General features: G+C 35.7%; 5 protein-coding genes and 3 pseudogenes across 6 annotated transcripts; 2 read left to right on the top strand and 6 right to left on the bottom strand.

The window, feature by feature from the left end:
• Positions 1 to 43809: 43809 nt before the first annotated feature.
• On the top strand, positions 43810 to 68243 carry SE (C2H2 zinc-finger protein SERRATE (SE)). Its single transcript, XM_088519082.1, has 12 exons — positions 43810 to 44388; positions 45542 to 45669; positions 47424 to 47481; positions 53639 to 53713; positions 53805 to 53879; positions 53958 to 54005; positions 54181 to 54249; positions 54339 to 55139; positions 55239 to 55287; positions 64520 to 64797; positions 64894 to 65076; positions 67830 to 68243. Exons 1-12 carry the CDS (start codon positions 43979 to 43981, stop codon positions 67888 to 67890), a joined length of 2235 nt encoding a protein of 744 aa, XP_088375208.1. The 5' UTR covers positions 43810 to 43978; the 3' UTR covers positions 67891 to 68243.
• Positions 68244 to 79693: 11450 nt separating this feature from the next.
• On the bottom strand, positions 79694 to 88673 carry FRS3 (FAR1-related sequence 3). Of its 2 annotated transcripts, none has more exons than XM_059574082.2 (6): positions 88564 to 88673; positions 85229 to 87573; positions 84975 to 85064; positions 84559 to 84708; positions 81640 to 81756; positions 79694 to 80006 (listed from the first exon to the last, which is right to left on the bottom strand). In XM_059574082.2, exons 2-6 carry the CDS (start codon positions 87467 to 87469, stop codon positions 79962 to 79964), a joined length of 2643 nt encoding a protein of 880 aa, XP_059430065.1. In that variant the 5' UTR covers positions 87470 to 87573; positions 88564 to 88673; the 3' UTR covers positions 79694 to 79961. The 2 variants fall into 2 exon arrangements, with proteins under 2 accessions (XP_059430065.1, XP_059430066.1); XM_059574083.2 differs by having other exon boundaries at positions 85229 to 87568; positions 88564 to 88672.
• A 15994-nt stretch (positions 88674 to 104667) lies between these two features.
• Positions 104668 to 105567, bottom strand: LOC148584101 (uncharacterized; annotated as a pseudogene).
• A 5499-nt stretch (positions 105568 to 111066) lies between these two features.
• Positions 111067 to 122418, top strand: LOC132164153 (Glyceraldehyde-3-phosphate dehydrogenase-like family protein). Its single transcript, XM_059574587.2, has 12 exons — positions 111067 to 111240; positions 111482 to 111632; positions 111727 to 111804; positions 111901 to 112016; positions 112216 to 112269; positions 115251 to 115338; positions 115472 to 115564; positions 117705 to 117745; positions 118362 to 118415; positions 118546 to 118709; positions 120646 to 120715; positions 122004 to 122418. The coding sequence occupies exons 1-12, from the start codon at positions 111145 to 111147 to the stop codon at positions 122133 to 122135; spliced, it is 1137 nt and encodes a 378-aa protein (XP_059430570.1). The 5' UTR covers positions 111067 to 111144; the 3' UTR covers positions 122136 to 122418.
• A 1931-nt stretch (positions 122419 to 124349) lies between these two features.
• LOC132162895 (uncharacterized) lies at positions 124350 to 126597 on the bottom strand. The gene is made up of 4 exons (XM_088518738.1): positions 126361 to 126597; positions 125751 to 126264; positions 125170 to 125483; positions 124350 to 125078 (listed from the first exon to the last, which is right to left on the bottom strand). The coding sequence occupies exons 1-4, from the start codon at positions 126595 to 126597 to the stop codon at positions 124350 to 124352; spliced, it is 1794 nt and encodes a 597-aa protein (XP_088374864.1).
• Positions 126598 to 126785: 188 nt separating this feature from the next.
• Positions 126786 to 129664, bottom strand: LOC148584100 (TMV resistance protein N-like). The gene is made up of 2 exons (XM_088519190.1): positions 129105 to 129664; positions 126786 to 127896 (listed from the first exon to the last, which is right to left on the bottom strand). Exons 1-2 carry the CDS (start codon positions 129602 to 129604, stop codon positions 126786 to 126788), a joined length of 1611 nt encoding a protein of 536 aa, XP_088375316.1. The 5' UTR covers positions 129605 to 129664.
• A 5088-nt stretch (positions 129665 to 134752) lies between these two features.
• On the bottom strand, positions 134753 to 135415 carry LOC148584099 (uncharacterized; annotated as a pseudogene).
• A 618-nt stretch (positions 135416 to 136033) lies between these two features.
• LOC132162894 (TMV resistance protein N-like) lies at positions 136034 to 141924 on the bottom strand (annotated as a pseudogene).
• Positions 141925 to 144179: the final 2255 nt, after the last annotated feature.

Genomic DNA, 144179 nt, shown 5'->3' with positions numbered 1-144179 from the left:
TACATATATTATATATATCACACATTCATGATAAACTGTAATAATGTTACATGTGCTTTATAAATAACTGAATCCATAAACTAATGATGGGTACGTCATGTGCATTTGTAATCACCAGTCATCGGACTTACACTTGTTGTGCCAATTTATATTAACTTGCAAGTACATGAATCGATTGTAGTTAATGGATTGCAAGTGTGAGGTCAATTCCACAGAGAATTGTATTTTTTAAAGAGCAATTTAAATCTAAAGTAATTTAATCCTAACCTAATTCCAAAAGGGTTTTGAATTTTGATTTTTGAAATTGAAACGACTAAACATAAAATAAATAAACTAAGTAAATCAATAGCTAAAGGTAATAAGGATGTGAAATTCACACTCACCGAATCATAACAACATACTCTATGTTTATCAATATTAATCTGAAGTTTTCACAATTTAAATCTTATGTATGTTTTACTATGCTTCAAAGAATTAATCAAAACCATCTCATGTATCCATTCATTGCACAAATCACAAGAGGAATCCAAATTTAATTGAAACACCATATGTATCCGAAGAACAAATCACAAGGGATATCCAATTTTTAGGCATATAAAACCAAGCAATCAATCATGTGAAATTATCCTAAATCATCAAGTGTATCCTTGAATCACAACAAGATATCCAAGATTCATTCAACACAATTGAAAATAAGTAAAAGAATTTAAATATAAAACCAATAAAATCGGAATGATAAATCTTACAATAAAGCGATGTTGTTCTTCATCGGTGAGACTTCATCCCCAAACTTAGTTGAGAATTTAGCTCCACATAACTATGAAACTAAAACCTAAACCTAATGAAAAACTAAACTAAAAGAAAAGCTGTGGATTACATTTTGTTTCCAAAATTGTATCACAAAACTAGTTTATGGAAATGTGTATGCATAGCAGTATATTTATAGGCTTAGGAGAGTCCTAGAAGCCCTAGTAATCCTAGGAAAATCGTAAGTCTATCTCTCAGTCCCAAAATAAGATTGAAAACCCAATTTGGCTTGGAAAATGAGTCTTTGCTGCCAGCTATTAGACGAGTGTGCTCGAGCGCACTCGGGCATGCGAATCTTCTCTTGCGGCACATTGCATGCGCGCTGGTGGTATGTTTGTGGTCGTGGGTGCGCTTGAGCGCAGACCACTTGGGATCGAGCGCACATGCGCTTTAGCGCAAGAAGGTGCGCTTGATCCTACTTCCAGAATGCTCTTTTTTTTTTTTTTTTTCAAGACATAGCAATTTTTCCTTTAAAGCTGTAGTTTTTCTTCAACGACCTACAAATCACTAAAAATACAAAACTAAAACAAAACATTGGATAACGACAAAGCTAAAGGATTAACTGGATCGAGCGCACATGCACTCGAGTGCAAGAAGGTGCACTCGATCCTACTTCTAGAATGCTCATTTTTCTGCAATTTTCTCTTTAAAGCTGTAGTTTTTCTTCAACGACCTATAAATCACTAAAAACACAAAACTAAAACAAAACATTAGATAACGACACGGCTAAAGGATTAACTAATGTAAACTAAGGGGCTCAAATATACCATATTTGGCACTCATCAAACACTCCCAAACTTACATTTTGCTAATCCCTTAGCAAAACAAAACGAAAAATAAAATGAAAGCAAGAAACATAAATCCTCTTTCGTGGGAGAGACAATTGCATTTAGCATATGCAACAAGCCTTTTAAACCCCTAGGCATCCCTAGTAGATGAGTGAAGTCTCATGAGGGCTTAATAGGAATGATACCCACAAACATTGTAGCACTATGTTGTTAACAAGAAAGAAGGTTCACATAAACCATGGTTCTTATTCATGAGCAAACTTAAAAAGACAAACACCATCATCACAATCAAAAGGAAATTCAAAATCAAATCAGTCATAAATGGAAAATTGAGACCTCATATGTTCTGAAATGTGTAAAGTGTAATTAGCATACAATCATGAAGCTTTCAGCTTAAACTCAAGACATGTTCTATAAAATTTGTAAGAATCCCTAACATATGAAACAACCAAGGCATATATATATATATATATATATATATATATATATATATATATATATATATATATATATATATATATATATATATACATTAATGGGGGAGATGTATGAAAATAATTAATTGAAAAAAAATTGAAAATAATGCAGTAGAACCATCCATATAGGTGGTAATTACAATTAAAATAAACATGATGCAAGAATTTCCAGAGTAAGCACGAAATTGGAGCGTATAAAAGGGAAATGAAACAAATTAGATAATGAAAAGATATCAAAAGACTTGATTAATAATTAACAAGAGTACTTACAGATTCAAATGTAAGCTGAAAGTAGTGAAGTTACACAAGAACAGAAAATATTACAAGTAGAAAGTAGCAGGATAGTTGCAGAGGGATTTCAGGTGTTTAGGCTGAAAGCTTATGCCTTACAATAAGGGGGATTATTCCTTTTATAGGCAAAATCCAACAAGTAAATAAAAATTATATCAGAATAATTAATAGTAAAAGTAAAGAACTGTTGTGTCGGCAGGCACTGTAGCTTTTACTATAATGTCTGCAGTTACTGTAACATAAACTGTGCCATGATGAGCTGGCAAATGTCTCCAGGAAAATTGATAAATGCAACTTTTGAACGATGCCGCTGTGAAGAGCAAATGATGAACGGTGCCTCTGATTAGGGCAAATGAACTATAAATGGTGCCACTGAAGGGCAAATGATGTTTAACGGTGCCACTGAGGAGGGCAAATGAACTATAAATCTTCAATTCTGGGGTAGTAATTGTTTGGACTGTCTCCGAAAAAACCAGAATTCCCATACCATTCTCGCATGGGGTTGAAAGTAGCTTCAGAAGATGCATTAGAATTTTCATCTTCATCAGAACTGTCATTGAGATATTTGCGTAATGCTTTTAAGATATCATTCTTCTCTTTTTTCTTCGAAGATAATTTTTTCTTGGAAGAACTAAAAGAAGTGGTAGGAGCAGTGGCCTCTTTGGGAGGAGAAACGAAAGTGCTAGGAGTTATCAGTTGAGCGGAATTGCCAATGGTTAATTGTTTAGGAATTGGAGGAGCTTGGATTTTTGGTAATTGGGCTAGAGCTTTGACATTGTCAACTATATTATCAGTTCGTGGGTAATTATCCCACCACTTAATGTACCAATGCCATTCTAGTTTGTCATCAAGAATAACATATTGCCATTTGATAATCTTGGGAATTTTAAATTTTTTAGCAAAATGGAGAGTGTGGGGAAATTTGTCCCCATCTTCATCAGTATTGTAAAGATTTTTAAATGATTTAAAAGCCTCAACGGTTTTTACGGGAGAATATCAAGAATAAGACCAAATTTTGTCCACCAGTTGGAAAACCAAAGGGGGAGAATGCCTCCAAATTCTTTATCAAAACTTAAGAACCAGGAGTGGTCAAATTTGGGATTTTGGAAGAGCATGAATTTGAACCAAGCATTGACAGAATTGTAATAGAAAAAAGGGATTGGGAAATCATCTAATTTTTTGGGTTGTGAGGGATGATCCGGGATTGAAAGCTGAGAAACACTTGGCTAGAGCAATAGATGAATTGGTAGCTGGAGGAGAAGTGGCAATCTCTGGTTTCAAGACCAAAGGCTTGGATTCAATCTTCTCTTTGTCCTTTTTGCTTGCCATGCTGGCACTGCAAAAATTCACAAGTGAGAAAATTTGGAATAGAATTGTTGGAGCCTTTAATGTATTCAATATAAAATTCAAAAACACTTAAAATAGCTTGCCATCTGGTAAAAATTTGTTTTGATGCAATATTTTCAACATCCTTGTGCAAAATATATTTAGCAGATTTACAGTCAATGCGTAATAAAAACTTTTGATTTAATAGATCATATTGAAATTTAGTAATGCATAAAACTACAGAAAGAATTTCTTTCTTAATGGTACTATAATTAGCTTGAGCCTTATTTCAAGATCCATAATGGAATCAAACAATTTGCTCAGGAGATCCTGGAGAAACAATTTGTTTCAGAATACCTCCGAAGCCAATTTTAGAAGCATCAGTTTCAACAATTTTGAAAGCATTGTCTGAAGGAATTCCTAGACAGGGTAAAGCCTTGACATGGGCTTTAATTTCTCTGACAAGAGAAGTGTGAGTGTCAGTCCAGGGGGGAGGATTGCTTAGCAAATGGTCGAATAAAGGTTTACAGTGTTTTCTCAGATCTTTGTAGAAGTCTGCAATATAATTTAAAGAACCTAAGAATCTTTGGAGCTGATTTTTATCAATGATGATATTAGGAAATTTGTCGGCAAATTGAAAAGCTCTATCAATGGGTCTTATCTAACCTTCAGAAATATCAAAACCAAGGAATTTAATTTTGGTTTGGACAAGCTTGATCTTTTTAGCAGAAACAACAAGTCCATTGTGTTTGACTGTTTCTAGAAACGAATTCAAATGTTTCGAGTGTTCATCAACAGATTTAGAATAAATCAAAACATCATCAATGTAAACAATAGTAAAGTGACTGAAGGGATTGAAAATATCATTCATGATATTTTGGAATTCACTAGGAGCATTTTTGAGACCAAAAGGCAAAACATTCCACTCATAATGTCCAAATGAGGAGGTAAATGCAGTCTTATACCTATCTTTATCATCAATTTGGATTTTCCAAAAGCCTGACTTCATATTGAACTTTGAGAAAACTATAGCCTCACTGATGTGACTAACTAAATCCTTTCTATTAAGGATGGGGTATCTGATCCATTATAGTACATCATTGAGTGGTTTATAATTGATTACAAGCCTAGGAGTTCCCCTTTCAACTTCAGCATTTTTCATTACATAAAAAGCAGCATAAGACCAAGGAGACTTGCTCTTACGAATGATACATTTGGCAAGTAAATCAGCTATCTCCTTTTGGCAAAAATCTAAAGTTTCAGCATTCATTTGAATGGGTCTGGCTTTAGTGGGAATTTTATTTTTAGAAATTTTTTTAATATAAGGTAAAGAAACAATGTGTTTTTTCCTATGCCAAAAAGCAGTAGGAAGGTCAGAACGGACAAGATCAATGTTGCGGGTAATGAAAGAGGCAATTTTAGATTGCAATAATTTATCAGAAAGTTGTTCAACAATCTTTTTGTATTTAACTTCTTGTTTTAAAAAATTTAAATGTTTAGTTTTAGCTGAGATAATGTTAAAGTGGCTAGTATCAATCTCAAATTTGTCAGCAAAATAAAATTTTACTTCAACACCCATTTTAATAGTTGAAACACCCGATTCGTCAACAGAAAAAGGATAAAGCATGCAAATGAAAGGAAGACCAATAATGACTTTTTCAGTCATATTTTTAACAAGAACAACAGGGGTATCAAAACAAATATTACCCTGACAAACATGAATACTATTTAATTCATATTTGATTTGCAAACAACTTCCACTGGCAGAATTCAACCTTTCAGTGGAATTTTCAACATATTTGCTGGGCACTATTCCTTCTTGAATACAATTTAAATCAGCACTAGAATCAATCAAAGCAATGATATCAAAAGCATAATCAGAAGCAATGACAATATGTACTTTAGAATACCATTTAGGTGGAACAATCTTGTTAATAAGACTAATAATCTTGACTTCATTGGAAATCACTCTATTGCTGGATTCCGCTTCATCAGAATGCTCAGATTGCTTATTATTTTCATTATCAGAATTGTGATCTTGAAAACAATTTTGAATTTTCAGTATTAATAGTTGTTGTTTTAAATCATTATTATCAGATTTAACAGTAAAGTGGTCATTTTTCAAATCTGCAATTTCTTTCTTGATATTACTAATCTCATGCTGCAAATCTGAGATAGTAATTTATTTGGATTTTTCTTTAGAAAATCGTTCCAGAGTTTCATCAAGAGAGATTTTTGCATTGTTAGGTTTATTATCGTTTTTAATCATTTTGCTCTTGAGTTTTTTAAGGTAGTCTTCCATGAGTTCAGGATTTTCAATTTTTGAAATTAAAGTAATTAGCAAATTTTCTTGTTCTTCAGTTTTTGTGAGAACATTGCACGATTTAACATTTTTGCAGCAAGAATTATTACAACCAATTTTGAAATCATTATCAGAAAATTCACTAGCAGAATGGTAATCAGAGTCACTTGAAGTTGCTGAAAAATCGTAATCAGATGAATCAGAAGAATTTACAGATTACAAAATTCTGAAAGAGTTTCTTTTTCATGGTCATCCATTTTTAAAGCATTAATTTCTTTTTTCAATCTTTTGGGTGGTCCAGGGCACTTGTCAGCAAAATGTCCTAATTTTCCGCAATTAAAACATTTTCCTTTAGAAAAATATTTATTAAATTTGGAAGTATTCTTTTTGGGTTTATTAGCTGGAGATTTTTTAGTGGGTTTAAGGTTTCTTTTCTTGTAATTGTTGTAATATGGAGCGGGTCTTTTCTTGAAAACTTTATCAGGTTTCTTTCTATTTCTCCTTCATGGAGCCATAGAAGGTAACCCAAATTGTTCACAAAAATTACTCATTTCATATTTGGCTTTTTTAGTGTTCTTCAGTTGTTGTCTCATCATTTTTTGATCAATACACATTTTTATGCCAAATTTTTTAACAGTAGAAAACAAATCACCATAAGTTAAGTTTTCATATTCAATCAATCTAGTATTGGAGTTAATGAGTTCATCTTTAACTTTGTGAGCAAATAATGAAGGTAATCCATCAATAAACTTTTCTTTCCAATAAGGTTTTTGACTATCAGATCTAACCATAACACGAGAAAGAAAAACATGTTGATACCATCTATAATCAGACATAGTAGGACATCGAAGATTATTCAGGAAATCAGAATGCGAGAAGTGATGTTAGAAGGAGTTCCAATAAACTGTTTAATAATGGTATAAATTAATGTGTTCACACTGTCACGTTCACCAGTGCCACGTTGCTCATCAAATATTGGTAAGCCATCTTCATCTTTCTTGACAGCTTTTCTAATTGTTTCTCGAGATTCTTCAATGAGATGTTTATCCCACCAATTCCGAAGAGTTCCGGAGAAACCCGTAGAAAGCAAATCAACAATTTCTGATTGGCTTAAATTGTGATTAGTAACGTAAGCATTAGCAACCATAGACATGTGATTCATTTTATTCAACTCTTCTTGTTTAGACAAGCCATCAATGTTCCATTCATAAAGTTTATCAGCTAAAATGGAAAACTGAGATTGAAAAAATCTTTCTTCAAACTGTAAATTAGGAGGAGTGGGTTTTGAATACCAATTTTTTGTGAGATTAATGGGTTTGGTCTTATAAAAAAATTCTTTGGAGTCTTTGATCCTGATCGAAATTTTCTTTAATCATTTTAATGTTAAGATCAGAAGGATATTGAGAATATTCAGAATTTTCTGAATTAGACATTTCATTGATTTTTTGGAGGACACAAGCTTGTCCAGAGCTAGAAGCTTGACTGGGTTTTAGATCTTTTAACATTTTGTCAATTCTGTCAACATTTTTTTGGCTAGTGGTTCTTAGCCCAAGATTTTTCCTTTCTTCAGGTAAAGAGATGATTGGTTTTTCAGTTTTAACACCAGGGCTATTGGGAGAGTCGATTTTATCTTCAATACGATCTAATTGTTGGCCAATAATATGCAGGGGGATTGGTTGACAAAATTATTTTGCTCAATGATCTTTCTGGTTTCATTGTGAGCAGGAGAAAGGTTAGAATTTTTAAAAGGGGAAGCTTTAACAGTTGTGTTAGTGCCATAAGTCTTGATTAGTAAATTTTCAAGAGGTGGGTGAGAAGCTTTGACAGTGGTTTTATTTTCTTTAACAAAAGATTTTTTAACAACATTTAAAACATTATTGTTGGGGTAATGGTTTTGAAGAAAATCGAAAAACAAAATATGCTTCTGTTCTTCAATCATTTTTTCAGTCCAACGGGTTTTGATAATGGATCTTTCTTCTTCAGAAAAGTTAGAGCGATAAGCATGTCGTAGTGATCTGTTTTCTTTTGAAGAAAAATCTTTTTGTAAAGCAGGCCAATCAATTTGGGAAAAGAAATCTTTAACGGGAGTATGAAGAACATTTAATTGATGAGGGGGAGGAAGCGGTGCATTAAATCTGAGGCAGAAGGAGAAAGAGATCCTCCATCATCATCAGCTTGAGTGGGATGAGGAGTTTGCTTAGTAGTGTAAACAACAGAAGAAACTTGAGAATCATCAGAAACACCTTTTAGTTTTAAATCAGGGTGAGCAAGAAATTTTTCAACATCTTGATCTCTTCGTCGGAGACCTTTTGAAGTGGTTGAGCCAGCGAAAGAATTTCTTCTTTCATTGATTAATAAAGGCCTTTCAATTATGTTAGGACGGTTCAAATTGGAGAAACTGATTTTTACAGATCCATCTAAATACTGCTGGATATAATCAAGATTACTGGTATCGTTTACTACTATAACAGGCTTAGATACATTCTTCAAGAGCCAATCGTTGGGAAGGTCAATTTCTTCCCATCGAATCATTCTAGGAGTTCAAATATTAGCATCCTGAGTAGAACTTTGGATCAAAACAGTAGAGCTACCAGAATTCTTAATAATAGCATGAGGATTTATATTGATTTTCAACAATTTGTAATAAATATGGTAGATGATAGCAAGAGATCTGCTACCTTCTTCCATATCATAACCAGAGGTTAGTACATTCAAGGTTAAAGCTTTAAGAATATGAATATCATTCAAAGCAAGAGTTAAGTTAGGGAATGTATCAAAATGAATGGGACCATTAAACAAAGAAGATTGTATCATACCAAGAATACTAGTTTGAAAGTTAACAAATCGAGCATCATGAAGACATAAAAAAACAAAGGCATTAATGCCTAATCTAGTTAAAGGTTTAACAGCAACTTGAACATAACCAAAATGCAAGAACTTAAATCCTTTAGCAAGCTAGTCATTGACAAACTTTTTATTAAACAATTGAAATTTCTCATTATTACTAGAAATAGCAAACGTTTGTTCAACGGTTTTAATAGAGTATTCAGCTTTAAATGTGGATTTTATCTAAGAAGTGGTGTAAACTTCATTAGGAGAAAGTTTAGGAATATTCCATTTATCAAAGCTAAAAGAATTATTATCTTGAACGGAGAAATGTTCTGTATTAACTACATTTGATGGTAACAAAGACGTAGAGCTAACGGAAGAACTGGATCTCCATATCTTCAAAAGCTAAAATCTAAAACTCTCTTTTAATCATAGGCTCTTCTCCAAGAACTCACAACACATACCCTTGGCTAAAACTAACCCTTCACCATGCCCTAAGATGCCAAACCCAGGCTTAAAACGGGACTTATAGGTCAACCGAGGTTACCTAACGGGGTGGTTGGTTTATAACTGAGAGAAAGAGATATGAGGCAAAGAAAGTATAAGATCAGAGCTAAAGGAAACACGGATCAACAACTCTTATGGCTCTGATACCAATGAGGGAGATGTATATATATATAAGCTCTGCAATGTCTAACTCCCTTAAGCTTTCTAATTGACCCATGTAACAAGTGTTAGGCCAATGACTCCCAAGCCAGGTGGTTTTATGGCGCTAGATGTAAAACATCCCTAAGGGCTTATTAATTTAAGGATCCCTTTGGGATTACGGTTTTAATAAGTGCGATTTTAAAAATTGTGTTTTTAAAAATAGCGTTTTTAAAATCGCAAAGGCGTTTGTGAAAACATGTTAAAAAGTATTTTTTTTTATTAAATATTTGTTATGCGAATTCATGATTTTGGTTTAAATTCGCACTTCTTCAAATAAGCACCCCTAGCCTGCTTATTGAAATCGTAGATTGTTTTCCTATTTTAAATTAAGTGTTTTTTAAATCGCAATACCAAATGCAATACATTTTGTGATATCTTTTAAAAACGCGGATTATTCTTATGAAATCATAATCCCAAACGTACCCTAAGTCAAAAAGGCTACAAAGTCAGATTAGCCATATCATAAATTAACACTAAACTTCACACCTTTTGACGCGAACACTCAATGCTTAATGAGGCAAGAGGTGTGGTTACTTAGGGGAAAACTCAACATGATCTTTCTTTTCTTTTTCTTTTTTTATTTTTCTTTTTTTATATCTTGCAAGCCAATGGTTATTCATTAATATATCATCCAATAAATCTCAAAGAGAACAAGCTTAAGCCCAAACATCATAACTCACAGAAAACATGCTAATGTGCTCATAAAAATTTATCTCAAAACAAGTGAAATCTCTTTTACCCAAAAATAAGTCAAATGACTTAGAGTCCTAATGACATAATGATGTGTTCAACCCTTTAAGCAAGCTAATAAAATGCAAATCACAGTTACAGTTTAACTCAATCTTGACAACAACGTAGCAAAAACAAATTTTATTTATTTTTTTTTGGAAAATACACTTTGCCCCTTGAACTATCCACCAATTTGCACTTTTAACTCTAATATTTAAAAAATGACACTTTACCCCCCCGGGGTATTTTTGAATTAACACTTTACCCTTATGAGTTGACACTTTACCCCCCAATACTTAGTTACTTCGGGGGGGTAAAGTGTCAACGCAATACTTCAAGGGGGTAAAGTGTACTTCATAGGGTCAAGTGTCAATGTCAATACTTTTGGGGGAGTGAGGGGAGGGGGGGAGGATAAAGTGTCACTTTTTAAACATTGTGGTTAAAAGTACAAATGGGTGGATAGTTTAGGGGGGTAAAGTGTATTTTCCCATATTTGTTTTAGCACAAAAGGACAAATAAGAACAAAAATAAATAGACAAAGTGTTTTTCCATACCGCCAAACTTGATTTACACATTGCCCTCAATGTGCAGTATAGAAATACATTACCGGAAGTAAGGAAATTTGAGTGGGAACAAGGCCAGGGCGTCCCCCAAACTTAAACACCAAAATACCTGTCAACAAAAACTAACAATATTTTCACAGAAACAAACATCAAAAGATTAATTGTTGTTAGAAACAAAAACAAATTAAAAAAAAAAAACAAAACAAAATGTAATGAAAAAGGAAAGAAAGAATTTGTGGAGTGAAGTGCAGCAAATAAACTGGAGGAGAAAACTTTACAGCGCTTCCCCCTATCATGCGAATGTCCAACCAATCCCATCCACCATTTCTTCTTCAAAACTTTATACCCTTCTGGAAGGATATTTTGCCATCTTATGTAGCATTGCTTGCTTCGAAGGATCTTCTTAGGAATGTGGTTCATAGATTTGCGTGCTTGTGTGCACAAATCGTTGAGTATCTTGACATAAGATGGCTCTTTAAGACATTCAGGTGATGAAGCTTTGGGCTCTTGATGTGGCTCAAGAGGGACAGTGATGCAGGCAAGAACTTCATACTCACTTCCATGTGATTGGGCAGATTAGGATCCGTTAGGGGCTCACTGTTCTCATGGTGCTCAACTTGCTCAGGATGCTCAACTTGTTCCTCTTTCTCTTCCTCCTCTTTGTTATCCACAATTTCCTCACTTTCAAGTGTGATGGTGAATTGAGCATGCTCATGATAAGAATTTTCAGAATCATCCTCATTAATCATGAAGTGCATTTTAGCCATCAGCTAACTTTGAAGCTCTTCTTCCTCTATTCTGTTGAATTCAGCAACTAGATGACTGAACTGTCATTCCAATCTTGACATAGCTTGATGAGTGAAGTTCTTAAGTTATTGTATATCTCTGCTATTGGTCATAGTGTAATTCTTCAACTCTTGTATGGCTTGGGAGTTGGAATTCTTGAGCTCTTGTATAGCTTGATTATTGCTCATGTTAGTATTCTTCATATCTTGCTTCATCTCTTGCATGTTCTTATCAATTGATTGCATGAATGCTTTCATCATGTCTTCCAGTGATGACTGTGGTGCAGGCTGTGGCATTTGAGTAATGGATTGATACGCAGGTGGTTGAGCTTGGTGATCGAACTGCGGATATTCTGAATGGTGTAATTCATCAAATTGGTGAGCATAATTTCCTGTTGCCTGAGCTAACCATGAGAAATCAGATTGATTATTCCATCCCGGAATGTAAAAATTGGAATTTGATTCAAACTCCGGGCTAGAGACATTAGTGTTCATTTGCTCATATGAAAAATTAGAAACTTGTCCCTAGTGTGGACAATTACTAAAACTATGATAAGGAATGGAGCAGTATGATCATGGTTCATGTAGGTAAAAATTTTGAGCATAGTTGGCAGGAGCTGGTGTCCTATAAATAGGAGAAGCATGTTGTACAGAAAAATTATTAAAATTATTAAATGGAAAATCCATACTTCATCCTCACTCTTTAGTATGCAAATATCCCACATAACACATTTACCATTTTTAAAAAAAAATATTTTCAAATAAAATAAAACTAAATAAAAAACGACTAACATAATAAAAAAAATTAAAACTAAAATTTAAAAACTCACAAAAAGGACCAAAAATAAAATTTTGGCAAAATTTTTCAGCTACTGCCAGTCTATTGGTGCTGCCTCTAGAGGTGAGCTCGAGCGCAGGCTGGGCGCGATCGAGCGCAGTAGCGCTGATTTGTATGTGCGTGGCCACGAGTGTGCTCGAGCTTTCAGAGGCGATTGTCGAGCGCAGGTGCGCTTAACTTGCTGTCTTGGCCCCGAGTGCGCTTGATCGTAGCAGGGCAGCGATCGACCGCACTAGGAGGGGCGTGCAGAAGGTGTTGCGGTAGAACTGTAAAACAAGCCAAAAAAGCAAAACAAAAAACAAGAAAAATCTTCTTCTTTTTTTTTTTTTAAAAAAAAAAAAAAAATAGAAACAGGAATAAAAATTGCAGAAAAATAAAATCCTAATTATAACTAGTAGAAAGATAAAATCAATTTAAACATAAATTGAATTAAAATTTTGAATAATTCCCCGGCAACGGCGCCAAAAACTTGTTGTGCAAATTTATATTAACTTGCAAGTGCACGAATCAATTGTAGTTAATGGATTGCAAGTGTGAGGTCAATCCTACAGATAATTGTATTTTTGAAAGAGCAATTTAAATCTAAAGTAATTTAATCCTAACCTAGTTCCAAAAGCGTTTTGAATTTTGATTTTTTGAAATTGAAATGACTAAACATAAAGTAAATAAACTAAGTAAATCAATAGATAAAGGTACTAACGATGTGAAAATCACACTCATCGAATCGTAACAACATACTCTATGTTCGTCAATATTAATCTGAGGTTCTCACAATTTAAATCTTATATATGTTTTACTATGCATCAAAGAATTAATCAAAACCATCTCATGTATCCATTCATTGCACAAATCACAAGACGAATCCAAATTTAATTGAAACACCAGATGTATCCAAAGAATAAATCAGAAGAGATATTCAATTTTTAGGCATATAAAACCAAGCAATCAATTATGTGAAATTATCTTAAATCATCAAGTGTATCCTTGAATCACAACAAGATATCCAAGATTCATTCAACATAATTGAAAACAAATAAAACAATTGAAATATAAAACCAATAAAATCGGAATAATAAAACTTACAATAAAGCGATGTTGTTCTCCATCGGTGAGGCTTCATCCCAACCTTAGTTGAAAATTTAGCTCCACATGACTATAAAAATAAAACGTGAACCTAAACCTAAAGAAAAACTAAACTAAAAGAGAAGTTGTGGATTGCATTCTGTCTCCAAAATTGTATCCTAAAACTAGTTTCTAGAATTGTGTATGCATAGCAGTCTATTTATAGGCTTAGGAGAGTCCTAGAAGCCCTAGTAATCCTAGGAAAATCGTAGGTTTGTCTCCCAGTCCCAAAATAAGACTGAAAACCCAATTTGGCTTGGAAAATGAGTCTTTGATGCCAGCTATCAGACGAGTGTGCTTGAGTGCATGGCCAGTGTGCTCGATCGCACCTGGGCATGTGAATCTTCTCTCGCGGCGCATTGCGTGCGCGCTGGTGGTATGTTTATGGTAATGGGTGCGCTCGAGTACAGACCACCTAGGATTGAGCGCACATGCGCTCGAGGACACTTCTTGCGCTCGATCCTAATTCTAGAATGCTCTTTTTTCCGACTTTTCTTCAAGACTTAGCAAATTTTCCTTTAACGCTGTAGTTTTTCTTCAACAGCTTATAAATCACTAAAAACGCAAAACTAAAACAAACATTAGATAACGACACAGTTAAAAGATTAACTAATGTAAACTAAATGGCCCAAATATACCATATTTGGCACTCATCAATATTCATGATATAGAATCATATGAGAACATAGGTCTCTTACCTTGCTTTCATCATAACTAAAATTTGTTACACTGCCCACACCGTCAGAGCCCTTTTCATCAATAGACAAAACCATTTGCTTCTTTTTTCCCTTGACATGAAGGAATGACAAACAGTTTCGCAAGTGCTTACCCATCGTACTTGTACAACTTAATTTCGATATAGTGAAAGTCCTCTTACACCAATTACATTGATGGTTTTTTACACCTCTTATCTTCACCTCAGTAAAATGATTCCAAATATGAGAAGTCCTCTTCCTCTGATTTCTCTGATAAGAATGCTTTTATGGATCTCCTTCAATTGGAACATCATTGGAGGCTACATCTGGAGCCCCTTCATTTTCTGGGGAACTACCAACATAAACTAATTTGAAATTCATCATCACCTTCAAAGTCCTCCACCACCTCTATCTTAGCCTCTAGGTCCACCGGATTAAGCTGTCCATCCATGCCATTTAAGATATTATAATATGCTTAGTAACCATTATTACAATTGAATAAGAGGCTGTAGTTTCTAAGGGATTTAGAATTTAGTATCCTTCACATCACTTCACACAATGTTGAACTTGAACCCCACGCCCAAATGTTAAGTGATTATCAACGAGAAAGGGAAAGGAAATAACGGGAAATATATTTCCTGAGGAACTTCTTATTTGTTCAAATACACCGACTATATATAGAACTACTTGTCCAAATCATATTAGAAATCCCAAAATACAACAAATAACAAAAATTTGAACTACTTTTCCCAAATCTTGAAGGCTCAAATATATATATAAATATATATACTACATGCAAGGCACTACACATTTACGTTGTCTTCCTAAACCAAAACACAGAAACAACGTTGTCTATTAGAGACAGCAGAGGAAGAGACAACAATGGAGCACAAAGGTAGCAACACAAACAACCGTCTTGCTACTTTCTTCACCACTGAAGAGATTGAGATCTCTCAAGTCTTGCTTCAACTCGCTTATCCAGTCTCCTACTCGAATTATAGAGGCAATGTATTGAATGTCAACTACGGAAGAACTAGAAAGAGAATAATCCAACCTTTAGAGCCCATCAACGGTGCCTCTGCCTCCGCCACCACCACTACCACAAGTCCCTCCTCCTGCAGCCACCCCGGTTTGTTGCCAGCCACCGCCGCCCCGCAATAAACAAAGACCAAGAAGTAGAGAGCATTGGGAGGAGATGATCAAGGAGTTGACTAAACATAGGGAGTTGTTGAAGAGGAAGATAGGGAAAGTGGCTTATTATGAGAAGTTGAAGGCCATCAACTCCGAGTAAGAAAACAATCCCCCATTTGAAAAAATCATTAACTACATCATCGTAATATTGAGCATAATAATTACATTACTTAGTGTACTAGCAACTTAGACAAAAAAATTACAAATTATATAAGTATTTAACAAATTAAAATTACCTTAGATTCGACACTCAGTAATCAGTAATATGAAGTATGTGGGTTTGGAGCTTGCAAACTGCAGTTGCAAAGTCCAAAAACAAAACCAAAGGCAACGACTATAAGGTAAAGATTGGACGGCCGTCCCCTGAAAGATGAAATTTCATATCATTAGATGCTAAAAAAATTAGCAATAATTGAAATAAAAATCATAAGTGATTAAATGTGATAAGAATATCGAAGGTTATATAAAGGAAAAATTATAAGTGATAAGAACATCGAATAGGGTATATTAAAAAAAGAAAACATAACTGGCTCTAGGTTGAACTGTTCTTCAAGAATCAAGAGACAAGGTGTGATTTCTCTATTGACATTGATCTTGCACTCATACACCCATATCAAGAGAGTCAAGAGATTGATAAACGCCCATACTGCCAAGTACACAATTTGAATCAGATGATTCAGATTCAAAGTGATCATTTGATTCTTTGATTTTGCCATTGATACGAGTGACTTTGAGGAGAGTAAAAAATTGAGTTTGACTCAAAATGATGGATTTGGTGGGAAGATGGGATAGTTGATGCTGATGATCGATGAGTTCTGGTTCGATTTCGACGAAAAGGGCTTGAAATTTCTAAAGGAAATACAAACCAAATCGTGTGGAAGCTCTTAAGCCATATGATGAAATGGGGGAAGGGAAATCAATGGGTGGATTTGAATTTGAGTAAAATGGGTAGTTGATGGGAGAAATTTGCATTGAATGTGAGCTTCAATTTCTTTGATTTTCTTTGCATTTTTTTTTTTTTTTAGAGAGAAATTTGATCTTCATTTCATATAGAAAAATATCCAGAGTAAAAAACTCTAAACAAAAAGGGCAAAAAGCTCTAAGTTTACAATATGCTAAATACTATTAGGGACCTCTTCTATCTAGATTTTGGAAGTGTAATCTTGAGAAGCCAACTTTTCAAGAACATGACATCAGCTTCGACAACCGTAAAGGCAATTGGGTACATGTTGTTGTTCCCATCCCTACCAACTGTAGAAAGAAGTTGCCCTTGAATGGTCCTTTTAGGAAGCGCCCATCTACCCCAATGATCGGCTTGCAACCCTCTAAAAAGCCTTTCTTCATGGTTGCCAAAGAAACATACAGTCTTCCAAATTTTGGAGGCAAATTTGGGTTTGGTCTGTCAACTTTCATCACAACACATCTTCCACTGTTAGTATGCCTCAAGGTTTCAGAATAGTCTCACAACCTCCCATATTGATCCACAAGATTCCCACACAATTTTTGTTTGACCTTCCTCCTAGCTCTGTACATCATACTTGGGTTAACATCAACACGTCATTTCTCCTTCACTTCATTTGGATTACATCCAACGGCATGTTAGGCTGAACCCTAAACTTCTCAATTAGCTTCTGTGCTATCCAAGAGGAGTTGACTATGGTGTTTCGATATTTTTGACCACAATTGTGTTTAGACTGTACTGATCTTACCTGAAATGATTCTTCATCAAGCATCTTTCTTGCATACACCCTGTAATTACATTTGGCATCCCTGCATACCGCTACGCACTTCATTGTTTCATTTTTCTTAAACGTGATGTCCTTTCCCCTCTTCACATTGTACACCCTCATAGCTTCCCAAAACATTTTAATGTTTGAGAATTTCATCTCAAGTTTGATGGCTGGATCCCCTAGATCCATAGCATGAAAATCTAATGTGCGTGTAGATTGTGTTTCACAATCTTCATCACTGATGACTAGTGACTCAAGTATATCACTCCTACCCATTTCAGAGTTGTCATCATCATCATCGTCGCCGTCACAAGATGTCTTGAAATTATGGCTACTGTTATCTCCTTCACCTTGGTTAACACCAGCATCTCCCTCATCATTAACATGATGATCACTTCTATCATCATCACCCTCTCCCTCATCATTATCATCATCATCACCCTCTTCAACACCTCTTTCATCCCCATCCTATTCCTCTTCCTGACACTCAGCTACATTGGACCTATTTGGTTTTGAATTTGATAATCTAACCCCACTATCATTGTCATCAGGATCTACATCAAAAAGATCATTATCACTAATCCTGTCACGCCACCAAGGGTCATTACAGTCAGCCCTCCCTCCATCCTCATCTTCATCCTCTTCCTAACAATCTTATTCATCGACTACACCCTCCCCGAAAGAAACAACGAATAAGTGAACTATGCTATGACCAGTGTGGGATGCAACTATAAATAGTACATTATGGTCAGATGTAATCTAATGCAAACCATTGACTAGAGTTTTACCAAGTTCTTGAAAAAATATTAAATCCCCTGACTTGTACCCATAGTGTCGGCATATGGCTTCAAATTCAAAGTATGACAATTCATCAAGGTCAACACTCACTGTATGGACTGCCACATCACACCCCCCCCACACGTGCTCACATCCAAGTGCCCTGTTGAATCATTACACTAATCTTGAATTGACTATCATACAAAGTGAAATAAAGATTTTTAGTGAATAATTTTAATGAATTGGCAATCCTAAACTAATAATTTTATTGAATGAAATTAATTTTTTTGAATTGTTGGAGATTCTCATTTTGCATAAAAGGCCCCCCTTTGGCATTATTTGTATTTCGGACAGTTTCATAGAGAAGAAGGTTGTGAACCCTAAACTTACTTCAAGCAATTTACCATCTATTTTAGATAAATCCATAATCTCAGTTTAAACCTTAATTTCATATTCTTTCTCTTATTTGAAATATTAAATTCACATGTTTCTATTACCTAACCTTTTTTAGGAGAACAAAATAAAGATTTAACGACCTTAAAACACAAGAACAATAAAGAAGCTACACAACTACAACACCATCATATAGTTGTGTTTCAAATTCAATAACATGTCACATATAGGCGATGCATTAGAAATTGACATGGTGAATTTCATCTAAAAGCCAACAAACCCAAACCACCATTTGAAGGAAAGAAAAAAAAAAAAAAGAGCCTAAGATTGTCTGAATGACCCACCTAATGGGTGCATGCCAGCAACAAACGTGAATAATGGGTTATTCAATAAATAAAGAATTGACAATAACCCCAAAACCAATAGGAAAAAAAAAAAAAAAAATGGGTATGCGGTTGAGTGAAAATAACTTAAGATTAATTTGGTTTTGGTGGTCAATGTTTTTGATTGGTTTGCAACAAAAAATGGAAGAAGAAATTGATCAACCTTAATTTGCGATCCTTAATCTCTTAGAAATTAAACTAGTTTGTTGCCCTCATTTTATCTGGTACGTATACTAGAAACACAACACATTCATCTCGTACGTAGTACTAGAAAACACAACACATGATATCATGATTCATGGACCAAAACAAATATATTTAGGCAAACAAAATGTTAATTCAAAGTGGGAATTGCAACTTTCCAAGTCCATATCACCGCCTTACTGGCGCATCTAGCCAAACACCAATACTCTTTTAACTTTATATTCCAACTAAAATCCAAGATGTGGTTGCTTACATTTGGCTCTCTTCCAACTTCCGAGCATATATATATATGTGTGTGTGTGTGTGTGTGCATCTCTTGAAAGGAAAGTTTGATTCACAAAAAAGAATTGACATGGCCCATTGGGTTTTTCAGAAATAGGGCTTTAAAATCGTCAAATAGGAAGAAGAAAAAAAAATTAGTGAATATAATCACAAGTACAACAAAAAGATGGACCATATGATGATAATTTCTAAGTCATGTGTTCGAATCTATCAAGATTGTAGCTTCAGTATACAAACAATGAGATATATATACCCAAAACTAACGTACCAAAGAATTATAAATTCAATGGAAATTTGGTGGAAGAAGGAAAATCATACGAAGACAAAGGTAATGCTCGGATGGCATTATAGATATTTTTATCATAATCTAATGTCATAATTGTAATGCTGAAATTATGTTACAGTAAACTCCAAGATGGAAAGTGCATTATCATGAATCTATTTTGGTAGCTAAATAAAACAAATATTACTGTGGGCAATTTTAATGTACATGATAAGTTATAGAAAATTCAATATTTAAAGAATATAGCTTAAAAACTACTGCTTCAATTCATTATGATAACCCTAAACAATAATGTAACAATTGACAATAAACCATAAATCCAAAATACTCAATAAACAATTGACAATAACCCCAAAACCAATATTCCCCCCAAACCCCCAATTTTACAAAAAACTCTAAAGTAGATGGTCGAAAATTAATTGTAAAATTGGGGCATACTAACAAGAACCCTAAACCCAAAATATTCAATAAACAATTGACAATAACCCCAAAACCAATATTCCCCCAAAATCCCCCAATTTTACAAAAAACCCTAAAGTAGATGGTCGAAAATTAATTGTAAAATTGGGGTATACCTAGATAGAAAGTGAAATTTATGGGAACAAGTAGTTTGTTGTCCCCTTTCTCCATGCAATAGGACCATGAACGGGGGGGACCACGAACAAGTTCATCACAACTGTTGGCTTGCTATTGTCGTGATGTGTCGTGTGGGTGGGGTAGAAACAAAAGGAGACCACGAACAACACAACTTTAGGTACTCGTGATTTGCTGCTTGAATAAATGAAGAGACCATATTTTGGAACTTTCTTCTTCTTCTCGTGATTCAGTTGTGTAGTGTGTGGGTGTTGAAGTGAAATGGATGGTGAGCAGTGCGTGCGTGTGTGGGTGGGGTCCATTGTGTGGATGGGGTTCAAAAGGGGAGGGTAATCACGTAATAAAGCCATTAGGTTAGATTGAGGGCAAAGTTTGAAGATAATGGGTTAATAAGTCACGTGAGGAGCACGTGGGGCGAGTTCCATCCATTTAGACAGAAAAGTTTAACGAAGGGTTTAAATCGAATATTTTTGAAACTTTAGGGGGGTACATTGCCAATTTTTGAACTTTGGAGTTAAAATTGAAAAACCCTTGAAACTTCAGGGGGGTAAACTACATTTTCCCCATAATGATGTTCAAATATGTAATATAACAATTCTTGATGAAGAGCTTAAGAAAAATTTAGAAGAAAATATAAATACTATTGATGTATCTAACTCTATTGTTACAAATATTTACAGCAACCAATCGAAAAATATTAATAATGCAAAATTAAGGGAATTATTAGTAGAAAATGGTCCAATAAGAGATAGTAATATAGATTGTCGCCTTACTTTTTCATTATGTGTGCTGAGGGTCTTAGTTCACTTCTCAAAAAAGCGAAACGAGATGGAAAGATAACTGGATTTCCTATAGTTTGTGGGGGTATGAGGTTGAACCATCTGTTCTTTGCGAATGATAGTCTCCTGTTTTGTTAGGCAAACATTGTCGAATGGGGTAATATTTAGGAGATTTTAGAAGTATATGAACATGCCTCAGGACAGAAGCTTAGGGTTTGTTTGGCAACAGCCTTGACCCAGACACTGTTCATAGTCTGGGTCAAGGCGCTGCTTTTAGTGTAAAAATTTACCACTTTTTCCTATTTCACCCCTAGTTTCTCCTGATTGAAACATGCTAAAAATTTTTGTTGGACTTTCCCACGCTGAAGAAGGCCCCCCCACCCCGTGCGCTTTGTGTGCCCCCCACGCTGAAGAAGGGAAAAAGCCCACTGTTTTGTTCGAACACAGTGACGGTGGACACGCATCTGAAGCTGCGAAGAAGGGAATCCCATTTCCAATTTCTCCCCCCCACCCCCACACGCGTCCAAAGCTGCTGAGGTAAACCAGTTCTGATTTCGTGCCCCCCCCCCACCCCCCAGCGATTTTGTTTGCAAAATTTCCCCCCCTCACACGCGTCTGATTCAGTTGAGGGAAACCCATTTCTGAGTTCTCGCCCCCCTGCGATTTTGGGCTTTGCTTGCAGAAGTTCTCCCCCCTACCACGCGTCCGAAGCAGGCGAGGGAAAGCCCAGAGATTTCTCTCGCCCCCCACCCCCTGCGTCTAGTTTGCAGAATTTCTCCCCCCCAACACGCGTCCAGCCCATGCGTATCAGGTCCCCCCACGATGCCTGCACCTGGCCAGCCGTGTTCCTCGGGTATATTAGAGGCTTTGCCTCCCAAAAATCAGCAACACCCATCTAGAAATTACACTGCCCGTGAAGCCAGCCGCAAGTCTCGGTGGAGAAGAGCTCTAGCCACGGCTCCACGCACACGATCACGAGCTAAGGTATTGCATATAGCTTTGATTGATGGTTCTGTAGAATTTAATTCTATTGGTTTGAAAATATGTAAGATTAATTAATTGTATCATTCTCAATTATACTTAAGTTTTACCAATATGTGGGGTTTCTCAGAGAATTTGAAGGGGGAATTATTGTGTATCATGGTATAATTAATATAACATGGGATATATGTATATATATGCTATGTTTTGAAGAGTAGTACTACCAAGCTTCTCAATTGAAAAGTTATCAAACTTAATTAAGTATGCACAAATGAGATTAGTAGTGAGATATTTCTAAGTAGAGCTTTTGAATAGGGTGGTTCTAACTTTTGGTGCATTAGGAAGACTTGCCGTTTCTTTAAGAAGGATTATGAAGTTTCTTATCTGATATATTCCAACTTTTTCTTTAGCCCAATCATAGCTGTGGAGTGAATCAGCGCTGAGACATCAAATGGTATGTCTTCAGAACAGAGTCAATGTCATCTTTGTGGATACCAACAACAACCCTCATTAACATGTGCTGTGGCTTTTCCAAAACCTTCCCATCGCCAAAATAATCATAATCAAAATCTCTGTGATATATTATCTCACTGTCCAGACGTGCAGCATTCTGAAACCAAAAAAATATAGAATTCAATAGATATATTCCTCAATGATACGAGATGAGGATCTTAGAACACAGTATACTTAGAACTTTCCATCCAAACATCTATTGGTTTCACTCTTTTACTGCATTATAAAGAGTATATAAAAGGCCACCTGTGCAGTTACAATTTAGTCACAAAAAAATTATGATACTGAATCTTGTGAAAATAGGTAGGACGTATGCTTAGTTGAGTTTCAGAAACTTGTCAAAGTAATAAAATACTAAAATAATTTAAAAAGAAGAAGAAGAAGCAGTGAAACCAAACTAACTCGGTTACAAATTACATGGCAATGAGTAATATTGATAGGAGACAGGTCATGACTATACTTTGAGAGTAAAGCCGAGAAATCATTTTGGGTTTGTATCAGTGTGCAAGTACCTTCATGATTATTTCATGGACATCATCAGCAACAAGAGAAGCCTTCTGCCCAGACCTCTTATCAGTATAATTGTACATGACTTTTACCCTGCATGAACCATGCACACAAAATCACTTCGTTCGCTACATAGCATTGCTCAAATGCAAAACAATCTTCAAAACTGGAATCAGTCATATCAAATTACACAAACTAAACAAAAATCAGTTGTGTAGGACACTCACGTCTCTGAAAATGACTTCTTTGTATTCTTATGCAAATTCGAAACTGTGATTCTTGCAGCCAACTGTATCACATTTTCAAGGAACCACACGAAATATTAAAACTTAAGCGAAACCAATTATAGCCCAAGTACCAAACTCAATAGCAAACAGAAAAATGAGCATGTAAAATTCATAAACCACATCTATAATTATCAAACTAACCATGATACTCCAATATTCAAGAAACCCATATAGCTTAACTAATCACAAATACCAACCAAAGCATAATCCGGGTGGTTCGTGGTATGATTAATATGGTCAAAATGTGTATCTGTGTGTTGTCTATGGTATTAGGGTGTAGATGTCAATAATGATTAATATGCCACCACTTTCTGCTTACTCGGCATTAATGTTGGCCTCGTGTAATTTTCAGTTCGGCGGGTATAACTTGCGACCACGACATTCCAACAAGTTCAAGGTAGGCTTCTTATTTTATACCAAAGCTTGCTTCATTTATAAATTGTGCGTGTCTAACCTATTTTCCTGCTTATTGTAAATATGTCGTATCACAGTTCACGTAATCGTATATATTAGTTCGAGTGCCTAAGTAAAATATTAGTTTTGAGTTGACTGTGGTTGGTAGATAAGTATCATACATGATTTATGCACGTCGTTTTTTTGTTTTCTATACATATTCGTAGATGTCGTTTTTTACCACTCCCTGTAAGTCTCCTCGAAAGCATGGGATGCAAACCCCATCCCCACCAAAAGATCCCATCCCGCTAGCAAATGTGAAATGGGAACAAAAGCACGAGGATATCTTAGTACATATTCTTTGCAGCTACCAAGATGACGGAATTCGCCATCCCTTCGGGAAGCATATGCCGAACATCGCGAAAAGATTAAACAGACGGCTGAAGGATGGCACCGCCTACACACAAAAACAGGTTAGCGACAAAATTAAGCATCTTAGGGAGCTTTGGGTGCACTTCTCGGAATTTGTCCGAGGTAAGGCAGGCACCGGCTGTGGGTGGGATGATGATTTGGGGACTGTGACGGGAACTCCGGAGCAATGGGAACACATCCGACTGGTACGCCACTAATATTCTGTTTAATATTTCCTTAATTACACGAGTTGACGTACTTATTTGTTGTATTTGTGTTTTATCTTGTGTTTTTCGTTTATTTGCTCTTTCTTCGCAGACAACGAGCCTCAAGAAGTGCTACAGATTCCGAAAATGGCCCCCCGGCGAACTTCAAGTACCTATACTACATTTTTGACGGCTCAACATCCACTGGAAAGTGGAGGTATGCCAGCACCCAATCACCCCCTGGCAGTGATTGTGAAGAGAATGACATCGATCTCAACAACCCTACGGCGATCATAGACCTCACGGAGCCCCATTGTGCATCATCTCACAAGGCAAGAGGAAAAGGAAAAGGGAAGTTGAAGAGGGAAGGTTCTCACTTGCATGGATCGAACTCTAGCAAGCTTTCATCCAAGGGTGAACAAATTATCTCGGAGCTGCGAAGCGAGTACGATGTCTTGAGATCGAATTATTTACAGAGGTGCAGCGATGGCACTTCACCCAGCGATTATGGTTCTTATAAGCCCCCTCCCAACCAGTATCCTGAGGAAGACATCATGGACCGTATCAATGTGTTGGCAACTGAAATGTCATTGCCCACGGAAAAATATGTCAAAGCATGCGAGAAGGTCCGCAATCAAACTTGGGCAAGGATACTGTTGAAAATGAATGACGACGGTATACGTCATTGGTTAAACGCAATTGATCCAGACAGCGACAATTGAAGCTTATGTTTTAGGCTAATATTTTCTGTTGTCGTTTTTTATGTGTCTATTGACTATTTTCTATTCTAACCGCTTAAATCAGTTTGATTGCAATATTAGAGACACAACGTTATGCTATATTACGGATGCTTATTATGGAGTAGGGGAACTTTTTTAACACTAATGATTAATGTTATTAACCTACTGTTATTTTCCAATATGTCGTATCCGGTTGCGTGTTATTAATATTTATAGACTGAATATAGCCTGATGACGTTTACGAATGTTATGACTAGAATGTGACATTATTCATCTGATTTAAATGTAGGCCTGTTGATATGTATGCAGTTGGCCTGTCTAATGGTAATATTGGTAATAGATGTCATTGGGCGGACAGTATCGATGAATTGCCCGACTCGGATGCATCCGACACTGACGACGAGGATGAGTGTAATTTTGAGGGTATACGATTCGAGCTAGAGAATTTACTAGTGCGCATGGCAATGATTGTGGAAGAATGTTACTACCATTTTATGCACCCATGCGCAAGGGTTTGCATTCCACAGCAGACTTCCAAGCTGACTGGGGCGATGTGGGTACACTTGGTGCTTACCAATCCGAACCCAACTACATGCTATGAGCAATTTCGTATGTTGCCCAAGACTTTCTTAAAATTGTGCAACACACTAAAACACAATGGGTTTTTACAAAGTAGTCGGTATGTTAAGATTACAGAACAAGTTGCGGCATTTTGCCTAGTGATGGCACAATGCCACACGCAACGGGTGGTAGTGGATAGGCTACAGCGATCATTGCACACGATAAGCGTTTATGTTAATCGAACAGCTAAAGCGTTGTGCAGGCTTGAGAAAACTATTATACGTTCAGCTGCGATGGAGTTGCCTCATCCATACGTTGCCCGAAATGGCCGCTACTATCCATGGTTCGCGGTACGCCTCAGTATAACATATCACATTACTTCACAATCACCAATGTCATATATCTATTGTCTTTTTGTGTCTTATATCTGATTACCACTCGGTAATACTGATGTAACTAGAAATGCATTGGAGCAATTGACGGCACTCACGTTAAAGCCTGTGTTCAAGGTGAGAACATTGTGCCCTACAGAAGCAAGAAGTCCACAATAACACAGAATGTCATGTGCGTCGTTGACTTCGACCTTTGCTTCACATACGTTTATGCTGGATGGGAGGGGAGCACTCATGACTCGTGGATTTTTCAGGAGTGTATCGAGGATCCCACCGCTCTTTTCCCCATGCCGGTCGAAGGTACTATATGGAGGCATGTATTTGTGTCTGGTTCTATTGATTTGTAATACGTTTACAATTCCTTATCTACATTGGAACCCTATGTGATATAATGTTGCACTTGATTATCTGCAGATTACTTTTACTTGGTTGACTCAACCTACGGATGCTACAAGGGATTTTTACCCCCACATCGCAACGAGCGATACCATTTGGAAGATTTCCGCCAAGGTCGACCTCGTCCGAAGAATGCAGTAGAATTGTTTAATTATAGGCATTCCTCATTACGATCAGCTGTGGAAAGAACTTTTGGAGTATGGAAAGCCCGATTCCCTATCTTTGACAATATGCATCCATACCCGATTGAGAATCAACGACTATTTGTGGTCGCATGCTGCGCGGTGCACAACTTCATTCGCAAAGACTGCGGTGCTGATGATCCACTATTTCGTGCGGCCCTAATGAAACATTACGGGCAAGATTGGATCAACGTCGCGCAATTGCCTACCATGACACTCGTTCTGTACGTCGCGCACGGACAACCACCAAACCGAACCCGCGAAAGCAAGAATATGATGATTATAGTCCGAGAGGCAATGACATCTCACATGTGAGCAACCGCGAATGAAGAGTAATTTATGTTTATTGTGTGGCTTCTCCATTGTTAATTTCAGGAAAAAACAAGGAATGTAATAATTGCCATATATAAATTTTTTGGAGTTAGAACCATCTAATTGGAATCTTAACCGAACTCGCTAATTTAATCCAAATCGATAAGCATCGGCTCAGACGTGCATTAACAACTGCTTGTACTTATATTTCTTATACTTATATATAATAATTAATAATTTATAAATTAAATAAATGGGAAAGTCCACAAACCCCCTCAAACTACCACCCAATAGACAATGTCCCTCCCAAACTTTCAATTGTGACAATGTCCCCTCGAAACCTTCTCACATTGTCAATGTCCCCCCAATGCTAGCAATAAGACAAAAATGCCCCTATAGATTTCTCAATAAAACAAAAATATCCCCATAAATTAAAAAAAAAAATGAATTTTTTAAAAAACGAAAAATTTTATTTTAAAAAATAATATTTAAAAAAAAACAATTTTTTTTAAAAAAAAATTTTTTTTTTTATTTTTTAAAAACAGAAATTTTTATTTTTTTAAAAAACTATTTTTTTTATTTTTAATTTAGTAAAAAAAAAGAACAAAAAATTTCTTCTTATTAAGCGAAAATTTTATTTTTTTAAATGTAAATTTTTATTTAAATAAAATTATAAAACAAAAATAAAATAGAAAAACGAAAATTTTGAATTTTTACATTAAAAAAAAATCGAAATTTTTTTAAAATTTTTTTCTTATAAAATTGATGTTAAAAAAGGAAAAATTGGCCAAGTTTGGATTTCTTTTTTTTTTTTTTTTGGTTAGTTTTAGGTTATTTCTTGAAGTTTTAATATTTTTGTTTATATTTTACTAAGGGTAATTTCATCATTGGGGGAACATTGACAATTTTCGGTAGTTTGGGGGAGACATTGTCACAATTGAAAGTTTAGGGGGGACATTGTCAATTAAGTGGTAGTTTGAAGGGGTTTTGTGGACTTTCCCCTTAAATAAACTATAAATTATCTAAATTAAAATTAAAAAGTGTTTTATGTTAATATTGGAATTCACAGAAAAAAGAGTATATGTTCCAACTCTGCACAAATAAGGTCTATACGTTGTATATGAAGAACAAGCGGCTAGTAAATTACAATGATTGCGTAAAAAGAGTAGCACAATTAATACAAAACACAAGCTAATATAAATTACAACGGTTAAGTATCTACAATTTAGAGGGACACAGTTCATTTTAACATCAACTTGTTACTACTAGCTGTGTTGTAACCGCCAACATAAAGGAACACCAGCAAGAAAAGCAAAGCCAACACTGCCTGATACGTCATTTGCTTTAACTGAAACTTGACCTCTCTAGACTGGTTATTCGCTACCATAGATTTCCACATCTCATCCCTAGACTGAAACATGTTTTCTACATGTGCTCTATACAGTGCCTGTTCGGTAGCCAACAATTTTTCCAGTCTACCAATGTCTGCCCGGGTTTGCTCTTCTATGTCCTTCAAGCGTTGCATGATTTTTTTTTCGTAAGCTGTCATCTCGTTGTCAGCCCAACGAAAGAAGCCACAATCACCAACTTGCTACGACATACAAAATTTGGAAGAAAAGTCAAAAATATACCCTAAACCAAATGGCCAATGGTCAAAAAATGTAAACATGGAAGGTAAATATCATACAATACCTTATACTTTTCGCACCCATGCCACTTTTTGCTATAATTATTATTTGTCCAGGAATATCTATCGAACGCAACAACTCCACAGTGACATAATGGACGGCCGCTCGATGCATCACTAATTGTAGACATAATCAACCCTGTCATATTGTGAAGGGGAGGCATAGAACAGCAGAAGAAAGCAACAGTTATATCAGCCTTTAGCCTCTAGCAGTTGCGGACAAAGAAGACCCTTAGGGTTTGGTGTTTCATATCAAGATGAAGCATGAGAACTATTGTCTATAAGTAATGCTTATATTAGCACACTCTCCAACATAATAGGTCTAAATATGCAATTACGTGCTTAGAGTGAGGCCCCGACTGAAACTTTGACATCGGATAATATTCTAAAAAAAAGATAGATAGGAAAAGCAAGAAAAGAAGCACCTAGTATAAGGATATAACTTCTCTTGGAATAAAGGAAACTTTGGTACATGGAAAAGCAATTCTTCCTTCTTATATCATGAGCACAAGATCAAATGATTTCTACAATATGTAAGATATTTATGCCATCATAACAAACTTTCTAAAAAAACACATTTTAGGTCTTCTTCTTTCTTATTTGGCCCTTCAAAATTTTTTACTAGAGTTTGGCTCCTTTAAAATTAACTTTACAGTTTCCTCCTATGTATAAATTTCACAAATGATTGATTTCCAAAAAAAGAAAGAGGGGGAGATGTGTACAAGAGATCACATGTAGCATGTCTCCTTTTTTTTAATCTAGTATTATTTTCTCTTCCTATTAATTACTGTTTTGGAAGGAATTTTGCTAGTAAAAAAGAAGGAAGTATAATTTTTTTAAGAATTTATTATTTTGTAATTCAATATTAGATTAATCAAATTAGGGTTAGAGTACTTTTTGGTTGTTGTGTTTGGATTGGGGGTTGTGGAACGATTGGGAGATTGAAAAGATTTAGGCCTTGTGTTTTTGCTTTGAGTTCTGTTTTGGCTTCTTTTGGTTTTTGATCGGCAATAGTTACTTCTTCTTTTGGTTTTTTGGCTTGCTTCAATAATACAAGATTCATGCATGGTGTTTAGTCCTATTAAACCATGATTACTTCTTCTTTCATCTCCTTTTGTTGAACAAATGTTCCCCCTCAAAGATGCAAGAATTGATTTCCTAGAGTATTATCTCTCTCTCTCTCTCTCTCTATATATATATATATATATATATATATATAGATAGATAGATAATCAACTATTTGTGATTGAAATTTCATCATGATCTTTGTTTTGGACAAAGCTTAAGGCTTTGTACAAGAAAATTGCCTCTTCTTTTTACTGCTCTCCCTACAAGAAGGGTGGTAATTATTTATTTATAGCTTGTTAAATTATATTATTGAGTGGACCAACCACTTTTAACAATGAGTTGGGCGTGCGAAGATTAGTAGTGAGAGATAAGATTTGATAATGCTTTGTCAAATAGTGTAGAATATAGAAGCACTTTATCAAGAGAGATAGGATATGTATGTTGCTCACAATTTACTACTACAACTAAAAGGTTTGTTATTCAGAAGAAAATGGAGTGATCCTCAAGCCTGCTTTCAGGCAAAAATAACTTGGGAAAAGTTCCTAGAGATTAATCGGACCTAAGGTGTGTTCCGATCAACTTGGAGGTGTCTTACACTTTTAATGATATCTCAATTACTTATATATAAAAAAGTTGTGTACAAGAGCTTGCAAGCATATCTCCACCATGATGAAAGAGGATTTGCCAAAATCAAAAATAAAAAAATGATTCTCTTGGGTCATTGTCTGAATGGGATTTTTGTCATGTTTGGCTAGTTGTTACTGGCATCTTTGCTAGTAGGGCTTAACGATGAAGAGTTTTTTTGTTGATACATGCATTCTAAAAAACAAATGAGAAAAAAAACAACTAATCTCTTAAAAAAAGTGGTCGGTAGAAACATGAATTCTAAAAAAGCTTTGTATCAATGCTGCACTCTTCTTTACTTTTCTTGGCTTCATCTTTCTGTGTTTATAAGATAGAGACGTCTTTATCCCTTTGCAGATTAGTGAGAATCTGCCCTATATTATTAGTTATTTGGAAATCCCAAGCTGTCCTTGAATTTTCTTGATTAGTGCAAGTAAAAATAAGTGGTAGGGTATTTTCTTAAATTAGCCCCCCCACACAGTGTTATAAAGGAATGCTATTTATCAAAAAATTATTAAAAAAGGAATGTTACACAGTTCAATTCAAATACATCTTCTAACAAGATAAACATATTCATATCTTTTAAATCAAATACCCAATAGATTAAATATAATTTATCCTAATCTAGCAATTACCAAGAATGATATAAACCACATTGTCCTGTGAGCGAACTATAGCGCATCACCTAATTTGTAAGGTAATTTGGATTCTTTGGATTATGAAAATTACTATCTAGGAAGGAAGGATATGGACTCTGAATATGGGAATTTGGACTTTGAAAATTACTATTCAGATTGTCAGATAATACAATCTGAAACACCAAACCCTTTTGGAACCCAAACAATATAGCACCCTAAACCGAAATCCCTCAAAACCATAAACAATTTTTGGAACCCAAAATCAACAAAATAACAAGGCGAGGACGGAAATCCCTCAAAACCCAAAACCAACCGAAATCCATCAAAACCCAAGAAAAGAAACGAAGGAAAAGAGCTCTTACCTTGTTGGCGCGCTGATTTTCCCCCTGCTCGAGACAGAGCTCACGTCTGAAGCGTCTTAAAAATTTACGAGAGGCTGGATTTTTCGGAAGGGGTTGGGGTGAAACGCCAGCTGGTAACATTCGCAGGGGGGATGGGTGCTTCAGTCTTTCAGGAGAAGCCACGGAGAGAGGGAGCGGGCTAGAGGAGTTTCGAGTTTGAGAAGCTTTCTGCTCTGTATCCTTCACTGCGCACGACTTGGGTTGCAAATATAAGGACTAGTGTTGGGGTGAAACGACTTGTGTTGCAGTTGCTCCTTCAGTTTTGCAAATATAAGGGGAAGAGACAATATAAGGGCATAAGTGTAACAACATATGGGCAAAAGGACAAAAACAGTAACTAGGCCTGGGTGAAGGCTGTTGCCAAACGCCCCCTTAATCGGGAAAAGATTTCCTAATTTTTTAGCAAGAATACGAAGACAGAGACAAGACAGCACATTCTAGTGGTTGTGAGGGTATCTTCAACATCTTCCTATGAAAAATACCTAGGGTTGCTTGCGTTAATTGGCAGATCAAAGATGGATGCATTTTCTGGCTTGAAAGGGAATATATGGGGTTGTATGAATGTGTGGAAAAAAGAAGTTTATATCTCAAGCAGGTAAGGAAGTGTTGCTGAATGCGGTAATTCAGGCCATCCCTACATACACAATGAGTATGTTTTAGTTGCCTAAAGCTATGTGTAAAGACATTAATTCTATGATGTCTAAATTCTGGTGAGGACACAAAGATAACGAAGCTAGAATTGCTTGGATGAGTTGGGAAAAATTGGGGTTGTCAAAAGACAAAGGTGGAATGGGCTACCAAGATTTGGAGAGCTTCAATTTGTCATTGTTAGCCAAGCAAGGGTGGAGGCTGATGCAAAATCCAGAGACATTGGTAGCCAAGGTGTACCAACAGAAGTATTTCCCGAATGAGTCTTTTCTCAATTCCCAGCTCGGTCGCAACCCTTCCTATGCGTGGCGTAGCATATGGAATGCTAAGAAGTTACTGAATGAATGGCTAATGTGGAGAATAGGAAATGGAAGATCGGTGAAAATCTGGGGTGATCGGTGGATACCATCCCCATGGTCCTATGCCATTCAAACACCTAACCGGAATTTCAACGAGGAAGCCAATGTATGTTCCCTCATTGATGAAGCCACCAACTGGTGGAATATTCCTCTCATTCAAGAATTATTTAGCAGGGAGGAGTCAGCCATTATTTGTAATATCTCTATCTATCCACAACGGCAGCAAGACAAGTTAGTTTGGACGGGGACCAAAAATGGGGTCTTTACAGTTCGTAGTGCGTACCATATGGCTAAGGACAAAGAAGAAGACAGTAGGAGGTGTAGCTCAAACTATGATCTGAGCCATAAATTATGGAGGGCTGTGTGGAATGTTAAGGCATCGACAGTGGTCAAGGTATTTCTCTGGAAGGCTAGTAATAATATTCTTCCAACCAAATTGAATCTATTTAGGAAAGGCATCACTATGGATGCTTTGTGTCCTATATGTGGTTTGGTGGAGGAGACCATGGAGCATATCTTATGGAATTGTGAATCGGCTCGGGACGTGTGGGCAGCATGCAATAATAAGATTCAAAAATGTTAAACAATGGAGGCAGATTTTGTGTCCATTTTCATGGGGCTGTTAGATAAACTAGAGGCCAAAGATTTGCAGCAAGTAGTGGTTATAGCTAGATTGATATGGCTCTAGAGGAATAAGGTGGTTTTTGGGGGCGAGTTCCAAGCACTGTCAAATATAATGGGAATGACAATAATCCAGAGAGATAACTACTGTAAAGCGGAACAGGGGAGGATTTAGGGAATTCCTAAACATCCAGAACAAGGAGTCACAATATGGCAGCCACCTGCTACAGGAACGATTAAGGTGAATTGAGATGCTAATATTGATGGAGTAGGAAATAAAATGGGATATGGAGTAATAGCGCGAGATTACATAGGTAGTGTGGTTGCTACGTTGAGTGGTTCATGGTCCCATATTACCGATCCTTCCGTAGCAGAATTTGTTGTAGCATGGAAAATGGTGAAACTGTGTCTCAACCTGGGTTTCGTGAAGGTGGTTCTTGAAGGGGACTCCTTGGAGGTTGTCAACACACTGAACAAAGAAGGACCGTGTTGGTATAGGTATGGGACCATGGTAAATGAAACTAAATCTTTGCTTAATAGCATTCCGAATTGGCACCTGGGACATACCAAAAGGTCTGAGAATGTAGCTATTCAAAAGTTGGCGAAATATGGGTTATCTATTACTGAAAACCACCTATGGAGGGATGCTTATCCTTTCTGTATTCATGAAAAGGTTTATGAAGAACTAGTAAACTTCAAAGATAGAAGACTCTCTATGGAGGGAAGTTTTTCCTTACTGTAGTTTTGAGTTTGTTTTCTTAGAGAACTAGTAGTTTTTATTCTATGATATTGGAATCTCAATTTTATATATATATATATATATAGAGAGAGAGAGAGAGAGAGAGAGAGATAGAGATTTTCCTATGAGAACTCTAGGCATTTTTCTAGTACATATTATCAATTGAAAAAAGGGAAAACTTCACTAAGGACCCCCAAACTTCCACCCGTTTTGAAATACCCCACCTGAACTTCAAAATCTCTCAATTTAGTCCCCTGGACTTTCAATTGCCTTCAATTTGGACCCTTCCGTTAATTTTAGCAGTTAAAAATTCAAAAAAAGACCAAAATATCCCTGATTTTTGTTCTTTTTTTTTAAAATAAAAAAACGTTTTAGAAGTTGGAATTTTATACAAAAGTCAGGGGTATAAACGTCTTGTGACATTTAAAATCTAACGGAGTGGTCCAAATTGAAAGCAATTGAAAGTTCAGTAGACTAAATTGAGAGATTTTGAAGTTCATGGGGGGTATTTCAAAACAGGTGGAAGTTTGGGGGTCCTTAGTGAAGTTTTCCCTTGAAAAAAAGATGTTATAAAATCTTAAATATAAAAACTTAATTAGTAATTTTGCATCTCAAAAGGCGAAAATAATGATTTTTAAATAAAAATATAATATTAATATTTAAATAAATATTATTTTATTAATATTTAAATATAAGAAAAATGTCCTACCTAAACTTTTTGCCTTAGGCCTCAAAATATATCGAGCAGACCCTGATAATAAGTTACCCATTCAATTATATGATTAACAATTGTCCCCAAGGGGTAGCTTAATCGACTAGAGACCACGCCTCATGAAGCGGAGGTTACTAGTTCAAATCTCCCATCTCCCCTCTTGTGTAGACATGTCAAAAAAAAAAAAAAAAAAAATTATATGATTAACAATTGTTACAATGCAAATTGCTGATTCAACTACCATTAGATACTTAAGGGTTAGATCATTTAAGATATGATCATATGATTAACTTTAATCTTTAAAGTATAAATTATGAGAACAGCTTCCATCCAATTGTGGCATAAAACATGTCTTTTGTGCCCTCCAATTATAGTGAGCCACGTAAGTTCGGAACACCAAAACAAGTAACGATGAAAACACAGGATAACTCTCTCAAGAACACCAATCTCAACAACTATTGAAACGTTCGGCCTCTTAGCAAGAAAACCAAAAATCTCATCCTACCCATTCGGTTATCTTCCACCGAAATTGTAACCATGAATTCCCCAAAGGATTTCAAACACCAATCATATTTCCTCCGAAAATCACCACAGAAATCGAACCCAAACAATAATTATTTGAGAAAATCACCACAAAATTCGTCACTCTCACTCTCTGGCAGTGAAGACCCATGAATGAAGCCTCTGCAATCGGTGGTGGAGTTGTGTGGGGGAGGAGCAGAGGGCTAAAGTAGTGTTCTTGAGAGAGTTATCTTGTGTTTTCATAATTACTTGTTTGTGGTGTTCAAAGCTTACATGGCTCACTGCAATTGGAGGGCACAACAGACATGTTTTGTGCCATTCGTATTGAAGTTATTCTCATATTTTATATAGAAACTTATATATACAATTATTGAATTATAGCATATAGTCTTATAGATATAATTATATATTGTATACCAATCAATTATTGTTACTCAATTCTAGCAATTAATTAATACTCAATATATACATATAACATATTACATATACTATATAAAATCACAATGACTGTTGTTAAATTGTTACTTAATAAGTAATATATTTTATTAATTAGTACATATACATATATTTATTAATTAATATGTATATATGTAAATCTATATAAGCCATGCTAACTACTAATAAGCGAACTGAGCCCTTATACTAGTATGTTCGCGAACTTTAAACGAGCTAGCCGAGTTTTATACGGGTATGTATCATTTAAGAACTGAGTTTAGTTTCGTGTCTACGAGCGACTCATTGAATAATCGAGTCACGCATGAGCCGAGCCGAGCCCGGACGAGATCAAGGGTAGCTTTGTTCGTTTACATCCCTATTTACGAGATTCTAAGCTTCTTGCCTTAGTTCTGGAGGGGTTTTGAGTGTGGCAATGTAGTTGGATATAAATTTATGAGCATGTTCAACATGACAAATGAATTTCCTCTTTTTCAATATGTCTTTCTGTTCTGCTCAAGTCAATCTTGAGGTCATGATATTTCTGTAAGGAAAAAATAAAATAAAAAATTAGGAAACCATTAGAATTCACTTTTAAAAGAAAAAACAAAAAAAAAACACGAGGGTTCTTGTGTAGACCAAAGAAAGAAAACAACAAACATAACTAGAATAATCTAGCATAAAGAAGGTAAATGCTTAACTTAGGAACCAAATGCAAAAAACTCTGTGGGTCTCCCACTAACATTCCATTATGTAGAAAACAATGAAGACTTGTCTCGCTTTCCTTGGGCTTTCCTCCAGCTTTGATGCAAGCCACACGTAGCTTGCAGAAACTTTCTGCCAGACATTATCATATCACAGAACAAGCTTTGATGCAAGCCACACAGGCGAAGAGGTTTCAAGTCAATGAAGCAATTACTTATTCATTTGTTTTCAATCAAATGTTTTGAAGATGAAAAGACATATGAAGGGAAAATAATATAAGGGTAAGTCCGACGACTTAGTAAGTAAAAATACACATGACGTACACATCATTAGATGACGAACTCAGTTGTTTATAAACCACGTGCAGCATTATGAGATGACAGTTTATCATGTATGCAATATAGATATAATATGTGTTGTAATATGAGAATTATGTCATAGTTCAAACTGTATGGTCTACCCGAGATAATACATATTCTCAGCAAGGTTGGTGTTGCCCAAGAGATCCATAATACAATACCGGTGACTCATATATTGCACGCTACTGTCCATAACATTAGCAGCCCGACCAAGTCAGACCTCGGGTGGCCCACGCAACTAATGATATACGTTCTATAGTGACCTGCCAATCAAATATGGTTGCGCCGGTCACGAAACAACCATTTGATACAAGGCCCATATAACACACACACACACACACATTTGACTATAGAGTTAACTTGTATAGTAAACCCATTACCGTTATGTCACACGTACATGTGTTCTATGTCATACGATGTAATTAGTCTTGTTCGTCTTTTACATGCATGCTCTGACAAATCCCAACATGTTCATTATCTTAGTTAATCAACACACGTTTTTACAAATATATAGTTCATAATAGATCAAAATGTATTTCATGAGAGTTGTAAAGATGCATGTTTGGTACACATAAAATAGTCGTGTAATGCGGAAAAAATAACAACAATTATTCATATGAGTTTATACTTACCCGGGTCCTATTGTTATTAACTCGAACTTTCAGCCTCGACTTTGAATGTTTGGCTAGAGAGATTCGAACATTTGATGTTGGGCAGAAAACACATTTTTGAACCAGACAGTCTCCTAATCACTTCTAAGCAAGTTCGAAGGTCATAATAAGATCCAAAACAGACTCCTGACCCAAACTAACATCTCCATGTAAAAAAAAAACTATGTCAAATATCCTTAAAACACTAACCCATGCTTTTAAAGCAAGATTGAAGCCAACTACACAACTTTAACCTCAAAACTTACAAGTTAGACTATGAAAAGCATTTAAAGAGCATAATAATTAAGTAAGAAACAAGCTAGGCTTATAATATTACCTCTTGGAAGCAAACGCCTTCAAAAAACTCTCTTCTTCTTCCAAAACTCACACGCACTCACAAGCAAGGTTTTCTCAGGGCAATATAGGCAGGGTTAGGTCTAAGGGGCGAGTGGAGAGGGGTATTTATAGGGTTGAAAAAGTTGGGGTGCGTGCTGTTGTAACAGTCATGTAGGTCATCGAATGATCGGTGGTCCCTAATCGAACATTTGTTGTACTATTGCACAATAGTTCTAAGGTTGCAAGTCGAATGTTTTGCTATTACTCAGTGGTTCTAAATTTGGTCAACGAATGTTCGGTGGTCCCCATGTCGAACGTTCGGCCATAACCAAAAATTCAAAAATCTTACTTCCAATAAACCCTAATGAACTGAGTAAACTTGCCAACCCCTCAATTAAGCTGAACACAGTCTAGTAATTACTCAAGGCACTACATCCAACACCCTGATTTGTCAGTTTTTTAGATCTAAGGTAGATGTTTGGTCCTATAAAATAGTATAATGATATGGCTTTTTCAAGAGAATGTTATTGTGGAATTCAAGGATGTTTACCAACGAGCAATCAAGGTGAGTGAAAATTATATAGATACTATTATCACTTTCTTTTGGCATACTATTTTATGTATCAAACATGCTTACTTATTATTTGTAGAAAACATTTTATAACAATTGTAAACTCTATTTGTGAAAATAGAATGTAGGATGTATCGTGTAAGTTTTTTTAATTTCATGCATGCAATAAACGATGATAAATTGCATCGTATGACATGATTTTCATGTATGGATGACATTCATGGGCATACCATTATATGAGCATAACCAAATGGTCTAGAATTTATATTTATCCTTTTATTACTTAGATCCAACATGTCAGATAAGTGACCAACACAATCATGTACGGATGACAGTCACACCTTGCAGTATCGTTAGTGGTATGGATCACCTGAAGTCAGACTACTAGTGGTAACTTGCTATGTACTTCACCAAGGCACCAAGAATGTACCAGAGGTCATACATGACGTGCAGATTTAACTCTAAAAGGGTTAAGGATACAAATAGACCATATGAAATTGAGATATGACATAAATTAATGTAACATCATCTACTATAATTATAATGCATCTTTATTATCTTCATTATTACTCTAGTAAGAGCTGTATTACACGATGTTGTATGTTTTATAATCTTTTTATTTAAACTTTGAGTTCATTGCATGATAATATGTCTTCCATGTGTACTTTACTCATTAAGCTGAGGACTTGCGATTTGATTTATTTTCAACCATAAAATATTATTGTTTTACAATTGGCCAACCTTTAGACACTGGAATTTGGGAGATTTAAAGCTCTAGAGGATTTGTCCAATATAGTTTTTGAGAAGTTATATTTTAGCACTTTGCTTTGGATAATTATGGTATTATGATTCATTAGAGCACTCACAATGGCTTAACCATTTCTTATTTTAGATAAAAAAATAAATAAATAAATAAAAAACCCTCTACATTGGATTATGCATCTCAAATGCAAAATACATTTTTTTTGCATTTGTGAAGAGACACCGCTACATGTAGCGGGCACTGTTCACACATACATCTCATTAATATGAGAAATGCTAAACATCCTAAATTTTTGTTCCAAAAGTTTGTTCCTAAATGATGTGTCACTATCCCATGAGTTGGTGACACACTTTCCAAAATAATAAATTGGGTTAATAACTTTTTCAGTACCTGAGTTTTCACTTTTTTTTCCCCTCCTGAGTTTTAAAACATGACAAATCTAGTACCCAACCTATGGGGAAAAGACAAAATCAATACCTCCGTTAGTTCCGTCAGTCCTACTTAACGGGTTCAGTAGGAAAATCAACAAGGAAAGCTTGGAACCCTAAAAAGTAAAAATAATTAAAAATTAAAAAATGAAAAAAAAAAAAAAAAAACGAGTTGCCTCTATTTGGTTGTCGAGAAAACAAGGGAAAGAATGTGTTGCCAAGTTGACAAGAATTTTTTTTTTTTTTTTAGACACTATTACATGTCCAAGTTCTATCGGGTAATTTTAGAGACTAGTTCCAAGCTTTCCTTGTTGATTTTCCTACTGAACCCGTTAAGTAGGACTGACGGAACTAACGGAGGTATTGATTTTGTCTTTTCCCCATAGGTTGGGTACTAGATTTGTCATGTTTTAAAACTCAGGGGGGAAAAAATAAAAACATGAAAACTCAGGTACCAAAAAAGTTATTAACCCTAATAAACTTCATGAAATTGTGGCATATCATTTGAGAACTAACTTTTGGGAATAAAATTTGGGATGTGTAGCACTTCTCTATTAATATACCATTTATCTCTCCACATCTCTTTTTTTTCAAAATTTTTTCTTACTATTTCTCTCTCCACATCTCTTTTTTCTAAAAAGTTGAAAAATAAAATCTTTAGGAAAAATACAATCCGTATAAAAAAATAAATAAATAAAAGTTAAATGATATAGATAAAAAAATAGATAATTAGATGTATGGTATCTTTTAAAACTCATTAGCTTTTTTTATTTTTATTTTTAAAATTCATTAGCTAAACTAAATAAAGTGAGTTTGGATTAGCCATTTTGTATAAAAATATACATAAACCAATGTAAATGCTCTTAGTATAATTATTTTATGATGGTAAAATATATATGGCTTATTTCGCTGATTCGGGGTGACCACCCTGTAGCACCCAACACACATGCTAAAAAAAAAAAAAAAAAAAAAAAAAAAAAAACTACTGCCCACGTTTAGAGAGTAAAAAGAAAGAATAGAAAAGTCGCACTTTAGCTCAAATCCTCCACTCTCTTTCCCCATGAACTGTAACTCTCTTAACTGCACGGAAATCCCATCATCATTCCCATTGCTTTTTATTTGTTTTGGAAAATAGTGAAATCAATGCAGATTAAATTAGCAGAAATGCTCCCCCCATCCATTTTAGCGGAATTTTTGGGTAGAAAGGGGTTTGATTTTCCATGTCCTCTTGGACTTTGCAATTGAAAGCAAGTTTGAAAGTGTAAAATCAAGGATGAGGAGCTTGAGGGTCACAGGAGAGTGAAGCAAAGCTTGTTGTGAATAAGTTACTAGATTGGATAAGTGCAAATCCTCATATTAAAGAATAATAATAACTATTTCATTATGGACCTAAATTAGTTACAATTTGGTTTGCAGTTTTTTTTTACTTGTTCGTATAGAGGAAGGAAGGGAGGGAGATTCAAACTAATGATCTCTGCTTCATGAGGCGTAATCCTCAATCAATTGAGCTACCTAGGGGTAAAAAGGTGGGCGGTTATTAACCGCTAACCGCTATAACTGCTAATCGCTAACCGCTATAACCGCTAATCGCTAACCGTTAATCACTAACCGCCTTAAAAGCAGTTAGGAAAAAACCGCTAACCGCCTAGGCGGTTACGGTTAGCGGTTATTGAGTTTGCTAACCGCTAATCGCCTTTATTATATAATATATATTTATATATTTTTATAATTATAATACTAATAATATTTATACATATAACATGATCAATTGATCATTAAATCACATGATCAATTAATGATTAAATCGTATGACTATATAATAACAAATTATACATATATAATACGACATAAGTCATAAGTATACAAATTCATACTTTTTTTTTTTGACATGTCCGCACAAGAGGGGGGAGGAGGATTCAAACTAGTGACCTCCACTTCATTAAGTGTGGTCCCAGCCGATTGAACTACATCTTGGGGACGTATACAAATTCATACTAATACAATAATTAAGTACTGAGAGACTTAGTTCTAATGTATGTTATAATCTTATAAGTCCATATATATTATAAATTAGGGGAAACTTCAGAAAGCCCGCTTGAACTTCCAGCCGTTTTGACATACCCCCCTGAATTTTCAAAACTCTCATTTAGGCCTCCTGAACTTTGGTTTTCTCTCACTTTAGACCCTTTTAACTTTTTATACCAATTTTACTCTCAACCAAAACTGCGTCGTTTTGGACTCCAACCAAAACTACGTTGTTTTGGACTCCAAAACTACACCGTTTTGGGCATCAAAACTACATCATTACCCAACCCAAAATGACGTCGTTTTGAGCATAATATTAAAAAAAAAAAAAAAAAAGGAAATCGGGGGTGACTTCAGCCACCCCCTTGGCCAAAATGGGGTGGCCGGACCACCCCCTTGGCCATGGGGGTGGCCGGACCACCCCCAAAAGGCCAAAAAAAAAAAATAATAATAAAGGAGGGGATCGGGTGCATTTGGGGGTGACCGGACCACCCCTAAGGGGCTGGGGGTGGTTTCGGCCACCCCATACGACTTTTTTTTTTTTGGCCAAGGGGGTGGCCGGACCACCCCCTTGGCCATGAACCACCCCCAGATCGGCCAAGGGGTGGCTGGAGCCACCCCCGATTTCTTTCCTTTATTTTTTATTTTTTGGAAATTTGTTTATTTATTTATTTTGCTTTTCTTTTTTTTTTTTAAAAAAAAAAAATTAATGCCTAAAACGACATCGTTTTGGGCTGGGTATGTGTTGTAGTTTTAGGACACAAAACGACGTATTTTTGGGAGAGGGTAAAATGGGTATAAAAAGTCAAATTGTTTGACTTTAACGTTAAAAGGGTCCAAAGTGAAAGAAAACTAAAGTTCAGGGGGCCTAAGTGAGAGTTTTGAAAATTCAGAGGAGGTATGTCAAAATTGCTGGAAGTTCAGGGGGGCTTTCTGAAGTTTCCCCTATAAATTATAATTATACATATATGCATATTGAATAATATAAATGTATAAGATCAAATATTTAATCATATGATTCAATGACAATTCAAATACTTTAATCAAGTTAATCATATAATTCATATTATTCATGTATAATGATAATGCGATTCGTATAATATCAAATTAAGTAATTGTCATTGAATTAAACAATGTGTTACTTATAACCACAATTGAAGTATTAATATATTATCATTGTAATTTATATCATTATATCACATGATCAATTAATGATTAAATCATATGATTATATAATAACAAATTATACATATATAATATGACATAACTCAGAAGTATACAAATTCATATTAATACAACAATTAAGTACCTATACACTTAGTTCCAATATATGTTATAAACTTATAAGTCCTTATATGTTATAAATTATAATTATACATATATGCATATTGAATAATATAAATATATAAGATTAATACTTAATCATATGATTCAAATTAAATTCAAATAATTAATCATAATATTCATGTACAATAATAATGTGATTCGTATAAAATCAAATTAAGTAATTGACATTTGATTAAATAACCATAATTGAAGTATTAATGTATTACCATTATATATATATATATATATATATATATATATATATATTATAATTTTTATTTTTTATTTTTTATTTTTTTATTAGTATAACTTGTATTCTTAACAAGTTATGATTTACATTTAAGGGTTTTTTTTTTTTTTTTTGTTTGAAGTACAAGTATATGTAAATTAATGTAAATTTGGGGTTAAATATTTTAAAATTTGAAATATGGCTCCTTTTGGAGCAATTTTGCCTAATGTGGTATATAAAAGAAAAAACCCAAAACTGAAAATTGGCCCAAATGTCCAACTTTGAAAAAAGCGGTTATAGCGGGTGATTATATGTTTACTAACCGTTATCCACTAATTGCCTAGCGGATGGGGTTAATGAAATTTAGTTATTGATAATAACTGTTACCCGTAACTGCATTTCACCCCTAATAATAAAGTGATATGTATCTTTTAATATGTGAGAAATATATATATTTTTTAATAATGCTAAGAAACACTTTTTTTTTAATAGCATTAATAAAAAATATGTACTTCTCACATGTTTTAGAAATACATGTCGCTTCATTATACTCATTTGTATGGGTTTGTAGCTAATTTCTGTCCATTTTTCTATTATACTTTATTTATTTATTATATTTTTTATTCTTAATAATAATAGTTTGTTTCCAAAAATAATAACTATTCACTTTTTATTATTATTATTTTTTTTATAACGCAAGAGAACTTTACTTAGATTAATTGCATGTCGCAAACGCATACTGTATAACAATCCTTACCGTTAATCAAACTCCTATGGATAACTGATCCCACCCGCCAGAACTAATTACCAGGTAATCCAGGAGCTTTCATTCTTGACGGACTAAGTAGTTTATCCTCATGCCCAGAAGGCATACTATTCACTTTTTATTATGATTTGTAACTATTTCTCATTTTGAGAAATGCTATGTTTCAATATTTTTTTCTTTATATTTTTTATCTTATCTTATAAATTAACTATTAAATTTATGAATTTATGTAAATCTTACATAAGTTAATGCTAAACTACACAAATTTAATACTTGATGTATTGAATTTATAAAAGAATATGTGTTAAATAAGACTCCCAGCACTTTTCATTTCTTGTGCTAAGTTGCGGAGGACGTGGCAGCTTCCAATTTATGCATATCCAATTTTGCAAACGACCAAAGTACCCTCGATCTGATATCAAAGAGCAAAAATGTCATTAGCCTAAAATATCGCACTGAAGTTCACAAAACAAACGGAGGCTGCCATTTTCATCCTTCACACTGCACTCCTGACTCTGCCGGACCCAGCAGTAGCCTCGAATTCTCTCCTACAGCTACACCACTCTGCCATTTCGTCTTTCCAGACTCTTCCTAGGGTTTCATTCACCCGACCATGGCCGAAGTGATGAACATGCCGGTCGAATCGCTGGACGGCAGCGGCGAACAAAAGGAGAAATCCACCGAGGACCAGCCACCACCGCCTCCGCCGCCGCCTCAGCAGACGCAGAGACGACGGGAGCGAGACTCGAGAGAGAGAAGAGACGACCGAGACCTCGACCGGCCACCGAACCGCCGAGCTGACTACTATGACCGGAACCGGTCGCCGCCTCCCCCGCCGATAAGGGAGAGGGAGTACAAGCGGCGGAGCAGCTTGAGCCCCCCACCGCAGCCTTATAGGGATCGGAGGCACTCACCGCCCCGACGGTCGCCGCCTCCTCCGTATAAGCGTTCGAGGAGGGATGATGGAGGATATGATGGGAGGAGAGGGAGCCCTAGGGAAGGCTTTGCACCCGGCGATAGAAGGTGTGATTGATTTTGATGCCATTTTGAGTATTTTGTTTGGTTTTGATGATTTTAATTGAATCTTGCCACATTGTTCTGTTTGCTTACTGCGAGGAATTGAAGTATTGGGTCTTATGTGTTACACTTTTTGGAACCTAGCTAAAGCAGTTATCTGGTTTTGAAATAATTTTTTTTTTTTTTCTTTCAAAAAAATTAGAAGGAAACGAAGTCTATAGGGTGTGGAATTATACATTGATTTTCTGTTAACTATCAAGTGGGAGATTGGGTTCTCTTGGGATGCTGAGAGGGCTAAGCAAAAGAGAAGCCAATGGGAAGATATTGTTGCTGAGAGGATTCAAAGGGAAAGAGAAGGAAAATGAACCTAAATTTATTCAGTTTTCACTTTTTTTATTAAATGAAAGTAAGGGTTGGTGAATTCAAGTTCTTATCCTTTTACATATTCTTTTAGCAGATTGAGATTCATAATTGAGCAATTATCGACGGTGGAGCCATTGTTATCAGATTGAGCTAAATTATTGAATTCAATTATCGATGGACAAAGTTTTATGATGCTTCTTCAATGAAGTATCTTAGTTAAACGGTAACATGTCTTAATTGGTTAAGACAGTATCTTAGTTAAAAGGAAAGCATGGATGTGAGAGAGGACCAGCGGTATTTGGAAGAAATATGTATAAGTATTGAACTGTTAAAGAAAAGATGGGCTCAATTGAAGTTGCCTTTTGGCATAAGTGCAGTACTCATTTTGCTTCGATACCATCTGTCAAGGCTTGAAAGTGATTGTTATGTTTGTAATCTATGCTTGTGTCTGGGCTATGAATTGTGTTTATAGATTGGATTTTCCTATATTTTTACTCTATCATTTTTGGTTGCTTTAAAACTTGATTCATAATTTTTTTGGCTTTTAGCTGGAGAGTAATGCTATATACAAGACTCCTATTCCCTTCTTATCCCCCTAAAAGTGGTGTGGGATTTAAATTTACTATTGGATTTGGGGATGGATTACTATTAAATTTTGATCCAATAGTGATTTTAAAGGCCACATCACTTTTAGGAGGATGGGAGTCTTGCATATAGCATTACTCTTAGCTGGCCTTTTTGTGCCAAATTATTCAACAGCAAAAAAAATTAATGCTTTGATCTTTTGATTGCATAGGTTGGGTTATGATTATGCTAGCGGATATGATCGTGAGATGGGGGGAAGGCCTGGGTATGCTGACGAAAGGCCTAATGGCCGGTATATGGGTCGATCATCTGGTGGCTATCAAGGCGGTCCATCGAGTGGTAACTGCTCCACTTTTTTCAGACTATATGCGCGTGTATAAATACAGTCTATGAATAATATGAAACATTTAGTCTTGTGTTCACCGAGTAATTGGAAAATTTTCAGCCATTGAGTGAAAGGAACAACTTGCATACAATGACCAACGTCAAGTAAGCATTCTCTAGAACATAAATTTAGTCACTTTGGTTTCCTGATGAGGTGTATCCTAGATAGGAGATTTAGTATAAAAAACCATCAATCATACTCTTCTAGGCTGTTTGATTTGAAGACTTCCTATATGTTTCATAGAAAATTTAACCATCCCAAACAATATGGTGTTGAAGAAGCATGAAGGTGGTACATACTTGATTAACCTTTATTAATATGAGCGATAGCTCAGGCATTCCCAAGAAGGAAATGTTCTTGTAGTTCACTTTGTTGCAAGATACTTGCCTAGTCAATGACATCTAAAGGGAGGGTTATAATTGGTATGTAATGGAGAGATCATAGTGCGTTTTCACTTCAATTTAATAGGATTCTTACAATAGTGAGATTTCTTGGATGCATTATTTTTCTTTATGTGGTGGCTTGCATTTGATTGTTAACATGACACTTGGTTGCCAGGCGCCTTAGATGGGCATGGGGCTTATGCAATCTGGTGCAAGTTTCACCATGGATGGTTCATGTGAAAGTCATGATTACATTATTTAATACAAATGGAGTTTTAATGTTCATGATATTGGTGTAATAAGCATCATTGTTGGGTGGGCACAACCCAAGCACACAAGAAGTTTATGGAATGAACTTCCATAAGAAAAAACAAGCGAAAGGAAATAAAGCAAGGAGATATAGGCTAGTTCCTATAATAACATCAAGAAACTCTAGCAAAGAACTTGGAGTAGTAGAAACTAGAATTCTAAAGCCTGGATGAAATAAGAAACAAGAAAATAAGGTCTTAAGACATCTCAATTTAATATCTTCAAAGGGCTGGTCTTTTCCTTCCAATTCTTTGTTACTTTTTCGAGTTATATGGTTCACATAATGCATAATGGTAGTGCCTCTAAGGAAGAAAAGCTCTCGTACCACTTAGTTACTTTCCCCAACAAGCCAACAAGTCAACAAGCTAATGTACCCAGGTCTTTGGTGGTGGTGGCATAGCATTATGCAGCCAGCGTAGTATGCATCCAGTAGTTATTTGGGCAACATATCCAAATGTAGATGACAGAGTGGATTAGTGATGGGGAGGATGGAGATTTTTGGGTTGAGGAGGATGGACAATTACCGTATCCTGTGGGTGATTTCCCCCTTGTCACTATGTTAGATTGTGCTTTGTCTGGGGATGAGGGGATCGAAGACTTAACAGAGGATACCCCTTGGAAGGGTAAGGGTTGTAGGGAAGTTCTGAATTTGGAATGCTCTATTATCCATGATGTGAAGGGATCATCATCTAGGCATGAGAAAAGTAAGGCTCACACGTTTTAGTGTTTGAGGGTTGTGGGCTCTATTGTCTGGTGGGTTTAGGGGTTTTGGGCTTGATGGTTTGGTTGGGTTGTGGGTGACTTTGTTGTTGCTTGGGTTTTGGGCTTGTGGGAGCTCCCTATATATACGACATGTGTACTTAGGGGCGCCTTACTTTTTTCAATAAAGTCTTTCATTACTTAACAAAAAAAGGTTATTCGGGCAACAAATTTTTTATTGCATGGCTACAATTACGTCTTATTTCTATATGTTAGTTTTTTTACTTAGAGCCTACTTGCTTCTATTCCTTTTGCAGATTGGGATCCAATCCGTGGTGGTTATAGTGATGCTTCCAATGTAGTGAATACTGAAAGGTTAGTATTTAATCATGTTCTGTGCTTCACTTCTGGATGAGGTTTCATTTATTGTCCTTTCTATTGTTTTTGCATGAGTTATGCATTGATAGTAATGTAGTTTTTAGTTGATTTGTTTAGATCTGAGTCCAAATATCTATTTGGTTATTGTCAGCAAGTCCATGTGAAAAGTGGCAATGCCAATGATTTGGAGACTTGCAAAAAGTGATTAGTGCTTGAGATAATCCACTCTTTGTCATCTACATTTCGTTGAGCATCACTTTTTTCTAATACTGATGCGGCTATAGAATAATGGGTTAAGTTGCTGTTTATAGTTGGTTTCAATTTTTGGCAACTTAGAGCTTTGAACTTTTGTGGCTTATTTGCAATGTTTTTTTTTTTTTGATAAGTAATCACAATTTATTAAAAAGCGCAAAAGGCATAACCCAAGTACACAAGAACTATACAAGAGAAACACCTAACTAGAAGAAGAAAAAAGCTCAAGAAAAACAAGAAAGCTAGAAATCGCAAAATGAAAGGAAGCTGTCTAGTGATAAAGAGTTTTGAAGACAAAATCCTTAAATTGCACCACTGTCTGTTCACAGTTTTCAAAACTTCGATCATTTATTTCCCTCCAAATACACTGCATAAGACAAGACAGTGTTATGAACAATACCACCCGATAAAAAGTCCCACTGTTGCTTCTTTATGTGAGTGGCATCACCAACCGGGAGATGAAAAAGAGACATGAAGTAGGTAGGTAGATTAGATAAAGTACTATTAATCAAGGTAACCCTCCCACCTTTTGACAAATACATTTCCTTTCATCTAGCCAAACGATGCTCTATCTTCTCAATGATGCTATCCCATATAGATTTGTCCTCAAACAAAGCTCCCAACGGATGACCTAGATATTTCTTAGGTAGAGAGGAGACCCTACAACCTCAGTATGCTAGCCAAACCTTCAACATTACTTGAAATTGTTTCGAAGCATAAGAACATGCAACACAAGTTATAAAGATGATATGGATTTGCCCCGCAAAAAATAAGGATTGTCTGCAAACAAAAGGTGGAAAATGTTGAAGGCACCAACATTCCTTAACCCTACGCCTGGTAAGAGATCTCCATTCACTAAAGTAGAAATCATTCTACTTAACACCTCCATAGCAATAACGAACAAGGGAGACAAATGGTCTCTCTGTCTCAGGCCACGAAAACTACTAAAAAAAAGGGTCAGACTGCTATTCACCAAAACAGAAAAGCATACCAAATAAATACAATACGCTATCTAATTACATCATTTCTCCCCAAAACCGCATTTCCTTAGCATATACAACAAAAACTTCCAATTGACATGATTATAAGCCTTTTTAATATCCTACTTGTACAACACACCTGAATCACCGGATCTAATTCTATTAGCAAGACACTCATTGACAATGAGAACAAAGGGGTTTTTAATACAAGGGGTTTCTTTGGGTTTTGATTTTGATGTTGGTTAAGGGTTTAGCAATGGAGAGTCAAGGTTGCGGTTGAATGGGTGTTTAAAGGTGGGCCTATCCTTTGGAAGTTCTTTAGTACATAAGGTAGATTCGTACTTCATTGAGAAATTTAAGGTGGGTGATCAATTTTGAAATAGGCATTAGATTTTGGAGAAGGGAATAATGGTCCTCTTTTTTTTTTTGATAAATAATGTATATTCAAACTAAGCGTAGATGGGCGCAACCCATGTACACTGGAAGTATACCAGAGAACCCCTAATATGTAGAAAAAGAAGAACATAAATCTAGAATTTAGAAAAAGTAGAAACATGCGAAATATGCCATGCCATTCTCCATGAATACACCAACTTCTTCAACTCAAGCAAGCCATTCTCGCGGTAATCAAAACTTCGCGCATTCTGCTCTCGCCAAAAACACCACATCACACACAATGAAACCATCCTCCATATGTGCCATACAAAATGGTTACCCAAGTGTCCCTCCAACTTCCCAAACAGCCACTCACCCTGCGAGGCATAACCCAATCAACACCAAAGAGCTAAAGAATTGCTTTCCATATCTCGGTTTCAACCTCAAAATGCAAGAATAAATGGTCGATTGACTCTCCACAATGCTTACACATACAACACCACTCCATCACCACAATATTCCTTACTTAAATTGTCCAAGGTTAAGATTTTCCCTAGTGCCACCGTTCACACAAAGAAAGCCACTCTCTGGGGAGCTTTAAGCCTTCCAAATAGTCTTCCAAGGACAAGTGACCTATACCGGAGTGGACAATACCTGGTAGTAAGACTTCACTTCAAATGTCTTCCTTATCGATGGAGCCCAACAAATTTGTTCACCTCCATATCTAACTTTTTGGGAATACAACTCCTCGAAACACGAAGCCAAGTCCACTTCCCAATCATGCACAAGGTGCATAAACAAAACATTCCAATGAATTGTTGTTCTAGAAACTCTCCGGTTTCTTTGGAGAACGGGGCGGGGAAGGGAGCAAAGAGGGTCAGAATTCAAAGTTGGTGCAAGCATATTATTTGCTGGGAGATGAGATTGATAATGATTTGTGGGGATGTGAATAATCCTTCTTTGGCAGTGGTGACTTATCTTGGGGAGGAGGTTAAGGGAAGTGAGTCATTGATAGTCCATCCACTTGCTGTGATTGAAGAACAGGGAGTGCCTCATTCGGTGTCTTCAGATTGGGTGGTTGACCTGGTGAAATTTTTTGTCACGTAGTGTGGCCCTCGTGTGAGGGTTTTAAGGGTCAACTGCTGGCTCTGTTTATTGTGATCGAAGCAAGTTGACATCAAAATGGTTTGATTAATTTTTCTAGTTCATGTTTTAAGCCATCTAACAGAGGCAACCGTGAATTAAAGAGATTGACATGTTTAGTTAATTATGACATAAAGGGAGTTCACTCTAATAGAGTGAATGGAAAGTGGAGGGGTTCTAATTATTCCTTATGAAACTTAAGATTGTATCATGGAACGTGAGAGGGTTGAATGAGAGGGACAAAAGGTTGAGGATTAGAAGGCTTCTTAGAGATTGGAAGCGGATATTGGTTGTTTACAGGGTTTTTGATATATACATTTTTACCTATCAAAAAAAAAAAAAAATATTGGTTGTTTACAGGGGACAAAATTAGAGTATATTTCTATGGAGGTGATTCGTCGTTTATAGGGTTGTCATCATGTGGACTGATAATAGTTGGGGTTGAGAGGGGCTTCAAGAGGGATTTTGTTAATATGGGACATGTAGGTGGTGGAGAAGATTGAGGATTGTGTGGAGAATTTTTCGGTAGTGTGTTGTTATTTACTCTTTTTGATGTCACATGGGTCAAGGCCGGAAGGGTGGCAATGGCGCGGTCAAAGAGGTAATAGTTCAGTAAAGGAGGTGTGGTGAATAGCCCCGCTGTGTCTAATGTGGATTATTTGGAGAGAGCGGAATGCAAGATGTTTTGAAGATCAAGAAAGGACGTTGGATGAGCTCAAAAAGCTGTTTATCCATATTCTGTTTCATTGGGGGGACGCTTTTAATGTCTCCGTTTTCTACTATGCCTCAATTTTTGTCTTTATGTTCCTCTTTTTGCCTTTAGCAGGGCTTTTCTTTGTATACATCATGTATACTAGGGTTACTCCCCTCTGCGCTTTTCAATGAATTACTTATTTATCAAAAAAAAAAAAAAATCGGTAGTGTTATTGATAATTTTGAATATGCATTTGCGGGTGTGTATGACCCAAATGATAATGTTGACAAGGAATGCTTTTGGGACGAGTCGGTGGGAGTTGTTGTGACGTATTGGGGGTGAATTTAATGTTGGTGGTTATCCGTGTGAAAGACCAGGTGATTCCATACAGTCGCCAGCTATGTTGGACTTTTTAGAATTCATTTTTGATCGGGGCCTATGGGCATCCCTCTTGTAGGTGGGAATTTTACATAGTCTAATAACTGTGATATGTTTCTTCTATCTCCGGATTGGGAAGAACAATTTCTTGAATGTCCCTCAGAAGAGACTCCCTAGATTCTTGTCGAATAATTTTACATGGTCTAATAATGGTGATTCTTTTTTTTTTTTTTTGATAATTAAGTTATTCATTGAAAAGAGTAGAGGGACGCAACCCTAGTACACAGGATGTATATAAAGAAAGATCCCACTAATGACATAAAGAAGAACATAAAAATAAAAATTGAGACTTAGTGGAAAATTGAGGCACACTAAAAGCGTTGGCCCAATGGAATAGAGTTTTGAATAAACGACTTTCTGAGCTCTTCCATTGACCTTTCTTGATCTTCAAAACATCTTGCATCCCGCTTTCGCCAAATAGTCCACATTACGCAATTTACGCACAGTGGTGCGATTCGCCACACCTCCTTAGCTGAAATATTACCTCGCTGACCGCGCCAACAAGCTAACAACTCTACCTCCCCTCCAGGCATGACCCATGTGACATCAAAAAGAGAGAAGACCACATTTCATAAAGCTTGTGCCACTTCACAGTGAAGGAGAAGATAGTTGATAGACTCGCCACTGTGTTTACACATACAACACCATCCCACCACAATGATACCTCTTTCACGCAAATTATCCGAAGTCTGAATCTTTCCAAGAGTTGCCGTCAACACAAAGAAACTAACTCTCAATGGAACTTTTACCTTCCATATACTCCTCCACGGGAAAGAGGAAGCTAGCACATCTGTCCCTGAAAAAGAAAGCATGTGAAAGAAGGAACTGACCTCAAAGACATGTCGTTTAGAAGGAGTATACCGCATTCAATCCGTCACCCCCATGCGATTACGAAAAACGTGTAACTTCCCAAAAAAGGCCATCACAACCTCTACCTCCGATTCTTGGACAGCCCATAAAAAAGGAACATGCCACTGTAGAACACCATTGGCCCGCTGCATATGATCCCTAACCCATGCCTCCTTATTACTCGCAATTCGAAATAATTCAAGAAAAGCTTCCTTTAAGGATTGATCATTACTCGCAATATGGTTCCTTTAAGGACTGACCGTGGTTCTCAGTCATGGTCTAGAATTGATATGTTTCTTCTATCTCCGGATTGGGAAGAACAATTTCTTGAATGTCCCTCAGAAGAGACTCCCTAGAATCCTGTCGAATCATTTTACTTTGATGTTGGATTGTTGTGTGTTGGGTAGGGGTAGTAGGTATTTTTAGTTTGAAAATATGCGTGGCTGAAATCAGAGGGCTTTGTAGAGCCAATGAAAACACGGTTGATGTCTTATAATTTTCATTGATCTCCTAGTTATGTGTTGGTGTGCGAGCTGAAAGCCTTGAAGCAATTTTTAAACAATTATTTGAATTGAGTTCTTTAGTTGCAAGCGTATTAGTAGAAAGTGCTCATTTATTGATATTTCTGTAGTCCAGGGCTTTCCTTTTTGTCCCGCTTAGTTTAAAATGACCATCTCAATATCATTAATTTGAGTATCCAGGTTTCCCTTTTGACACTGAAATTTGTTTCCTTTTATGACTGAATAGTATGGGCTCATATAACGGCACATGGGACTTTTTGACACATCTATGCTTCGACTAGTGTGAATTTCTAAGATATTTATGATGCTAGGTTAAAGGTTGTCTATGAAATGACCATCAAATTTTTAACTGCAGTTAAGATTTTGAAATCACTTATATCTTCATGTATGGTGCTGGGTATCCAGTGACTAACTGAATTTTGCTTGAATGACCCATCTTTAAGGCTCATGTGCAATGCAATCTACACCTTGTTATTCTCTAAGCTTATGCCACGTCTTTGAAATGTAATGTTATTTAATTTCAAATCATGAATCAGCATTTGGCAGAATAATCGTACACAATGTGATTCTATGATCCAGAATTGCAAGTGATATTGGCCTCATGTTTGATTTAATGGTTCTTCATCAAGAGCTGATAAAAAATTTGAAAGATGAAAATTTTTGTTTAAGTTTTCTCATGTTTGATCTGCTTTCTTCTCTTATTTTATAGTAGCTTTCCTTCTTTTATTGCTCTCTCTCCGCCCACTCCCCCCACAAAAAGAAAGAAAGAAAGAAAAAGGCCCAAGACTCCAAAAGATTTAATTGTTTATTTTTGGATTATACAAGGAGGATATTTACTTAAGACTGCTGGAGCTATGATTCGCTTTACCCATCAATGTGACATAATAAGTATATGTTTTCAGAGAGGGCTTGATGTCATACAAGCAATTCATACAGGAGCTTGAAGACGATGTACTGCCAGCTGAAGCTGAGCGCAGGTACGTAATTCAGAGTACTTAAATTACTTTAGAGTTTGACCTTGAGCTATCTGGTTTTTTAATGAGCGAGTGATGTTGGCCTTTCATGCAGATATCAAGAATACAAGTCGGAGTATATTTCAACTCAAAAACGAGCTTTTTTTGATGCTCATAAAGATGAGGATTGGTACTTCTTATCTTTCACTTTCATAATTTCTTTCCTTTTAACTTACATCATTCTTAAGGGATTTTCTTTCCTATGTAGGTTGAAGGACAAATATCACCCGACGAATCTACTCACTGTAATAGAAAGGTACATATATAATGAAAGGATGTAATTCATAGAGTTGTAATCTAGCCGAATAAATGTTCTGGGCCCAGAGTAATTTATTAGTGTTATTTCTAGTATAATTTACCAAATGTTAACTGCCTTTTCTCTGGCTTTTATTCTAAGGTACTAATTTATTTTTGTTGGTGTTTTGTTTTAGGAGGAATGAACTTGCAAGAAAGGCTGCAAAGGATTTTTTGGTTGATCTGAAAAGTGGAACGTTGGACTTGTAAGATCAGCCACTTATATTGCATTTATAAGCTTGCCATCAAATATTTTTATCTATGATAGCAGACAAGTAATTTACCTAACATGCAGAGGCCCTGGCGTCAATGCCTCATCGTCAAATAAATCAGGACAGACTAGTGCTCCAAATTCTGAGGATGAAGTAGACCTAGGTGGCAAAAGAAGACGACATGGTAGGGGGTTAGCTAAAGAAACTGATCTTTCAGCAGGTCCTAAGGCCCACTCAGTCAGTTCTGAACCCAGACGAATCCAAGTTGACATTGAACAAGCGCAGGCTCTTGTACGTAAACTTGATATTGAAAAAGGGATCGAGGAAAATATTTTATGTGGTTCTGATAATGACATAGTGAATAGAGAGAAATCTCACGGTGGCTCCACTGGTCCAGTAATTATTATACGTTGTTTAACCTCTGTCAAGGGCTTGGAGGGAATTGAGCTCCTAGATACGCTTATATCTTATCTCTGGCGAATCCATGGCTTAGATTATTATGGAATGGTTGAGACAAGTGAAGCTAAGGGTTTCCGCCATGTGAGAGCGGAGGGGAAGAGTTCTGACATAACTATTGATGGGGCTGAGTGGGAAAAGAAACTTGACTCATGTTGGCAAGAAAGGATGAGGGGTCAAGACCCCTTGGAAGTAATGACTGCTAAGGAAAAGATAGACAGTGCTGCTGTTGAAGTTTTAGATCCTAATGTTCGGAAGATTAGGGACGAAAAGTATGGGTGGAAGTATGGTTGTGGAGCCAAGGGTTGCACAAAGCTGTTTCATGCTGCTGAGTTTGTGTACAAGCATCTTAAACTGAAACACCCTGACCTTATAATGGAAGTGACCTCCAAAGTGCGTGAAGAGCTGTATTTTCGAAATTACATGAAGTATGTACTGTTAGCATCATTTTTTTTTTTTGTTTTTTTTTTTACCTTTATATGTTGATTTTAAGATGCAGTGACATTTACTTTAATTATCATTCACAGTGATGCAGATGCACCTGGTGGAACACCTGTTATGCAGCAATCCATGAAGGTATGGCTTATCAGTAGAATGTGATTGTCTTGGCTATGTAGAACATTAACGTGGTTATTTATACACACCAACTACCAACTAATAATATCTCTTAGGAAATTGATTTTTCCCCCACAACAAGTAATAAGATACTTTATTAAAAAGGTCAGGGTGTGGCCTTAATGCATGCCAATCTTCCCCATTTGAAGTGCGATCTCAGAAAAAGCAATTCCGATCTAAAAAAGGGAAGTTCACTTTCGTCAAAGGTTCTAGCAGTTCCTCTCCCTTCAAACACACCAAAGGAGACATAAAACAAAATGAGGTTCCAAATTATATTGCTCAAACTTCCTGTCCTGCAAGCGAGTAGCTCCACTACTGACAGGCATGATGCACCCTCTGATAGTTATCAAACCTCTCGTGTTCACTCTCAACAATAGTTACAGATGCACCCTCTGATCCGAGTTGGAGGAAAGCAATGTAATTAGAGATGCAGGCTTTACACCAAAATGGAGCTTCGGAACTTTTGCCCCTACCTCCTTGTAAACAAATGGTTGGTTGCAAATGGATCTATATAGGCAAATTTAACCCTGAGGGGTCTATAGACGGAATAGTGTATGCAAATTGAAGAAAACATTATATGGTCTAAAACAATCACCAAGAGCATGGTTTGGAAAATTTTTGGTGGTTGTAATGGAGCTTGGTCTTCATCCTTGTTAGACAAATCATTACATACTAAAAAGAGACAGATTCTACTTTTCGTTTATGTGGACGATATTTTGATTACTAGGAATGATTCTGGGGCATTGATAGGGTAAAATAGTTTTTGCAATAGCAATTCCATACTAAAGATTTGGGAAAACTTAGGTATTTTCTAGGCGCTGAAGTAGCTAGATCTCGGATCGGCCTCAACCAATCTCAGAGGAAATATGTACTGGATTTACTCGATAAGACAAGACTTTTGGGTGCTCGTCTTATTGATGTTCCTATGACCCCAAATAAAAAACCCTTGAAGGCTTGAGGCGAGAGTTAGTTGATGATCCCAGTAGATACCGACGACTAGTTGGAAAGTTGAACGATCTTACCATCATCAGACCAGATATCTCATATGCTGATGTTGTCGTGAGCCAGTTTTTGGAAGCTCCTAGAATGCCACATTGGGATGTTGTAATTCGTTTGTTCGATATTTGAAGAAAGCGCTTGGTCTTGGTATTGTAGCTTTTCACTTCAAAGCCGTGATTGCATGCTGGGTCCGCAACATTCTATTTGCTCCCTGAATGGGTTTTCGAGGAATACAATAGGCCAAGGAATACGACAAAGGACCCCTAGTCCCAATCCTGGACTACCCTGAAGAAACTCAGATTCCAATGGATATATGTACTAGAGGGGTTGAACTAATCCGACACTAAGGCCTTTTTGTCAGAACCTATATAATAGAGTTTTGGGAATGAGGACTTGAGCCGCTTCTCCACACCAAACATCATGCCAAAAGCGAATGCAAGAGCCATCCTCAACTCTGTAGGAGTCCAAGTTGGAGAATTTGCCCATCCATTCCTAATATTCCTCCAAAGGCCCACCCCATATGCCTCTCAAGTTTCCTTTGAATGCCAGCCCCCCTCTCTACATCCCATACTTTTCAACAATCACTTGTCTCCATAGGGAATTCTCTTCTTGCATGAATCTCCAAAGTCATTGCCCCTTTAAAGCTCTATTTTTTTTTTTTTATAAATAAAGATATATATATCAAAGGCGCAAAGGGGCGCAACCCTAGTACACCGGGAGTATACAAGAGAGCGACTAAGAAGAAGAGAAAGAAGAAGAGAACATAAAAAGAAAATCTTGGAAGCTGATTACTATAGGCGCAAGCCAACCAGCAGTCCAAGTAAAGAGAGTGTACAAGAAAAAATGCATAAGGTCCTCTAAATTCCTAGCCAAGTCTTCAAAACTTCTTGCATTTCTCTCGTTCCAAATGCACCACATGAGGCAAAGAGGTACCATCTTCCACACGACGGCGCTGCTAGTTTTACCACCCGTCCACCAAGAATCGAACATCTCCTTAACGTTACCCGACATAACCCAACACAAACCAAACCGAATGAAAATGGCGTTCCATAAGGTAAGCGCCACCCCACAGTGTAGAAAGAGGTGATCAACAGACTCCCCATCTGATTCACACATGCAACAACGATTTATCACCACAATACCTCTCTTCCGAACATTGTCCAAAGTAAGAATCTTTCCAAGCGCGGTCGTCCAAGCAAAAAAAGCCACTTTCGAAGGAGCCTTGGTGCGCCAAATGCTTTTCCAAGGGAAAGGAGTGGGATCTTTAGGTGCAAGGATCCTATAATAAGATCTTACTTCGAAATTACCTTTCCGAGAAGAAATCCAACTTATTCTATCCTCCCCTTCCCCACCAAATGGGTGCGAATACAATAGCGAATAAAAAGAGGCCAAAACCTCCACTTCCCAATCATGTACCCTGCGAGTGAAGGAAACATTCCACTGAACAGAGCCATTTGAGCATTCCCTATTGTCTGCAATAGACGCATCCTTATTAGCGGCAATACTGAAAAGTCCCGGAAAAACCTCCTTGAAAGGCATGTCACCGCACCAGATATCCTCCCAAAAACTGATATTGGACCCAAGACCTGGGACAAATCTAATGTGGCTTTGGAACGACCTCCACCCCCTACAAATGTGCTTCCATAACCCTTCCCCATGCGATCCTCTGGGAACCCTGGAGCACCAACCACCCCAAGCCACACCATACTTTGCCACTAGGATCTTTCTCCACCAAGCCTCTTTCTCATGAGCAAATCTCCACAACCATTTTCCCAATAAAGCTTGATTCATCAAACGCAAATTCCGAATGCCTAAACCTCCCTCAGTGATCGGAGAACAAACCTTATCCCAACTGACCAGATGAAACTTAAACTCTTCATCAATCCCACCCCATAAGAAATCACGTTGAATCTTCTCAATGCGCTTCACCACTGATGCCGGAATAGGAAACAGAGACAGAAAGTAGGTGGGGAGATTGGATAAGGTGCTCATGAGAGTGATCCTCCCCCCCTTAAGATAAATACAATCGTTTCCAAGAGGCCAACCTTCTGACATATTTCTCCAACACATCCTCCCAAATGGTCTTGACCTTGAACGAGGCCCCCAGAGGGAGACCCAAATACTTTAACGGCGTAGTAGCTGTACCACATCCCAAAATACCAGCCAACATGTCCGCATTTTCCGTAGTGCCTACAGGGACCAGAACGGATTTGGCCAAGTTCACCTTTAACCCAGAGACAGCTTCAAAGCATACAAGTAAGGCACCAATATTTCTTACTTGAGTAGGGTCTGCCCCACAAAAAACCAGAGTATCATCAGCAAAGAGGAGATGAGAGACGATTACCTGATCCGCTTCTCTAGCCCCCACAGAAAACCCAGAAATGAGACCCCTATCTATCGAGGCATCAATCAACCTGCTGAAGGCCTCCATGACCAAAACAAACAGGAATGGAGAAAGAGGGTCGCCTTGCCTCACTCCACATGAACTATCAAAGAATCCGGAAGGAGATCCATTAATCAAGACTGAGAATCTCACAGACGAAATGCAATGCTCGATCCAGGAGCACCATTTATCTCCAAAACTGCACCTTCTCAGAAGATAAAGGAGGAACTTCTAATTCATATGATTATAGGCCTTTTCCATGTCCAATTTGCACAATAAGCCGGGTTCCCCTGATCTGATACGACTATCCAGACACTCATTGGCGATGAGAACGGAGTCCAGTATTTGCCTGCCTTTAACAAAAGCATTCTGGGGTTTAGAGATAACCCTGTTCATTACTCTCTTCATTTTATTAGCCAAGACCTTGGCAATAATCTTGTATGTCCCTCCCACAAGGCTAATCGGACGAAAATCCTTAATAACATTAGCTCCATGAGACTTCGGAATAAGAGAGATGAAAGTGGCATTTAGACTCTTTTCAAATTTACTTCGATCATGAAACTCCGCAAAGACCGCCATAATGTCCCCCTTGATCACATCCCAACAATCCTGGAAGAAAGCCATAGAGAAGCCGTCCGGACCTGGAGCCTTGTCCCTATCCATCCCTTTTACCACCTCCCATACCTCCCTTTCCTCAAACGGGGCCTCCAACCTAGTGGCCTCCCCAACATCCAATATGTCAAAATCAAGGTCATCTAGCCTCGGTCTCCAAGTGAGACTCTCTTTGAAGAGGGCCTCGTAAAAATGGGTAACATCGTCACTAATAACCTCTTGATCTGAAGTGGTTGAGCCATCCACAATCAATGTCTCTATAGTATTATGTCTTCGATTTGCATTGGCCATCCGATGAAAAAATTTCGTACATTTATCTCCCTCTTTCAACCACCGGACCCTAGATTTTTGCCTCCAACTAATTTCTTCTTGTAACAGTAAGGTCTCCAATTCTCTTATTAGAGACTCCTTCCTCTCAATATCTTCAGAGGATAAACCTCTCTCTTCCTCCACCCTATCAAGAATCTTTAAATCCTCCATCCGAGCCTTGATGTGCCCTTCCACATTGCCAAAAACCTGATTATTCCATCTCTTAGTATCCTCCTTGAGAGCTCGCATTTTTTTTGCCAAAATAAAACTTGGAGTACCAAGGAAATGATAAGAACCCCACCAGCTTCTAACTTTGTCCACAAACCCCTCCGCTTTAAGCCACATATTTTCAAACTTGAATGGTCTCTTGCCACCCAAAAAACAGTTACAATCAAGAACAATAGGAGCATGATCCGAACAAACACGAAGCATCCTTTTTTGTCGCACACCTGGGTAATGAACTTCCCAATCAGTAGAGACTAGGAATCGATCTAGCCTTGACCAAGAGTGATTATTAGACCAAGTAGAAACCCCCCCAGCTAAAGGAAGATCCATAAGACCCTACTCTGCAATGAAATCTGCAAATTCCCTCATAGCGGAACGAGAATGAAGTCCCCTCGACCTTTCACTAGGGAGAAGAGTAACATTAAAGTCCCCACCAATACACCAAGGCATGTCCCACCAACTCATAAGGCCCACCAGTTCCTCCCAAAGGTAACAGCTAATGTTGTCTTTGTTTGGACCATACACCCCCCCAAAAGCCCACACAAACCCATCATCAACATTCCTAAAGGAAACAGCTGCCACAAACCTGCCCAAAGCAACCTCAACCTTCGTAACAACCCTTCTATCCCACATAACCAAAATTCCTCCCGAGGCCCCTCTGGACGGAACATAGCACCACTCCACATAAGAACATCCCCACAAACTCCTCACAAAGTGATAAGAAATAAAATCCACCTTAGTCTCCTGGAAGCACACTATATCCACCTTCCAATTTCTAAGAAGACTTCTAACCCTCAGTCTTTTAAAGCTCTATTAAATAGCATTAGTTTTTTTTCACACCCAACCCTCTCCTCTAGGAATTATGGAGCATAGTCTTCTAGTTCACTAGATGAACCTTAGGTTCACCACCTATTCCATCCTAAAGAAATTCCCTTTGAAGACATTCCAATTTTGTAGCTATACCAACTGGTAAAGGGAAAAGGGACAAGAAGTACGTAGATAGACTGGATAACGTGCTCTTGATAAGGGTTAGACGACCACCTCAAGACAAATAGATCTTCTTCCAACTAGCCAATCTTCTTTCCATTTTCTCAACCACCTCATCTCAAATAGCTTTTGACTTAAATGAAGTGCCCAAAGAAAGTCCTAGATATTGAAATGGTAGAGAAGATATACAATTCAGAATGTCAGCGAACTCTTCCTGATGCTGCAACTCCCCCACCGCAACTAATTCTGATTTTTGAAGATTGACCTCCAAACATGAAATATCCTAAAAAAACCAAGAGAATATGTTCCAGATTAAGGATCAGACCTCGATCTACATCACACATAAGAAGGGTGTCATCCACAAAAAGAAGATGGGTGATTTCCAAAGAGGCTGCGTTTTGGAGGTCGACCCTAAAACTAGATAAATAACACCCTAGCCATAGCTCTAGACAGCATCCTACTAAGATTTTCCATGACAATCACAAATAGAAGGGGCGAAAGCAGGTTCCCTAGCACTAGCAAAGAAACCATGCAAACTACCATTAATTAATATAGAGAATTGGGCTGTGGAGATATAGGCAGAAATCCATTTCCTCCATTTTGAACCAAAGCCAAGGCGTCCCATAAGGTAGGAGAGAAACTCCCAATTGACATAGTTGTAGGCTTTTTCCAAGTCCAGCTTGCACAAAACACCAGGAATTCCTGATTTTAGGGCTCGTGAATAACCTCCTCATCCATTATGAGTACACTAATGATCTTTGGTACATGGTTCTCAACTTATTTGGAATTTTGTGGGCTATGCCTAGCAGCATCCTAGAGCTGCTACATTGTTGGACGAATCAAGGGCGTGGACATTCCCAAGAGGCTATTTGGAAAGCTATTCTTTTGTTCTTAATGTGGAACATTTGGAGAGAAAGGATTCAATACCACTTTGAGGACTGCGAGACCCCTATGCTTTCTTTAAATTTATCTTTTCTGAGATTCCTCTTAGATTGGACTGTAGAGTGTAGTCTTTCTTTTTCCTCTTTGAATCTTTAGTTCTTATTGACTTTTTAGATTTTAAACTCCTATAGCGTTTTTCCAAGTCCAGCTTGCACAAAACACCAGGAATTCCTGATTTTAGGGCTCGTGAATAACCTCCTCATCCACTATGAGTACACTAATGATCTTTGGTACATGGTTCTCAACTTATTTGGAATTTTGTGGACTATGCCTAGCAGCATCCTAGAGCTGCTACATTGTTGGATGAATCAAGGGCGTGGACATTCCCAAGAGGCTATTTGGAAAGCTATTCTTTTGTTCTTAATGTGGAACATTTGGAGAGAAAGGATTCAATACCACTTTGAGGACTGCGAGACCCCTATGCTTTCTTTAAATTTCTCTTTTCTGAGATTCCTCTTAGATTGGGCTGTAGAGTGTAGTCTTTCTTTTTCCTCTTTGAATCTTTAGATCTTATTGACTTTTTAGATTTTAAACTCCTATAGCGTGAATGTCTCTCTTGTATGCATTTCGTGTACGAGGGCTTTGCTTGATTTCTTTCCAATAAATTATTACTTACTAAAAATAATTGCTAAACCTGGAGAAGAAGAAATTTAGAACATGTTGAAGAAGGAGTTATTACATCATTGACGTGCTTGATAAGAGCTGTATACCAGAATTAGTCGAATTGGAAATTAGGTTTGATATATTTTACCAAGAGAAAAGTAGAGAAGATAATTTCTAGAGCCTGTCAAACCCGTGACATTACTAGAGGCTGTTAGATGTCATGACTTCCAGAATTGGCATTCGCATGTGCAGCCAGTGCTTTTGGTTCTTGATATTGGAAATGGCTATGTATATTGGTTTGTAAATAAGCTTTGGGAACAACTAGTTATCTATCTACCCATCTATATATATATATATATGTGTGTGTGTGTATTTGTGTCAGTTTGTATTTGTTTAAGTAGAAGATTCATTTAGCTGTCTAGAAGTCACATAAATGTACATAGGCCTTACCCCAGCATAATAAAATACAAAAACTGGTAATACCTATGAATTTCTGTTGTATTTAATGTCAGATGGGCATCATAGATTACATTTTTGTGTCCCTTAACCATCTCTTTATTTTTGCTGTTCCCATGGTTTTTGAACCAAAAAAAAAAGAAAAGAAAGAAACTTGGGCTCTATTCTTTTCTTTGTTTATTTGATGTTTACGAGTTTAAATGTGAGTCCCATTGAATGTGGAATTCCAGCCATTCTTGCTGTGAGTTGTAGGTAAACCAGATCCGGAAGCTTCCTGAATATTCTTAGGAGCCTTTACCTCTAATAGCAGCCTTTGGAGTGCATCCTAGTACATCTTTCTAAGATTTTGTAGATACTGGCCCTCTTGCTTGTAGTTGTTTTACTAGTGAGGGGGTTTGAATACTTGCTTATGTTCAACCTGTGATTCTGTATAGCTTGTATATCTCCATTAAAAAAAAAATGTTATAAGCTCTTGTCACCCTCCCCCCTCCCAGACCTCTTCTCCTTTAATCCCTTTCCATTTTTGATGGTACATATATGGAAAATGGTCCCTGGAGAAGAAGGCTAGGATATGCTGTTGTGGCTTAAGCAAGTGCCTTTACAGGCTGTCTAGGTTTGCTCTTAGACAGATTTCAAAATTCCCACTCAAGCCTTTTCAATATATTGATCATCTAAATATAGCTAAAATGGTTTTTTTTTTTAAAAAAAAAAAATTATTTACATCTATATATTTGTTTTATTTTATCTTTTTTACATTTCATTCGTGTATGTATTGATCATCTCTTGTTAATATTTGAGGAAAGAGAAAGAAAATTGTCATTATAAATCTCAGGCATGGAGGCTGTTGATCATTATGATGGAATAGGAAATTTTATTTGTAATTGGCTCCTTATGACCAGGGGGTATCTTTTTAACCACCAAGTCTCAATTGTGTCTTGCCTCCCAAACTCCTGTTGAGTAAAACTTTGAGAAATTTAAATTTAGTGGTGGATAAGAAATGAAGGATCTGATATACTTTGCCTATAGGTCTGAGCTTGTTAGGTTTGAGAAATTTAAATTTAGCTGTGGATAAGAAATGAAGGATCTGATACACTTTGCCTATAGGTCTGAGCTTGTTAGGTTTCATGACATTTACTGCCACTTATCTTGAATGTTCAACTTTTGGTAGCCTATATCAGACGTGTCTTTTGGTTTTAGATTTGTGTTTTCCTGCACTCCAACTTACTCTACCCTGCTTTGAGAGTAATCTGTTCATAAGGAAGCACACATTAAAAGATATGTAACCACATCCCTCCTCTTGCTATCGCTCCTTCTGCCCAATCCGTCTGGTTGCTTCGATGTCACTGTGAATGCTGTTGTTGATGTTTTTGATTGTTATTACTAAATTCCAAACAAGTGTCTTGTTTTTTTGTTCGGGATGCCCCAAAATAAAGTGTCTACACTAAATAGTCAGCACTTTTTTACCTACATCTTCCTGTACTACCCTTACCTTTTGGAAAAAAGAAAAGCAACTATGACACATTAAAACTAATGCCTACCTTTGAGCATTTTGGTGAGATCTTTGTACTTGTTCTTCTTTGTTAAACATTGGGCCTTTTTAAGCTAAGGGACTTATTTTGGGATGGATGGAGTATAATTATTGTTCTCTTTATTAATAAGAAAGAGTTTTCTCTGCAGAAGGACAGGCCACTGAGACGTCGACTAGGTCCAGATAATCGATTGAAAGATGAACGTGGCAATCGTAGAGAACGTGATAATCGAGCTAATGGTAGTGAAAAATATGATAGGTCCGAAAACCCACAGTCAAGTGATTTCCAATCCAACAATGATGGATCAGATGGAGGAAATCTTGATGAACCAATGTATGAAACTTTTGGCGGACAGGGAATGCGTGTTGCTCCTTTTCCCTCTGATATAGCCCCTCCGCCAGTATTGATGCCTGTTCCTGGTGCTGGGTACGTTGACAGTGCAAGCAAAATGTAAATTGTGATTGCAATTGGTATCTTATTTTGATATTTCTTATGAGAGTTTTTATATTGTTGTAATTGCAGTCCATTAGGGCCTTTTGTTCCTGCTCCACCTGAAGTGGCAATGCGGATGTTGCGTGAGCAGGGTGGTCCTCCCCCTTTTGAAGGTGGTGGTAGAAATGGGCGGGCTGGTTCGCAGTTAACTGGGCCAGGTCCTATTCTTTCTTTTTCTCCGGGTTTTAGGCAAGATCCTCGACGTCTACGCAGGTAATTTGCAATCAAAGATTTAGTCCAATCCCCTACTTCATGGTGCTCCTTGGTCTTTTGTTTTGTTTTGTTTTTTTGTCTCAAAATTGATGGGTAAACTTTTTTGGAAAAAGAAAATTGTCCATTTACTTGCTGCCTTTCTCTTTCCGGCTTGTCTATCTTTGTTTGCATGTCTCTATGCTTTGTCTGGTTTGTCGTTTCATTAGGCTTTGTTTGGCATAGATGTTTTACAGTGAAGATAATATCATACAACAGCAACTTTGAAGAGCTATAATTATGAAGATCGATTTAGCTTCCTCATCAAATGGAAGTGGAAGAATTTTAACATTTTCAGTGAGAAAACAAAAATCATGACTGGGTAGCAAGGCATATTGTGGAAAAAGTTCATAATGTTAATCATATAAACTTAGCATAAGCTTGTTTAGTGAATGTTACATTATGTAATTAATGTAACTTGCTAGTATTTGGATTTGGCGCTATTGTTTATGTTGTTTGTCCACATATTTAGGTTGTTGAGGTCGATGTTGGTGTAAATATTTAGGTAAGATTCTGTAACGTCAAAAGGTTTTAGAAGTGGAAGAGATATCGCCGAATCCATGAGGTGCTAGTAGTGTGAATGGGTTCAGAATTTAGGGGACGGAGAACCTTGGATTGTTGGTAAATACCCAGAACTTAAGATAACTGTCAATAGATTGTTGGAAAATATTCAGAAGTTGGGGATACTGGTAATATATACATTGTTTGTAACATGGTTGTGGTCAATCATGTTTGGTGATGCAGGACAATTGGAAATTTTCTGTAAAATATGTCTAACTAGAGTTAATAGATTAAAGTGGTTGATTTTAAGGGATAAAACTTGAAATGGCGCACTACAATTGTCTAGTCACTATGAAGACCAATTAGTGAGTAGGAATGATAGTATTTAGTTGAAGAAACTAAAGGGTTAGTGTTATTGAAGCTGTGAGGATATATGCTAGTCCATAACCAATCATATGTAAGTAGCTTGGCTAAACTGGATATATCTTCGTGAGATTCAATAATGTAACTTTATCAAGACAGATACAACCTATTTTGCCATCTTCCTTTCTGTGTGCAATGTGCATATATGTGTGTGGATATACTATGACGGGGTGCTGCCCTATCAAAATTGATGGGGCTGCACCTATTTGTAGATCAACATGGTTCAGATAAATCTATATATAGTAAAATTTTACTTATTCTAAATCTGGTTTTTGAACTAGTGGAGCCAAATGATATGGGTTTTTAACTATAATTTTAATGTTAGATAACAAAGCATATATACCATAATTAGAGTCTCACATCCTAGAGACAAAATAGTTCATCTTTGCGATACTCTCAAAAGATTGGTCACGAGTGCCATAGTTGCTTGTATAGTCTAATCAACTTGGTACACATTTGATATGAAACTCATCACACCTCTGCATGATGCCTTCGCAAAAACTAATATGGGGTACCGATATATTCCATTCAAATCCTGTACATTTTTGTCAAGGCATACATTGCATTGGAGTGCCCAGGAGGAATAGGTTATCAAATTGGCATTGCAATGCCCACGAGGAATATGTTATCAAATTGGTTTTGATACTATTTGTCATGGGTCACAGACGCATTACATCGGTGCAATACTCCAAAAGAACTAGTTGCTATTGAAATTTTCCTTAATTAATTATATAGCCTAGATCAAACTAGTACATATTCAGTTTGAGATTCAATACATGCTTACATAGTTCCTTCACAATCTAAATCCACCTATAATGGGGTACTATTTCTTCCACTCAAAAAAGTCTTATGTCTCCTCACTGGCGCCTATGTTGCGTTTTAGTGCCCCTGATCCGCAGTGTTACTAAGAGTGGTACCATTTTTTATTACCTGGGATGCATTAGCTACACCAAAAGATCTACGTCATTGATTTGGGCAATGTAACCAATTTCGGATAGCCTTGATTGTGACTAGTCTTTTTGAGGTATTGCATAAATGTGGCTTGTGCTTTCCTGGGTCGTGATAATGGTATTGAAGCCAACTTAGTACCACCATATTACTTAAGGGCACTGTAGTTCAACAGTCTCTAACGATAATGTCATGGATCTTTGAGTGGAGATGTGGAGATGATTGTAATACTCTATTGGATTGTGTTGCATCATATATGAGGTTTGACATAAAAGTAAGTAGAGGAAGCCGTAACTGTTATCATTTTGGGTAGCACATAGATGGGGCTAGTGCGTCCCCAAGTCGAGACATAGACCATTTTTTTCATGGACCTTCAATTATTACAAAATTTCCTTCAAATGGGTGAAAATGAGTAAGACCTCATCAAGATTGATTGGACATTGCCATAATTTATCATAGTTTATCCCAAGTTGCGCTCCCGTACACACACAAATATTATATATTATATAATATATCACCATTTCGAACCTTATACAGAAGGTTTTTCCGTTTTCTCTGCTGATCTTTTCATGATGCTCAAAATAGTTTCCCACTGCCACCATGAAACCAATTCTTGTTTAGTTTAAATTTTTGAGATATGTACAACTCTCTGGGATACAAAGCTCTACTAAAACCCATCTGCAGTCAACATGTGGTGATGTTTTCTCTGCTGATGTTTGACAGTGCTGTCTCCGATGCCTTTTTTTTAGGGCTTAGCCAGTTTGCTCTCTGTGTATCCTTTTGCCTCCGATTGATAATGTGTAAAGAGGACATGCTGACTGCACTCGATTTTGTTGTTGTTGCAGTTATCAAGACCTAGATGCACCAGACGATGAGGTCACTGTGATAGACTACAGGAGCTTGTAGGCATCTATGTTTGTATGATGATAGAGCTGCGCAACATTCAAGTTCCTCGAGAAAAAGCTACTTCTGATCTGGTCCAAGGTTCACTGCTGTTATTTTACAACAATCTGGTTGAAGCAGCAACTGCCATATGCACTGAAATCCAGTAGGATGTGAATTTCTTGCTTTCTGGTTGGTATCTGCTTCACAGTTTTCCCATGTGTTAGTGATGTGAAACTGTGATGTATTCTTTCTCCCACTTGCTTTCTTTTGGTAAGAGATTTCTGTATAAATTTGGGGTGGGAATATTTTAAAAGTGAACAAAAACTTCTTGTTGTAAAGTTTAGTGGATAATAGAATTGGAAAGGTTTTCCATTTGTTTACCTCCATTCTTAAGTTTGTATTGTTTGGATCAAAATTATGAACAAAGGGTTGTGATTTTTTTTTTTTTGAAATGAAGTATGCTAGTGCAGATTGTGTATTGAAAAATCTTCGTATCCAACATTCAGCTTTTTCTTCTTTTCCTACTTTTGTTTTGCAAGTAAATGATTAGTTGGAGAAGTATATGCAAACAATTTTTTTTTTTTTTTTGAAAAGATTATGCAAACAAATTTGGATGCTCTTTGTATGCACGGAAGGCCATTGACTTGGAACATTGTCCTGACATATTTCGACTTCAAAGAGGAAGGAGAAAAAGGAAGGAAAAAAAAAAAAAAATGTCTTTTACCATGTATAGCATTTATTAACTTGTTTATTTATTGGTCTTACTGTATTCCTTTCTTTCATGTGTGATTAAAGTTTGGGTTTGAGAACGAACAAAATGCAATCTCAACTTATCACAAGCAGTAACCCTTTTTTTTTTTGGGTTAAATACTCTCTTGCCCTTGTGGTCTAACAATTTTATTTTTTGCCCTAAGTTTTGTATTTTTATAATGGGTGGTACTTCGGTTATTCATAAAGACGAGGACGGTATCTCCGTCTAACTTCCATTCAAAATTTGACGAAAATTCACGTCAGCGCCCCTATAAACTCGGCATGTGTCTATATACTTAATTAAAAACATCAAAAAATTAAATTAAATTATTATTATTATTTTTTTGGAAAAGGGGTGGTTGGAATCCACCCCATTTGGCAAAATGGGGGTGGTTGGCCGCCCTCATTTTGCCTTAAGGGGTGGCCGGTCACCCTCCAAAGCTATTGGAGGTGGCGGCTTGGTCACCCTTGTTTGGCTTAGGATGGTTTCGGCCACCCTAGACTGGCCGATTTGGGGTGGCTAAACCACATTGTGGTGGTTCGGCAACCCCAAAAGGCCAATGCAAAAAAAAAAAAAAAATAGGGTTGGCCCTTAGGGGTGGTTCAGCCACCCCCAGACTGGTTGGTTTGGGGTGGTTTGGCCACCCCCGGACCGGCCGGTCTGGGGTGGCCGAACCACCCTAGGCCAAATGGGGGCGGCCGAGCCACCCCCAAGGTTGTTGGGGGTGGCTCAACCACCCCTATTTTGCAGCTTGGGGGTGGCCGAACCACCCTCAAGGGCCCTTGGGGGTGGTTTGGCCACCCCCAAAAGGGCCAGGGGTGGCTTCCAATTTTTTTTTTTTTTTTTAAATTTAATAATGTTTTTAATTTTATTTTTAATTAAGTATATGGACATATGTAGAAGTTTTTTGGGGCGTTGGAGTAGATTTCCGTAAAATTTTGGACAGAACTTAGACGAAAGTACCATCTCCGTCTTTATGAATACTGAGGTACCATCTGTGATAAAAAACAAAGTGCATGAGACAAAAAATAAAGTTATTAAACCAGAGAGGGGGGTGGTCAAAGGTATTTAACCCTTCTTTTTTTTTTTCAATCGTTTATGGGCAAGTGCCGACTCGTTTTGATTGACAACCCTAAGATGAAAAGCAAGATTTTTGCTTTTCTTTTAATCTTTTTTTTTTTTTTTTTTTTTTTCTCATTATTTATTTATTTATTATTCTTGTTATGGAATGTAAGAGCGAAATGGAAGAATACATGTGTAATTGGTTCAATGGAAGAATAAATTTTGAAAGCTCCGTTTTCAATTGACCTGCTTCGAAATTAGATTAGATAAATTATAAGAATAATGTTACACTTATTCTCACTTCTTTACACAATTTTTCTACACCCACAGGTGGCTTTTAAAATCACCATTTGGTATGAGATGGATCTTTATTGGATTGATTAAATAGTGGTTTTAAAAGCTACATATAAGTGTGAAAAAATTGTGTAAAGAAATTGAAGTAAGTATAACATTCCTCAAATTATAAAAAAAATAAGGAAAAACTATAATTTTTTTTTTTTTTTTTTTTTTTTTTTTTTTAAATTAGCAAGCGATTTGCATTGTCCCCTAAAAAAACTAAAATGTTGCAATTGACCCTATTTAACAATTTTCTTCTTTACTTAGCCTCTTTCTTTAAGAATGTATGTTAAATTCGATGGAAAATGGATGAACTGTGATACACATTTATACACATAGCCTTTTTGCCTACTATGGGCAGCCATTGTTCTCAGTCGGATGAGGGCAACCTTCTTCTTTGTGTCTTAGACTAAGTTTGACCCCAATAGTTGTGTCTCACCTACCTCATTCCAACACAAGGGCAAGCGATACTTGCGCCCATACAATACCTTGTAAGATGCCATTCCAATAGTCACCTGAAAACTATTGTTGTAGATGAACTCGATCAATGGAAGATATTGAATTCAGCTCCCCTTGAAATCGAGCCCACATTTTCATCCTGTCTTTTAAGATCTGGATGGTCCTTTCTGACTGACTCACAGACTTATTTACTTTCCTAAACAAGTCCAAAGGTATCTAACTATAACTCGCCATAATAAATTAATAAAAATAATAACCTGGGAGTTAAGGTAGAACTTCCACGTCAACTATTAGGGAGTGTTAATTGGGAAACACTACTCTAAACATCTATGAGAGTATAAGACATGCGGAATAATATGATCTGAGCTTCAATTAATACTTAAAAAATATCTCTTAAATAAAACTACAATACAAAATCCATTAAAGATAACAACAACTAACTATTGCCTAATATATTCCTAGAGTTCTTAACTACTTAGACACAATAAAAGTGCCTATTTTTCTCGCTCCACATCGCAAGCTCGGTGAAAGACTCTAAGCTCTAACTCGATCTAGTACCTGCTAAACTGCAGAAGAAATAAATGTCCCTAAGGTGGAAAGGTAGCAACCTTCCCCACGCTCTAGGACGCTAGGTTTTCTAGCAAAATGGGTCCCCAAAGGCTAACAGATGATTAAATAGATCAAAGGGTCGATTTTTAGGGTTTTTGGGTGTGAAATCGAGTTTATGCAGCATGAGGAACGAGCCTCTAAAGTCTAGTATTGATCCTCAAGGTTCTAGGATCAAATCTTCCCTTGATATATATATATATATATATATATATATATATATATATATATATAAAGAAACTTTATTTTGAAACCATGTGTATTTTACAAAGGATTTATATATTTTTAAAATGAATTTTATTTTTTGGGGTATTACCGACGTCCTATTTAGATTTCAAAAAACGCTGCGTGTAATTTAGTATTTGTAAATCCTCTGTCTATCTGTGTGTCATCCTGTCATTTCTCTAATTTAATATTTTTTTATTTTTTATTTTTTGTGACGTGACAAAACGTTGGAAGCAATACTGAAAGGACAGAGTTTTCCTCCAAACTGGGTTGAAGGAATTTCCTTCAACTTAGTCTATAAAAGTGACATGTGTCCATTTTTTTAATAACATGTGAAATGCACATGAGTTTTTAATAAAATTTATTTCAACTTTGTCTCTACTATTAAAAAAAAGGACAGAATTTTCTTCCAAACTGGGTTGGAGGAATCTCCTCCAACCTATTCTATAAAATTAACATGTGTCCATATTTAAAACACTAATTTGCTTTTGCATCTTTAAAGCCACCATTAAACAAGTTGAAATTTATGATTACCCTTACAATATTTTATCCTATTTGAAGCTTTCAACAATTCCAATTAATTGCTATATTTTTTTAGAAACTAAGAGATATGTAATTTAACTTTTACAATTATGAGCTTTAATATTTAAATTGCTCTTTTAATTAATTGTGTGTGTGTCTATCTATATATATATATATAGTTTTTGTTACATATTTTTTAATAATATGAAATATATAATTGTAATTACCTAAGAGTATGATGAACAAAAATGATTTTATTGAATTGCAATCAAATTCTAAATGAGCTCATTTCAAGATCGATTTATCAAATCTGTTAGTAGATCATTGCTTAAGAAAAAAAATTCATAATTATCATCCTAGTGATAGAGATCAAATTCAAAGAGCGTACAACAGAAAAGACCTTGTCAACCACTTAACTGTGATTTTTCAAAAGCACAATTTGGAAAAACATGGTGCCGTTTTAATCCAACATGGTTCAAAGAATATGGTGATTGGTTGAAAAAAAAAATTTTAAAAAAATGTTGCATATTACTTATATTGTTATATCTTCAAACTAGATACTGGAAATCAAGTAGGAGAAGACTTGTGTTGTTATTGAATGGTCTAAAAATTGGAAGAAGAAAGAGAAGTTACATAGTCATGTTGGGGCTCACAGTAGTGCATATAATCAAGCTCAATGAAGATGTGAAGCTTTATTAAAAAATGCAAAAACCAGACAAGAACTTTTATAGATATTAAAAGCGTTGGTCATAAAAGAAGTTTCTTAAAATGGAAAGTATTTGAGTGAGGTAATGGGAAAATTAAGTTGATTCAATATGAGCCAACCCGCTTCGATCTATTTCACATAAAATCGAAAGCTCTTAAACATCATCTTCCTCTCTTCTTCTTCTTCTCTTACAAACTTTGATCGCCAAAAGCCCTAAAAAAGCTAATCGTCAGCCATGTCAACTAACCAAGTGACCCATAACCGGAAGAGATCAGAGTTGAGAAGAATACCTATAATAGACCAGATTCAAATCATTCAAGAATTACGATGTCCACCATCGAGGACATCCGATCTCCCACTAGTGCACATGGGTGCTCAATAATTCATAAGCGTTAATTTTTTTTTTTTTTTCTAATAATTTTTTTGTTTGTTTGTTTTTGGAAAATAAATTGTTTATTTGTATTTATGCATAGACTTACGAGAACTATAGAAAAGTAAACTTGTGGACAGCCCCAAGAAATAAGGGTTTGATTTTGAAAAGATCATGACTTCTGTTGTACAAGCTCAAAGCCCAAAGAATGGTTTGAAGAGAAGCTATGGGAGCGGGTAGAGGACATTGATTTCAAGATAAGCCAAAAGAAGTCTAAAAATATATTAACAAAGAACCCACCACCGATATGATATCAAAGATGTAGAAGTTGGATTTGCCCCCCTTTCCTAACCCACCACTGCACTTGCCTGAGGATGTCAAGAATCGTATAAAGGCGGTAGATGGAACAGAGGTGATTATGGTAATACAAAAATTGGGGTGGCTACGCACAAAGGGGCGGCTCAAAGCTACCCTTCAATTGTTGAAATAGCTTTTTCTTCAATAAATATTGTTAAAAATCGTTTACGTAACTGAATGAGAGATTAGTGGATAAATGATTGTCTAGTTACGTACATTGAAAATTATATATTCAAAACTATTAGCAACGAAGTAATCATGCAATGATTTCAAGGTATGAAGTCTTGTCCAGGAGGAAAACTAAATAAAGAATTTTAAGAGATAAAATAAATTGTAAGTTACATTTATATGTTTTAAACAATAATTAAATTTGTTGAATTATTTATTTATTGCGTTAGTTATATGTTTTAGTATTTTTAATTTTTTAATCAATAAATTTGTGTTGATTCCCTTGAACCAAAACCCTGGCTCGGCACTGTGTTCAAGATTAGTAGGATGTAATGGAATATAAGAAATGAAGATACATCATTAGAAACTTATTTAGGAAGAACAAATCAATCATCTAGAGTAGACATATTAAACTTTGATGATTCATATGAAAAATATCCTCAAGAAAAATTACATTTCCGGATACAAGTACAGACTTTGTAGTAACATCAAACAACTTGTATCATATGCTTCTATAGGGCTATCCTATAAAAGTACGAGGCTTAGCACGTGAGTTAAATTTTGTATTGGTGAGTAGGGGTGAAAAGATGGTTGCAATTAGCGGTTAGTGACTAAAACCACTAACCACAACTACCTAGGCGGTTAGTAAATCTTAGTAACTGTCTCCGCTAATTGCTAGGTGGTTAATAGCTTAGGCGGTTACTCGTCTGGTTAGCAGTTAGCAGATAAATAACCGCCTCCGCTTTTAATAAAAAATAAATAAAATTATACTGAAACCCAGCTTGTATACCTACGGTGCGCCAAGAAAAAAAAAATTTGCACTAAAACCCGGCTTGTGCACCTATGGCGCGCCAGGCTTGGGCTTAGCCAAGCTTCCTAGGTCTTAGTGAGGTTGGTCTTAGCCAGGCAATGAAGGGCTGCTTTATATAGAGGAGTGAAAGTGTAATAAGTTGGTTTGTTTCCAATCTGGGACAAACAAGAAGAGTTTGAAGAGAGGTTTACTTGAAAACCTAAAGTACAGACTTTCCACCTAAATACAAGTACAGACTTTCGATCTGCTTTATATTGCCTTCGCACAAGTGTAGGCAATATATATATATATATATTATCTAACATACAAACAATATATTTATATTAGAATCAAAAGACTAAGGGGGAGTTAGTATTATTATTATTATGTAAAATTATAATTTATAACATGTATTGGAACTAAGTCTCTAGATACTTAATTAATAATTATTGTATTAGTATGAATTTGTATACTTATGTCATGTTATATATGTATAATTTGTTATTATTTAACCATATGATTTAATAATTAATTGATCATGTGATTAAGCATTTGAACTGTCATTGAATCACATGATTAAGTATTGATCTTATACATTTATATTATTCAATATGCATATATGTATAATTATAATTTATAATATACTAACATACATTGGATTAACATACATGTATAATTTGTTATTATATAATCATATGATTTAATCATCAATTAATCATGTTATAAGTATAAATATTCTTATTATTATTATTATTATATAATAAAAATATATATATGTAAAAAAAGCGGTTAGCGGTTCTAGATTTTCGCCCCTACTGGCTACTGGTGAGAGTAGATGCATAGCAAAGACATCCAAAGACATGATGCTGAGAATAGGTTGGAGTAATGGAAAATAGTGTTCCATATGAAAATTTATTGGAAAAGCCGAGGGGTTGGAATGCGATTTATGACATGTACAACAGTAAGTATACAATCACTACAGGAAAAAAAGATGAGCTTGAAACCTCAAAGCTCTTGCCATATTCAATAAATGTTGATGTTTACATTGAACAATAGCCTTTTGTTGAAGCGTTTCAACACTACTCTAGAGATCAATTGTTCATTTTAAGAATAAAAATCAACCATTCACCATTGTTGGATCACAAAAAAATTAATTCTAAGGTGTTGACGTGTGTGCCTTAACCCATCAAGGGTTGGTGTGGGGTCCATTGCTTTTACTAAGTCCTTGTAAGCTTTGGTTTCATATTCCAACTTGGAGTGGGAGAGGAATGCACCGACTTGGACTTTTCTCCCAAAAGTAACCTAGCTTGCTTGCTATATATATATATATATATATATATATATATATATGCTTTTTGGTTCTTTTTGTGTGTGCACAAGAGAAGCAAAACAGAGCTGCACAAGTATAATTTTGTGGGCTGCTGTGTTTGAGGGCTGTAAGCACCGTATCACAAGATAGAGCTGCACAAATGTTAGTCTCTAAAAGTGAGAAAGGTGGGCTGCTATGTGTGTGATCAAAAGACGTTGACTGTTTTCTTCTTGATTTTGGAGGAGTCAAAATAAGAGAGAAAAAGAAAGGGTGCTATAGTGGAAGAGAAAAAGAAATAGAGACGAATCGCCATCGTATCCCAGCAAAAGAAGAAGAGTTAGTATTTCTGTCTTTTGTATTCTCTTTGGGGAATAATCTCTTTTGTGTGATAGTGAGATTTGGGTGTATTGGGATTTTGGATCTGAGTGATTTTCTCTCTACTATATTTTGTACTCCATCTTTCATAGTGAATTTCGTTATGATCGCCTGAGCCAGTGGACGTACCTCATACTGAAGGAACCACTTAAATCTTGGTGTTATTTTATGTGTGATTATTCTCGTCTTATTTAACTGTAATTGTGATCGCGTGTACGTGTTTTTTGCACAACATAAGTTATTATTGTGTTTTGATCAAATGAAGGAAAGATTGAATATGGGAGCAAGTTTGAGATAAACTTAAGTAAATCAACTATAGTAATCTACAATGGTAAGAAAGAAACAAGAACATTAGTAGATTCAACATATAATGGTTCTCAAATATCACAATACCTCAACTCAAAAGGATGCTAAGAAACGGAGTTGCTGATTGAAAAATGCAATCGACGTTGCTTAGCTAAGGGACAAACTGTACAACATTTGTTTGATTCAAAAGAAATTAGAGGAATTAATTAGTCCATGCAACAATTTTATTCAAGAATGTGATATATGGCCTAGTCTAAATGTCAAATATCAACATAAACAACATTTATGGAAGAGACTTGAATTGAAACTTGAGCATAAGAATGTGATTGAGATTTGTATTGTAAATGAAACAGGCCACCTTGTTCTCTACCCATTCTAATTGTATTCCAATTGAACAAATGTTGTATATGTTGGGTTTTATTTCACATTTGGGTGGACTGCATAGCCATTTTAATATTTGGGTCCATAATGGGCTGGACCAATTCTATAAGCACTTGAGGAAGCCATGTACTCTCATCCTACATATATAATGAAGTTAGCCCATTATACTTCATTAGATCATCAGAGAAATTAGGGTTGAGAGACTAGTGTCCTCTACACACACAACACAACAGGACAAAAGGAGGAAGATGGCAGACTCATCTTCTAACAAAGAAGGTACGCTTGCATTCTTTTCATTATTGTGCACATGCTATAGAGTAAGACAGATTTATTTAGTGAAATTCTAACAGTATAAAGCAAAAACCGTAGTTTTGATAAGTTTATTGGCATAAATTAGATTAAAAGAAAATGATGGAACACAAAGAACTTCAACTGGAATAAGAGTATCTGAAAATTTTAGTGTGTCAGTATGGGTAACTAAAGCAAATTAACCATATGACAGTTTTACACAAGTGGAAACTACAACAATAAAGGTTAAATATGAAAAAGAACTGATCATATGATCAATATCCTTACTTTTTTTTCTTATTTTTTTTATATAAGTACATGATCAATATCTCTAGTATCGATAATCCAAGGATTATCATTTTGACTATTACTAAAGCAGCATGAAACAAAGTGGAAGATGAAAAAACAAAATGTTTAGTGCCTAAGAAAGAAGATAGGAGAAGAAAGATAGTCACCTAACATATTTGAAAAAAAAGTGATATTCAGAAGTAAGAATATTACCCACTTGATGAGTGGAAGGAAGTGCATCAAATGGTTGAGGCTTGAGCAAAGCTGATAATTGTTGTCATTGCTCATGAGTAATAGGCAATTGAGCAACTTTATGCTTATATGCTTAATTAGCAAAATGAGAATTGGATTTTCTTTTATTGAACTTGTAACCCAGGAACTTCTTGCTCAGATGCTTAATTAGCAAAATAAGAATTGGATTTTCTTTTATTGAACTTATAACCAGGTGGATACCCATGTAATTTGTAGCATTTTTCAATAGTATGACCAATAACACCACAATGACTGTGGGTGGGATGATCTTTTACGAGAGGCATTCCGCTAAGCATGTCAATTTTGAGGTGCTAAAACATACTTTGTCATTAATGCATCAATATCATGAGTTAAAGATCCAATTGATGATGAATTTTTCTCTCTGGCATTCTTCTTGAAGAACAAAATAAAACACACTTTGTTAATTGATCGTAGAAGATCAAGAAGGACAATATGTCCTCTAATGTGAGAAAAAAACTCATTCAATCCCGTAAGGAAATGAAAAAAATAAAAATAAAATAACTCATGTTGGTGGTAATCAAGAAATGTTTTTTTCTTTATTACCAAGGTGATAGTTGAATTGGTAAAACAGCATGGGATAAGGTTGAATTCCCCCCCTCTTTTCTTCCTAGTGGTAACGGGTTCGACCCCGCTTGCAATAGTAGCCTGTGAACCAGATGCTACTAAGAAAGGGTTTTACCAACTTGCACTCTCTTGGGGCTATGGTGACGGACTCGCCTTCCCAGGTAGCTATGGCTCAAACCGAACATTTCACAGCGGGTGAGAACCCTGATGGTCATGCCCAAGGAGGAAAATTACATTGGTTGCCACTTTCCGCCTTTTTGAATAGGAAAAAAAAAAAAAAAAAAAGGTTTTTTCAAAGCGCCACGAGAACATGTAGATAGAGGACGATAATTGCTCAGTTCATCCCACAATCCTTCAAGACAAGTGAAGTAGTTACTCACCGATACATTTTCCTGTGATAGAGATGAAATGGCCTTTTGCAATTGAAAGATTCTTAGGCCATTTCATTGAAAAGAACGCTATTTTAGATCGATCCACATTTCTTCAGCAGTATTAATATATATAACACTTGCAAGTATTTCCTTTGAAACTGAGTTCAAAATCCAAGACAAAACCATTTTATAGCACCTGATCCATGTGTGATGTAAAACATCTCAAGGACTTGATGGTTTGCTCAAGAGTACCATCACTAAAGCCGACTTTGTTTTTGGTTGTTAACGACATAATCACGGAACAATTCCAAGTATTGTAATTCTCACCAGTGAAAGGTTGAGAAACCAATGTAGAACTAGGACTATAACCATGATGAAGGTAGAAGGGACTGGAAGATCTTCAATGGAAATTGCAGAGGAAGAAAACACCATGAAAAGAAAACTTGACTAAGAATACTTTGCTCCCCTATCAAAGTTGCAGAGTTGTAAGAAAAAACAAAACAGCATTATACTTTGCTTTCATTTGTTCTATTTATACAACAAATGAATTAACAGAAATATAACTAATCCAGGTCATCATATAAACTAACCTAACCAACTTAACTAATTTGGTTATATGACCCTTTCCAAATGTTTTGGCATTGGCATTGTGCTCCATGGGACATTTTTGTATGGAGGGGGGGTTTTCCCACTCTTGAGCTGAGGAAATAGAATCCTCTCCATTTCAAATGAAATGAATCATCTCCATTTCAAATGAAATGAAAAGTATCCATTTAGTACAAAATGAGGGGTAATATTATAAATTTTAAGCTGAGTGGGGGTTGTAAATCAATTTTTTTAGGTCAGAAAGCACCTACTTGCAATAGCCAACCCTCTACCCAAACACAAACTTCGCTAGGTAGAGCCACTTTAGCTTGGTAATATAGTGTAAGATTTTTTTTATTATTATTATTATTATTATTATTATTAATTATCTTATGGTTATAATTGTAATATCACATGCATTATATTACCAATTTGGCAAAGCATTTGACTGCAAAAGTAGAATTACATGAGGTTGTTAAATCAAATTCAGCAAAAGCACAAGGTAATTCTTTGATATTTTCCCCAATTGTTAATCCAACCAAGTATGTTCCTTTGATTGACATGCAAGAAATCCACAATCTGGTAAACGAAGGGGCAGCTAGAAACTAAACGGCAGCCTGTTTGTATCGAGAATTCTGAGTAGTTAAATCAGTCCAAATTGAAAGTTTACTGACCAATTCTTGTGGAAGAAAAATGAACCTATCAAAAAGAACGGGGAGACAATCTAGAACAAGCATATTAAGTAGATGGTGTCATCTATCAATGGGGAAAGATACGATAAGGAGCATATCAGACCTAACAAAGACTCTTTGATGCCTTGAATTCACAGGTTTGATACATTACATGTACAAGTATGTTGGACAAGCTTACAGAGAAGGGGAAAAGAGAGGCTATCCAACATATAATTAGAAAATGAAAACATCCCAACGGAAAAGAGACCCTACTTTTTCCATTCATGGGGATCTGGGCGTGAAATTTGAAGTCCACAAATTACCATGCTTTACTTCCTTTGCTTTTTGGATTGAGGCTCTGAGTGGGTCTCGGCCTGCCAAACAAGTCTCATGATTAAAACAACAAAATCAAATTTTCACCATATACTTTAATGTGACACCACCATACACTTCAAATGCTTCAGTCCAGCTACTGCCAATTATTTATTCAAATTCAAGCAAAAGATCCTTCACAGTGCAAGAGCATACAAACATAAAAACAACAGAATCGATTTCAGCAAAAAAAAAAAAAAAAAAAAAGAGAGAGAAAGAAACGAATTTTAGATCTTACAACAAAATTATAAAACGAGAACCTTAGTTAGTCTAATAGAAGACACTCATTTCCTTGTAGCCAAAAGAATAAGTAACACATTAAAACAAAAAATTCCTTCTTAGAATTTTCCAATGAGAGGGCTAAGGATTGAGAAAAAAAAAAAAAAGGGGTTTAATAATAAAAGAAAACTTGCCCCCTGTGAACCAAAATCTTGGCTCCGCCTTTGTCATGCCTCCCATTTTATTTACTTCACTTGGGAGTCCCTATGTACTACATTCATAAAGGGAATGCTGCTTGAAAGACAAGTGCTTTGAGAAAGCCTCACTTATTAAATAAACTGCCAATTTACTATAAGCTATATATAGGCTATGGCAGATTGCGAGATCAAGAGGTTGAAAAGCAACCTTTTTATGGTCCAGAGAAGCTAAACGGGGAGAGACAGTGACGTTAGTTCATGATTTAACGACCAAAGTGGCTAGATAGGATGAAAGATAAATGATGAAGATGGAGAGAGGAGAGAGCAAATGAATGAAGACAATAATTATTATTATTATACTAGAAATCTATCCAGTAAGAATTTTATAGTCACAGTAATAAAAGACAGGTTTAGTAATTGAAAGTCAATGGAAAAAAGTATACTCCACATATAATGGATACTCCCACACCGGGTAGGGTATAGTATCAATGGGATATCATTTCCATATTAACAAAGATGAAAGAAAGAAAGAAGAATCAACTGCTTCCTCTGCCTTATTTGCTGCATTCCTCATCAGACCTTCTTTCTCCCCCTCGTCCTTCTCTTTCTATTTTTTTCTCTATTTCTGTGTAAAAATTTTAACATCAAATCACTTCTTCAGACTTCTTGCTGTGGCTCCTCACAAAAACCTTCTTTTCTCCCCCTCATCCTTCTCTTTCCACCATCTTCATCCTCCTCTTACTTTTGTCTCTTTCTATATTATTTGCCCCCCCCCCCCCCCCCCCACACACACACACACACACCCACCCACTCTTTTCCTGGCAAAAACTTGAGGAGTAAAGAAGATAAGTTTCAAAATGTTAACTTCTGCATTACATGATTGTTTAGCATAATGCACATTTGTACAATATCAAAAAAGTTTCACAATCCAAGAGAAATGTTAATCGAGTGAGGGGAAGGGGTAAGACTAATCCAAACACAGAAAGAATAAGTAATGTGTGGTTTTATCCCATGTGAATAGCTTACCCTAAGATATTTATCTTGGGTTTCCTAATTAAGCTTCATTTTGCACAATGAAAGACTAATCATATATCAGGTTTATTGGTAAATGATGTTTAGTGAAGATATATTTTGCAAGATAAAATTCCAACAGTCGTATTATAGGGAATATAGTGCAATTAAAGAAAGATTCCTAGGTGATTCGGTAAAGAATGCTTACAGGATTTGAAAGCTGCTCGCGTATATAAGCCATTGATCTCAGCATGGCACCTAAAGTATCCCTGGACACCTGAAATTTAACCTCTGACTCTCCTGAAGTTGTCTCAGTATCTTGAAGCTGGAATTGTGGGAAGAAGAGAACATATTCACTAATTGAACAATTTAATAAGTAAACTGCATATGCAAAATATGGCAGCAAAACCATTCCAGATCAATGGATTACCACCCAAACCCAAATCATAACTGAACAGTGTTCCTTTTTTGGGATTTTTGAGTGCGTGAAGGGAAAATTATAGAAGAATGCACTCACACGTTCATTTCAATGAAAATCATATCTTTGGTGAAGAAAAAGAAGAAAAAATCTTTTTTCCTTTTTTTTTTATTGGTAAGTTATACACATACATCTATTTCCTTGTACGTTTTTCCCTTTCTAGTTAGGTGATCCTCCTTGTATACTTCCAGTGTACTCCGGGGCGCCTACGCTTTTAATAAAGTCAACTACTTACTTATCAAAAAAAAAGTTATACACATACATCCAGTAATTCATGAACCCATGACCTCACCCTTCATCCCATTCCAATAAAAAGAGGAAATGACATTTGAGATGGAGCTCGTTTAACTTACATGCTATAAAATCGTTGATACCTAGCTCATGACCTCACCCTTCCTTTCCCACCCCCCACCCCCCAAAAAAAAACAACACACAAAACAAACAAAATAGTAACAATATTAAGGAATGCACCCCAGTTTATCCGTCCCATTGACCCATCTTAGCCATAAGCAAATATAATACAATTACCACATATATGTTGCTTCTGAGGAAGATCAACTCCGAAGCTACTCAAGGAGAAAACATCTTAGACATGAATTTTTTATTTTAAAACCGAAAAGCACTACTCAGATACACAGAAAGTATACAAAAGAAACACCTAACTAGGAATAGATTAAAGAACAAGAAAATTATGAAAACTAAGCTCCTAGGGAGCTACAAACGGCAGCTGTCCAAGTATATAGAGTAATAAATAAAAAGGACTCAAGCTCCGCCAACAACATCTCGCGGTTCTCAAAATTTATGTCATTTCTTTTCCTTCAAAGACATCACAAGAGGCAAGAAGGCACCATTATTCCACACAGCATCACTTCAAGTTCTACCACCAGTACAACAACAAGCAAACAAGTTAGCTACACCACTAGGCATCACCCAAGACAGCCCAACTGGAAAAGGCATTTCTTAAGGCGCAAGCGACCTAACAATGGAGGAGATGATGGTCCACGGACTCCCCATTCCTCTTGCACATACAACACCTATCAATCACAATGAAATGTTGCTTCCTAAGATTGTCCATAGTAAGGATCTTCCTAGGACCAACGACCAGGCAAAAAAGGCCGTCCTCAAGGGAACCTTAGTCCTCCAAATACTCTTCCAAGAAAAAGGAGTGCCAACGTTACATGCAAGGACACTGTAAAAGGAGATAACAACGAACAACCCTTTTCTGGAGGGGAGCAACAAAGCTTGTTTTCACCATCTTGTCTCATTCTTACTAAGTACAACAAATTGAAGAACGAAACAAAGACGTAGATCTCCTAATCATGAGCTGCTCTAACAAATCTTACATTCCACTGAGTTGAGTCACCAAAAAACTCCAAGTGAGCCGCTACTTAAGCATTTTGTACATAGGCAATGCCATATAAATCTTGAAAGGTTTCTTTTGGGGCCTTGTCTCCACACCACATATCATGCTAGAATCTAACATTGGCGTCATCCCCCACCTTCAACTCAAACCTATTATGACTTGAAAATATCCCCCAACCCCTCCTGATATTCTTCCAAATCCCCACCCCACACGAACCAATAGGCTCATTAGAAGACCACCAACTCCACGAGTTGCCAAATTTAGAGTCCACCACGCCTTTCTCTCATACACATAACGCCAAAGCCATTTTTTTCCAAAAGAGCATGGTTGAACTTCAACAAGTTCCGAATGCCCAACCCTCATCGGAGATCAGAGAGTAGACCTTGGACCAGCTAACTAAGTGAAATTTGAACCCTTTCACTAATCCCATCCCATAAGAAATCATGATTAAGCTTCTTTATGCGATTTGCAACACCCACAAGGAGAGGGAAGAGGGACAAGAAATATGTCGGAAAATTGGAGTGTGCGCTCTATATAAGGGTAGTCCTACCATCCTTAAACACGTACATCATTTTCCAACTAGCCAAACGATGTTGTATCTTTTCAGTAACTCCATTCTAAATAGACTTGGCCTTAAGGGAAGCCCCCAATAGACGACCAAGATATTTCAAAGGCAAGGAAGAAACCCTGCAACCGAAAATGCCAACTAACCCATCCACATTCTCAACAATAGCCATAGGTAAACTATCCAATCAACAAGACTTGCTATCTCCTTCATGCTATAAGGCAAACTACATCGACCTCCCTGAGAAATTTTATCACATTTTTTATACATCAATCCAATCAGCAACACTTGCTACCTCCTCCTTTCTATAAGGTATACTACATTGACCTCCCCTCGAAGGAGAGAGAGAGAGAGAGAGATGAAACCCAATTATAAGGTCAAAAACCACTCCTCCCAACTTAAAAGTTCAAACTTCATGATAACCTATCAGGGTCACTTCCCTTGCAGAAATATGTACATATGGTGAGCTTGCCACAAAGATAGAAGTTAAAATAAAACCAAACCAGATCTATGATCTAACATCACAGTCAAACTTGCATGTACTACTCGCATTTGCATAGAGACATGGGGGTGGTGTTTCCATGTGTGGACCTAAGACAAGTATACCACAGCTAAAACAAACTTTTAGTAATAAAGTTTAACATAATGATCCAGCAAAGGGGTTCACAAAACAAATGGGACATATTTATGCGACATAGGCCTAGAATTTGAATTCACATACCTTCAAGTTTATAACAGCAACCTTATTGGCCGGTGTTGATAGCTGTTCGCTGATGTAGGCCATAGACCTCAACATAGGTTCAAGTGATACCCTTGAGAGCTGAAACTTAACCTCTGATTCTGCTGAAGGGGTTCTGCTATAATCTTGCAACTGCAGTGGTTAAGAGTGAAATATATGATATTATAAAGCTCCTGATCAGTTAATTTTAAATTTAAGGAAAATAAGAGAAACTATGCAACTCATGCATCGCTACTGGTCAAAATCAAATACAATTAATTTAATAAATTTTAAAAATGATCCATCTATTTAAGCTGTAATCTCCCAGCAGGCAGTTATCGGATGAAACACTTCCAACTTGCGCAATTAGATGATACAAAAGTTCCCAGTTTTTTTATGCTTTCACTTCATCTACATACCTTCAGATTAATCACAGCTACTCTGTTCCCAGGCACTGAATTCTTATTCTCCATAACCCAAGTCATTGACTTTAGACAAGGAAGAACAACCTATGCAAAAGGGCCAAACAAGGGCCAGATCAGTCTCATGCTATCATGCTCAAAACAGACAGATGTGTAAAACAATGTAACTCACAAGTGAAAAAGAGGGAAAAAAAAACATAAATAATGAATATATGAAACTAACAAAAAAAAAAAATCATTTTCCTTCGTACCATGTTTTCAGGAGGACCATCATCTCGGTGAAGAGAGACAGGAGCCATGCGAGGCAAATTCAAATCAGCAACAGATTGAGCAGGAGCACCAGTATCATTTAGATTAAATCGTCGTGTCACCTCATCTTGTCGTGGCCACAACAGTGGGGTCATATCTGAAGCCGATGCAGAGGTCTTCCTGTCATCATAGCCGACCCCACTAACCTGAGAGCTAGGAGGTGCAACTTTGGCAACATTTTTCTTCACCAAAGCAACCTTCTTCACACCTTCTTTAAGAGCACCCATTGCCACATTATAAGCTTCTACAGCTATAGACCCTCCTTCAGCATACTTTATGGCTTCCCGACATAGATTGTTGTACCGCAATGTCAGAGACTCTTGGCCATGTAATTCACCACCATGTTCATCTAATCCAACTCCACTCTTCGCGTTTCTAGTCCAACGGGACAATATGTAATGGGATGGCAATGTAAGCACATTTGTCACAGTGAAGACAGTCAAAACATGTCTACAAAGAATTCCAGAATACTCAAACATTTGACAACTGCAGCTAGCTTTCATCTCAGGATAGTTTAATGTGACAATATATGCCTTTTGATCATCCTCAAACTTTGCAACCCTGAATGTGCTAATAGCTCCATCACCTTCAATTCTATTTGCTGTATACACAAACGTTTCAACTAGCTCTTCCTGAAATTTCGCAAATATTTTCCTTGTATAAAGATTTGCTGCCTGTTTTTCCATTGGTGATGGTGTCCTCAGTACTGGTGTGGTGCAAATTGTATCAAAATCTGCTTCTATTTCCTTTTCAAATGAGCTCTCTAAAGCTCTTTCATACTGCCTAAAGAACATAGGCAAAGTGGTCTGTTGATTCACATAACCATCAAAAAATGAACCATCAAATCCTTGATTAGGAGATAGAACAGCAAAAAAGGAATCCCGAAAATATACGGGGACCCATTGAGCACGGGCATTATATAATGATTGAAGCCAATCATTTCTCCTGAGATCATATTTATCAAGGACTGAATTCCAAGATAATTCAAACTCCTCAATAGTTTCAGTCAAGTTGATACAGTTATACAGTTCCACCTGAAAATTAGGATGTACGTGACATACATGAGCCAGCTTTTCCTGGCCTTCTCTCAAGACATGCCACTTACTAATACAGTGGCGGGCTTCTGGAAACACCTGAGAGACAGCAGTCTGTATTGCTCTGTCTTGATCAGTGATTATAGAGACAGGAGGACGATCATTCATTGCCGTAAGAAACGTCTTAAAAAGCCAGACAAAAGAGGCCTCTGAATCATCTAAGAGTAATGCACAACCAAACAAAACTGTCTGACCATGATGGTTCACCCCAGTAAATGGAGCGAATGGCACTCTATACTGATTTACTCTGTACATGGTGTCCAGTGTTACTGCATCACCAAAATGACTGTAAGCTGTCCTTGACCTTGCATCTGCCCAAAATACATTAGCCATACGGTTATCATCATCAAGTTGTATTGCATAGAAGAATCCAGGATTCTCAGCCTGCATTTTCTTGAAATATTCCAGCAAATTCTGAGCATCCCTCCCAAGTGTCCTCTTTCGATTAGAAGGCCTAACAACATAATTCATTGCCCCAGTGTTTTTACCAGGGCGATTTGATTCTGCAGGAGGTGTTTTCTTAACTCCGCGATTTGCCTCTCCAGGGACATGGTTTCCATCCATGGAGACATACATAACACCACTCGGAACAATTCCCACCCCTTGGTAAGTTTCAGCCATGGTCTTCGAAGCACCGGCAAAATGTCTACGAGGCCGAAGGTAATGCACTTTACTTGGACTCACCATGGAATGGCTATGCTCCTTTATAAATTTTGTTACAAACCATTTGTCTTGACCTTTTAACTCTATCCTGAGCATTGCATCACAGCTATCAGCATGCCTTCTTTTCAACCCTTCTCTGCCACATACAAAGTCTCTAGTAATGATTGCCCCATCAGATTGAGAGCGATTAGACTGGCCAGCTTTGGAGCTAAAACCCAACCGTCTTGCATACTCATCATAGAAACTCTTAGCAGATTCTTCAGAATCAAATTCCATACCCACATACGGCTCGTCAATCCCATCCTCATCATGAGCTGTGGAATTATCAGCAGCATTTACTTCACCTTCATTCAGCTCAGCATTTCCATCATCTGCTGCACCCCGATGACCCATCCCTTCTTCCACATCAATCACATGAACATCCATACTAAGCTACCGTAACAACACTGAGTTATTGAGTGTCTAATTCACAGAAAAATTCCGTAGATATGCGCCACATACTTTCAGCACCAAAGCAAACACATTCTGCACTAAATATCCAACCATACAAATTGATTCACTATTTAACAATACAAAAAAGACCCAAAAGAAAAATTCACCGAAAAATCCAAAACTAAGATACCAACCTCCATTTGATTGCCAAGAAATTGCACTTTAAAAAAAAAAAAAAAAAAAAAAAAAAAAAAAAAAAAAAAAAGAAAAGATAACTGAAAATCAAGAATCTTTATATGGCATGCCACCCTTAACCTATGAAAGAAGAGTAATGCTAGAAACCACATTTTTCCCCCCACAATGTTGATGTAGCAATCCCAACCAACCCTTGAATTTTTTTTATTTTTTTTATTTTTAACAACGAATGATCTAGTGGTTGGTTGGAACTGCCACATCAACATTGTGGGATAGTTATGAGATAAAAATGTAGTTTTTAACATTAATCATCAAAGAAATGCCATACCCAATTCTTTGGAAGAATCCATATCAATATTTACTCACTAAACTAATCTTTAGACAACAACGCAAGCTGGTTCAGATGAAAATGCTACAAAACTGGAAAACCAAACACAATGGCTCTCAATTTTCATAAACAGCTCTTTTTCTCATATTTGAAGTTTCCAACTGACACAACTCACATATACATATACATATGCAAACATAAACGCCCGCACGCACATAAACACAAAAGCCAAGGACTTCAATTTAGGAAACTAAAAGCCATACCCTTTGAATTGCATATAAAAATTCAAAATAATCAAATTCCGATCACCCAGTACCAATGAAACACTAGCAATCAATATTAGCATGGAACTGAACTCATTTGATTCTACTTTCACAAAACCAACCCTTTCATCAAAAATCATGGGCCACCATAGTTACATACACATACATATTTATGATATAAAGGGGGCAAAGAGGAAGAAGAGAAAGAGAGAGTTGGAGAAACGCTAGGGTTTAAACTATACAGAGGGTTTCAGCGTAGGAAAGGAAACACAGTAAAAGAGATTGTGTCACAGAAATGTTACCTGAAGAGGAAAGTCCGAAACGACCGCGTTTCGTGGTGTGTTTAGGGTTTCTCCACCACCGGGCGATTGCAGAGACGGAGAGAGACGGAGAAAGAGAGAGAGGGAGTGCGTGCCGCATAGGTTTCAGATGACATAAGTAGACGCGCGTAATCTTCACCGTTAAATTTAGATCAGACGGTTGATGTCCCTTCAGAACTAACACATTTCGCTTTATCAGATTACAATGAAGTCCCGTCAGAACTGTGGGCCCCATACATTGTAGTGTATTGGTACCAGACCCTATCTTTTTTTCTTTTTTTTTTTTTTTTTTTTTTCTTTGTTTTTTTTAATGTGAAGATAGGTCTTAAGAATTTCAACAGTTTTTCCAAATTTGTTTCATTCGGTTATATATTTCAGTTATATTTTTTCGGATAATTAAATTTTAAAATTAAGAAGATTATTAAATTAATGAGTTCTATATATATATATATATATATATATATATAAACAGAACTACGTAAGACGACCAAATTCAGTTATCACCTCACACCTAACAAAAGCATGCACACAACTTTAATGCTAACGAAAGAAGCATGCAGCTGCTTTGCATCTTTACATAATTACATTTGAAACCAAATGAGGTTATCAATGCTGATTTTAAAAAGTACGATTTTAATTTTATTATATATTTTTTTATTTGATTTAAAATTATATTTTTAATATGTGAAATCACAATTGTAACGCCCCACAATAGTAAATATTTAAATATTTTTCAATGTGCATGAAGATGCAATTTTATAATTTTGATAATTGAATATTTGTAAGGGTGTCAATACGGTTACGGTTAATGGTTACTGGCAAAAACTGCTAACCTTAACCGCCTTAACGATTATTAGATCACTAACCGTAGCCGCTAACCGCCTAAATTTTGATAATTGAATATTTCTATGGGATTCAATACGGTTACGGTTAACTGGCAAAAATCGCTAACCGTAACCGCCTTAACGATTGTTAGATTTTACTAATCGTAATCGCTAACTGCTATGCGGTTAGCAGTTTGCTACTAACCGCCGATTAGCGGTTAATAAAATAGGTAACCGCCCGCTAACCGCTTTTTCAAAATTGAAGTTTTTTTTTACTTTTTATGGTAATGCTCAAACTCCTAAGTCCGAAATTCCTAATGATCTAATAGTCATACACTCCTACTTAAATTATATGATGATATTATCTCATAAATCACAATTCATATTAATATAATAAAACTATCTTAGATCTAACAATGAGATAATGTGATATATGTTTTATAAGTATAAAGTATCTAATAAATAATAATGCTTAGATTCTATTGTGGTTATAAGTAATACATTGTTTAATTCAATTGTGATTATCATTGTACATAAATAATATGAATCATATGATTAACTTGTAGACTTATGACTTATGAGTTATGTCATATTATATATGTATTATTTGTTATTATATAATCATATGATTTAATGATCAATTCATCATGTGATATAATCATATCAATTATAGTGATAATATATAAATTACTAAAATTATAATGATAATACATTAATACTTTAATTGTGGTTATAAGTAATAAATTGTTTAATCCAATGTCAATTACTTAACTTGATATTATATGAATTACATTATCATTGTACATTAATAATATGATTAACTTAAATAAAGTATTTGAATTATCATTGAGTCATATGATTAAGTATTGATCTTATACATTTATATTATTCAATATGCATAATTGCATATATGTATAATGTATAATTATAATTTATAACATATATGGACTTATAAGTTGATAACATACATTGAAATTAAGTTTCTAGATACTTAATTGTTCACTGTTGTATTAGTATGAACTTACATACTTATGACTTATGAGTATATATGAATAATTTGTTATTATATAATCAAATGATTTAATGATTAATTGATCATGTGATATAATCATATAAATTATAGTAATAATATATAAATACTCAAATTGTGATTTAATTATCTAAAACAAAATTTGATTTAATCATTAATGATCAATTGATTATGTTATATATATAAATATTATTATAATTATAATTATAAAAATATATATAAAAAGCGTTTAGTAGTTATAGCGGTTAAGCGGTTAGCGGGCGGTTAATAACTGTCCGCATTGACACCCCTAAATATTTCATTGGGTAAATATAAATTAAAACCATATTATTAGTTTTGAATCCTAATAATTTCTCTAGAATATTTTGTGTATTGGAAAAATCAATGTCACCATCGATAGATTGATGAAACTAGCATTGATCGATGTCACTGATGTGGTCTTTTTGTGTGCAAAAATATCAATAATAAAAATAACCACTCGCAATAGAACGAATTCTTGTGGGATAGGGCTATATTGAGGGTGTCAAACCTCAAGGACTGCGCAGATGTTGTTATCAAGCTTGTCAAGATCAAATACAACTCAATTCAAAAGACGATTGTTTTGTTTTTGTTTTCTAAAAGTAAAGTAAAAGTAAAGATAAATAGTAATGGGAGAAATAATAGGAGGTTGATTTCACCGCTAACCGCATAATAATGGTCAATCGTAAATTAACAAAGAAAATTCATATTATACATGATATAGGGCTCGTCTCACTTGACTAGTAAAGAAAATACCATAATTAAGAAACAAGTATAATCCATCTTCGGTTGGCATGGACCATCTACCTAACATCTAGATGCGGTACGGTCCGTCTTCCCTAGGTATGGACTATCAAATCACTTAATTAGTTACACGCAATCAAGTGATAAGCATAACTCATATTCGGATCGTACGAATTGTCTACCTAAATTACACTAAGCTATGGTGCAGAGTAATTCGCCTTCCTTAGGCATGGCCTATTAACCCCTCTTGATCATGTGTCAGTTAAAACCGCTGTATAACAATCATTCATATAATTACAAAAAATATGAAGGATTGAGTTCAATCAAGATAAAAAGCTTTATAAGACAATATAAGAATTTCATAATGATTGAATATAAACTTTAAAATCAAATATCTAAGTTATACAAAAATCATGTATATAGAAAATTTATAAATTAAAAATACAATTAAATCATTGTTACTTGGAAAGGACTACATCAACACCCTATTACGAGTTCGGTCACTCATGGTGGTGCTAGAATGGCCTCTTGCCATGTTCATTTTCTTTTCAACTCTTCAAGCCTCCAAGAAGATATTTTCTGTCTAAAACTAGATACCTTAAAAAAAATCATGTTTTAACCCGAATTCAATTAAATTTCTTATATTCTCCCTAAGAACTTGAAAACACGAAAACAACACACAATAAAAAAGATAACAACGCAAGAGCATCTCCAGCAAGAGTGGCTATTTTAGCCACTCAAAATACACATTTTTACATTTTAGCTACTAAAACTCTCTACTTTCTTTAAATATTATTTTCTAATATTTTATTATTATTATTATTATTTTCCACTTCTCTCTCTGTCTAATCACGCATACATGCTCCCCTGAATTTTCTTCTCGCCTAAACACCCCTCCTACAAACCAACCATGTCCCACCTGCCACTTCATCTCTGCCACCCAAAATTTCCTCACCTTCCCACCATCCAAATGGCCTTGTAGTCCTTCAAAGCCCAAACCAAAATAAGCCCCAAAACATATCAAACATGCAAAATTAATGAAAACAAAAAAGTAACCCAGATAAAGAATTAGGTTTCAAAATCCAAACCAAAACAAACTTAAGATTTCCCAAAAAAATCTTTTGCTTGGGACTAGCAAAGGAGCCCAACATCAGGTGCTGAATTTTTTGTTATGCTAGTCGTGCCGGAGCGTTCAGCCCAAGCTTCAGGTTTGGGTGAATGAAACGAGCGACCAGAGGGAGAGAGAGTGAGTGAGAGAGAGAGAAAGAAAGGGGGATAAAGAAAATAATGTTAAAAAACTTTTCTAGTGTGAGCAGTGAATAGGCTATTTAGCCTATTTATTGTTCATGTTAGAAGAAAAAAGTTAGTTTAACCATTCTTCTGGAGATGAAATTTAAATTATAATAGCCAAATCTAGCTATTTTCATGTATTTGACTACTCTCTTGCATCTCCAGCAATGTTAGGTATTTTACATAGTGAAAAAGTATAACTCTTTACTTTAACTATTGCTTTTTCACTACATAGTCCAACAGATTCTCTATTCCATTCTCTACTTGCTTTAAAATATTATTTCCCATTATTTTTTTATTATATTATTGCCAACACTTAATTAAAGGGAAAAACAAACATATATATAGAAATCATTCATAAAAACAAAAATAAACACATATGAGGAAAATTCATCTCACATTCAGGTACTAATTCTTAAATTAGTAACATAGATAAATATATGCAATATAACTAATAATTCTTAAGTTTGGCTATACAATTGCCACAAGTGTTCCACCAGGTCGGATTGCAGCTGAGCGAGAATGATAGATTATTTGGGTGAAGAAACTTTTTTTTATAAGGCAAGGACCAGCTTTAGCTCTTTCTCATTCACAATGGTAATAGTTTGAGAGTGGAGAGAGCTCAAACCCTTCACTCAACAGTAGAAGAAGACAAAGGAGGGAGATAGAGAAAAGGGCAGGAGGGAGGGAAGAACAAAAAGAAGGGAGAGAGGAAAGAGAAAAAAAGATGAGGATAAAGAAATGATTTGTGTGAGAGAGAAGAAATAAATGTTGCTGGCTTGAGAGATGTGTTTCAAAGGAAGAAGAAATGGTTTTAAGTGAAAAGGAGGAGAATACCGTAATGTGAAGCTATTATGCTGGAGCTAAAAAACAGAGAAAAAATTGCTAAATGTAGCTAATATCTCTCTTTTAGCTAAGCTGTTGGAGTTGCTCACATATGCGAGTTAAGTGGCTTGGATGTGCAAAATTCAGTGCTTATCACACCCCCAAACTTACATATTTCTAGTCCCTTAGCAATACAAAACAGGAAATAAAATGAAAAACAACTAACTAAATTATTCTTTTGTAGGATGTACGATTGCATTTAGCGTATGCAACAAGTCTTTTAAACCCGTAGGCATCACTAGAGGACGAGTGAAGTCTCATGAGGGTTTAACATGAATGATATCCATAAACATTGTCAGCATTATGTTCTTAAGAAGAAAGAAGCATCATAGAAAAAATGGTTCTCATTCATTGGCAAGTTTAAAAAGATAAACGTCATCTTCAAAATTTCAAGAAATCACAAGTCAAGTTACTTACAAATGTCATTTTTGAGATATAACAAGTTTCAATTAGTGTAAAGTAAACTAACACATAATCATGAGGCTTCAAAATAATTCCAATATAAATGAATTAGCATCTCAGAATTTATTGATCAGATGAAACAACCAAGGCTACATTTTCTCTCCTTTTTTTTTTTTTTTTTCTTCTTTTTCTTTCTTTTTTTTTCTACAGGCTGTTGTAATGCTTAGCTCCCTTAAGCTTTATAATTGACCCATGTATCGACTGTTAAGGCTATGACTCCGAAACTAAATGGTTTTAGGGCATTAGGTGTAAAGACATCCCTAAGGACTTACTAACTTGAGTAAAAAAGGTTACGAAGCTAAGCTAGCCATGTTATCAATCAAACCAAACTTCTCATTTTTGGACGCGAACACTTGCTGCTTAATGAGGCAAGAAGTTCGATTACTCAGTGAAAAACTCAAACGTGATCACTATATATATATGCCAAGGTTGTTCATCCAATAAGTCACCCAATTGTATTCAAGATATTTAAAACAAACATAATTGGTCTCAAATTTTAGCCTCACAAACATGTGCTAGTGTGCTCATGATAAATTAAATTGAAACAAGTGACTGGTCTTGAAATATATTTGCAGTATTAAGGAGTTGAGATGTTTGAAAACGTGGATGCACGATCAAGGTAAGTAAATAATTATGGAATTGATAAATTTTTATGCTTCGAAATACCACTTTCTTTAAATGTTACTTTTATGATCAAAGCTTAATAATTTATGTTATGAGCATTTTCTTTCTCTTAATTAATGCAATTGCGAAGTGTGTGTGTGTATATATATATATATTGAACAAATGGACAATATACGGTGGATTGCCATGTACGAATGGCAGGCACTGATCCGATATATATACTCTATTCAATTGTCCAGTTTAGTTTAGTGTCGCCTTGGTACCAATGGTTTATAATTTGACCAGCACATTAATGTTTGATTGATTGTTATTACAGACGGACTTTATTAGTGGTGTGGATCGCCCGAGTTGGGACTCGGTTCGGCCGCTTTTGATGGTCAGTATGCGGCAATATTAGGGCACCGGTATTGTATTACAAGTCCATTAGGATAGTGCTAATACTACTGAGAATGAGTTAAAATCTTGGGTAGACCATGTGAAGAAAGTTATAACGAAATAATATACTATTATGTAATTAACATATTTTATGCATTAAAACGTGAATTTTCGCTAATATTACGCTTACCTTGTTTAACATTTAAACCATTTTATACTAGCGTAATAGCAGAGTCAATATTAGGGGTGGGCACGGGTTGGGGCGGTGGATTTCCGCCTTTTCCCCTACCCGACCTGCACCCTGCAGGTTTGGAAAATCCAACCCACTACCCGGGCAAAGAGTACCCTATCTGCCGGGGTTAGGGTTTTGCAGGGCGGGTTGAATGGGTTGGGTGGGGCGAGTCGGGTTGGATTTTATGTGCATGACATTTTTGTAATTGTTTTTCAATTTTTTGGGTTAGGCCTAAAAGGCTAAACCTATATGGTCATCTTTATAAATCATAATGATATTTTTTCCTTGTTTTGCATAATTGTATTGTTTACAATTTTCATAAAAATATGGTTGGCTTTTTTCTTTTTTCTTTATTTTAAATCATTTATGCAAAACTAAAATGATGAAAATGCAAAATGCGAAAAACCAAAAACTAAAATGATCAAAATGCAAAAATCCAACAACTACAAAATAAATCTACCTAGGCACTAAACAACTACAAAAAAAAAAAAAAAAAAAAAAAAAAAAAAAAAAAAACGTAAGTTACATCAATGTATGTTTAACAATCATAATTACATCAAAGCAACAAAAATCCGAAGCACACATAAAACTCAATTACATCAAACTCAAAACAACAAAATCCAGCAGCCATAATTACATCAAAGCAACAAAATACAGTAGCAACAGTTACATCGAAGCAACAAAAACAAAATTCAGCAACCAAATCCAGCATCCACCAGCAGAATGCAACTTCAAGTCACTAATCATCTTCAAGTAAAATGTGGATGTTCTTCAAAGTTACTTCTACACAGAATGAAACAAAAAAACATTACAATATCAATTGAAACTGATAAATGAAATTTGTAAATAGCAAAATATATTAAGTAAATTAAAATGATCAAAAAGCTTACCTGAATCAAGCTTATAACTTTCAGCATCATCAACCATATCTAAGTCAGAATTTAGGGGTTTTGATCTTAACCAGTTTTGTGAACATATCAATGCCTCAACTGTTCTTGGGGCCAGTGAACTTCAAAGAGGATCCAAAACACGTCCTCCGGTGCTAAAAGCCGACTCTGAAACAACTATTGTAATGGGAATGGCCAACACATCTCGTGCTATTTTGGAAACTATTGAAAATTTGGTTGAGTTCACCTTCCACCAATTTAAAATATCAAAATTTGCATTCGCTTTTTCATCATCCTCCATAAAATATCGATCCATCTCCGATTTGCTTTCAATATCACTTTTAGAAATTCATGAAGTAAAGGTTACCATTCTCATTTTCTTCTATTTTCATCAAGGAACCTTGATGCAATTCACTACCATGTTGAACTTGAGATGAACTCTCTCCAAAGTTGTAGTGATCATATAATTTGTTAAGGATGCACTTTAATTTTTTCATCATATGACATTTATCGGCACCAAGAACATCTTTGAACTAATATTCTAATGACCCCAATTTGGTTTGTGGATCAAGTATAACTGCAACAAACATCATCAAATTAACAATATCATTGTTATCAAGATCCCCACAATATTTATTTTACTTCGTCATCATATTCTCTGCCACAGCACTCAATACATAATCATCATTATCAATATACTCTTGTAAATGCATTTGAATGCCACAAATTTCTTGAAAGTATATATTAGATGTACAATACAAAGACCCGAAAGTCGCATTGTGGCATTATAAAAAGGTTTGAGAAACTTGAGAAAAATCCTAATATGATTCCAATCAACACAAGTAGGAGGTCCCAAACCATTTTTCTCTTTCTTTTCCCCAATCAACGTAGGCTTAAAGTTTTTATAAAACTCTTCCATAAGTTAGAAAGTAGTTCAAGATTTTTCAGCACCTTCCAACATAAAAAATGTAGAGTTCCATCTGGTTAGAACATCAAGACACAACAAACCCTTGAAAGCAAGTTCTCTTTTAATACAAACCTTAAACTTCTCAAATCTTACAGGTGAAGACTTCACATACTTCACCGCACTTCTAACCCTTACAATGGAGTCATCAACCTCTTTCAAACCGTCATGTACAATAAGATTTAGTATGTGTGCACAACACCTCATATGCATAAACTGACTCTCTAATATAGCGCCCTCCTTATTACAACTTCTCCTCTTCACGTATTCCAAAGCGGCATCATTGGCAATGGCATTGTCAACTTTGATAGTGAAAATGTTACGAACACCCCACTCAAGCATACACGACAAAATCTTCTCCCCAATGGTATTACCTTTGTGATTAGAAATTAAACAAAAGTTTAAAATTTTTTTGTGTAGGTTCCAATCATTATTAATAAAATGAGAGGTGATTATCATGTAATTAAGGTTCAGCACCAAAGTCTATGTATCAGTGGTAAGACAAACCCGAACACCAGTTGTCATGAACATTGCCCTTAACTTTTCCTTCTCAGACATGAAGAGCTTAACACAATCTTTCATCACAGTATAACGAGAAGGAATTAGAAACTTAGGTTCAACTGTTTTCATGAAATCCTAAAACCCTTCACCTTCTACAAACCTAAATGGCAACTCATCCTTAGTCATCATCTTAGCAATTGCTTCCCTTATTTTCGTAGCATTGTATTTTGTAATCACCAAATTACCAACATATCATTCTCCCACTGCCATTTGTCCTTCCCTCTTAACCTCCAAACTTAACTTTGATTGTAACTTATTATCTTTATCAAACCTACCGGGATATTTTTTGAAAGTATTCCTCAAATGCACAAGCATTGATGAAGTACATAGCCTTCTAGTGTGACAACTAAACAATTTGTTACAATACTTGCATTGTGATTTAGGATCCTCAGGATCACCCCACTCTACCTTGGTAAAAGGTTCCCAAACCATTGATGTTTGCTTAGATTTTTTAGATTTTGGTGGGAGAGCTGAACTAGGGTTTTGAGTGTAGTGTCCCAGAATTTTCAAAGCTATTTAAATAGATTATTTTGATAATGATGTTATTTTAATATCCATTGTAGCTAAGGATTTTAATTCTTGGGAAATTTATGAGAGTGGTAATTAGAGAATGGTAATTGGTGAAATAGTATAGGGTTGGTGAAATAGTAAAATGAGGGTATAATTGTAAATTGAAGATAGAATGAGGGTATAATCGTAAATTGAAGGTAGAATAGTATAGGGTTGGTGAAATAGTATAGGGTTGGTGAAATAGTAAAATGAGGGTATAATTGTAAATTGAAGAAAGAATGAGGGTATAATCGTAAATTGAAGGTGGAATAGTGTAGGGTTGGTGGAATAGTATAGGGTTGGTGAAATAGTAAAGGGTTGGTGGAATAGTGTAGGGTTGGTGGAATAGTATTTGATTTTCTCCTATAAATAGAGCTCTTCTCCTTCAGAATTTTCACCACTCATCTCCTCTCCCATCTCTTGCATATATTCTTCCTTCTTCCGCTTTTTACTCGGTCTTTCTTCTTTCTAAGAGTGTTTACTCAGAACAGAGAGAGAAAGGGCGAGACCAAGCGCTACAAGAAAGAAAGAACACAAGAGATAGCGGACTTTAGAAATTAGTTTCAAAAGATATACTAGTGGTGTTAGTCATATTGGAGCAACTAGATTCCTTCATACCACTTCTAGCTTCAGTCTAGAGGTAAGTAAATTCACTACCCCTTCTAAAATTACTTCATGTCATGCTATTTATATATTCTTGTATCAAATTGTAAATGATTATTTTATTTACCTGTCATGGAGATATGTTGCATGCATGAAGGATTTCTAAAAGAATTATTTAGAAAGTTTATATTTCTTTAAATGCTTTTTAAGCACAACAAGTTTATATTTGGAAAAGTTTCTATTTTAAGAAAAGAAAGTTGAGAAATGATGATGATTATAAGAAAGAAAAATGATGATAAACCCTCCTACATGTTGCCCTAAGATGCATCAAAAGAAGTACAAAGAAAAGTACAAGAGATGAGATAAATGTTTATGAAATGAGGGCACATGTATGGAGGAGAGTATTTTTGGCCCCAAGATAAGATAAGATGAGAGTTCGGTACCGATACTCGGATGGAGGCGAAACCACTGAAGGAGGCTATGCCAGAAAGTGGTATTCCATCAACTAGACCGTTGAGTGCACCAAGAAAGAGTTAATTGACGGTCGGGCATGGCTGAGGCCTCAGTTCAGTGCCATGGTCACAGGACCCGCAACCCTCGTGCACAGGGGTAATAGTGTACATGGGCCTTATTATGAGAAAATGATACTATATTTTCAACGATGATATGCTATGATGATTTACAGAGATTATTTATAATGATGCATTATGATGATGATTTATAAAGATGATTTACAACGATGATCTATTACTAGATGTAATAGTATGTATATGTTACGGGAGATGCAACCGTACATACAGATATTATTATGGCTAGAATTATATTTATTTGCGAAAATGATTTTCAAAACTGAGAACAAGGAGTAAAACTATTTATGGTTGTGGATTTTACTTGCTGGGCCCCCTTTGGGCTCATTCAGTTTTATTTCTTGTTTTCAGGTAGAAAGGATGCTGGAATAGGAGGCCGGAATGGGGTGGGAATAATTATTAATTTTCAAAGTCTTTTCATATAAGTTATTGTAATGATATGATATTCCGCAACTAAAGTTTAATGTTTTCTAATTTCGCTTGTAATAAAATCTCTTGAATAATGTTTTATACATTTTTTGTATCCTCTAAAATCAAGTACTCTGATAGACCTTATAGATCTTTGCAAAAACTTTTGTTGTAAAAGAAGAAAAGTGGCAAACTCAGCCTTAACGGGCTGGGGATGTTACATTGAGTGTCAACACCAACACATCCAACATTATCATTATCAACGGGAGGCATAATACTATCACAAAGACTAGGAGTAGATGAACTAGAATTAGAACCAATACCACTAGTTGAATGACCATCCATGAGTCTACAATAAGTGAAAAAAAAAAAACAAATCAACAATTTATAAAATAGGATTAGACATGAAGTTAACTCTTCCATTAGCTCCAATTTTTTGTTCAACATTGCTACAAATTTATACAAATATTAAACTCTTTCATCAAATAGTTAGAATTATTTTGGTTTCGAACCAATAAACGATTCAGTCACTTTTCATATGGGTTTTCTTGAATTGGAAACCAAAGGAGTTTAATGTTCTTAAATTTGTAGGAAAATGAAAAATAAAAATAAAAATAAAAATAAAATAAAATTGTACAGACAGTCATATTCTCATAGTCACAGTCTCAGTCTCAGAACAGTCAGATTCTCATAGACCAAAAATCATACCAAAAATGAGTTGTGTGTGGAGGGAACACTCAATCATAATCAGACCAAAAACATGAATTTATAGATTTCTTTAAACTGTAGACTCATAATCAGACCCAACCCAACATAATCAGACCAAAAATATAATCAGCCTAAAAATATAATCAAACCAAGCGGTGAGAGACACAACTTAATTCGGTCACAAAGGTCATTGTGAGTCTATGAGAAATGAGAGGGATAGAGAGAGAGATGAGAGAGAAACCTGGGAGCGGTTGCTAGGTAAGTGCTCTGGGACTGAAGAGGAGCGGCGAAAGTGAGAGTGAGAAGAGAAGATTGAAGAGGAGGGCGACTGAGCGAGAGAGGAGTAGCGAGAGGTGAGAGTCTGCTAGAATGATTCAAGTTAGAAGGATTATGGTTTTTTTCCTATTTGTGCGTATTAGTGGAGCAGGTCAGGGCGTGCGGGTGGGTACATGTGGCCCAAAAAATTCTATACCCACCTCGCCCCGCACGGGGTGGAAGATATCCAACCTGTATTGGCAAAAAAAAAAAAAAAAAAAAAACACGAAATCTGGCTGGGGCGGTGTGGGTTTGTGGGTTGGGTGGGTTTTTGCCTACCCCTAGTCAATATTGATATATTTTCACCTAAACTCATGTAATTTCATACTATTTTTGTAAAGGTTTGTGAAATGCATTCTCTTATACTTAAGGCTCATCACATTGTAAATTCAGGAGTACCTTATAAAGTTGTTAACTTACGTAATTACTGCTCCTTCCACTATAAAACTCTCATTAAAATCAAGAAGAAACATATTGCTTAGCAAAATACAATGTCTTGAATAAAAACAAGACACTCCTCCATCCAAACTTACTCTAAAGTTTGGCAAAGAAATGCTTTTGTTAAGCCATGAGCTGCTACATTTGCTTTTCTTTTAATATCTCCCACATATCATGATTTAAAACTATTCAACATAGTTTTTACATTTTCAATTAGTTGGTCATACAGGCTACAACAACACCTTCCTGCCACAAAACATGCATAATTTCCAATGTGTCACCTTGTAATATAACTTATTGGATTCTCGTATCTCTTCCAAATTCCACCGCCTTCCATGCTGCCACAACCTTAGCTATTGTTAAGTCAATTATATATTACTTTGTAGCACACATAAATGCAAATACATTACCCTCATAATCTTTGGCAATGATTCTTACTTTCATCTTTTTTTTTTCTTTTTTTTTTTTTTAATTTTATCTATCGTTGCATCCTAATTTATTTTTACCACCTCAGATAGGTGGTTTTTATCACCTCAGCCTCTTCTTCTTCTCTTTTCCTCCATGTTATTCCCTAGGCATTATATAGCCTGATTAAATTCATCTATTGAATATTTCATACATTTGACTAAATAGGAAGGGTGTACTACTGCATTTCTACAAAGGTAATTCCTTTTAGCTATTGTTGCCACAATTGTGATGCCCCAATTGTATACAATAGAATCATATGTAAAAACTTTTAGTTTTTACGTGATGTTACGACATTAGAGATACAATTTCATAGTGAAATATTTTTTTGTTTTTAAAAGTATTAGAAATACCTCACATGACATGTTGAGCTCACTGAAATACCTCGAGATAAAATAGATAGGAACTTAGTTTTTTATTACTTTAGGCCATGAGTTTGGGAATATAATATTGCAAGAAAGGTTTCAACATTAAAGAGAAACAATTAATATACATTTGAATCATGTATTAATGGTTGTTTCAAGAATGGTGGTTGACATTATTAATCTTATATATTAATAGAGAGTTTAAGGTCATTCCAAGCAAAATTTGTGAAGATGAACAACATTGGCCACATTTCAAATATTGTATTGGAGCCATTGATGGAACCCATGTGTCAATTACAATTTTTTCATCAAAACAAAAACTATATATTGGTTGAAAACTGATTCTTATTCAGAATGTTACGATTGTTTTGGATTTTCATATGCGCTCCACCTTTGTTTGGACTAGATGAGAAGATACTGTACATGACACAAATATTTTTGGAATCTATTGGAAAATAAGAATTACAATTTCTATGTCCACCTAAATGTTTGTATTTAATAAGAATAACAATTATCAAGTATACATGATAAAAAAATGTTTTTTCACTATTGTTTGTGACCATTATTCGTATATTTTATGCAGATAAATGTTATTTGGTACATACAAGATATCATCACATAAAATGATACATGGGTTAATACAAAGAGAAAATGTATCACCTACCAGACTTCATAATCAATTGAGGGCTATGCACGAAATCTTTGATTATGCATATTCATCACTTAGATTCACTATTGAACGAACATTTTGGAGTTTGAAAAAATAAGTGAAAGATATTTCATATCATGTCGAATTTTTCTTATGATAAACAAGTGAAAATCATGGTAGTGTCTATGACTCGTCATAACTCCATTAGGAAGTATGCAGTGAAAGATGTTGTGTTCTAAGACATCCAATGAAAACTATATGAATATTGAGTGTGATCATATTGTCAATCTACTTATGACTTGTTGATGTTGTTCTTTTTTATTATTGTTTTGTTATAAACAATTTAAAACATTATAAAGATTTATTTATGTGCTGAATACTTTGGAAAGTATTGTAATGCAACTTTTGACTAATTATATATTATTATTTTAATAATGTTTATATTTTATTATTGTTGGACATCACTTTTCTATTACAAATAGGTACAAAAAAGAAAGAAAGAAAAGTGTTGACGTTTAGTCACATAGGTTTTAACGTTTTGAATCATCAATTTTTATTATGGAAAATATTTTGAGGTTAAAAAAGGCAAAATGTTGGGTATTCAGGTGAAAACTTAAAAGTATGAAATTAAACCATTAAAAAGTTTAAAAGTTCACATTAATCATTTTTATATAATAAGGTTGCCATAAAATGGGGAAAAAAATTACATGTCCTTTATTGTTATTTTTATAACTAAAAGCACTTTTAAGTTTATTATCAATAACATCCAAAAAATGCTTAAGACATATAGTTGCTGAACATGTAACTAGCTTTTGAGCAATATTACTTTTTGACAAAAGCTCACAAACAAAAGCCCTGTAAACAAAAATGGTAGGGAAAAGTACTGTAACACCCCAAAATTGGCCTTGACCATTTTGATAGGATTACTAGCAATTCCTCAAGATTAGTTAACTGGTAACTAACTGAAGGGATCATCTGTCTAACATACTCAGAGTAAATGTAAGCGGAAGGTGAAAGTGACATATCTGAGAGATCTAAAAATTATGAAGTATGCATGTATTATCATCAATTATAGACTTGGAGCTTCTAACCCATAATAGTCATTTTTAATTAAACCTGGTATTGCAAAATAGACTTCTGGCTTCTGCCTTTTATAAGTCCCCTTAAAACAGATAACTTGATAAGTCGCAAATACTGTGTAAGTCTAAGACTTAGTAAGTAAATCTCATAGTTGAGTATGAAATGAGCTCTTGTTATATGCATAAGTAAAATTATATTTTCACAAACAAATTAGGTGTTGCCTCTGTTATTACACCTCAAAAGTATAGTTTTGGTTTTTGAGAAGTGTAGGTGTAATCCTTGCGATAACTACCTTTAAGTTTTAATGCAGAAAACTAATGCTGTAATAGGTCATAACTATCATACATAATCTACCTGAGATATTATCTATCCTCAGAAAGGTTGGTGCTGTCCTGAGGGACCTGTAATACAATTCTAATGCTTTGGATATTTCACATTATTGTCCAAAACACAAGTTGCCCAACCGAGTTTGACCTCGGGTGGCCTACACTACTAATGATATACGTCCTGTAATGACCCACCAATCAAACATGTTTTCGTCGGTCACAAACAACCATTGGATCCAAGGCCTGTATAACACACATATTTGACCATAGAATCAAGTTCAGAAAGTAAGCCATGATCGTTATGCCGCATGTACCGGTATACCATGTCATACAATGTATCTTATTAATCAGTTATTAAGGAATTTGCCTAGTTACATGAAAAGTAATTATGCACATAACATACGCGTGCTCAGTGGCAGAGCCAGGATATTCATCCAGGGGGGCAAAAAAATTTTGATATAAAAAAAAAATAAAGTTGAACAAAAAATATAACCAACAGAATAAGGGAATAATTCAACAAAATTTTCAATTATGTTATAAGACATATAAATATAACTTAGAATTTGTTTTGTCACGACTAGCGCTACTTCAATTGTCCTCGACGAGTCTTCATAGCTTGGAATTGCTGAATGATTTCTTCATTACTGATAGTCTTGAATATGTCTTTCTCAATGTATGTAACCAGACAGTCATTCATCTACTCATCTCCCATTCGGTTACGTAAACACTTTTTAACAATATTCATTGCTGAAAATTCTCTTTCAACAGTCACTGTCGCAACTGGCAGAATCAGTGACAGTGTCACCAATGAATAAACCAACGGTTATACGACATCCTTTTTCATCTTTACCAATTTCTCAACAAGTTTTCCAATCCCTTTGAGTGTAGCAAATTCATCACTAAAATGCATGTCAAAGATATATGTTTCAAGTTGGTTGTCTAAAGTGATAAGTTTAATTGCTGAAAAATCATTTGGATAGAATTGAGCAAGACTAAGTAATTTCTCCTTAATAAAAGAAGCAAACAAGTCATCTAGACTCAAGCATGCAACACAGAGTAATAATTCAAAACTTGCCTCATTAAAGCGACTGTTAAGTTCTTGGAGTTGCATGTCTATAACAGTATAATAAAGTTCCACACGGTAATGATGTAAATTCTTCATGCCTTGAGCTTTTTGTCGTGATCGAGATTAGTAGAGTTCATCCATATTGGGGACATCAATATTGTTTTCTGCACAAAACTTAGAAACTTCTTCAAATAATGAATTCCACCCATCTTCTCTCATAGCATGTAAACACAGTTTTGAAATTTCAACTAATTTCATTGCATTCAAGATATCTTGATCTTTTCGTTGTAGTGATTGAGATAGCTCTTTTGTAATTTCCAAAACATTTTTCATCAAATGTAAATTGAAAGCAAAATCTAAAGTTTTGAGTGATTGGATTAGTATATTTGTTTTTGCTTTTTGTTCAGAATTTAAACCATCTTCAATAATGTCTTCAACCATATCGATGACAGAAGAAAACATGGTAATAAGACTAATAACTGCACCATAATGAGAACTCCAACGTGTATCACCAGGACTCTTTAAATTCATTTATTGATTCAAGCCACGACCAGTAGACATTTCATTATTTTGTAGTGTTTCCACTACTTCAACAGTTCGCTTTTCACGAAATGTGTCATGACATTTTCATGATGCTTTAACAACATTAAAAATACTATTGACCAAACTAAAAAAAGTTGCAATTTGAATGTGATTTTTGGCAATAGCAACTATTATGAGTTGAAGCTGATGTGCAAAGCAATGAACATAGTAGGCAGCCAAATTGTCATTCAAAATAAGTGTTTTAAGTCCATTTAACTTACCTTGCATATTGCTAACTCCATCGTATCCTTGTCCTCGCAATCTGCTAATATTTAAATTATGTTTGCTAAGCACCGAGTTAATTGTCTTTTTCAATTCTGCAGCTGTGGTACTGCTAACAAGTGTAATACCTAAAAAACATTCAATCACATGGCCATGTTTATCTATATAACGCAAAACAATTGCCAATTGTTCTTTAACGGATATATCATAGGATTTATCTACTAGGATAGCAAATGGCAAGTCTCCAAGATCTTTAAGAATAGCATCTATAGTTTTACTTGCAACAGCATTTGCTATTTCTTTTTGAATGTCTGGTGCAGTCATTTGATGATTTTCAAGAGTATTTTCTAAGACTACCTTATCAATTTCTTCATTATGTTTCGTAAGAAACCGCAACAATTCACAAAAGTTTTCTTGATTACTCGATCCTTTTGATTCATCATGGCAACAAAATGCTAATCCTTATTGTAAAAAGAGAATATAATCAACTGATGCATTCAAACAAGTCCTATATTCCATTTTTTGCTTATCCAATTGCTTGTCAAAAAATGTTATGATGCTTTGTTTCTAATTTAACAAAGCTTCACATCTTCCCCGAGCTTGATTATGTGCACTATTATGAGCCCCCACATGACCTTTTGTCTTCTCTTTCTTGTTCCAATTACTAAACCCTTGAGCAACAAACGAGTCTCCTCTTGCTTGATTTCCAATGTCTAGTTTGAAGAGATAACAATATAAACAATACACAACATCTTTTAAAATGTTGTATTCCAACCATATATATTCTTTGAACCATGCTGGATTAAAACAACGTATTGTTTTTTCAATTTCTTTTTTTGGAAAATCATGGTCAAAGGGTTGACAAGCTCTTTTTTGTAGATATGCTCTTCGGATTTGGTTTCTATCACTAGAATGATAATCACAAATTTTTTTTCTTACGCAAGGATCTTCGGGCAAATTTGCTAAATCTACTTCAACATGAGCTTGTTTAGAATTTGACTGGAGCTCAATAGAATTGTTGTTTTTTCTCCATAACTACAATTATATATTTATACAATTAAAATAGGGAAAATTACAGTTTACCCCCTTAAAGTTGACAGCGTTTTTCAATTCGAACATCAAAGTTTCAATTTTTGCAATCTACCCCCACAAAATTCCAATTTTTTTTCAATTCAACCAATATTATCCCAAAATTCCCATATTGCCCCTAATTTTATTTTTTATTTTTATATTTTTTATAAAAAAAAAAAAAAATATTGGGGGTGCAAAAATGGCCAGATGGCCAAAGAGCCACCCCAAATTTTTTATAAAAAATAAAAAAATAAAAATTAGGGGCAATATGAGAAGTTTTGGATACAATTTGTCAAATTGCAAAAATTTAGAACTTTGGGGGGGTGGATTGCAAAAATTGAAACTTTGGTGTTCGAATTGAAAAACGCTGTCAACTTTAGGGGGGTAAACTGTAATTTTCCCATTAAAATATGAAATAGAAACTATATAAATTCATAAATAATTAAATATAAAAACAATTGTCAAGAATAGCAATATAAAGGGAAAAATCCACTTTACCCACTGAAGTTTTAGGAGTTTTTCAATTTGAACCCCAAAGTTTAAAAATTGGCAATGTACCCCCTAATGTTTTAAAAGTTTTCATTTTAAGCCTTCCATTACTAATTTCCGTCAAATTGGACAGAAATCTATGAAACTACGTAATTACCCTTTTTTTTAAAAAAAAAAATTTTCCGTCCAATTTAACGCAAAATTAGTAACAGAAGGTTTAAATTGAAAATTTTTGAAACATTAGGGGGGTACATTGCCAATTTAAAAACTTTGGAGTTCAAATTAAAAATTCCTGAAACTTTAGAGGGTAAAGTGGATTTTCCCCCAATATAAATATGTACAAGAACAATTTAAATTTGTATCTAAAAATTTAATTGTATACCTAATGGCTCAATTTTTCATTGAAGTTGGAAAGTGCAAGAAAAAATGCAAAATCGCCAAGCCCTTAAGAAGAAAATCTAGGAGATTGGACAATTGTTCACTTGTCTTTTTGGATTAGAAAGTGCAAAGCGTGAAGTGGGTCAATTTCTTAAAATAAAACAAAACTCCAGCTTGGTCAGAAGGTTAGAAACAAAATGTGGCTCAGAAGGTTTTGATAGAAAGTAGAAACAAAACGTTTTGATAGAAGCAAAACGTGTGGTTCAAGGTTAGAAATCACATCATGAAAGGCTGGACAGCCTGGTTGCACAGTTGTACAGTACAGGCTGTACGCATGTGCCTCTTTCTTTTTCTTTTTCTCTTTTTTATTTTTTATTTTATTTTTTTATTTTTTATTTTATTTTATTCTTTTCTTTTTGCCTTTGCTTTTAGCTTCCCTTGTTAATGAAACACACCATAAGGAAATTTTTTACCAAGGTAAAGAGAATTTTTAGGAGTTGAGGGGGGGGCATCCCCCTCCCTCCACCCCTGTGCGTGCTCAGTGAGCTTACATATCACACATTTTTTTGGAAAGCAGTCGTAAGTATTTATTTACCTCGTACGCTTGATCAAATCCCCAGACATCTCGAGTTCATGCTATAAAGAAACATAGTTTATTGTTACTTGCAAAACCTATTGCAAACACTCAGGGTTGTAACCGAGAAGTAAACTAGCTATAAGATCACAAAACCCTAATTTCACATATTCTGGACACTAGTTGTACTTTTGGGCCTATGATTGAATGTTTGGACTCAATGTCGAACGTTCGGTCAGAGTGGAGAGAACGTTCGCCAGAATGCTAAGGTACATGCAAGGCTCCTATGTTCAAACCTATCATGTAAAAATCTCATCATAGGCTCCTAATGGGTACAAGAAGACATAATAAGCCATAATCACACAAAAATGCAAGAAAATAAATTGTGTTTAAAACATTTGAAACCTTTATTCTCTAAGAAGGATAATTATATAACTTATAATGGCATGAAAATCACATAATAATATGAAAGAAAAACTTGGCTCATAGGAGTTTACTTTGAAGATGGTAACTCACTTCAAAATCTCTTCATTTTATCTTAATAGACCTCTCTCTTTTTAGGTTTAGGGTTGATGTGGGGTTGAGAGTGATGAATGGAGGCTGAAGGGCGGAAGTGGGGGTATTTATAGGGGTGGGGTGGGTTTTATGTTGGACAAGGTGGAGATCATTGAACGTTCGGTGTACTATTACCCAACGGTTATAGGGTTGCAAGTCGAATGTTCGATGTGGTCCAGCCTCGAATGTTTGTACTAGGGTTAAGGTCGAACTTTTGGTGGTCCCCCATCAAACGTTGGACTAAAAGCTAAAAATAGAATTTTTGTTTGTTTCTTAAATAAAAAGGGTTTTTTAAATAATTGCAAGGAACAATTGCATTATAAAAGTGTTTAATAAAAATGTTTGTTTTCCCAATTGGTTGTTTTTGGGTTTTAAGGTTTTAGGGCATCCTTCAAACTACCATCCTTTTGTCAACGGCCTCATAAACTATGGTGTTCAAGTGGGGAAGTTATTAACCACTAATAACCGCTAACCACATCACAGTATAACCGAATAACCACAAATAATCGCAATCGGATGTTACGATCCTAGTGTCCTACATGAGTTAAGTTTAATCTTAATCATGTGTATATAAGATCTTGGACACCCTTCTCTTGTAAGCCTGTTTTCAAGGATGAGCTCTATCCAAGGTTTGTATCATTTAGTATCAAAGCTAGCTACCACGTCTAGTATGGAATCAAACCTAATTCGTCGAGTATGGGATCGAATGAGTTGTGGCTTTGTGGTCGAGTCACGGAGGAGGTGACATATAAACCGAATTAAAATGTCTTGGTACTATGTATGAGCATAGTATTTTAAGTCATTGAATACTGATAGATGAGTAGAGCCGCCAAAAGAGAAAGTGTCACCATCGGGTCAGTGTCGATAGAGTGGGTAGCCGTGGATGTCGGTTGCGGAGTGTGGTGGTATGTTACGATCCTACTGTCCCACATGGGTTAAGTCTAATCTTAACCATATATATATAAGCTCTTGAACACTCTTTCCTTGTAAGTCGGTTTTCAAGGGTGGGTTATACCAAAAGTTTGTATAATTGGATAACCACAACCGCCTATAACCGCCTATGGCGGTTGTAGTTACTGATTATAGGGATTCAGGAACCCGGTTAATAACCAGGTAACTGGTAATCGTTTTATTATATATATAATATATATTAAAAATGATAATACTTAAAACCTAAAATTGTATAGTTTTTTTATTTTTTATTTTTTTATTTTTTTTCTTCTTCTTTCTTCACTGTATAATATAACACTTATCATTATACAATATAGGTGTACAAACAAAATTGTTATAGATAGATAATAATGAATTTAGAAATCACTCTATACCACTTTTCTAAGGTACCGAATGATTGGAATCCTTGTTCTTTAAGGGTGTCAAAGGCCATTACATTAATTGAACTGTAGAGAGCAAGAAAACATATCTTCATATAAGCCCATCCATTGCATTGGTATAATGTCTTGATATTATGTTGATAATAGCATAACTGTGTGTTAGTGCGTGAATCATGTACCATATATTCTCATAGCAACACTACAACCTATGATCATTATATTGTGTGTTATATGTTAGTTTAATGAGTGCACTAAGTGATTGGTATATAATTATAGAGGTTAGTTGCTAGTGGGCTTGGTGATGGACCCAAACCAAATCGGTATGTGTAAAAAAAATTGAAAGAAACTGGGCTTTTAAACTATTTATAAAAAATGGTCACCGATTAATAACCGGCCTTCAATAACTGCCGATTGTAGTTAACCGCCATTCACCCTAGGTGTTACAGTTATTTATAGATGAATAACTGCTTAAACCGGTTGCGGTTGTGGTTACTAGTTGTACACCCCTACCCTAAACTATGAATTCTGTAAATGTTTTTCCTAAACTTAAAAAAAAAATGCCAATATCTCCCTCCTCCAAGACAAACAATAGGACAAAATTAACGCATAATAAAACGGAGGTTACTAGTTCGAATTTTTCTCCCCCTTTTCTTGTGTGAACATGATAAAAAAAAAAAAAAAAAGACCCAATTTTTTTTTTTTTTTTTTTCAATAAGACAAACAAATCCTTACAAATTTGACCAAAAAAAAAAAAAAAAAAAACCCCAAGGGGTTGCTCTTGGTTTTTCATAAAAAATGTTATTTTCCAACTCCTGTTGGCTGTTGGTAATATAAAGGCTCCCATATCCCCAAAACCCCGCAAAACCCACGGAACAAGTGGAAAAGGAGAAATCAGAGGAAAACAAAATGAAGACTATTCCTCTGCTTCTGATGGGTTGTGGTGGCGTTGGGCGGCAGCTCCTCCAGCACATTGTCTCCTGCCGATCTCTCCACGCCAAACTGGTCTATATTTTGCAAAACCCACTTCTTTGGTGTCCTGATTCTTTTCTGCATTCAGAACTGAGTCCATTTTAAGGCTTCTTAGAGGGAAAAAAAAAAAAAAAAAAAAAATCACAGTCTATTATTGCATTTTCTTTTTAAATTTTGTATTTTTTCCTATATTGTGTGAATGCATGTATTGCTATTAGATTGCTTTGGACCCATCATTATTTGATTGCTTTAATATACTATGGTTGATTGGCAGGGAGTTTACTTGAGAGTTGTGGGAGTATGTGATAGTAAGTCGTTGATTGTTGTGTCGGATGTGTTTTCTATGGAGTTGGATGATATGTTTCTATTGGAAGTTTGCCGAGCCAAGTTGAGCGGTTCTTCTCTGCAGACCCTTTGTAGTTCCGGTAATTCGATTCTATATTCTTGTTGAAATGGTGAGGATGGATTTTACAATTTTCCATTTTTCTTATGCTTGTTTTTGTCATTTCTTTGCTAAAGGTGAACTTCAAGTACTCACCAATTCAGATTCAACAAGAAAAGTTATAGACATTGCAGCCCATCTGGGTAAATCAATGGGTATGTGGCTATTTTCAGGCTTTTATTATGCTTCATTGTGGAAATTGGATTATGTCGCCAAATGTTCATTTTCAGCCACGAATATATTTGTAACAGGTTTGGCCTTGGTAGATTGCTCTGCAAGTTCGGAGACAATTGGAATATTAAAACGAGTGGTTGACTTGGGCTGTTGCATTGTCCTGGCAAATAAAAAGCCTCTTACTTCTACGATGGTAATAAAATCTAGTAGGTGGATTGAAACAATAACTTTTGAATATTATTATTTGCATTTGATGTTGAGTACTTCTCCTTGTTTCTTTCTCCTCATTCATCTTATGCCTTATTCACCGTTCATGCAATATAAATTTGTATCCGAGATACACAGTAACATGTGAAGTATCTGAAAAGGATGTTGTACTCTTTGGCCTACAGGAGGATTACGACAAACTAGTCTCACACGCACGTCACATTCGGCATGAGTCAACTGTAAGCCGTTTTTTTCATGATGCAACAAGGAGCTTTCTTCCTCTCTTTTTATTTTTTTATTGTATCCTTTTATTTTGTATGTGTAATAGAGAGTTGACATGTGTTATTTCGCCACAAGGAATTAAAATTTTGCTGGGAATAAAGCTTAAATTTGTATAGATTCATTTAGTAGCAGAAGTAGTTTAATGCTCATATATATATATATATATATATATATATATATATATATATATATAATCGAAATATCATTAAAATGCAAAAAACGCTACTCATACACATGGAGTATACAGGAGAAACACCTAATTAGAAGGATAAAAAAGAAGTAGAAAAATCTTGAAAACTAAGTACCCATGGAGCTACAAATGTAGCTGTCCAAATATAAAGAGTAAAAAAGAAAAAGGACTAAACTAGAGTTTGTGTCTAGGGTTGTTGTGTGCAGTTTATGGGGTTGTATTAATGTGGATTGGTGTTACTTGGCTTTTGAAGGGGCTTTTGGTAGGATCCTGTTAATGTGGGATAGGCGGCTGGTGGAAAAAATTAAGGAGTGTGTGGGAGCTTTCTCTGTGGTTTGTTCCTTTAGAAATGTCAAATTTAACTTTGAGTGGGCTTTTGCCATTGTTTATGGTCCTAATGTTGATAGTGATAGACAATTGCGATGGGATGAACTGGCTAGACTGATTAGTTGGTTTAACATTCCATGGTGTATTCATTTCTCAAGCGAGCATTTTATTGGTGCCAGGTTGTCCCCAGCTATGTCGGAGTTCTCTGAAGTTACCTTCCGTGGCCATGGTTTTCCCATCAGTCCCGTCTGTAGCCCTAGCTATGTTTTCAGCATGCATGGTATATTGATGATATTGGCATTCAATCAAGAATAAAAACAAATTTTGGCTTGGTTCGGATCGTTTCATATTATTATAAGCTAGAATATTGAACTTATCGCAACTCAAAGAAGAAAGCCCCAAGATTGATCCTATCAAGCCTTTTTGTTAAGACACTGACCCAACAACCCATGATCTCGGCTATATATTTACCCTATCAAAAGTATTCATTATCTGGACCCTAACCTTGTGCCCCCTACCCCAGACAACATGGGACCATCACCCTAAGTTGTCCACCAATGGGCTGCATTTAGCTTAACTTTAGCCCTTGTGTTAGTCTTGTTAGGGAAGAAAAAGATAAGAAGATAATTTGGATATGGCTATGGCTATGGCTATGGAGATGATCATATGCATTGAACTGAACACTTGTGAGATAGATTTATAAAGATGAAGATAATTGTAAAAGCTCTGTCTCACCCATCTAAACCACACGATCCAAGCTCTCTTAACTTTCTTGTTGTCAACATAAACGTGGCCAATCTATGATGACCAAAGCTCTCTTGGAAAGGGAAATATGTCTTTGCAAAAATATATTTTCAGTCGTTGATCTCCGTGATTTCCATTGAAAAAAATAAAAAATAAAGTTGCTCATAAGATAAGCAATGATCATTTGGGATATGTTTGATCAAGAATGAGAAAATTCGATCGGCATAGGTTTGCTGGTGATGTTGGTGGCACAAACTCACCCAAAATGCTTCAGGCTTTCCTAAAGAGTCTCGAATGTGGGTCTTCTATGGCAATCAGTGCAGACCCAACGTGAGTGTGCCTATTTGGGCGACACAAGCGTGAAACAAAAACAATGAAAACCAACCACAAGTGCTCTGATACCTATTTGAAAGAGAAAGATGGCAAATAGTTGAAAGAGAAAGACGAAAGGGTTAGAGAAAGAAGAAGAGGAATATTGTCTTATTCCACACTGTGTTGCTTCGTACACTTACACAAGTTTAAATAGAAAATTCTACTACCTATTATGGAAATGCGCTTATTGCATATTACATTAATAGGAATGAAATCAGGTATAACCAAATCAACTCATAATAGGAAATAAACGCATATCATAAATTTCCTTCTTCAACAGAATTAAAAGATTTATTGTTCAAAACTCTTTACGGGTGGATGGTTTCTATCAATAGTTTGTGCTTTGCTAACTTTGTAGAATTTTTGAATTCTTGTTCCTTTTATTCTCCCTAATGTTTTTCTTGTATACTTATTGTGTATTTGGGTTGCGCCCCTATGAGCTTTAATAAGATTAAATTACTTATTAAAAATAAAGTGAGCCAAAAATAAATAAATAAATTGTTCAGCCATCTTTCTATACCATATCTCATTCTGAAATTACACTCTTACCATCCCCTACCATGAACTTAACATAGCCCGAAAATCTCTTGCAAGCACTGCTAATGCTTTTCCACAACTGTTAGTGCTGTTAAAAGAACATTGGGTGGGTAGATCACTAGAATTTTTCAAACCAGGGAGGGTGACGGTGGATTATCACCAAACCCTTGCATGAGGTCAATGAGGAGAATTCACATTTATATATGGACCTCTTAAAGGTGAGCGCCTCTATACTTTGCATCTTAACATGCTTTTCCCCTTGTTCTTGATTTGTGCTTGGAGCTTTTTTTTTGATAATTAATAGCCAGTCTTATTGAAAGCGTAAAGGCGCCCCAAAGTACACCGGGAGTAAAGCGTAAAGCGTGAGATCACCATTGAGTGTTTGAGCTTTGCTAATGAACTTTAGTTATTCCCTTTTTCTAATTTTTAATGACCCATACTTTAAGTAGGTATATAAATACTATCAGTTCCATTATACTACTTTTTGGTAGAATGGTGGTACTTGGTTTTTTATTTTTTATTCTTCAGTACGATGGAAACACACTTGATTCATCAGACATGCTCAATGTCCATGCTAGTTATGAAGTGGGACTTTTTGTGATTGATGTTGTAGTGTCGGGTGTTTGATCTATTATGAATGGCTTCCTTATTGATCTTGCTAAGCATGTGGCATGGTCACATTCCGATTTATCATATTTAGCATATAGACATATCGAAGTTAAGTGGCTAAAGCATTGCCCTTTGAGTTGATTTCAAATTTCTTACTAGGTTGGTGCTGGTCTTCCGGTCATAGCAGCCATAAATCGTATACTTGCATCTGGAGATTGTGTGCATCGCATTGTTGGGAGTTTGAGTGGTACAAATCTTTTAAGGCTTTAATTTTATGTTTACAGTCTTACATAATAATGTCTCTCGGAGGATTCCTTGCTGTTGTATAAAGCAGATCATATGTAAGCAAATAATGGTTCTTATCTCTCATATTGTTATAGGTACATTGGGGTATGTAATGAGTGAGTTAGAAGATGGAAAGCCATTGAGCCAAGTTGTTAAAGCTGCTAAAAGCCTGGGATTCACTGAACCAGGTTCATATGATAATTTTGGCTTTGCTGTAAATCACATTCATGGTCTATGAATTTTATGGCATATTCGGAGTATGCAATCTATGAATAAATATGTTCACTGATAGTTTCTACTAACCAAATGTTTTAATTTTAATTTTGGATGTGCTTGGTTTTTCTTTGTTGTTTTGTTTGTCTTAATATTCACATCCAATATATATATATATTATTAGTTTCTTTTCAAAATATTGGCACTTTGTATTATCATTTATAATGCATTCTCTACACCAAGGCGCGCTTGATAACTGTATAAAGAGGATTGGATTGAATTGGACCTAAAGATATTCCATTCTGCATTTGGAACACACTAGGATTGGATTGAATTATTGAAAAAGATGGTGGTTAGGCATAAGCTTGAGTCCTGGGCAGCTGACAAGGAACCCATGTAATCCCCACTGCCCATATATAATAATGTTACGTACCCCATGGTATTGCTATATACGCAATATGGAGGATTAAAAGATCTGAACAAATTATTTGTATCCAAACCAATGGTCGTGCTAAACATTGGATATGGTCAATTTTATCCAATCCAGCCCTAAATACAGTGAGCCAAATGCGGCCTAAGTGTTTATGTTAATGAAGGTTATGCACATTATCTTTAATGGATATTTTGTAATAATTTTATCCATTGTGATGACCTCAATGTGACCAATTACAGTCTTTAGGCAGCTGAAAGGGAACCAATGTAATCCCCCACTGATTGTATATAATAATAGCTCCCCCATGCTATTGATACATCTATCATAATCTGTAGGAACTATTTATTTCCAATCCAATAGTCGTGTCAAATGTCAGAGATTGATTATTTTAGCTCCAAATGCGGTCCAAGTATTTCTGTCAATGAAAGTTATGCACGTTATCTTTAAGAATAATGCTATACTTTATTCCATTTTTTTTACACAATTTTTTCACACCCATAGGTAGCTTTTAAAACCACCATTGGATATGAGATGGATCTTTATTTGATTTTTGATCTAATGGTAGTTTTAAAAGCCACCTATGGGTGTGGAAAAATTGTGTAAAGAAATGGGAGTAAGTGTAGCATTCTTCTATCTTTAATGGACATTTGTATATAGGTAATCTCATCATCCCACTTGTTTGTGAGATTTGAAGTTGTAGTTTAATTACATTTTCTTGCTCCATTAGTTCTTCATTTTCTTCTCTCTCTCTATTTTTTTTTTTTTCATATTTTTTTATGGTTGTATATTTTGACATTACCCATCGATTCAGGAGAAATATAATAGAATTTTGTCCACCTATATTTTGTCACTCTGAGCCAAATATGCAAGCTGAAATGGATTATAATTGCATAAATCTGATCTGCATCTCAGAAGATTACTATTTTTCTTTTCACGAGCTCAAAATAAAGTTTCTGTGGCAAAGTGAATTATGTGGAAAATATTTATGCTTTAGTTATATACCTAAAACTTTTGAAATTTCAAATGAATGGTTAATTTCTAGTTCCGTTAACATTTTAAATCCATTTCAATTGGCATTCCTTTTTCCACTACCTATTTAGGACTTGGTCTGTTCTTGGGTTTTCCTAAATATGTAGGGTGTCTAAATTGTGTCCATATTTTATATGGGTTATCTTTCTCTTGAACTATCATTTTAATGTTAATGAAATACTGGAAAAGCAATTTAATTCTGAATGTAAGAAGTGGTTTCAGTTATGAGGCCTTAAGTATTGGCTTCTGACTGTTTCTGGCCTTAATTCTATTTATGAAATGTTTTGGGCTGTAGTATTGAATTGTTCAGGTGTATGTGTGTTCTTGATGCATGAGATTTCCATGATAAGAATCGATATCGAGTTCCTCATTTAGAAGTTTTGGTACTCTATGGAGGAAGTGAGGGTTTCAATTTTGTATGTACTTGAGAGTTCTATTTGGTTATTTGAAGTAATTGAAATTTAACAAAACCCATGAAATCCACATGCATGCAGGTACCTGTATGAAATCCACTTATTGAATTACTACGTTTCATCTTGTTATTTCATGAGTCTTGTAAAAGTTCTTTGTCTCCTGAAGTTGGTGCTTTGCAATAAAAGGTTAGGTCTTGAAAATTAACTATGATTATCTTTGACTTGATATCCTTGTTGCAGATCCGCGCGATGACCTCAGTGGGATGGATGTTGCAAGAAAGGTTTGGACATGGTTGATTACATTTGTGGCCCATATGATTGTTTTATTTTTCTACTTATTTTAAAATCTCTAGGCTTCTTTCTTTGATGTGATTAACATTAAAAGTGTTCTGCCTCTTAGATAGACCTTGAACATGGCTGAGAGTGCATAATGCATGTTTCCAAGATGATTTTGTAGTTTCATTTTAATTTTTAGACTTTTACCATATTAGATAATGTTTCAATCGAAACAATCATGGTTGGAAGAATCTCTCTGATGATGAAAAAGAATAAACAAAAACAAGATTAAGTTATCATTATGCTTTGCGGTTGTGCTTTAGCATTTGAAACCTCCCAAGTTGTCCTGTTTTGTGTGTGTAGTATGTGAATCAATATGTCCACAATTGCGTGACATTATCAGTGATTTATAAATTATTTTTGTATCTATTCTTAATTAGTGTTTTTATGTACAATCGACCATAATATGATTGATTTAAAGCAATGTAAGTCATATAACAGTCGTATAGATATCATCCACAAAGCAGATTTTTCAGTGATGAAAATGAACATGACGTGGTTTCTGAATTATAGAAGCATAATTCATACCAGATACTTTTGACTGTTTCTTTTAAAATGCAGGCTTTGATCCTTGCTCGGCTTCTTGGTTGGCGGATTAACTTGGATAGCATCAAGGTAATAGGGTTAATGCTATACTCTTGTCTTGACATTCTTGTAAATTAAAAAATCTTTGAATTATAAACATGATTGATGCCTACTAATATATAACATTTGTTTTTTTCAATATGGTCATATATGTTTTTAGATCGAGAGCTTGTTTCCTGAAGAAATGGGAACCAATGTAATGTCTGTTGAAGAATTCCTGGATTGTGGGGTGTTACTGCTTGATAAAAATATCCAAGAGAGAGTGAATAAGGCTTCTCTAAATGGCAATGTGCTACGTTATGTCTGTGTGATTGAGGGGTCAAGGTAATTTTTCTATCCATCTTTACTTGTGTCCAGAAGTTTAGTAGGTAGAATATATTCTGAGAGTAATTTACTTTACAAAGGATATGGACAATCTTTGCTAAATTAAAGTTTAAAGGTTCATTGAGTAACTACCGTAAAGTAACAAAATGGTTCAAATTTTTCATCGAAGGAACAAAGAAAAGGCAGTTGGACTTCAGAACTTTAGGAACATTAGATAACGACAATAGGAGGAAACTTCTGTATTGCATTTTCTTGTAGTTAGAAAGGCACCATGATGGAAAGAACAAGGACATTTTTTGTAAGTTTGAATTTCCTTGGGTAGTGGTCTAAGGAGGAGGAATGGGTGAAGTTTTTTCTTGGTAAGTAGGAGGAATGAGTGAAGTTGACGCAGGGTTGTCATGGGAAAAAAACAGCGGTATTTGATGTGTAAAATTACAGGTGGTAGTAGCTATTCTGGAACTTTTTTTGTTGGGTCATGCCTCATGAGGCCTCTCAATCTCTGCAGGAAAGTACAGATTAGATGTGACTTTTTTCTTGGTTAAAATGCAATGCCCTTCAACTTTTGTTCAATGGCACTTAAACCTTTGTAGTTTGAAATCAAAGGTTCCAGAAATTCATGCATCATTCATGTGGTCTTTTAACATATGATTGGACAAAGAAAAGATAAAAAATTTTAGTTAAAAACAAAGAACAAAGCTTTCACACAGGCTCTTTTATTGTTGTCCATGACAGACAAGTTTGCCTTCTTCCCCGCCAATTCCACCAGGGTACAAGCTGGCCGCAACAAGCCTAGCCTGTAGATAGGTAAGCCAACCAACAAATCAAAGAACGAAGAAAAATGTGAAGAACACAATGAATCAGCCACAAAGAAAATCAACTTAAAATCCTCCGATTTTGCAGACAACCAATTTTATGATCCTAAAATCCCTTGAAAAAAATAAAGAAATTGTACAAATTGCTAAAAAATTTTCAACCGATTTCTCAAATGCACATGTTAGAAGAGTTTGCTAAGATTAAAAGACTATGTTGGTGACAGATACATATATATATATATATAAGGTGAGACCTATGTATGAGTGTAAGCCCTCTTTCTCTATTTTCTTCCTGTGCAAACCTACAGGAAACCTTACAACAGGACTCGATCAATTCCAAGTCAAATTGTTTCAAACGGCTGTTCCAATGTCATAGAAAGACCTCAAATCCCCTGCATCTTCGTCTTTCACGGCTGCCCAAATCCCTGTCATGTCCATCCCCCCCAAGACCTGGTCAATACTTTGTTGATATTTGCCTCCAGATTCTGCCTTACCATCTCCTGACAAATCAGACATCAAGTGTGGGTTTCAGGTCTTAGGTCCAAGCGTTTTGGGTGTGAGGGTTTTCACTGCAAGCCTTAATGGGATCCATGGAGATATAGGTCTGCGTAGCAATGAGGGAGGAAGGTGTGGCTGAGGTTGGGAGATTGGTGGCCCTCGTCTTGTTTTGCTAATTTGTCAGATTTGATGGTTTTGGTGGGATTTCAGTGGTCTGGTTATAGAATTAGCAACATAAAAGAATCATTTTTCTGTCTGTTGGTAAGCAAGATGAGCAAAAGCAATTTCCTTGACCCACTTTTTCTTTTTCTTTTTCTCCTTTTGTTTTTCAATTTATTTCCTTCCTTTTTTATAATTTTTTTTAACAATAGCATGTAAAGATCACGGGTTTCATTGCAATTGACCTAAAGTTGGGGGGCTATTAGTGTATTTTAGCTTTTTTCTCTCTAAAAGTAGAAGAATTGATGAATATATGCTCTTAACCTTTTTTGTGTAAGCACGTCCTCTTGCCTGTGCATGTCTTTGTAATCAAATTTGTTGGAATTGTTATCTAATTTGTGAGAATCTATTTGCATTGGCTCAATTGTGATGACTCCCTTTATATTTACTTACTTTTGTTTTGATAGGTGTGAAGTTGGCATTCAAGAGCTTCCTAAGGATTCTCCGTTGGGAAGGCTTAGAGGAAGTGACAATGTGGTAAGTCTTCTGTTTTTTTTTTCCCCCATAGTCTTATCTTTTACTGGTGAACTAATGCAGGTAAATTTCATTATGTAATAGGAGGCAAAAACTTTATATGTGAGCTTATTAGCCTTAGAACTCACAAACCAAAACTTAGACAATGTAACCCATTTACCAAGAACTTGTTTGAAGAGTTTTAAATGAGATACTGGGGTGGATGACGGTTTCATGAATGAAGTTTCTCTTTTTTCGTGTATGTGAATGCCTTGATGGATCTTCTGATCTTCCTCTAATGTAATGATAGGCCAAACGCGTCAATTATTCAGCATGTCCAAATCCTTCTGGCGGTTGTTGAAGTTTATAATCACTTTAGATTGGGCAGGTAGGATTCAGAGTATTATTATAATAGCTCTCCTCAAACCATTGGCTGGTGATGCTTATTAGATTTTTAGGATATTTCCAGGATGTCAGATCCATTTAAATTTCTGAACATAGTTTAGGAGAGAGGATCTGTAGGCAACAACTTGATGGATGTCCTTTCAATATGATAAAGTAAAACCGTGTCCTATTATACTAGCATAGAATTCGTTAAGCAGCTTAAAGCCTTGAAGAAAGAGACTGAAGGATATCTTAGGAACTTTTTGGGAGAACTGTTTTGGTAGATGGAGAGGAAGAATTAGGGGCTGTCTTGCTAGGATAAGGTAGTGGGATTGCTGTAAATAGGTTTTAGGCGATGGAACTTTCTAGAATATGGTTGTAGGGCATGTTTTAACGTGCAACTCTGTAGAGATGGCAACAGCCAGCCATGGTAGTGTAGAGAATTGGAGACAGAAGAAGAAAAAGAAGAGTAGTAAGAATAAAGAGGAGATAACTATGCAACTTTGCCTCCCTAGTCAAAACAATAAATATTGCTTTGATAAAAAATCAGAATTCCTTTGAGAACAATATAGCATATGGAGACTGTCCTTTTATTTATTTTTTGGGTGCCTTTTGTTCTGTATCATTCTTTCAGTGTTTTTTTTTTTCTTTTCTTCTACAACCATAAGTTTCCTGGAGAAGAAGTTTTTCATATTTCACTTAGAATGCAACTGCAATAATAATTTTGAAAATACATCATCACATATCAGAACATTTTGCATCTACATCCAGGATTTTCTTGTTGAAAGAGCAAATCTATTGCACTTTTACATTTTATTCACTTCATTCTGAAGTTCTTTTTAGTTATATGTATGGTCCTGGTTAGCGGTTATTCGTGTTAAACAATAAAATATGAAAGTGAACAATTTTTCGTTTGATGCAAATGCAGTTAGAGATTTACAGCAGATGTTATAATAACCAGCCACTGGTTATTCAAGGTGCTGGTGCTGGCAATGATACTACAGCAGCTGGAGTCCTTGCTGATATTGTCGATATCCAGGATTTATTTCCTGAAAAGTAAATTTTCTGTGACTTGCAGGGAAAATAGTCTACATAGTTTTGCCCTAAAAAGCTGCTTGTGGTTTTTTTTTTTTTTTTTTTATCAACCAAAATTTGGTGCAGATAAATTTTACTTAGTATATTCAACAGAATGGCTTGTAATGGCACCTTGATTGGTTCACTTAAAAGTGATGGGATAGTTTTGTTAATATGTAGCAGTCTTTACCTAAGTTGACATTAGGAAAGACTATATCAAATGCTCATGTTTTGCCTACTTTGATGTTGAATTTCAGATACCTTCAATACAAGGCCTCTCTTCACTTTTCTGTTAAATTAATGATAGAGATAATGTGAAAAATAATTATATACCTAAGTTGAAAAAAAAAAAAAAAAACCACTAAAAAAAAGAGTAGAAAAAAAATGAAAATTGAAAAGTGTTTTTGGTTTTGAAAAAATTAAGTATTGAGAATTGTTTGTGGGGGAGGTCCCCTATAAAAGAGTGTTGTATGTGGGGTTTACAAGAGAAATTGTTTAGTAAAGTTTAGAGAAATATTTTTGAAAAACAAAGAAAAAAAAAGTTGTTGCAGTTTGTCCGTGGGTGGTAGTTGCCTCAAAGTAGCCATCGTGGTAGTGATTTACTGATGATCGAGGGGTTGCTAGATGGATTTAGTGGTGACAAGCAATCAAACAATTTTGTCGATGATTATGGGGCCACCATACGGATCTGGTGTTCATTGTGGGGTTGCCAAACAAATTTGGTGGCGATTGCGGGGCAAGCCAAACGATTTTATGGCAACTGTGAGGTTGTTAGACGGATTTGATAATTTGATGGTTATTAAGACGAGTTACAAAAGCTCAAGAGATACTGGTTGCAAGAAACAATGGTTATAAGAGTTCAAGAGACATGAATTACAAGAACTCAAGTGAGAAAAGTTACAATAATGATTGTTAATGTAGAAGTAAAAGAGTGCAATACACGGTTTACTTCTCAAAGGTTTAAAGAGTAAAAACTATTTGGAAGAGTGGAAAATGATGAGAAAATTGGTATAGAATCTGGAATTCAAGCTAAGTTTGTAAACACTTCTTCTACAACTGAAACACTAGCGAAACGGATTGCTAAATTGCTCAGCTAGAGTTTATTAAAAAACTCTTGTTGGAAAGCTTGAATGCTGGAAATGAAAACAGAAGTGGGCTTTTATACCACTGGACCCAGATACAATAGGCCTGCTGTACATAGTATTAAAACCCAAACAAGTTGCAACTAACTAAACAGTTTATATTTCCACACGTGTTTGATCTTCTAACTGAATGCAAGTTGCTTCAGTTACACCTAGCTGGAATCCACGCGTCAGTTCCTCAACTGACTAACAAAAAAACCTTCTTTCACTACAATAAATCCACGTGTCCATGCTTTTCAGCTCAGTGCCACTTTCTTCCACTTCTGCTTCTACACAATTTTATTCTTTCTTCTTCTCTCCTTCAGCCTTGTAACAAATACCTCCCATGATCAAAACACCTTGCCCACAAGGTGTGGATAAGTGTTGTTGATTCTTCTGGCAGTTGACCCTGCCAACGCACTATAAGCAAGCTCCACTACTGCTCAGTTGTGGATCTTTCTTGAGCGTCTGTTCAAGATTTCTTCTGGCTCAGGTTGGATGACTCCTTGACCATCCACTGGAGGTAGATGTGTGATTGGAAGGATGGATCTCCCCAATTTCAGCTTTAATTTGAATGCAAAAGTCTTAAAGAAGCTTGACAGGGGTTTTTGGCAACAAGATTTCAGGAAGCCGCTTAAGCAACCGAGGAATGGCATCTAAAGACCCAGCAAAGAGTGCCGTAACACCGCCATAAAGACATTTTATCAAACACCAGGTACTATTGCTAAAGAGGAAAAACTTGAATTAGTTTGAATTCCTAGAAACTTTGTGAGCAACCAAACAGAAAGAAACGAAGGAACAAAGAGGAAAAATAGAGACACAAACCCATATCACCATCAACACCAAAACAAGAACAAAATCATCAAATATAAAAAATAAGCCTAAAATCAAATAAACGAGATAGAGAATGGGTAAAATTAGAAACGCACCACTGGAACTTTTGTGTACAGTGTCCAAGTTGTAGAGCTGCGTATTGAGGTGCCTCTGTTCGTGCGCTTTTCTTCTCCTTTTCTTTGTCGGTTCGCCTCTAATCCTCTGGGATGGAAATGTGAACGTTTTTTGTTTTCTCTTAATGCCCGTTAAGCTGTTTCGTATGAGGCGAATTTCATACCTTTTGCTTTTTTCTTCAAGAGATGCTGACAATTAACCGAACCAATTGATCCAGATGCTACAGCATTAGATTTAATAATAATAGGGCCCTTGACTTCGAGAGTTTGCCTAGTTTTTTTGTACAAACACAATGCACCTGGAGAAATGGTGTTGAGAAGTTCGTACAACGTGGAAACATCATTCTCATCACGTACTAAACGCGCCCCACACTCCTTTAGCTCAACATTCAGGCTGCCTGTTGTAATTGAAGCCTCAAGGGATCTCCTTCCACCCAAAAATCTACTCATGACCACACTTCTCCGGATGAACCACATATATGGTATATACACCCAAAATCCGTTTGGCCCAACTGAAGGGACTCCAGGGGCACAAAGGACTAACGGTTTTGTAACATCAACTCCACTGACTTGAAATTGACAAACAAAGTTGGGAAAATTACTATTACTGCCATCAAATGTTGTACAATTCGAATTCCCATGCTCATCCACCTTGACTTTTCTTCTCCTTCTTGGATGTGTGTGAGGCTCATGACATTCATAAACAATAAAAAGAGCAAACCCCTTCCAGTACCTATCTGAGCCCAAATCTGAAAGCATTTGAATCCTTCCAAACGAATTAGTGCTTTTATCGTCGAACCACTCGGGGATTCCTGATCCCAGCAATGTAGGGCCGCATGCTATAACAGTAAAATCTTTATTCTGTAAAATAAAAACAAAAAAGAGAAAGATGTTAAAGCTATTACAAAGCAATATAACTTAATTAATTTAGTGTGTTAAAAAATAGACTCACTTTGTCATCGCTCTCAGTCCATAAAGGACTTCGTGGATGCAGATTTAGGATCTTGAAGGGTTTTCCATCAGAATCAATATAAGCTTGTACAACAGAGCAATCAATGCTCCTTAATTTTTCATTTGAATTCCACTTTTCCATTTGCTTATAAAACAACTCCAGCGATGGACAATTTGTAACACTCAACTTTCTTAGTCCCAATGGAAGCTTCGGCAATACTTGAAGCCAACTACAATCATTCAAGTCAAGTACACGAAGATTAGAAAGTTGAGCCACACTATCTGGTATTCTCATAAATTTGTTCCCACTTAGCTCTAAAAAAAAAAGTGAGGATAAGCAACTAAGATCATTGGGGATCCCTCCATCCAATAGGTTGCAATAACTCAGATTTAGGATTACAAGTTTGGAAAGTTGCCACGCATCGTATGGTATTCTTGTAAATTTGTTCCAAGACAGATTTAAACAAAAAAGTGAGGATAAGCAACTGAGATCACTAGGAATTGCTCCATCTGATAGATTGTGATAACTCAAATCTAGTTTTCTTAAAGAGCTTAAACTTGAGAAAGAATTTGGGAGCAAACGACTTATAATGGGATCTGGTCGACTGCCTATCGCAAGTTTCCTTGTAGCACTTCCACCTACATAAAGTCCCTTTAGACATTCCATGCCACTCAACAGGTTCTTTGGGATTTTCTCTAGTCTTGAGCAATTAGATATATTGAGACTTTCAAGAGACGACAACCTCTTAAATGATAGTGGTAACTTTTCTATGGCAGTCCCGTCCAAAGAAAGATATCGCAAAGATGTCAGGTTACCCACACTATCTGGAATTTTGTTTAGTCTTGAACAACCAAAAAGATTTAGATCTTCAAGAGTTTCTGAGTAGATCTCATCTGGAAGTCTCATAAGATTTTTGCAACCATGTAGATCCAACCATTTAAGCCGTCTTAGAAATCCAATGGATGGGTGGACCTTGGACAAATTTGTACAACATAAAAGCTCTAGTTTCTCAAGATTTGGGACTCCACTCAAATCTCGTGTCTCCATCAAGTTTTCAGAATTTCTTAGGTCAATGTGTCTCAATTTCTCAAAACTCTGTTACAGACCAACAAATAGTTAGATAAAATGAGGAAGATTTAAAGGACTAAGAAGAATAAGAATAAATTAAATATGCATTAGCCAAAATCTTACATTCCTTCCAACCCACAGTTGCTTGATGTAGCTGCCACACATTATGAGCTCAACAAGATTGTCTGATTGGAAATTGGTCGGCAATGATTCAAAAGGATATCCCAACCATTCCATAATGCATAACTCATTGCTTAGCATGGTATTCGAATGATCTCCATGCCATTCCAAATTAGTGTGTAAATCATCACGAGCTTCACAAAGCCATGGTAAAAGATTATCGTCATTAATTTGAAGCATTTTCAATTTTTTCATCTTTGAGAATGCTTCAACATTTAGTCGCTCTTGTTTCTGTAGAGGCAATTTTAGGACAATGCCTCTAACCGCATCAGTTCCCTAGTAACCAAGACAAATGAAATTAGTGTGATGGAAATATTTGACAAATACTTACAAGAATCAATATCAAAATATAATTCTCTATGTTAGTTTTAGACTAATCCACTTACAGTACTATTTTTCAATACATGAATGACATCCTCGTTACACCACAATCTACTGCGTTCGCCAGGCTCCTCAGTAGAGTCACAACGAACTATTTTTTGACCCATTTTTTGTAACAAATCGTGCATCTGCAATCTTCCCCCTAACATAGTTATAAGAGATTTGTCCACAAGAACTCTCATATTGAAGTCTGGATAGTAACCAAAACTTTCTAGTTTGTATATGATGCCATGTATATATGCTCCATTGAAGAAACATGCAATATCTAAAAACAATTTTTTCTGCAAATCCTCCAATCCATCGTAACTTATTTTAAGTTTATCCAAAATTTCTGCATAGGGATTTTCTTTTAGTAGATCCTTGGCACTCTTCCATTCATCCATTGTTTTACCAAATAAGAGGGAACCAAAAACTTCAAGAGCTAAAGGAAGACCTTGAGCGTAATTCACAATATCCTTAGACAATTGCGCATAATTTTCTTCAAGACGGGGTTTCTTGAAGGCTTTCAAACTAAAGAGTTGTAAAGCTTCAGCATCATTCAGCACTTTAACATCATATGTAATATCCACAAATCTGTTTAGCAAATGATGATCTCTGCTTGTTATAATGATTCTACTCCCTTGACCAAACCAATCATGGCTCTCTGCTAATGCTTTTAGTTGTTTTTCTCCATCCACATCGTCAAGAACAAGAAGAACCTTTTTAGTACGTAGTCTGTTCATTATCACAATCCTTGCCTCATACTCATTCCATATATTTATTTCTCTTTCCATTAGGATCTTAGAAATAAGTTGTTTTTGTAGATCAAGTAGACTATGAGATCTAGTTTCTTCTCTGATACCAGCTACAATAAAGCAACTAGCTTCAAATTGATGAGAAACTCTTTCATAAATGGCTTTTGACAGAGTTGTCTTCCCAATTCCTCCCATCCCACAAATCCCTAAAAAGCGAACGTCATCCAATCCTATGCTAAGTAAGGTCATAATTTCCTTCACACGGGATTCTATTCCAACATAACCATTGGAAACAATTGAGAAGTTACAAGTCAATCCACAAAGTATCCTTGTACTAATTTCTTTGACAACGATTGATTCCTGCCTGTAAGAAAGATAGATCAACTATAGCCATAGAGAAAAAAAAAATGCTGAATAAGTTAAAATGTTAGGCTGCATCCAGCAGAGAAATGAAAATTCTTAATTTATGATGTAGCACCATAATTAAGGTTTGATTTGCTCTGTTCATCATGCGGTCTAATAAAAAACCATGTTTTATCACTTGACTATAAAACTTCAATGGTTTGAGAGTGTGCCTAATTTTACTACGTCCTTTAATTATTTGTATGCTTCTTGCATTCCCTTTTTTATAGTCATTTTTTTCTTTTATCTTCACAATTATAAGATAAAGATATCACAAATAGACCAATTAAATATATTTACTAGCTTCTATTAATTGAAGCAATAATTCTGCACGAAATTTAAATTTGTGAGCTAAAAAGAACAAAGACTTGGTGTAATGGTCATGGTTGTGGATGGTTAATTAGAAATGGCAATAACATTTTAATCCAATATTTATGGATTTCAACTCCCCCAAATATTGTTTATTCATAAGATGTACGTAATTTGACCATGTTACTTACGGTTTTTTATGTTTTTTTTTAATTTTTTTTTAAAATTTTTTTTGGTGTGATAAATTTTTTTATTATGTTAATTTTAGCTTCATCACATTGTTAGAATATAATATTTTCCGTATATTTCATATTTAGTTGATATTAAAATATTATCTATTTAAGGGGTGTATTGTAATCAAATATTGAAATTGTAATAAAAAATCAAGAATCTAAATCATTTTTATTTTTTAAACTTCTTCATATCATCGTTGCTTGTGGTACTTTTTCTATAAAATCTGAGTTTTTATGATGATGATGATGCCAATATATGATTTAGCTAGACCCCCCAAAAAAAAGGAAAAGAAAGATGCTTCTGTCACTACAATTAATATACACAAATACTTGTTGGTGAGGCAAAAAAAAAAAAAAAAAAAAAAAAAAAAGGACTAGAAGTTTCTTTGGAGTTGGCTAAAATTAAAATTTTCCCGAAGTCCAAACAAACTGAAAGTTTGCTGTCAGTCTGTTTGACGAGAAAATTAAATAAAATTTGTCATGTTAATCCATGGGAGAGTTTGCCAAGTTTTAGTGTAGCAAATTATGATGATGATACTAATTTCAAACAAATTTGATTATTTTGCAGAAATTTTCAACTTATTATCTATGCTCACACTAAAAAAATTAGAAAAGACTTTAATGTTACCTATCATGTAGATGCCATCCGGTGATATTGCCCACTTCTCTCAAAGCAGCTCTCCACTTTTGCATCATATGAATATCAACCTTGGGTTCTTTTTCATGCCTACCAAAAGCTTCTGCAAAAGTTCCTGTCTGGTTTCGTACGTGAGATGGATCCACATGATAGAAAATGGGCAAAATTCTGCCTGTGCCTCTCATGCATTCGACAATTTTGGAAAGTTCAATGAGGCACCATCTAGAGAAAGCATAGTTTGGAGAGATAACAAGAATAGCGTACATAGATTCTTGTATTGCTTTTAAGAGCTCTTCACAAACATATTTTCCTCGCTCGAGCTTTTCATCATCTCTAAACACGCGAATGCCTTTCTGAATCAAAGCAGCATATAAATGATCCGTAAAACTGTTGCGAGTGTCTTTCCCGTAGAAACTTAGGAAAACATCATATCTCTGTGGAGGTGTTGAAGAAGAAGATGAAGAGACAATCTGAGTACTCGTGGACGCCATGGATTGGAGACTTAGAAGATTGTTTAATAATGGAATATTAGTAATTTGCAGATTTCGAGAATAGGCTTCATCAGTTTCTCTTAACAAAAAGGCTCTGGATATCCGTTTGTTATATATATGCAAGGCTTTCCGCGTAGTAAAAAAGCGATCAACATGAGGAAAGTTGGAGGTTTCAATTAAGAATAAAAAGAAAGTTGTGTTCACATTGCTTTTGTGTAGTTGGTCTGCGTTTCTCAAAGAAAGCTTCTTTTCTCTGCAGAAAAGAGATGCTTCATTGCCAACGATTCCGTAGTGGGTGAGTTTTTTTATTAGAGGAGAGAGAAATATTTGTATATTTTTTATTAGTATTTATTATGAATTGTCAAATTCCAGTACTAAAAAACCCAATTCTGTAATATATTTTTATATTTTTTGTATTTGCTTGACTGATTTATATTTTCTTGTATACGTAGATTTTATTCTGTAATATTATTCATTAATTACTTAATTATATTTTCTATTTTAACTGACATTATTTTAACTATAAATATAACTTTTTTGTACACAGTTTGACACACAAAAATACAAAATTCTATTCAAATTTTCTAATCCTTTCTGCACAATTTCTAAATTACAGAAACTAAATCTAACTGATGACAAAATGAACTTTTACATGTGCTTCTTTTGGGGTTCATCCAGTCATTTTTTTTTTTTTAAATGTCCACGAAAGTTGGAGGAAATGTCACGTTTTCTGGCTTTCCCATTCAACACGGTTTTAAGTTTTCGTGTCAAAAAGCAGAGTAATCATATATATATATATAAGCCAAATCATTCTTTACAGGTAGTCTAAAATTGCATGTGATGTGAACCAATGTTTTTTAAAGGCTAAACCAGTTTTTTAAAGCATAATTTTAGAACTGATTTTTTAAGAGTGAACTGGTAATTAAATTAGCTTAATTAAGAACATTTAATTATATTTCAATAATTTTCCTTATATGCGATTTCATTAATTTCAAAAATTTAATATACGATATTATTTTCTCAGAATTTATTACTTTCCAAAACTATATAAAGACAATATTTAGAATTTAAAAACATACTACATTAATTAACTACTCATAATCGGCCATATAAGTCATATAAAAAAAAAAAAAAAAATCGGCCATATAGCCCATTTTTTTAGAAAGCTATTTTTTTCTTTATACTTTTCATTTTAAACCGTGTATATCTATAGGAACACATTTTTATTAAAAAAATTTTCCTCTATTTATTTTTGAAATGTTCAAAATTATATGCATTTAATTTGTATTGAAAGATGGACTCGGCTTCCATGCGGCAAACCAAACTGTGGTAGTTTGGTTTGAGTGCTGAGATTTCCTCAGGCAAACTACTCATTAATTACACTAAAAGGGGTGGTTCGGCCACCCCTAGTTCCATGGGGGTGGCTTCGGCCACCCCCAAAAGCCGGTTGGGGGGGGGGGGGGGGTGGTGGTTTGGCCACCCCCGAAGGCCAAACTCATAAAGTTTGATTTATGGGTTCCCTAGGGAGTGGCCGATGCCACCCCCTAGGCTGAGCTGGGGTGGATCGGCCACTCCCTAGGCTGAGCTGGGGTGGCCGGCCACCCCCTAGGGAGAGAATGGGGTGGCCGAACCACCCCATTGTATTTTTGAATAAATAATTTTATTATTTTATTTTATATTTATTTTTAATTTTCATTTTATTATTTTATATTAGATGGGACACATGGCAAGTTGGTGGTTGTTGGATGGAAATCAATAGCTAGGATTTCAAAAAAAATCCATGGGCAATTTTCTAAGAAGTGTCGGGGATCTTGATCCTTTTCCCACACCCCTTGTGTAAGACTGTGTGAAACTCGAGCATGACTTGGTATGGTGTGACGCATTATTTTCCTGAAGTTTAATGGATCGAGAAGTGATGAATTGATTGCATCAGGCTCCACTTGCTGACATTTAACTGATAGGGACAAATACTTGGCGATCGACATGAGAAATGGACAAGGACTTGATCCTTAGTCTTTTGTCTTTTGTGACCGCCAACTGACCGGTGGTGACAATCTCCAATTACAAAATTATCAATTTAATTAACCATGGCTAGGCATTGAATCTGGATCGCTCAATGGGCCTTGGGCTTGAAAGCTAGCATGTTGAAGTTGGGCTTTTGGGCCGTTGGCCCACCTCCCAACGGTAGATACACAATAAAACCATATCATATAACCGAAAAAAAAAAAAAAAAACAAGAATCTTAGTTCTTGTTTGGCTAAATTCGGTGATCAAACGGAAGTTCAAAAACACAAAGTTCCAAGTTCGAAAGCATCGTGTTCCACTCTCTGCCAAGGCTGTACGGACAGCAAGGTAGCCTGTTCGGACAACAGAAACAGAAACTCAGTTTTTGTCCCCCGCAAGGCCACAACCCATTAACCTGTTCAGACACCCCGTAAGTTTTACGTACAAAACGTGATTTTAAGTGTGTCGATGTCTAGGGTTTTGTCGTGCGATATATATACATCTCATTTAAGAGAGAGATGGACGAAATTGGTGGCTAGGTTTCGTGAGAGGCTGTGCTGAGAGAAAATATTTGTTGAGAGCCAAATTGTTCATCATAGAGGATTTTGTTAGTTTTTAACGGAAAAATCTGGTAAAGGAGAATCGCGTTGAATAAGATTATGAGTAAGGAGACGAGTTGTAGGCTTGTCGATCTTACAGAGTCAAAGTCTTCCAAAGGGTTGTAAGTGTTCATAGTGTCTGTAATCTCTGGATAATCTTTTGATAGTAATTTCCTGCGTTTGGCTGTCTCGGAGAGATTTTACTTTTAGAACGTTTTCTAAAAAGTTTCCTCTTTGTCACCAAAATCCTCGTGTCTAATTTTTCATATTTTAGTGATTGATTGCTTATTGATTAATATCTGTAAATTCCGCATATTGTGTGATATACAAGCGTTTTTCAAAGAAGATAATAAGAAAATGAGATATCACACTTAGTCCCCAGATTTACCACCTCACTTGCAATTTCCTTCAAGCGATTCCCTGGCTTTCGGCCCTGAGAAAAAGCAGTCATGAGGAAATAACTTGCAGGTTAGAATTAAGGAATATAAGAAAGTTGTGTTCAGATTAATTTTCGCGTGGTTGGTCGGCATTGTGTTGAGGAAAGCAGAGACGCTTCTTTTCTGCAGAGAAGTTTCAACTGCAAAAATCGCCAACGACTTCACATTGGCTGAGCTTTTTTATTGAAGGATAGAGAATTATTTGTAATTTTTTAATATTATTTTTTGTTATGGATTGTTAAATAACCGTACTTAAAAACTCAATTCCTTAAGTGACTAGTGGATGGCCAGGTTTTTTTTTTTTTTTTTTTTTCTCGAGGCTTTTCACTTTTTTATCACATCTTTCATCCATTTTCATATAATGAATGAGTGAATTTACTATTAAATTGATGTGAAACTTATATGAATCCACACATTCAATGGTGAATATATTAGATTTGCGAAAAAAAAATGATAAAATGAATAACGTGTAGCATGCCTCCTCAAAAAATGATGATCAATTAAATGACAATTTGTTGACCTGAATTTTAATTACATAGTTTATTTCCATGGTTGTTTCATAATAGTTTATGTCCAAAGGCAAAAGACAACTTGGATATATTTTTAATGTAAGAAGAAATGAAATTATTACAATTGAAGAATTTAAAAAGGGAAATTATATCTAAAATCCTTAGGTAAACGCGCTTTTATTAAAAACTCCCTGAGTTTTTTTTTTTTGAAATTTAGTCCCTGGGTCACTCGAAACTACTAGAAAACTCTCTACCGTCAATTTTTGTTAACTTCCGTTAGTCTACTCAAAACTCACCGTTTTATCTGATTAAAATATTATTTTTTTTATTAATTTAATTTAAAAAATTCAATCTTAAAAAAAAAAAATAATAAAAAAAATAAAATTTGAAGGGTGGCCGTAAGCCACCCCAGGGGTGGTTCGCCCACCCCTGGGGTGGCTTGCGGCCACCCCCAGGTGGTTTGGGGTGGCCTTGGCTCGCGGCCACCCCTTTCCACCCAAGGGGTGGCTCGCGGCCACCCCATGGGTGGATGGGTGGCCTGCGGGCCACCCCAAACCCCCAAGGGGTGGCCGCGACCCACCCCCTTGGGGGTTGCGGGCCACCCATCCACCCATGGGGTGGCCGCGAGCCACCCCTTGGGTGGAAAGGGGTGGCCGCAAGCCACCCCAAGCCACCCCATGGGTGGAAAGGGGTGGCCGCGAGCCACCCCAAGCCACCCAAGGGGTGGCTCGAGCCACCCCATGGGTGGCCGCAAGCCACCCCAGGGGTGGTTCGCCCACCCCTGGGGTGGCTTGCGGCCACCCCATAGGGGTTGGGGGGGTGGCCAGGGGTGGCGCGGTGCCACCCCTAGCCACCCTTCAAATTTTTTTTTTTTTATTTTTTTTATTATTTTTTTATTTTTTTATTTTTAAGATTGAATTTTTTAAATTAAATTAATAAAAAAAATAATATTTTAATCAGATAAAACGGTAAGTTTTGAGTAGACTAACGAAAGTTAACAAAAATTGACAGTAGAGAGTTTTCTAGTAGTTTCGAGTGACACATGGACTAAATTTCTAAAAAGAAAATACCAAAGAAATTTTAAAAAAAGCGCGTTTATCTAAGAATTTTAGATATAATTTCCCATTTAAAAAACCAAAAGGTCTTCATTACTGTTACCTATTGAGAAATAGTTTTTTTATTTTTATTTTTTTTGGGGTGGGGGGGAGGTTGAAAAGAATTATTACAAAAAGCTCTTTCTCTTCCGAGATATTGAAAAACTCATTAATTATAAGAGCACTCTAGTTCTCCCGAAACCACATCTTGGTGAGTCGAGTTACTGTGCTTGTTGTTCCACCTAGTTCTCAAGAGAGCATCCAATGAATACTGAAAAATAGCCTTGGGATTAAAGGAACTACCCACTCTTTTTTTTCTTTTTTCTTTTTTTTTTTTTAACAGAACAAACCCATGTTATAGGTCTCCTAATGATTTGCTAAATAAGGTTGAATATACGACATAAAATTATTAAGCTAAAATAAATAAAGAAATCATTATACTTGAATTTTATTGGCCATATCATATGACATATATATCAATACAAGCATATTTCTTAATAGCAGGCTATAAGACAGAGGGTTTTTCTCCAAGCAAGAGTTCCCTGAACATAGCCTCACACAAACCACTCTCATGAATCATTAGATGCCCTCCATCAGGAACCTCATGGTACCTGATCCAGGGGAGCTTCTTCACCAAATATTGTTGCATTTCAAATGGCACTAGTTTATCTTCATGTCCATGCCAGAGATGAACAAAGGCCTCATTGTTAGGGTATGGATTTTTTAATCTCCATTGGCTCGAATTCCCAGTTCCCAAAATGCACTATTATGTCTCTATGCAGGGATTCGTAGACCCCTTGTTGTCTTACCTTATGCTGCATACACAAAAACGCATGATTTTGTCATAACTGGCCATAAACCATCACTAAACAAGTAAAGGGGAAGCTGAACCTCATCAGGCATTGACACTTGTGACATTTTCTGGATGGTTTCTACATCGCGTTTGTTAAAAAGAATAGGATGTCTTTGCAAAATAGAACAATAAGGGAACCACTTCTGTGTCATCCACCAGTACTCTAGTCCAGGGGCCGGCATAGTGCCCAATCCAGAGTTTCCATTGATCTCTGTTTAGTTGTTTCTTGTAGACCCCATTCATCAGTTTCGGAGGAAAAGAAGGCCACCAAAAATTGATCACTGGAACCACTAGAGTCACACCAGCGAGCCTGCAACATTTAATACAACAATTTCATAAAATTCTGGTCACTTATTGATACAATATCCCTTGTCTTCAAAGTGTTTTGTACAGGAGAGAAGCAAATTGGCTCCAAAACAAAAACAAATGGATGAGAAATCAAACCAAAAATGGCATGAAAATAGAAGTGGGAAAGAGTAGCCTGTCTGTGTGGAGACTTAGTGGTCCTATAAGCATATATGATGACACCCACTACAAACACCGAAGCTGCCAATGTAAACATCTCTGGCACAAACAACCAATATTATGATAATGCAAATTTATCAAAGTCATATATGGCTTCTTCATTATTCTACTTTTGCTAGCACTTTCTGTAGGTGACAATAGCAACCAAATTACCTGGAAAATGTAATGAAACCAAATATTGCCACCAAAGTTTCTTTTGGTGGTGACGCGAGAGCAGAGGATGATGTTGGCATGGGTGTCAGAGTGACAGGCAGGTGATTCAGGCATGCAAACGAGGAAGGGTGAGAAAGAGAGCATCGTTGTTTTCTTTCTCAGCTGTAGAGCTTGCATTAATCCTATTGCACTGATTGTCTATCCACGCTATTGTTCGCTGATTGATCCTCAATTGATGAAATTATACCTCTTCATTGGATTGCATTGATTCGACCAACATGCAAGCGACCCAATTGACCCACATGCTACAACATTAGATTTCCTTTAATAGGGCCATCCACCATGAGACCAACCCATCGTCCAAATGAAAACAAAGATTCTCGTTACTTTCTAAATCCAAACCACGTGGAGAAATGGTGTTCAGAATTTTGTAGAACTCAAATGCATCATGCTTATCACGTACTAAACGCGCCCCACACTTCTTTAGCTCAACATTCAGGCTGTCTGTTGTAATTGAAGTCTCAAGGTTGCCCCATCCACCCAAACTATTCCTCGCTCTTCTCCGGAACCACTCGGTATATACACCCAAAATCCATTTGGCCCAACACAAGGGGCTCCAGGGACACAAAGGACTAAGGGTTTTCCAATATCAACTTCATTGGCTTGAAATTGACAAACAAAGTAGGGAAAATTAGGATTTCCGCCATCAAATGTTGTAGAATTCGAATTCCCATTCTCATTGACTTTTAGTTTTCTTCTCTTTTTGGGGTAACTGTCAGGCTCGTGAACTTGATAAACAATAAAAAGAGCATAACCCTTCCACTCATCTGAGCCCAAATCTGTATGCATTTGAATTCTTCCAAACGAATTCCTGCTTTTATGGTTGAACCACTCTGGGATTCCATATCCCACAAGCGCAGGGCCACATGCTACGATAGTACTATAAAAGAAACTTTGGCTCTGTAAAAGAGAAAGATGTTAAACCAGCCAAAAGTACTATACATAATACATGTGTGTTAAAGAAGGAGAGTAAGAGACTCACATTGCTGTTAATCCATAAAGGGCTTCGTGGATGCATATGGAGGATCTTGAAGGGTTTGCCATCATAATCAATATAAGCGGCCACAAAAGAGCAATCAATGCTCCTTAATTTTTCGTTTGAAGTCCACATCTCTATTTGGTTATAAAACATCTCCAGTGATGGACAATTTTTTACACGCAAGTATTTGGATCCCAGTGGGAGCTTCGGCAATACTTGAAGCCAACTACAATCATCCAAGAAAAGTTCATAAAGATGAGAAAGTTGACCTACACTATCCGCTATTCTCGTAAATTTGTTCCTGCTTAGGTTCAACGAATGAAGTGAGGATAAACAACTAAGATCATTGGGGATTGCTCCATCTAATAGATTGCAATAACTCAGATTTAGTTTTCGTAAAGAGCTTAAACCTGAGAATGAATTGGGGAACAAAGAATTGTTAAGATTTGAGCTCAATTGAAGCCTGCTACAATATGCCAAGGAAAGTATTCCAAGTTTGGGAAGTTGACAGACGCTATCAGGCATCCTCGTAAATTTGTTCCCAGACAAATTTAAGGGAAAAATATAAAAAAGCCCTCCAAATTATCAGCCGTTTTCGATTTAGCCACCTAATGTTTCAAAAGTGATAAAGTAGCTCCCTAAATTACCAAACGATTATATTTTGGCCACTCCGTTAGTCAAAACCGTCAGTTTGAACGGAAACTGCAAAACGATGTCGTTTTGTTGAGGGGCTACTTTATCACTTTCTGAACATTAGGGGGCTAAAATAAAAACGGCTGGTAGTTTGGGGGGCTTTTTTATATTTTTCTCCAAAATTTGTTTTTTTTCATAAAAGGGCATTGTAGTAACTTACCAAAAACAAAATGACGTCGTTTTGCAGTTTTTGTCCAAACTGACGGTTTTGACTAACGGAGTGGCCAAAATGCAATAGTTTGGTAGTTTGGGGGCTACTTTATCACTTTTGGAACATTAGGGGGCTAAATCGAAAACGACTGGTAGTTTGGGAGGATTTTTTATATTTTTTCCCAAATTTAAATAAGAAAGTGAAGATAAGCAACTAAGATCACTTGGAATTGCTCCATCAGAGATATGGCGATAACTCAAATCTAGTTCTCTTAAAGAGCTTAAACATGAGAATGAATTTGGGAGCAAAAGACTTATAATTGGCTCTGAGCCCCGCTTACCCCCAACATTTAAGACTTTGAGTTTCTTCAAAGATACAATGAAGGATGGTAATTTTCTTATAGCAGCCCCATTTGCCATAAGCACTTCTAGACATTCCATACCACTCAAGTTCTTTGGGATCTTCTTATGTCTTGAGCAATCAGATATATTGAGATATACAAGAGACGACAAACTCGTAAATGATAATGGTAAGTTTTTTATAGCAGTCCCTGTCAAATAAAGTTCCCACAAAGATGTCATATGACCAACAATATTTGGAAACTTGTTGAGTCTTGAGCAACCAGAAAGATAAAGAACTTCGAGAGATTCCAAGCTGATTTCATCTGGGCGTCTCTTAAGACATTTGCAATCTCGTAGGTCCAATTCTTTAAGCCACCTTAGAAATCCAATGGATGGGTGGACCTTAGACAAACTTGTACAATGTACAAGCGCTAGTTTCCCCAGATTTGGGACTCCCACGAAGTTTGGTGTCTCGATCAAGTTTCGAGATTGGCTCAAGTCAATATGTTTTAATCTGTTAAAACTCTGTTATAGTTGACCAATAAATATAGTTATATAAAATAGATCAAATGAAGAAGAGTAAAAAAGGAAGAATAAGAATAAGAATAAAATACATTTGCGCAAGCCAAAATCTTACCTTCCTTCCATCCCACGGTTTTTTTATGAAGCTATAATGCATTATGAGATCAACAAGATTGTCTAATTGGAAACTGGTCGGCAAGGATTCCAAAGGATATCCCCACCATTTCATAACGCATAACTCATTGCTTAGCATAAAATTTAAAGGATCTCCATGCCATTCAAGAGTATCACGAGCTTTAGAAAGCCGTGGTAAAAGATCTACGACATTGCTAATCTCAAGCATTTTCAATTTTTTTCATCTTTGAGAATGCTTCAACATTTAGTCGCTCATGTTTCTGCAAAGGTAATTTCAAGACAATGCCTTTAATAGCATTAGTTCCCTAGTAGTCAAGAAAAATGAAATTAATGTGGTGTGAATATATGAAAAATACTTAGAGGAATTAGTAAAGAAAAATATAATTCTCTATATATGTGTCTAGAATAATACACTTACAGTATTATTTTTCAATACGTGAAGGACATCATCATAACGCCACAATCTATGCATCCACCAGGCTCCTCAGTAAACTCACAATGAACTATTTTTTGACCCATTTTTTGTAACAAATCATGCATCCGCAATCTTCCCCATGAGATGGTTGTAAGAGATTTGTCAACAAGAACTTCGTTATTGATTTTCAGATAGTAACCAAAACTTTCTAGTTTGTTCATGATGCTATCTATATATGCTCCAGTAAAGAAACATGCAATATCTAGAAACAACTTTTTTTGCAAATTCTCCAATCCATCAAAACTTATTTTGAGTTTATCTAAAATTTTTGCGTTAGGATTTTCTTTTAGTAGATCCCTGGCACTTTTCCATGCAGCCATTGGTCTACCAAATAAGAAGGAACCAAAAACTTCAAGAGTTAAAGGAAGGCCTTGAGCGTAATACATCACATCCTCAGACAATTCCACATAATTTTCTTTAGGATAGGGTTTCTTGAAGGCTTTCCAACTAAAGAGTTGTAAAGCTTCAGCATTATTCAACTCCTTCACCTCATAGGTGTTATGCATAAGTTTGTTAAGCAAATGACGATCTCTACTTGTTATAATGATTCTACTCCCTTAGCCAAACCAATCATGGCTCTCTGCTAATGCTTCAAGTTGTTCTTCTCCATCCACATCGTCAAGAACAATAAAAACCTTTTTATTGCATAATCTGTTCGCTATCACTCTTCTTGCCCCATAGTTATTCCATATATATATTAATTTCACTTTCCACGAGGATCTCCGAAAGAAGCTGCTTTTGTAGATAAACTAACCATGAGTTCTGGTTTCTTCTCTAATACTAGCAATGAAGCAACGTGCTTCAAATTGACGAGAAACTCTTTCATAAATAACTTTTGACAGAGTTGTCTTCCCAATTCCTCCCATCCCATAAATCCCTAAAAAGCGAACATCATCCAACCCAATACTAAGTAAGCTCATCATTTCCGCCACTCGGGATTCTATTCCAACAAGAACCTTGGAAACATTTGAGAAGTTACCACCCAATCCACTAAGTATCCTTCCACTAATATCTTCGACAACTTTTGATTCGGGCTTATAGAAAAGATAGGACAATATAGCCATAGAGAGACAAAAAGCTTAATCATGTACAATGCTTATCCTCATTCAACAAATAAATTATAATTCTTAATTTATGATGTAGCACCATAAATATGGTTTTATTTTCTTGGTTCCTCGTACAATCAAATAAAAACCTTTTTTTTTTTCTTTTTTTTTTTCATAGTTTGAGAGTGTGTATAATTTTATCTTTATTAATTAAGGAAACTTCACTTAACCTCATTGAACTTTAACCACTTTTGCAATTACCCCAAAAATTCAAAAACTCTTAATTTAATGTATCAAAATTCTAATTTTTTTGGCAATACCACCAATTCGTTAGGTATTTTCAGTTAAATAGGTAAAAATTCCCAAAATATACCCATTATTTTGATTAAAAAAAATTGCAAAAATTCAAGCATGAGTATTTTTGTAAATTCTATTAAATCTTGAACAATGTTCGAATCTTTTCAATTTATTTTTCTTTTTTCCAAAAAAAGAAATGTGGGGTATTTTGGTAATTTTGACACCTATATGTGAAGATTTTAATGGAAAAAAACCTAACGATGGGTGACATTGCAAAAATTTAGAAGTTTGATACATTAAATTCAGAGTTTTTGAACTTTATAAGTTAATTGGAAAATTAATAAAAGTTCAGAGGGTTAGTTTCCACAGTTAATTTATTTGTTTGTGCATTGCATTCCCTTTTTCAGTTTTTCATAGTCATTTTTCTCTATTATCATCACAATAAGATAAAGATATCACAAATAGGCAAATTAAATGTATATACTACATACTGTTGTTATTAATCAAAGCAACTCTACACGAAGTGTAAATTTGTGAGACAATGATATTGTTTATTAGTAAGATGTAATTTGACCATTTATATCACAGTTTTGATGTGATTCTTGAATTGTTATGGGTACTGTTTGATTTTTTTTTTTTTTTTTGGGTTATGAATTTCTTTATTGTGTTAATTTTAACTTCATCATATAGATATATTTGTGGTACTTATTTATTCTACAAAATCTAAGCAATTTATGATGATGAGGGTGCCAAATTAAATCCAATGTATGATTTAGCTAGACCCATAAGAAAACGAAAAAAAGAAAAGAAAGGATGTTTATGTCACTACAAAAATACACAAATGATTGTTGGTGAGGCAAGAAAAAAGACTAATTAAATGTTACCTATCATGTACATGCCATCCAAAGATATTGCCCACTTCTCTCAAAGCAGTTCTCCACTTTTGTATCATCTCAATGTCAACCTTTCGTTTTTTTTTTCCTCAAAGAGGCTTCATGCCTAGCAAAAGCTTCTGCAAAAGTCCTTGTCTGGTTTCGTACGTCGGAAGGATCCACATGGTAGAAAATTGGCAAAATTGTGAGCCCCGTGTCTCTCATGCATTGGACGATCTTGGAAAGTTCATTGAGGCACCATGTAGAGGAAGCATAGTTTAGAGAGATAACGGTGATCGCGTACATGGATTCTTGTATTGCTTGTAAGTGCTCTTCCCAAACAAATTTTCCTCCCCTGAGCTTTTCATCGTCTCTAAACACGATAATGCCTTTTTATTTCAAAGCAGCATGCAAATGGTCTGTGAAACTCATGTGGGTGTCATCACCGTGGAAATTGAGGAAAACATCGTATCTCCATCGAGGTGTTGTTAAGGAAGAAGACGAACTCGTGGACGCCATGGATCGGAGACTTGTTTAATAATGTAGTGCTATAATTCAGTTTCTCTCTAACAAGGGCTTTGGGTATTAATGTTATATGCAAGGCTTTCCGGGTTGTGAAAAGGCGAGGTTACTCACCATTAATGCTCCCTCTCTTGTCCACGAAAGTAGAAGGAAATTTCGTGTAAATTTAGTTGGATTCGGGGTCCACCAATTAAGGTAATTTGGCGTATGTGAAGTTTCATGGAAATTACGAGTCAATATTCATAAATATTTTTGAAGTAGGATCACAAATAGTTTTAGCTAGTAGGGATGATTAGGCTAATAGTATAAGAAATAACGCAACAAGATAATAAGAAATAACACGCAAATACAACTCCTGGTTGTTGAAGTCAAGCTGTTACTCTCTCTCTCTGCCAATATCATGAGGTAATTAAGGTCCTGTGAAGACATCTCTCGGGTAAACTACAGGGATTAGATATATTGATCAGTCCTAAATTATTGGTTCTCAGAAAACGATTGGCGGGCAGCTATCCACCTCAAAAGCAAATATCTATCAAGATTGATTTTTGGTTGGATGTGGATGGTTAATTAGAAATGGCAATAGCATTTTAATCCAAAATTTTTGGATTTCGACTCCCCCAAATATTGTTTAGTAGTAAGATGTTATAATTTATGAGTACTGCTAAATTAGGACCTCTGACTTTTTTTTTTTTTTTTTTTTTTTTTTAATTGGAGGACCTCTGACTTTGATACTATATTAAATCATCATTTGTCTCATATGTTTATGCTGATAGGAAGAGGTAAATTTAATAGGTAAAACCCAACAAGTATAATATTTAATTTAAATGCGGAGTGATTTGGCGGAATCAGTGCTCAAACTCAGGACATGCTTTTATACCACGTTAAATTACCATTTATACCAAAAACTTCAGTTGATAAAAAAAGATAAATTTATTCATTTAATCATTACGTTAACAATGCCAATATATAATTTAGCATGACCCAAAAGGAAAAGAAAGATGCTTCTGTCACTACAAACATACACACATGCTTGTTGGCAAGGCCAAAAAAATAAAAAAGAAAAAAATAAGAAAATAAGAAACCGTAAATATGATAATGGCAACTTTTTTATGAGTCCTAGTCAAATCAATAAACCGTAAAGATGTCGTACAATCCACAATATCTGGAAACTTGTTGAGTGTTGAGCAACCAGAAAGATTAAGATCTTCAAGAGATTACAAGCTTATCTCGTTTGGAAGTCTCTTAAGGCCTTTGCAATCTTGTTATGTGCTTTTGGCTATTGTTATATGCTTCTATATAGTATGTGGGCATTGCTTTTTTGTTTCAAATCAGAGATGCCGTCAAGAATTTGTTGTCTCACATAAATGCAAATACACCGACCCAATGGACTGACCTGGCATGTTGAAATCGTGTAAAATCCTAACATTGGGCTATTGCTTCAATACGAGGAGATGAATTTAAGTTGCTTGTTAGTTTATTTTCTTTTCCTTTGAGAAGAACAAGAAATTCATATCATCTTTCTTATGTTTAGGATTAGGATCTCCTGCAATTTAAAAAAAAAAAAAAAAATTACAAATTCTCAAGATACAAAAGCAGGTAATTCATCAAATAACCGACCATTGATATATTATTCTTGCTCAAGTGTTTTCGGTAATTAAATTTGGAAGCGAGATAGAAGCGAGCATTAAGTTACTCACCATTAATGCTCCCTCTCTTGTCCACGAAAGTAGAAGGAAAAGTCGTGTGAATTTATATTAGTTGGATTCGGGGTCCACCAATTAAGGTAATTTGGCGTATGTGAAGTTGCATGGAAATTACTAGTCCAGTAGGATCACAAATAGTTTTAGGTGGTTGGGATGATTAGGCTAATAATAGATATTATATGATATCATTTTATTGTACAATAAAACGATATCATATAACAGATGAAATAACGCAACAAGATAATAAGAAATAGGGTTAAATACTCCATACACTCCTGGGTTTCGTTGTTTTATTTTTTCTCCCTTAGGATTTGATTTTTATTACAGGAAGTCCTTATAGTTTTGATAATAGACCAAATTAGTCATTATCTTAGTTGACCGTTAGTTCACTTAATAGAAGTCCACGTGGACCAATCAAATGTTGACACGTGGCACCTACTTAATTTTTTTTTTTAAATAAAAATAAAAAAACAAAAATGTATATATATATTTTTTTTAAAAAAAAAAGAAAAAAAAAAAGAAAAAAAAAGAAAAAAAATTAGGGGTGGCCGAGCCACCCCCTTGGCCATTTGAGCCACCCCCATCCGGCCAGATGGGGGTGGTTT

This window comes from Corylus avellana, chromosome 8, assembly GCF_965113065.1.
Source record: "Corylus avellana chromosome 8, dhCorAvel1.hap1.2, whole genome shotgun sequence".
Taxonomy (NCBI): Eukaryota; Viridiplantae; Streptophyta; class Magnoliopsida; order Fagales; family Betulaceae; genus Corylus; species Corylus avellana.
Note: the sequence above shows the minus strand (reverse complement) of the source record. Positions and strands in the feature narration are given on the sequence as shown.

Bases quoted from the DNA above. Each gene is read 5' to 3' on its own strand.
- SE (XM_088519082.1), top strand. From the start codon at position 43,979: ATGGCCGAAGTGATGAACATGCCGGTCGAATCGCTGGACGGCAGCGGC. The intron at 47,482-53,638 runs GTTAGTATTTAA...ATATGTTTTCAG, and splicing joins AATGTAGTGAATACTGAAAG to AGAGGGCTTGATGTCATACA. The intron at 55,140-55,238 runs GTATGTACTGTT...TATCATTCACAG, and splicing joins TATTTTCGAAATTACATGAA to TGATGCAGATGCACCTGGTG.
- FRS3 (XM_059574082.2), bottom strand. From the start codon at position 87,469: ATGGATGTTCATGTGATTGATGTGGAAGAAGGGATGGGTCATCGGGGT. The intron at 85,065-85,228 runs GTACGAAGGAAA...CCTTTTGCATAG, and splicing joins ATGGTCCTCCTGAAAACATG to GTTGTTCTTCCTTGTCTAAA. The intron at 84,709-84,974 runs GTATGTAGATGA...TAACCACTGCAG, and splicing joins TAGCTGTGATTAATCTGAAG to TTGCAAGATTATAGCAGAAC.
- LOC132164153 (XM_059574587.2), top strand. From the start codon at position 111,145: ATGAAGACTATTCCTCTGCTTCTGATGGGTTGTGGTGGCGTTGGGCGG. The intron at 111,241-111,481 runs GTCTATATTTTG...GTTGATTGGCAG, and splicing joins GATCTCTCCACGCCAAACTG to GGAGTTTACTTGAGAGTTGT. The intron at 118,710-120,645 runs GTAATTTTTCTA...TTGTTTTGATAG, and splicing joins TGTGTGATTGAGGGGTCAAG to GTGTGAAGTTGGCATTCAAG.
- LOC132162895 (XM_088518738.1), bottom strand. From the start codon at position 126,597: ATGCTTCAAATTAATGACGATAATCTTTTACCATGGCTTTGTGAAGCT. The intron at 126,265-126,360 runs GTAAGATTTTGG...GGTCTGTAACAG, and splicing joins AACTGTGGGTTGGAAGGAAT to AGTTTTGAGAAATTGAGACA. The intron at 125,079-125,169 runs GTGAGTCTATTT...TTTATTTTACAG, and splicing joins GGACTGAGAGCGATGACAAA to AATAAAGATTTTACTGTTAT.
- LOC148584100 (XM_088519190.1), bottom strand. From the start codon at position 129,604: ATGGCGTCCACGAGTACTCAGATTGTCTCTTCATCTTCTTCTTCAACA. The intron at 127,897-129,104 runs GTAACATTAAAG...TCTTTCTTACAG, and splicing joins GGATGGCATCTACATGATAG to GCAGGAATCAATCGTTGTCA.